The 141893-nt window shown below is 41.5% G+C and overlaps 10 protein-coding genes, 1 long non-coding RNA gene and 2 pseudogenes across 22 annotated transcripts in view; 4 read left to right on the top strand and 9 right to left on the bottom strand.

The window, feature by feature from the left end:
• The window catches only part of chic2 (cysteine-rich hydrophobic domain 2), a 7697-nt gene extending 3308 nt beyond the window's left edge, over positions 1 to 4389 (bottom strand). The window contains exons 1-5 of the mRNA XM_026304274.1: positions 4066 to 4389; positions 2956 to 3010; positions 2583 to 2738; positions 2349 to 2405; positions 2203 to 2262 (exon numbers count right to left, since the gene is read on the bottom strand). Of these exons, the coding sequence (XP_026160059.1) occupies positions 2203 to 2262; positions 2349 to 2405; positions 2583 to 2738; positions 2956 to 3010; positions 4066 to 4199 (462 nt within the window). The 5' untranslated portion in view covers positions 4200 to 4389. The remainder of the gene's footprint in view (positions 1 to 2202; positions 2263 to 2348; positions 2406 to 2582; positions 2739 to 2955; positions 3011 to 4065) is intronic.
• A 9469-nt stretch (positions 4390 to 13858) lies between these two features.
• Positions 13859 to 15429, top strand: rhbdd2 (rhomboid domain containing 2). The gene has a single exon (XM_026304293.1). The coding sequence runs from the start codon at positions 14175 to 14177 to the stop codon at positions 15075 to 15077; it is 903 nt and encodes a 300-aa protein (XP_026160078.1). The 5' UTR covers positions 13859 to 14174; the 3' UTR covers positions 15078 to 15429.
• A 756-nt stretch (positions 15430 to 16185) lies between these two features.
• LOC113128754 (OCIA domain-containing protein 1) lies at positions 16186 to 20935 on the bottom strand. Its single transcript, XM_026304295.1, has 8 exons — positions 20759 to 20935; positions 20584 to 20668; positions 20419 to 20472; positions 18694 to 18741; positions 18164 to 18293; positions 17867 to 18048; positions 16525 to 16686; positions 16186 to 16385 (listed from the first exon to the last, which is right to left on the bottom strand). Exons 1-8 carry the CDS (start codon positions 20810 to 20812, stop codon positions 16348 to 16350), a joined length of 753 nt encoding a protein of 250 aa, XP_026160080.1. The 5' UTR covers positions 20813 to 20935; the 3' UTR covers positions 16186 to 16347.
• A 3254-nt stretch (positions 20936 to 24189) lies between these two features.
• slc34a2a (solute carrier family 34 member 2a) lies at positions 24190 to 37342 on the top strand. The gene is given in 13 exon segments (XM_026303396.1): positions 24190 to 24211; positions 25131 to 25196; positions 25322 to 25432; positions 26302 to 26430; positions 27215 to 27358; positions 27479 to 27590; positions 27982 to 28174; positions 35073 to 35168; positions 35243 to 35363; positions 35770 to 35937; positions 36017 to 36133; positions 36434 to 36558; positions 36782 to 37342. Coding segments are annotated over 13 exon segments (1965 nt in total).
• LOC117152664 (uncharacterized) lies at positions 34703 to 39285 on the bottom strand. 3 transcript variants are annotated; one of them, XR_004463092.1, is made up of 3 exons: positions 39262 to 39285; positions 35805 to 37220; positions 34703 to 35339 (listed from the first exon to the last, which is right to left on the bottom strand). It is a non-coding gene; the product is annotated as an uncharacterized LOC117152664 (long non-coding RNA). The 3 variants fall into 3 exon arrangements; XR_004463093.1 differs by having other exon boundaries at positions 39229 to 39279; XR_004463094.1 differs by having other exon boundaries at positions 39252 to 39268.
• A 1522-nt stretch (positions 39286 to 40807) lies between these two features.
• On the bottom strand, positions 40808 to 42914 carry bglapl (bone gamma-carboxyglutamate (gla) protein, like). The gene is made up of 4 exons (XM_026304526.2): positions 42742 to 42914; positions 42263 to 42625; positions 41687 to 41781; positions 40808 to 41428 (listed from the first exon to the last, which is right to left on the bottom strand). Exons 1-4 carry the CDS (start codon positions 42800 to 42802, stop codon positions 41411 to 41413), a joined length of 537 nt encoding a protein of 178 aa, XP_026160311.1. The 5' UTR covers positions 42803 to 42914; the 3' UTR covers positions 40808 to 41410.
• Positions 42915 to 47296: 4382 nt separating this feature from the next.
• erp27 (endoplasmic reticulum protein 27) lies at positions 47297 to 60980 on the bottom strand. Its single transcript, XM_026304527.1, has 7 exons — positions 60811 to 60980; positions 60554 to 60639; positions 55445 to 55582; positions 54737 to 54853; positions 54070 to 54195; positions 48506 to 48703; positions 47297 to 47398 (listed from the first exon to the last, which is right to left on the bottom strand). Exons 1-7 carry the CDS (start codon positions 60866 to 60868, stop codon positions 47357 to 47359), a joined length of 765 nt encoding a protein of 254 aa, XP_026160312.1. The 5' UTR covers positions 60869 to 60980; the 3' UTR covers positions 47297 to 47356.
• On the top strand, positions 54892 to 54986 carry LOC113128906 (uncharacterized; annotated as a pseudogene).
• Positions 60981 to 65283: 4303 nt separating the features above from the next.
• Positions 65284 to 66798, bottom strand: LOC113128496 (retinal cone rhodopsin-sensitive cGMP 3',5'-cyclic phosphodiesterase subunit gamma-like; annotated as a pseudogene).
• A 2610-nt stretch (positions 66799 to 69408) lies between these two features.
• rbfox2 (RNA binding fox-1 homolog 2) lies at positions 69409 to 106826 on the bottom strand. Of its 7 annotated transcripts, none has more exons than XM_026302816.1 (13): positions 105712 to 106826; positions 99907 to 99957; positions 89137 to 89343; positions 87938 to 88105; positions 87383 to 87436; positions 87175 to 87267; positions 83327 to 83414; positions 76860 to 76916; positions 76603 to 76756; positions 76009 to 76054; positions 73426 to 73514; positions 72985 to 73057; positions 69409 to 72378 (listed from the first exon to the last, which is right to left on the bottom strand). In XM_026302816.1, the coding sequence occupies exons 1-13, from the start codon at positions 105958 to 105960 to the stop codon at positions 72334 to 72336; spliced, it is 1374 nt and encodes a 457-aa protein (XP_026158601.1). In that variant the 5' UTR covers positions 105961 to 106826; the 3' UTR covers positions 69409 to 72333. The 7 variants fall into 7 exon arrangements, 5 of the variants coding, with proteins under 5 accessions (XP_026158601.1, XP_026158603.1, XP_026158600.1 ...); XM_026302818.1 differs by lacking the exon at positions 76009 to 76054 and adding an exon at positions 75472 to 75508 and having other exon boundaries at positions 87938 to 88108; positions 105712 to 106823; XM_026302815.1 differs by having other exon boundaries at positions 87938 to 88108; positions 105712 to 106822.
• A 2192-nt stretch (positions 106827 to 109018) lies between these two features.
• On the bottom strand, positions 109019 to 113757 carry LOC113128144 (zona pellucida sperm-binding protein 4). Its single transcript, XM_026303212.1, has 11 exons — positions 113095 to 113757; positions 112792 to 112916; positions 112069 to 112324; positions 111697 to 111824; positions 111500 to 111596; positions 111259 to 111381; positions 110811 to 110983; positions 110403 to 110500; positions 109704 to 109831; positions 109305 to 109485; positions 109019 to 109190 (listed from the first exon to the last, which is right to left on the bottom strand). Exons 1-11 carry the CDS (start codon positions 113198 to 113200, stop codon positions 109019 to 109021), a joined length of 1587 nt encoding a protein of 528 aa, XP_026158997.1. The 5' UTR covers positions 113201 to 113757.
• A 7342-nt stretch (positions 113758 to 121099) lies between these two features.
• Positions 121100 to 126062, top strand: LOC113128182 (epithelial membrane protein 1). 2 transcript variants are annotated; one of them, XM_026303295.1, is made up of 5 exons: positions 121100 to 121212; positions 121888 to 121978; positions 122782 to 122881; positions 123120 to 123266; positions 124841 to 126062. In XM_026303295.1, exons 2-5 carry the CDS (start codon positions 121904 to 121906, stop codon positions 124999 to 125001), a joined length of 483 nt encoding a protein of 160 aa, XP_026159080.1. In that variant the 5' UTR covers positions 121100 to 121212; positions 121888 to 121903; the 3' UTR covers positions 125002 to 126062. The 2 variants fall into 2 exon arrangements, with proteins under 2 accessions (XP_026159080.1, XP_026159081.1); XM_026303296.1 differs by lacking the exon at positions 121100 to 121212 and adding an exon at positions 121243 to 121447.
• On the bottom strand, positions 125735 to 135742 carry LOC113128181 (40-kDa huntingtin-associated protein-like). Of its 3 annotated transcripts, XM_026303293.2 has the most exons (16): positions 135357 to 135742; positions 134872 to 135144; positions 134109 to 134230; positions 132949 to 133071; positions 132684 to 132794; positions 131577 to 132587; positions 131159 to 131205; positions 130169 to 130241; positions 129040 to 129199; positions 128842 to 128910; positions 128635 to 128755; positions 128422 to 128514; positions 128131 to 128195; positions 127539 to 127620; positions 127107 to 127153; positions 126699 to 126758 (listed from the first exon to the last, which is right to left on the bottom strand). In XM_026303293.2, the coding sequence occupies exons 6-16, from the start codon at positions 131633 to 131635 to the stop codon at positions 126699 to 126701; spliced, it is 876 nt and encodes a 291-aa protein (XP_026159078.1). In that variant the 5' UTR covers positions 131636 to 132587; positions 132684 to 132794; positions 132949 to 133071; positions 134109 to 134230; positions 134872 to 135144; positions 135357 to 135742. The 3 variants fall into 3 exon arrangements, with proteins under 3 accessions (XP_026159077.1, XP_026159078.1, XP_026159079.1); XM_026303292.1 differs by lacking the exons at positions 132684 to 132794; positions 132949 to 133071; positions 134109 to 134230; positions 134872 to 135144; positions 135357 to 135742 and adding an exon at positions 125735 to 126579 and having other exon boundaries at positions 126703 to 126758; positions 131577 to 131943; XM_026303294.2 differs by lacking the exons at positions 126699 to 126758; positions 127107 to 127153; positions 127539 to 127620; ... (5 more) ...; positions 130169 to 130241; positions 131159 to 131205 and having other exon boundaries at positions 132097 to 132587; positions 134109 to 134317; positions 135357 to 135709.
• Positions 135743 to 141893: the final 6151 nt, after the last annotated feature.

The raw sequence follows: 141893 nt of genomic DNA, 5'->3' as shown, positions 1-141893 counted from the left end.
TTTGCATGTTTGTCACACTTTAATATTTCAGATCATCAAACAAATTTAAATATTAGTCAAAGATAACACAAGTAAACACATCATGCAGTGTTTAAATGAAGGTTTTTATTATTAAGGGAAAACAAAATCCAAAACTACATGGCCCTGTGTGAAAAAGTGTTGCTAAGGGTGGCCCAACCAGTTATTAGGTTCAGCCCCCTGAACCTAATAACAGGTTGGGTCACCCTTAGCAACAACAACTGCAATCAGGCGTTTGTGATAACTTGCAATGAGTCTGTTACAGCGCTGTGGAGGAATTTTGGCCCACTCATCTTTGCAGAATTGTTGTAATTCAGCCACATTGGAGGGTTTTCGAGCATGAACTGCCTTTTTAAGGTCATGCCACAGCATCTCAATCTGATTCAGGTCAGGACTTTGACTAGGCCACTCCAAAGTCTTCATTTTATTTTTCTTCAGCCATTCAGAGGTGGACTTGCTAGTGTGTTTTGGATCATTGTCCTGCTGCAGAACCCAAGTTCGCTTTGGCTTGAAGTCATAAACAGATGGCTGGACATTCACCTTCTGGATTTTTTGGTAGACAGCAGAATTCTTAGTTCCATTTATCACAGCAAGTCTTCCAGGTCCTGAAGCAGCAAAACAGCCGCAGACCATCACACTACCACCACCATAATTTACTGTTTGTATGATGTTCTTTTTCTGAAATGTGGCATTACTTTTACGCCAGACGCAATGGGACACACACCTTCCAAAAAGTTCAACTTTTGTCTCGTCTGTCCCTTTCCCAAATGTCTTGGTGATCATCAAGATGTTTTCTGGCAAAACTGAGACAAGCCTCTATGTTCTTTTTGCTCAGCAGCGCTTTTCGTCTTGGAACTCTGAGGCAAGTGAGGCCTGCAGTTCTTTGGATGTTGTTGTGGGGTCTTTTGTGACCTCTTGGATGAGTCGTTGCTGCACTCTTGGGGTAATTTTTGTCAGCCGGCCACTCCTAGGAAGGTTCTCCACTGTTCCATGTTGTCGCCATTTGTAGATAATGGCTCTCACTGTGGTTCATTGCAGTCCCAAAGCTTTAGAAATGGCTCTATAACCTTTTCCAGACTGATAGATCTCAATTACTTTCTTTCTCATTTGTTTTTGAATTTCTTTGGATCTCGGCATGACGTCTAGCTTTTTAGGATCTTTTGGTCTACTTCTTTGTCAGGCAGGTCCTATTTAAGTGATTTCTTGATTGCGAACAGGTGTGGCAGTAATCAGGCCTGGGTGTGGCTAGAGGAATTGAACTCAGGGGTGATAAACCACAGTTATGTTTTAACAACAGGGGGGGCAAACACTTTTTCACACAGGGCCATGTAGTTTTGGATTTTGTTTTCCCTTAAAAACAAAAACCTTCATTTAAAAACTGCATGTGTTTACTTGTGTTATCTTTGACTAATATTTAAATTTGTTTGATGATCTGAAACAAAGTGTGACAAACACACAAAAAATAAGAAATCAGGAAGGGGGCCAACACTTTTTCACACCACTGTAGCTGTAGCCTGGCCATGTTGGTGTGGACCCCCTGCTTTAAGGAGTCGCTTCTGCTGGCTTCAAATGAGCCAGGCTTATCACAACCATTTATCTGCAATATGATGGGTTTTATGCAAGGACTCATACGCACTAACTTGACACTGGCACTAAGAACTTAATGTTGCTTAATGCGAGTCTTTCTACAACTGGGTTTTGCTGTTTACTCCTTTCAAAATATAGGCACAGAACTGGTGATAACTCCGTGTATTCTCATGTTTTTCCAACAAAAATGACAACAGTCATTCACTAGTGTCTCTACTCTACCGCACACCATTTTGGATTAATGCCAGGTTTGTTTGTTTGTTGATACTGATCTCACTGTCGGTTTGCTTGCGTTTTATCCTTGTTTCTCTAATAGGTTTATTCTGTGTCTATAGCCACGTCCCCAGGAATTCAACCTCAACCCATGAGATTTCAGATTGTATAGAATAGAAAAAGAGTTAGCGTGGCTGGCCAGACTAATAGAGCAAGTCCAGTGTTCCATGCCTAGGGCAAAAACCACACTGTTCCTACTGAATCCGAGGTTCAAATATCAGCCTATGCAACCCCTTGACGTTTTATTTTAGCATGGTGCCGTATTTGGTCTCACTCAAAAATCAAATATAGAACTCAAAACATTTAACCACAGCAGATACTTACATATTCCATCATATTGTTGGTTTCACACTTCCTTTTGCTTAGTCTCCAATGCAAACACAACTGCAAACAGAGTGCCATAGTGAGTTTATATAACATGTCTTATTCTACCTAATATACAGATACCTTTTTATGGCTTTTCTACTGACCTTGTGGTAAAGTCTGCTGTTCTCCCACTCCAGGAGCTTCTCTAGAGATCTTCTTGTCTGGAAAGCAAGAGTGACATAGGACAATATTGTTTTATCAAAAATGTAACATGAAACTTTTCCTGAATCCCTATTTGATTGGGATTTAGTGTGATGTTGCACATGCAACAAAAGTTGGTGGCATGTATAAATATTATGAGGCATGTGAGTGAGGGATAGTCTGAGTAGATATCTCACTCTCTTGCTGAGGCAGATGACAGGCCACAAACTAAAGCCCAGTGTGCAACAGCAGCAGAGGCAGCCGCACAACAACCATCGCACGTTCACTGGCAGCGTCTTCCTCAGGCAGCTGTTTACACGGTTAATACTAGCTTTGAATTCCTCTGGTGCCACCTAAGGGAAGCACACATTCATGAAATAGTCAATACAGTAATGTTTAATGTTCTTAGATAGTAGATGTATATAGTGTTGTACTACACAGGACAATGCACACTCTATGATTAAGTTAATAAATGTTATAAATGTCTATTGGCTAGAAAATCATATGAGCAGTACTGATAGTACTAGCACTGAAGCAAATGTGAGAATGTGCTTATCACAGGGCACTCACCTTTCCTGTAAGTGCTGAAGGAAATTCAGACTCAAATTTGTTACTAAGTCCAAAACTGCATGGGAAAGGAAAAAATGGACTGTTATTCATAGGCATACACACGCTAAACTGGATCATTTGCATGAATAAATAAACTATAACAATTATTGTAAAAACTTTCTCTTAGGCTAACCACACAATGCAAGGCTTTATGCCAAACTCGCCCCTTCCACAGTTCAAAATATCAAAATATTTAGGACTCCTGGTCTGGGAGGCTCCAAGAGATTATCAGAGCGAGCCACCCTGAAAACATTACCACCCAGATGTTGTGTATCTTCACGCCTTACAAACATGGAAGCAAATCAGACCAAAACCAGCACCAAAGGAGCATTGATAAGACACGCTTGCTGAATGATGCCAACAACACTAGTGTATTTTTAACGTATTGTCCAACATAATGTTACTAATGAAAAGGTGTGCGAAGTCACGTTTGATCTCGCGATCTTCTCTAAAATCTCGTGTCTGGAGTCGCCAACGTGAAATCGGATTTTAACATTACAAATCGGCTGAAACTGTCCTCATATTGGTGGTCTCCCACGTTTTTATGAATCGTCTAGTGTGTAGCCAGCCATAAAAAGGTGATTCAATAATTATTGGATTAATAAAGTTTATCTCATCATAAAAGGGAGAAACGAACTGGGGCGAAGTGATTTAATTATCCACCCAGTCATCTCTATACGAGGCCCCCAAACCTTGTTATAAAATCAATTATCTCCTTTCAAATCAGCAGTGTCTTTAAAACCAGTAATCCATGTTTCAAAAAAGTGATTAATTCGCAGACGCGAACACACATTAAGCGTTAACGGAAACAGCCAATAGTTTCAGTCGTGAACGACCAGATAACAGAGACAAACTGTCCTGACAACACATGACAATAAGATATATCAACCTGTTGAGTGGAAACCAACATTTATTTAGTCGTGTACTTCAGCTAAAAGCCACCGTTAAATCTAATCGGTCGCCGGTTAGCTACGTTAGCTCGCTGCTAACTTAGCTAGCGCGCTAACGCGAACATTTCCCGGTAACCCTAAACGGTTTTCTCGGTGTCCGCGCACCTCTCCGGTTGCTTACACAGTGACGTGGCCGGACCCCCGCACCACCACCGGGTCCGGAGCGTACTTGAGGAGCTGCTCCTCCGCGGCCCTGTCCTCGTCCTCCTCTTCCTCCTCCTCCTCTTCGTAGATCTCATCAAAGTCCTCCATCATCGCACGACTCGGGCTCGCGCTTCCCGGGAGACACACCGGGAGAGACACGATGCCGACGAACAGCGAAACTTTGCCGAGAAAAAAAGGAGCGTTCAAAAAGCACCGTGAGGACAGCGACTCAAAATATCAGCCCGTCCGTGAAGACATACACCTCACATCGTTCAGCAGGCTCCGAAACAAAACATCAACATCCGCCGCACTAACCGGAAGAAGGACAAACGTCTGACGCTGACGTCTGAACACATCCTCATCCTCCTCCTCTGTTTATTTTTATTTTATTTCATTTGATTTTATTTGCAAGCATTTGTATGTATTTATCTATATGCTGTATGTTTTGTGGTTGTGGTCCTTAATAAGGTTTAGGTCTCATGATAAAAGAGGGATCAAGGGCATTTAAAAGACAATCAGCAAATAATGATAATAATAATAAATATAGCCGCGAGCGGCGATAAGCGGCCCTCGCCTCGTGCGAACCGCCTCCCCCAGCGAACCGCCACCACGAACGAACCGCCTCCCCAAGCGTCTCCCCCTGAACAGACAACCACCCCGAGGAGACCGCACCCCCCAAGTAGACCACATCCTTGAGTGGACCCCCGCGGAGGTCTGTGCCAAATTTGGTACAATTCTGACAAAGTAAGTGCAAGTACATAGGGGGCGCTATTGCATCTAAAGTGATTTTCTAAAGTCACATGGGTTCAGGCCAGTGGGCTCTACAATTCATCAATTGGTCCGCTTGAAATCCGACCATGCGTTTGTGAGTTATCACAATTTGAAGAAGGCAAAACATAGGTCAAGCAAAAAAATTTGGATAACTTTACCTGCCCCACATATCTAGATGATGCTGACCAAGAATCAGCTCATTCAGTCAAAAGCCCTCGGACGAGTTCGCTCAAGTACGAGGTGTACAAAAACTGGACATTTTGCAAAATTCCCATTGGAAATGAATGGCGAGATTTGGTCATCGCCAAGGCAACAGCATTGAAAATAGGGCATGGGTCCGATTGGCTTTTATGATCAGGATGCCCTAAAGGATGTCTGTGCCAAATTTGGTACAATTCTGACAAAGTAAATGTTTTGGTTTGAATGGCAATTTTCAAATCGTTATACAGGGGGCGCTATTGGGCCTATAGCGGCAGGGACTACAATTCATCAATTGGTCTGATTCAAATCCGATAATGCGTGTGAGAGTTATTACAAGTTGAAGAAATGGTGGCGAGCCAAAAACCTGCATCAACTTGCTGCGCCCGCCAAAGGAAAACCATAATACTTATTCAAGAAATTTTTGCTTTTGCAGCCCCATGGGTCTAGGTGATGCTGGCCAAAAATGAGCTCAATCGGTCAAAAGCCCAAGGAGGAGTTCGTTCAAGTTCGAGGTGAGCAAAATCAACGAACACAATGACCTCAAGATAAACTCCCAGCTGGTGGACTTCCTGTTGGTCACATGACCTCAACACGATAAGCTTTTTTGCTTGGCCTGACATGAAGAAGAGATGTGCCAGGTTGGGCACATGAAGGGATTTGTATGTGAGAAGAAGTTGTGAGAAGAATTTGTATGTGAGAAGAATTTAAAATCCTTCTTCTCACATACAAATCCCTTCATAATCAAGCTCCTTCATACCTTAAAGACCTCATGGTACCATATTATCCCAATAGACCACTTCGCTCTCAGAGTGCAGGTCTACTTGTGGTTCCCAGAGTTTCCAAAAGTAGAATGGGAGGCAGAACCTTTAGCTATCAAGTTCCTCTCCTGTGGAACCAGCTCCCAGCCTGGGTTCAGGAGGACACTCTCTGCACTTTTAAGGCTAGACTTAAAACCTTCCTCTTTGACAAAGCATATAGTTAGGGCTGGCTTCAGGCAACCTGCTATAGGCCTAGACTGCCCAAGGACCATCGGTGCACTGAGCTCCCCTACCCTAACCCCCCTTCCCTTCCCGTCCCCTCTCTTCCTCTCCTCCCACCTCATATGTATATTCCACCATTGAATGTCACTAACCTTGTGCTCTCTCTCTCCCCTAGTTTGTGCTCTCTCCCTCTCTCTCTGTTCTCTGTGTACCTTCGGCAGGTGTCCCTGGTCCTGGAGCTGTATATCACTGATGTGCAGTTACTGGTCCCACCAATCTGCAGCGTCTATTTGTTGTTCATTGTTTCTGTTCTTTTCTCTCTGCTCTATCCACTCACCCCAACCGGTCGAGGCAGATGGCCGCCCAAACTGAGCCCGGTTCTGCTGGAGGTTTTTTCTTCCGTTAAAGGGAGTTTTTCCTCTCCACTGTCGCCAAGTGCTTGCTCATAAGGGAATTGTTGGGTTTTTAGTTTTAGTTTTTGTAAAGTGCCTTGAGATGATTTGTATTGTGATTTGGCGCTATACAAATAAAACTGAATTGAATTTAATTTAATTGAACCATTTTAACCCTGTTCCTCTGATACCAGTCACATGCTCCAGTCTCTGGAATAAGATGTTGTGGTCAATGGTGTCGAATGCTGCACTAAGGTCTAGGAGGACAAGTATAGAAACAAGTCCATTATCTGAGGCTAAGAGAAGATCTTTGGTAACTTTTAACAGTGCTGTTTCTGTACTATGATGTGCCCTAAATCCTGATTGAAAATCTTCAAATAGTTCATTCCTGTGTAAGTGGTCTGATAGCTGCTTAGCAACAGCTTTTTCTAGGATTTTAGAAATAAATGGCAGGTTGGATATTGGTCTATAATTAGCCAAGACTAATAAAGATGAGTTAATTAATGGCAGGGTGCCTTTAAGCAGTCTAGTCAGGATGGGGTCTAAGAGACACGTTGATGATTTCGATGAAGCAACTACTGATGTAAATTCAGAGAGATCTATGGGAGAGAAGCAGTCTAAACATAACTGAGGTCTTACAGATGATTCAAGAGCTACTGTAGTAGAAGATTCATTTATTGCAGGTATAGGAAGCATCTGTTGAATTTTATCTCTAATAGTTGTGAATAGTTGTGAAAACGTGCCAAAAAATTAATTGGATAACTTTTGCAGCCCCTCTCGTATAGAGGAAGCTGACCAAAATTAGCTCATTCAGTCAAAAGCCCAAGGAGGAGTTCGTTCAAATTCGAGGTGAGCAAAATCAACGAACCCAGTGGCCTCAAGATAAACTCCCAGCTGGTGGACTTCCTGTTGGTCGCACGACCTCGACATGAGAAGCTTTTTTGCTTGTCCCGACATGAACAATAAACATGCCGAGTTTGGTGGCTGTGCAATGAAAAAAAATGGCAGGGCTCCCATTAGCGCAATGTATTTTCACTTTTGTCGGGGGCGCTGAAGAGCCATTTTGAGTTCGTTAATGAAACCTATACAATGTATATTTTTTTCACGATCCTGAATTGTATGCAAATTTTGGTGAGTTTTCACACACGTTCGGGGGGTCAAATTTGACTTCCTATCGCACGCGAAGAAGAAGAAGAACAACAACAAAAATAAAGAATAATCCTAACGATTTTCCATGCCCACGCCCGCCCGCCCGGTAGCCGCATCATATACATTTTCCTTAAGGTCTCGCGCATTCCCACGACAATGGTGTGGGGTGTGGGTCAACGCTTAGACGCTGCCGGCAGTCGACCCCCACGCTTATTCGTCCCTTGCACATTGAGCAATTATAATAGCCAGAGTCCTGAGAGGAACTAGCAAGAGAGATCATATTTCTCCTATATTGGCTTCTCTTCATTGGCTCCCTGTAAAATATAGAATAGAATTTAAAATCCTTCTTCTCACATACAAATCCCTTCATAATCAAGCTCCTTCATACCTTAAAGACCTCATAGTACCATATTATCCCAATAGACCACTTCGCTCCCAGAGTGCAGGCCTACTTGTGGTTCCCAGAGTTCTCAAAAGCAGAATGGGAGGCAGAGCCTTTAGCTATCAAGCTCCTTTCCTGTGGAACCAGCTCCCAGCCTGGGTTCAGGAGGCAGACACTCTCTGTACTTTTAAGGCTAGACTTAAAACCTTCCTCTTTGACAAAGCATATGACAAGGTGAGTAGCTGAACATCCGGGTAAGCGAATCACTTTTGTCTTGCAGGCGTGTCGTGTTGTGTGGTTCGTCTGCAGACTGGCGGCAGACTAGCTGTGGTTTGGCACACCTGGGAACCGGCTAGACTTTGAACGGTTCACTGGCTGCTGCATTCCGGTGCTGGTCGGGTACCTTTCTGTTTTGACCGGTGTTTGTTGCTATTTCCTGACTTAGCGCTCGTTGGCCTACCGGTTAGCTTAGCTAGCTAGTTAGCTTGCTAACATGGCCTCTCCCTCTCTCTCTCTCTCCTGCTCGGTGTGCCACATGTTTAGTTATTCCTCTGCCTCCTTTAGCGATAATGATACCTGTATTAAGTGTAAGGTTCTGTTAGCCTTGGAGACGAGGATCACTGATTTGGAAGCGCGGCTCCGCACCTTCGAACAAAAGCCAGCTAGCCTAGCCCCGTTAGCTGGTGTGGAGCCACCGAGCTCAGGGTCTGTTAGCGGTCCAAGGGCAGCTCCGGAGCAGCCCGGAGAATTAGCCTGGGCGACGGTCCGACGGAAACATACTCCTAAACAGAAGCCCACGGCTCATCACCTGCCTGTTCATGTTTCTAATAGATTTTCCCCGCTCAGCGACACACCCGCTGAGAAACCGACTCTGATAATTGGCGATTCCATAGTCAGGAACGTGAAGCTAGAGACACCAGCGACCATAGTCAAATGTATTCCTGGGGCCAGAGCGGGCGACATCGAGTCAAATCTGAAGCTGCTGGCTAAGGCTAATCGTAAATATGGGAAAATTGTTATTCACGTCGGCAGCAATGACACCCGATTACGCCAATCGGAGGTCACTAAAATTAATGTTGAGTCGGTGTGTAACTTTGCTAAATTAATGTCGGACTCCGTAGTTTTCTCTGGACCCCTCCCCAATCTGACCAGCGATGACATGTTTAGCCGCATGTCATCGTTCCGTCGCTGGCTGTCTAGGTGGTGTCCAGCAAACGATGTGGGCTTCATAGACAATTGGGCCACTTTCTGGGGAAAACCCGGTCTGATAGCGAGAGATGGCATCCATCCCACTTTGAATGGTGCAGCTCTCATCTCTAGGAATTTGGCCGAGTTTATTAGCCGACCTAAAGCCTGACAATCCAGGGTGGGGACCGGGATGCAGAAACTCAGTCTAAAACGCTTCTCTGCAGTTTCCTTAGAGCCGCCGCCCCCTTCAAACCACATAGAAACTGTGTCTGCCCCTCGAACATATAAATCAAACAAATCAAAAGTTAACAGAAGAGGAGTTATTCATAAAAACTTAATAAAAATTAAGACCACTCCTCTTATTGAACAGAAAAACAGAACTGTCAAATGTGGATTATTAAATATTAGGTCCATTTCTTCTAAATCTCTGTTAGTAAATGATTTGATAACTGATCACCAAATTGACCTACTTTATCTTACTGAAACCTGGTTACAGCAGGATGAATATGTCAGTCTGAATGAATCAACCCCCCTCAGTCATAAAAATTATCATGTTCCTCGAAGCACAGGTCGAGGTGGAGGAGTAGCTGCAATCTTCCAGTCAAACTTATTATTAAACTTTCATCCTCAGAACAATTATAACTCATTTGAGAGCCTCACTCTTAGTCTCTCACATCCAAACTGGAAAACACAAAAACCAGTTCTACTTGTCATTGTGTACCGTCCACCTGTTCCTTACTCAGAGTTTTTAACTGAATTCCCTGACTTCCTGTCTGATTTAGTGCTTAGATCAGATAAAGTCATTATAGTGGGAGATTTTAACATTCATGTAGATGTTGAAAATAACAGCCTCAGCATTGCATTTAATTCTATATTAGATTCAATTGGTTTCATTCAAAACGTTAATAAACCCACCCACTGTTTTAATCACACCCTTGATTTTGTTCTGACCTATGGCATCGAAATTGAACATCTAATAATTTTTCCCCCAAATCCTGTTTTGTCAGATCATTCTTTAATAACTTTCGAATTTAAAATGATGGATCATGCAGCGTCTGGAAGAAAATTCCACTACAGCAGATGTTTATCCGACAACGCTGTTAATAAATTTAAGAAAATGATTCCATCTTTATTTGCATCTATGCCAAGTATAAACATAGTGGAGGGCAGCTGCCTTAATCCTACTCCCTACCAAATTGATCATGTTGTTGACAGCGCTGTAACCTCACTGCGTGAAACGCTTGATTCTGTAGCCCCTCTGAAAAAGAAGTTAGTGATTCAGAGAAGACTAGCCCCATGGTATAATTTACATATTCGTACCTTAAAGCAGGCATCACGAAGGCTGGAAAGGAAGTGGCGTTCCACAAACTTAGAGGAAATTTTTCTAGCCTGGAAAAACAGTCTACTAACATATAAAAAAGCTCTCCGTAAAGCCAGAACTGCATACTATTCATCACTAATAGAGGAAAATAAGAACAATCCCAGGTTTCTTTTCAGCACTGTAGCCAGGCTGACAAAAGTCACAGCTCTGTTGAGCCCAGTGTTCCCTTAGCTCTCAGCAGTGATGAATTTATGAGTTTCTTTACAAATAAAATCACAACTATTAGAGATAAAATTCAGCAGATGCTTCCTATACCTGCAATAAATGAATCTTTTACTACAGTAGCTCTTGAATCATCTGTAGGACCTCAGTTATGTTTAGAGTGCTTCTCTCCTATAGATCTCTCTGAATTTACATCAGTAGTTGCTTCATCGAAATCATCAACGTGTCTCTTGGACCCCATCCCGACTAGACTGCTTAAAGACACCCTGCCATTAATGAACTCATCTTTATTGGACTTGGTAAATTTATCTCTAGTATCAGGCTACGTACCACAGGCCTTTAAGACTGCAGTAATCAAACCTTTCACTCAAAAAGCCTAGTCTTGATCCAGGTGTCTTGGCTAATTATAGACCAATATCCAACCTGCCATTTATTTCTAAAATCCTAGAAAAAGCTGTTGCTAAGCAGCTATCAGACCACTTACACAGGAATGAACTATTTGAAGATTTTCAATCAGGATTTAGAGCACATCATAGTACAGAAACAGCACTGTTGAAAGTTACCAACGATCTTCTCTTAGCCTCAGATAATGGACTTGTTTCGATACTTGTCCTCCTAGACCTTAGTGCAGCATTCGACACCATTGACCACAACATCTTATTACAGAGACTGGAGCATGTGATTGGTATCAGAGGAACAGCGTTAAAGTGGTTCCAATCCTATTTATCGGACAGATTCCAGTTTGTTCATGTCCATGATGAACCTTCCACACGAACAAAAGTTAGTTATGGAGTTCCACAAGGTTCTGTGCTAGGACCGATTCTGTTCACCCTGTACATGCTTCCTTTAGGATATATCATTAGGAAGCACTCTATTAATTACCACTGCTATGCGGATGACACTCAGTTATATCTATCTATTAAACCTGTTAACACAAACCAGTTAACCAGACTTCAAGCCTGTCTAACTGACATAAAGGCTTGGATGACCAGTAACTTTTTACTTTTAAACTCGGAGAAAACAGAAGTCATTATATTTGGGCCTAAAAATCTCAGAAATAACTTTTCTAAAATTATAGCTACTCTAGATGGCATAGCCTCCAGCACTACTGTAAAAAACCTTGGAGTTATTTTTGACCAGGACATGTCCTTTAACTCATACATAAAACAAATTTCTAGAACTGCATTCTTTCACCTGCGCAACATTTCCAAAATTAGGAACATCCTGTCTCAAAATGATGCAGAAAAACTAGTCCATGCATTTGTTTCCTCAAGGCTAGATTACTGTAACTCATTACTATCTGGATGTCCTAATATCTTAATAAAAAGCCTCCAATTAATCCAGAATGCCGCAGCCAGAGTCCTGACAGGAACTAGCAAGAGAGATCATATTTCTCCTATATTGGCTTCTCTTCATTGGCTCCCTGTAAAATATAGAATAGAATTTAAAATCCTTCTTCTCACATACAAATCCCTTCATAATCAAGCTCCTTCATACCTTAAAGACCTCATAGTACCATATTATCCCAATAGACCACTTCGCTCTCAGAGTGCAGGCCTACTTGTGGTTCCCAGAGTTCTCAAAAGCAGAATGGGAGGCAGAGCCTTTAGCTATCAAGCTCCTCTCCTGTGGAACCAGCTCTCAGACTGGGTTCAGGAGGCAGACACTCTCTGTACTTTTAAGGCTAGACTTAAAACCTTCCTCTTTGACAAAGCATATAGTTAGGGCTGGCTTCAGGCAACCCTGAACCATCCCTTAGTTAGTTATGCTGCTATAGGCCTAGACTGCCCGAGGACCATCGGTGCACTGAGCTCCCCTACCCTAACCCCCCCCCCCCTTCTCTCCCACCTCATGTATATTCCACCATTGAATGTTACTAACCTTGTGCTGTCTCTCTCCCCTAGTTTGTGCTCTCTCCCTCCCTCTCTCTCTCTCTCTCTCTCTCTCTCTGTACCTTCTGCAGGTGTCCCTGGTCCTGGAGCTGTTTATCGCTGATGTGCAGTTACTGGCCCCACCAACTTGCAGTGTCTATTTGTTGTTTATTGTTGCTGTTCTTTTCTCTCTGCTCTATCCACTCACCCCAACCGGTCGAGGCAGATGGCCGCCCAAACTGAGCCCGGTTCTGCTGGAGGTTTTTTTCTTCCGTTAAAGGGAGTTTTTTCCTCTCCACTGTCGCCAAGTGCTTGCTCATAAGGGAATTGTTGGGTTTTTTAGTTTTAGTTTTTGTAAAGTGCCTTGAGATGATTTGTATTGTGATTTGGCGCTATACAAATAAAATTGAATTGAATTGAATTGAATATAGTTAGGGCTGGCTTCAGGCAACCCTGAACCATCCCTTAGTTAGTTATGCTGCTATAGGCCTAGACTGCCCGAGGACCATCGGTGCACTGAGCTCCCCTACCCTAACCCCCCCCCCCTCCCCCCTCTTCTCTCCCACCTCATGTATATTCCACCATTGAATGTTACTAACCTTGTGCTCTCTCTCTCCCCTAGTTTGTGCTCTCTCCCTCCCTCTCTCTCTCTCTCTCTCTCTCTGTACCTTCTGCAGGTGTCCCTGGTCCTGGAGCTGTTTATCGCTGATGTGCAGTTACTGGCCCCACCAACTTGCAGTGTCTATTTGTTGTTTATTGTTGCTGTTCTTTTCTCTCTGCTCTATCCACTCACCCCAACCGGTCGAGGCAGATGGCCGCCCAAACTGAGCCCGGTTCTGCTGGAGGTTTTTTCTTCCGTTAAAGGGAGTTTTTTCCTCTCCACTGTCGCCAAGTGCTTGTTCATAAGGGAATTGTTGGGTTTTTAGTTTTAGTTTTTGTAAAGTGCCTTGAGATGATTTGTATTGTGATTTGGCGCTATACAAATAAAATTGAATTGAATTGAATAATAGTCCCTGCGCCGAGACCTAAAAAAAACCCCCCTCACACTGCACTGAATTATGGGTTTAAGATAATTTATACAACAGGAGCAGGAAGTTGAACAATTTTTCCTTCAAAATATGACAGCAAAGTCATATTTAGTCTTCTCTTTACCCAATAGACTATAAAAGTCTGATTTTTACAGTTTTGTGATTATATGGCATTTATTATGTGTAGATGGTTTAATTAATCTACGCAGTTAAAGATATCGTCATATAAAAACGCCCTTCCATGCATCAATGCGCTTTATTTTGAAAGGTTTGACCAGAAGTTGTCTTTTAACACTCGGGTTAGCCTGACTCTACATATACTACTGAAAGATTGGCCGACCGTCGTGTAAACATCGCCGTCTACAAAATACTGAAGACTGATTGATTGATTTATCCACCAACAACAACAACTACATCAGCCTGACAGGTGTGGAGGAATCGACGGCTCAAAACAGTCTAGATAAGATTGTACTTCCTGTTTAGGAATTGTGGAGACAGTCGAGCCACAGTTGGTTTGGTGATTTCTTTCTAACAAACTTCAGTTTAGTATTAACTGTGGATGGTCGAAGTTTTTTGCCAAGATGACCCTGACGGATTACTTCAAAACGGTCGTGCAGGTTTTCAAGGAAATCGCTCCTGCTGTCACCAGCGGGGCTATTATAGTAGCGCTGCTGTCATGCGTTTTGTTTGGTGTCCAGATGTACTTCAGCCTCACCCAGGGTCTCTTCAGTGTCGGTGCCGCTGTTTTCCAAAGTGTACACCTCCACAGGCTCTTCATGTTCCCGTTTTACCACAGAAGTTCTGCGCAACTTCTCCTGAACATCACAGCCCTGTTGTTTCTCAGCAGCAGCTTGGAGAAAGGTGTCGGCACGGTCCGGTTCCTGTTCTTGTTTCTGCTGATGTCGACCACCACCGGTTTGTGTTTCAGCTTCTTGGACCTTCTGCAGGATGATAGCAGCCGGAGTCACGCCGAGGGGCTGCTTCCTGTGGTCCTGGCCAGTGTCGCCCTGACTGCTATGCACACAAAGATGACTAAAGGGTTTCTCTGTGGAGTCAGCTTCCCCACCATGGCTCTCCCTTGGGTGCTCCTCATAATCACCACTGCTGTCATTCCTCACAGTGTGCTGCTCTGCAATGTCACTTCTATTCTGATCGGGTGGATGTACGGGAAGGGATGGTTCTCGCATGTGGACATGTCTGAGGCCAGGGCCGGCATTGTAGAGAAGATGATGCCCTTCAGGTGGTTGAGGAGAATCAGCGGCGTTATGTTTGTTCCTGCGTCCACAGAAGAGAGGAGGAAGACCCTCCTTCCACAAATCAACCCAACACCTGGGTCCTACCCAGTCCAGGCGTATGCCCCCTTGTCCAACATTAATACTGCACCCATGACATATGAAGGTTGGGCAAACTCAGCTAGTGCTCTGGCTGGTCCTCCTCCACCTCTCATCTTCATGGACTCAGCGCAGCACACATCTTTGGGCTAAGTCCTGGCCACAGATGCAGCCACAACCACCATGCTCATAGTCATGGTTAGATATAGTTCTGTTTTTTTTTTTTTTTGATTGCTTTGCATTTACAACATGCAGATAGGGATGGTACCCCTCTAGCTCCTCTTGTCACTGAACTGTGGGGACTACAGTTGGGAGAGAAACTAACTGGCAGATGACAAACTTGATTTTTAAGCTTTTGTTTGTGGATTCTTTGCCACATTTCTCCATGTTCAAATGTTACAGGTAACCTTTGTACATTTTTTGTTTAAATTTCAGTGTCTTATGTATTATATGTTGCCCATTTCTACAAATTAAATTTGTATAAAAGTCTTTTCATGCAAAAACTTGTTTACTGATGTAAAGCCCTAACTGTTGCCAAAGGTAATTATGTGCACATTCCTATATATTTACATCTGGTTCATGATTCAGAAGCTGAGTCTGTTTTTAGTGTAACTGCTCAGTTGCCACCAACTAGAAACTTTAATGGACAAGGAAAAAGCAACATTTCAATCCCACCAAATCATCGGATACAACAGGTGAAGTAATCAAAAAGTTAACCAAAAACCTGCTTCTGACTATGATACATTATTGGTTTTTAAATATATTTCTAAATACTTCTTATGTACCAACCTTTGTGATTGAGTGCCTTTTTGATTTTCGATCATGTATCTTCAGGGTTATATTGTATGTATTTTGCATTTTTTTTGTTTGATCATCTGACCATGACACCAGTAGGATATAATCAGTTTTGTGTAGCATTTTGCCTAGTGAAGACCAGGATAATGTCAAAACAATGATTTTTGAGAGCTTTGATCCATTTTTGCTTCAGAATCTTAACATTCTTTTCAGTTTTTTAAACTATAAATGTAGTTGTTCCTAAAGCCAATGCTTTTAATACACACCAAATACATAAATAAATAAATGACCACCCATCTTCAGTTAATGCAATTTTTTCTTAAATAGCAGTAAAATAGCACAAAGTAGCACAAATAGTTTTTTTTTTCGGTCAGATTATTTACATTTCTGTACTAGTGAATTTGTAAAAAAGAAAAAAAAAAAACCCACTAAATTTAAATTAGCATCAAAGCACAGAAACAGACTATTTAGTTCTCAAACAGTTTTGTTTAATTGATTCACTTGTAAAGATATACTGATCACAAATTCATACAACCTTATGACACCTTAGGGTAAGTCAGTCACTCAAAACTGTGCTGCTGCCACCTATCAGTGATGCCAGAGTACATCACATCTTAAACTCAAGGATTCATTCTTCCCATGAATCTCCATATTTGTTCTTCTTTACTGAAACATAAGGAACAGATGATGTAAAGGTTTAATCATTGCTTCATGTTATTTTAAAGAAATTATATGTATTTAGAAAACAGTCCCTAAACTACTTCTAATCTGTGTGTATTTACATAGATTTACTTTAGCAATTTACCCTCTTTCATGGGCCTTTCTGGTTCCTTCTCTGGTGGTGTTTTGAGCAATGTCTCAGCCTTCTGAGTGAGTGTGACCTCATAGTTCTCTCTGTTTTTGAGTCTCAAGTCCTCATAGAGGATAGGTTTTCTCCTGGGCTGCTCCTCTTCCACATATGACTGGACTGAAGGTGAGGGACAAACAATAGAAACAAACATAAACAATGTGTACACTACAACATACTTTGTGGACTTACTGAGAGACAAAGTTATTAGCAGAGAGAAAATGTTCATTATAACTGAGTCAGTAAAATGATTCGGTTTCAATAATTAGCTTAGCATTATTTAGCTCAGCCATCGCTAAGTATTAATCATCTTTTTATAGCACATCCAAATCTATATTAATGCTCACTTAATCTAATTTTTTGAGTTTTTATGGTCACCACAGCAAAATTGTCAAGTATTTTAAATGACTGATGCCTGAAGCAAATTTTGCAAGAGAAACACAAAATACATTTGATGGTTCTAAAAAAATAAAAATAAAAAAAAGTAATGATTTAATACATTTCCATGTTTGAATGTTATAGCACAACTGAATTTTAGACTGTAATGGAAAAATGAGTTTCAATGATTGATTATTGTTACTGATTATGATTTTTATTGTTTCTTACTGTATTCTTGGTTTTTCAGATGTCACAGGTTTTCATTTACAGGTTGATTCACAGCGTTCACAACGGAGCTCATGTGTTTTTCATAATCATATCTGATATTTATGTTCTTCCTGACCTTGTATAGTTTGACACTAAGGGACACGGTGTTCTCAAGGATGTTGGTGAGGAGTATCTGGGAGAAAGGTTCCTTAGGACACCAAGTGTGAGGAAGGGACAAGTATAACAGAGCATACCCAGGATGGAGGGTTAACTATCAAATGAGAATATAGAGTTTTAGAATATAGCCTTATTAGGGAATCACTTTGTAGAACAATAGATAAGTCTGTACTCCCCTGATTATGTGAATGATTATTTGCATTTACTTTACATGTCTGTATAAGTAGTGGCCTCAGCCTAATAGGAGTTGAGCAACTTGAGAACAACCGGTGAAGACTCTGATCAATTATGTTCTATTCTGGTTTGCTCCTTTCTTGCAAGAAATATATTCAGAAAAAGACAATTTGTCTGCACTCCCTTTATTGCTCCTCCAACGGGTTATGCCACAAGACAAAACAAGACATTTAATGGGATCTGAGAAACTATGATACACATTCATTTACTCTGATGACAGAAAATAATATGCAGCTATAAAAATAATTGTTCATTTTCCAGATGGTCATTATTGTGTGGTTTTTGTAAAGCTCATAGCTCATACCTGTGGCACCTGGACTGCTGAAGTCATCTGCTCTGCCCATTTGCATGGGTGGCTCTGGACTGTAGTCATATTCATAATCTCTGGTGTGGGTGGGAGTCTGACTGTGTGTTTCTGCTGGCTGGAACATGGTGCCAAATGATGTGGTGTCTGGGTCACTCAGCTCTGACTGAGGACCCTTGGGCCTGAAGAAAGAAAAACACAATCAGAGGAGAGTATTCAGCTGTAAAAACATTAGGTAAGTCAATCTCACGTGGCCAACATTTAATGAGGATAAACTCTGCTGCGCGTATTACTCACTGATGTGGAGGCAGCCGTGTCCTCTGTCTGAGGGCTTCTCCTAAAGGGGAGTTCTCCAACCTCTTGAACTTCTCCTGGCAAGTCTTCATATATGACATTTTCCCAGCCAGGTAGCCACAGAAACCAACAACTGAGGAGACAAACATGCTCAAACAAATAATTAATCATGCATACAACACACTTAAAGTATCAGCAATCTGACAGCATTTCTGCCATAAATACTTGCGCTTTCATTTCTAGGACATGAGACATATTCCTAAAAAAAGTACAGTCATTAATATGAAAATGATGCACTGAAGCTTCTCAATGACTGTTGATTTCACACAGGTAAAATAAGTAATTACATTAGGTACGACTATTCTATTAGCATTAGTCTTGCATCACTCCTCTTGTTGAAACTGTTTTAGAGGTGTTGATTTAACTTCATGGAGATTTCAGACTGTAGTTTGTGATGTATTCAAAATGCTTAATATTACTCAAGAGGTCTTTCTGACATTTACTGTAATTGTCCAGCTTTAACATGAACTTACAGGCCACTTTGGGTAGAGATCCAAATCTTGGCGACGCAGACAGGGTTCCTACAAATGAAAAACAATGGATTAAAGTTCAATTTGTTTTTATATTTATCTTACATGTATTTTGTTGATTCCACCAGGGGCGACTGTAGAATCAGACTTTTAGGGGATGCCCTGCACCCTTAAGAAGGTGCCATTTAAACAAGGCCTTGGTCCTCTCTCCCATTGTCTCCATCACTGTCCTCCTCTCTCCTTTGTGCTGTCAACCAAACATCAAACTTAATCACAGAATCTATAATCAATAAGCAGTATGAATTGATCCATATTGGTTTATAACATTATTCTAATGGAATATTGGGTTGATATAAGCAACACAAGTCCATCTATGGAAGAACAGATTTCCAGTTATTGAGGGTTTGCCTGTGCCTGGATTCAATGTCCATAAATGTCCATTATTTTATTTGGTATTATTGCATATTTTATATTGTATTTTCATTAACTTTACTTTTGTTCTGTCCTTTCATAACTTACTTGGTGTGGTACAGAGCATAGGAACAAAACAATTCCCTTGCAAGGGATTAATGAAGTATTTCTGTTTCTGAATAAATTTTCTGTGTAACTTCACAGACCTTATTTTTCAATTCCATCATAAAAACTGTATGCAGCTCACCAGTAGTTTGTTACTTTGCCATGTGGAGCAAAGTAATATAACATGACATACAACTGACTTTTCTTTATCCGTTAATGAAGAAGAATAACAATCCAGTGTCTTCATGTGCCGGTCTCAAGTCCAGGTAAATGCAGAGGGTTGTGTCAGGACATCCGATGTAAAATTTAAGCCAAATCAAACATGCGAATCATAGATACAACTTCCATACCAGATCGGTCGCGGCCCGGGTTAACAACGACCGCCACTGGTGCTCTTGACTTACAAGGTGCCAGTGGAAATTGGACTACTGTTCGTCGAAGAAGGAAAGAAGGAAGGCATGTTCATGGGCAAAGAGAGAAGAGGAAGGGCAGGAGTGTAGGACTTAGAGTAGGAACTTTGAATGTAGGGACTTTGTCAGGGAAACTAGAGAGGTGGCTGATATGATGGAGAGAAGGAAGGTGGATATCTTGTGTGTTCAGGAGACCAGGTAGAAAGGTAGCAAGGCTTAATCATGTTAGATGTTTTGGAGAAAAAGCCAGGGAAGCCAGATTGAGATGGTTTGGACATGTTCAGAGGAGGGACAGTGAATACATTGGTAAAAGGAGGCTGAGGTTAGAGCTGCCAGGAAGGAGGCCTAGAGGAAGACCAAAGAGGAGGTTCTTGGATGTAGTGCAGGAGGACATGAGGAGAGTTGGTGTGGGTGTGGAGGATACAGAGGATAGGGTTAAATGGAGGCAGTGGCGACCCCTGAAGGGAGCAGCCGAAAGGAAAAGAAGAATAACAAGCTATAGCTAAAACAATACAGTTTTATCAGTTACAGCAGCTAACGAGTTTGACAATATTCTGTATTTGCTTTTCAACTTGTGGATTTAACCTGCACCATGACATCCATCCCTACCTCCTTCTCCTTCACTGCTTTCACATGCAGGACATGTGAAAACAAGAGTAGTTAATAAAAGGCCTAATGATTCATTACATTATTATTATTATTATTATTATTATTATAATGTTTAGGGGTGGTGAGGTTGTTGAGCCCCCCTAAAAGGGTCTACATTCGCCCCTGGATTCCATCCCATAATAGATAGTATTACCTCTGGCAACCAGGGCCTGGGTGACAGCCATGCTGACCACAGAGAAGGGCATCGCTGTGAATGAAGCGTGTTAATCTCAGACTGAATGCAGGACTGTAAGACAAACATCTTTCCTCCTCACAGCCTCACAAACAAGTCTGACCTCAACGTGCAAGACTGACTTACACCTGAACCAGAAGCTCTCCTGGTTGCACTCTCTGAACACCCTCCTCTCCTCTTCCGTGGGGATGTAGTCCATGCCCACTGGCGCCTGCAGATTAAAGCACATTCAAACTGTCAGCATGTGAAGCTTTTATCAGAGCTAATGAGCTAATGATGAGCTAACACCTTAGCAACTCACTTGCGCTCCTCTGTGCTGCCGCTCCTCCAGAAACCCCGTCGTGGTGGACGACATGTTCAGGAAAATGTCCGAGATAATGTAAAGTTTTCAGAGCATGTGGGATAAATAGGTTTAAACCACTCTGCAGACTGACTCCTCTAATGTTTGGTACAATGTCGTGGCGCCAGCTAACGTTGCCCTCACCCGGAAGTAAATAAAGTGGCAGTTGTAAATCAGATGAAGTGATAAAAGTGTTATTTATAGTATTGCTATTATTAATGCTTGGTAGTGAACAGTCAGGGAGATTAATAGGGTTAAATTATTATTTAACAATTAAACATTCCCATTTAAAAGTACAAAATATTTAAAAGCTGTAAACCGGATCTTTTATTTTGAAAGGTCAAGGTTTATTGTAGAGGTATTGAACTACGTCCTCTAGTGGTTGGATTGATTGACACCACAATTCAGTCTCCATTCACATCTTCAATGATTAAAAAATAAAAACAAATCATCCCATATAACAATGAAATAACTGGCTTTTTGGAATAGTTCATGGTAAGAATAAAAACATATCCACTACAATATTTATCTTTATCTTCACCTGCTCTGTTCCTGTCCCAGTCAGCCTTCGACCTGCCTGGAGATGGCTGATGCTCAACAGGGGACCCTTCTTGCTGTCAGCCCCGCAGACAACCATCACCTCACAGGCATCCTGCTCAGCTGAGCCCCAGCCCCCCCAAGAAATACTGTACTTTATACTCCACTACATTTTCCTGACAGTTGTAGTTAGGAGTAACCTGTTTAGGGCCCAATAAGGTAAAACTTACACGTTTCACAGTAAATTAAAGATTAGAAAAAATCTAATAGAAGATTGATTTGTGTATTTACTTTTTCTTCATTTTCCTCCTCATTTATCACCTCACATGGTATTGATGATAATCATCAATACAATATGTTAGGTTATCTGTCCTGTACCTGTATCTGTCTATGAAGTATAAGAAGCTGTGAATGAGAATAGAATTGCACGGTTCTGTAATAGCATTGTACCGTGCCTAGGAGATGCTGTTGAACTTATTTGAGAATGAAGCTGTTACCTCTTACAGGAATAAGTGGTGGCATAAAGTTAAAGAATTCTGTGGTGTTAGCACTAAAATTTTAAGAGCTTAGAATATGAGATGGAGTAAATCAGTGATTCCACAGCAGCTCCAGGGAGCAAAAAAGACAGAGAGACTGGATCACAAACAATGGTTGTTGATATTTATTGATAAACCTAAAAATAGATGTATGTTTTTTCCCTTTGTTGACCCAGTTATCATCCATTCAGCTTTACTGGCAACATGGCATGACAGCAGATGTTAAAGGTAGTGAAAACTACAAGATAAGGTCACATCAGTACAGGATGGTCACTGCACCATTTTGGGGTCTTTTGGGTCAATCAGGTGGGCTCCTGGTCTACAGAGGGGCACCTTGGATGAGCACTTGTAGCACTCGGATGCCATTAGGTGTTTTTAAGCATACACTTACTTTATTAGTACATTAACATAAGTGCTGCACTTAAGATAAAGTTTGAGATGCTTTACTTTAGTCAGTTTAGTTCAGCATATCCTAATTTATAATTTGATTTAGAACTACTGTAGGCTGCTTTTTTACTGCACCACAATTATCTGACAGCTGTATTTACCAGTTACTATTCAAATTAAGATTTTACTTTTGAAATATTTATATTTTCAGTGTCTGCTCAGCAAGTCTCACTATATCTCAAATGTCTATGGGTTCTCAGCAGTTCCACCAAAGAGACACTTCCCTTCTAAACTTGGATTTAAATATCCAAAGAAAGGCCACAGAGGTAAAGTTTATAATATTTCATAAAAATCAGTGATTAAAGAAACTCAACTCCAAAATCTAGCTAGGACAAGCAGAGTCTAATCTAACAGTCCTACAACATTATACCCTTCATGAGGGTTATAATGTTCAGTTTGTGTTGCACAAACTATCCTCGTTCATAAAAAGACGATCAATACATTATAACCATCGTGAGGACAGAATTTGTTGCAGGATTGGTGTATTCACAGATGCAGGTAGAACATTTACATTTAACAGTCAACATTTAAGAACCTAAAAGTGCAATTGTTTTATGTGTATGTCAATGAGACGGGGACAGGGAGATACACTCGTACCCTCAACTAACACTGTCAGATCACAGCTTTCATGGAAATTCATCAGTGTGGCCCAGGCTGACTTCTCAGTCATCATCAACAGTTTTACAGACCTAAACTTAGGTCATTGATTTTATGAAGTATTGACTAATGGGTCATGGGTCACTTATGGTCATGAGCTTTGGGTCATGACCGAAAGGACAAGATCTGGGATAGCAGCTGAAATGAGCTTCCTTCGCAGGAGAGATAGGGTGATGAGCTCGGTCACCCGGGAGGAGCTCGGAGTAGAGCTGCTGCTCCTCCACATCGAGAGGAGTCAGCTGAGGTGGCACAGGTATCTGTTCCGGATGCCTCCTGGGCACCTCCCTGGGGAGGTGTTCCAGGCATGTCCCACTGGGAGGAGGCCCCAGGGAAGACCCAGGACACGCTGGAGGGCTTTCCGAGGCCAACCGTGAAAGCCAGGCCAGCTGGGACGGCAGGTATTCCAGGAAGAGCTGGAGGAAGTGTCAGGGGAAACGGAAGTCCGGGTAGCCCTGTTTAGGCTACTGCCCCCCCGAGACAGCCCCGGATAGGCAGAAGAAGATGGATGGATGGACGGATGGATGGATGGATGGATGGATGGATGGATGACTAATGGGTAGTGTAATAGGAGAATCAATCGACTTCTAGCACTGTCCTCCAAAAATAGAACAAACTCACATACATGAAATCAAATGGTGCCCTAATGACAAACTTCCTGCAGTCACCAACCTACATGTGGTCTGTCTGTTAGTGGCTATAAACCTTTGCCAGGCAGCCGTCCTCTTTGGTACTGCTCTCACATTGTTAATCCCAGGGTCCACCTGCTGGAGCTATCACTCTGATGGCTGTGCATGAGAAATTTAAGTGCAGGAGTTTCTCTTTTAAATGAGTGGATACATCTGTAAATTGGACAAACAATAGAATTGTTATGAATCTTAGGTGCAAAACGAGAAACGTATTTCGCTGAGATATACAGGTTAATAGCAGGTGTAGAGGTGTGAGTGAAGGTAGATACCACCATCTTAGGCCTTATCAGGTACAATGTGAGCTGGATTGCAACACAGCTTGCAGAGAGATTACAGCAGTGTCTGGTCAGACTAGTAAAGGTGTGTTCTGCTTATCTATGAGACGGAAATGTTCCTGAGGGTGTAAAGGCTGCTCATCACTTGCCCTGCTGCCCTCCACAAACCCCCCGAATCCCTACACTACCACTCTAACTGTGTGAGGGCACAGTTTCTAAACGAGAAGCCCAGGTGAGCTCATCACACAGAGAGCATGGACTCACTACATCAACCACAGGTGAGGATCAGCATGGCTTCTATCCATCTGCACATGTTTTTACTACTGTCGGCTGAAAACCTCAGAATATCAATTTAATGTTTTTTTTACTTAATTATCAAAAACCCATGTGTGTCAAATTAAAAAAATTAAATATATCTTTACAATAAAATAAATATATGAGTTTGTAGTTGCACATTTTACAAGATACAAGTATAACATTGTAAACTGAAGTGAAAAATGCATCAAGGTAAATGAAAGAATGGTAGACAAAGAATTATACAGTATACTGTATACAGTATACTCTAGTATAGTATGGATTAAAACATTTATTAAATTATACATAACAGACAACAATAGTATGTAATATTAATACATCAATATGTAAGCTACTTTCATCACTTTAGACAGTAACTTATATTTTTAATATTGATTTAGCTGGTAGTGTTTGTTCCAGGTCATATCGTTGTGTGAATGGAATTTTACTGCAGCTCAAACATGTGACAATAAGATCAATACCCTGACATGTGAGGGAAAGTGTGTGTGTGTGTGTGTGTGTGTCTGTATGTGTGATATTTGTGAACTCCTGACATTCAAACTGACTCTTAAGGTATTTTTGAGAATTGTTCATACACACAATTGGCCGACAGCTAATTAGAGATGAAAAAATTTAAAGCATTTTGGTGGGTTCCTACTTTCTGGGTTGGCATATTTGATTTGATTGCAGTACTTTATGAGACATTTAGCAACATAAATAATCTACTATTTAAAACACTCACCTCATCATAAGACTTTACTTTACTTACAGTTCCTACAATAATCTGCTGTGTCCTTTAAATTTTGACAAATACAATTTTAGAAACAAATCTGTTCCGCAGTAATTACATGGAAGTTTGAAATTAAATTCTAACATAATGTTTAATTTCTTTTCTTTTATGAACCAATGGCTTCTTAAAACAAACACAAGGAGGTCCTTGACAAGAAAGATGGAAATAAAAGCGAAGGTATTTTTCATCCTGTGTAAAATGCAACAAAGGCCATTGATGTATTTAAATAGCAGTTACATGTAAAATCTATATGGCTATACAAAAAAGACAGTAAATATAATCATGCTTTATGTCTGTTCCAGAGGTCAAAGCAAGTCCCAGACATTCCACTGTGGCTTTGATTGAGGATGAACCAAACGACATAGACCCATGGGACCTGCCAGAACTGCAGGACACTGGGGTCCCATGGTCAGGTGAAGACTGTGTAACATGATTATTAGTATTAATGTTTTCTTATCCTTGTATTTTTAAAGACACTTGTCTGTTCTGATTAGATATATATGATGAGTAATAAATACCTGCTGGAGATAAGATAAGGTGTCTCATTCCAGGGGTAATCATCAAAAGTTACCAACACATAACTATACATATATTAATGTCTCATCTGTAAATGCAGTAAAACATGTCCGGAGTAACTTTGCGAGTATGAACTCCTTTAAAAGTTGTCTCTGTTTGAATGTCTGAAAGCATTCAGTCATTTACATGTAAACTACAACTAAATGAAAGCCTTGATTATACACAGTCAGTCTACATGTGCTTCAGTGTTGTAAAACAATAAAAACAGGGTAACATCTAAAGATGGCAATTCCTCTGTGCTGTGGTTGGATGAGTAAATGCTGCCGAATTCAAAGAACAGTAAATCAAATCAGCATCGCCGATCAGATCATTTAGAAAGGATAGATATCATAAATAACAATTGACACCATCCAGATAGTAACTACAGACTGTAGGTGAGATAAGACACACTCTGTGTTCAGTCTAGTCAACAGTTTTAAAGTTACCTGTCATTGCAGTTTACTACAAGAGTGATTGAGCCACTATGCAATATAAATTTGTGATTTTAGAAATGGCAGCATTTTCTATTATAATGACGTTATCAACAAGTTTATATTATGGTAAGTTTTTGGTAGTAATTACACCTGGGGTCTTGCTGATATGTCACAATGTTTGGTCTTAAAAATGCCTATAAAGGAGATAATACTTTAAAAATGTTAATGTAAAAGAAATATGTGTTTTCTTTTTCACTTTGTTTAAACTCACTCATTTATCATGTCTGTCCCAGCTCTGGATACCAGAGGGAAGGTGCTGAAAGTGCTGGTGTCAGTAGGGAAGCTGGTCCTGCTGCTGTGTTTCCTCTACATATTCATGTGCTCCCTCGACATTCTCAGCTCAGCTTTCCAGCTGGTTGGAGGTAAATACATTAAGATCCTGTGGGTGTTTTGTTACAGGTTTTGATTAGAATAATAATTTCCTCTTTTCATACAGATCAGTGTTAGACTTTTCAATTCAATTCAATTCAATTCAATTTTATTTTATTTGTATAGCGCCAAATCACAATACAAATCATCTCAAGGCACTTTACAAAAACTAAAACTAAAAACCCAACAATTCCCTTATGAGCAAGCACTTGGTGACAGTGGAGAGGAAAACTCCCTTTAACGGAAGAAAAAACCTCCAGCAGAACCGGGCTCAGTTTGGATGGCCATCTGCCTCGACCGGTTGGGGTGAGTGGATAGAGCAGAGAGAAAAGAACAGCAACAATAAACAACAAATAGACACTGCAGGTTGGTGGGACCAGTAACTGCACATCAGCGATATACAGCTCCAGGACCAGGGACACCTGCAGAAGGTACAGAGTCCTTGGGCAGTCTAGGCCTATAGCAGCATAACTAAGGGATGGTTCAGGGTTGCCTGAAGCCAACCCTACCTATATGCTTTGTCAAAGAGGAAGGTTTTAAGTCTAGCCTTAAAAGTACAGAGAGTGTCTGCCTCCTGAACCCAGGCTGGGAGCTGGTTCCTCAGGAGAGGAGCTTGATAACTAAAGGCTCTGCCTCCCAGTCTGCTTTTGGAAACTCTGGGAACCACTTTTATTTACTCTCTGTCCAGTCACTCTCCATAGCACACTATTCTATGAAGATAAAAAACACAGAGCTATGTTTTGAAAATGTACATGCTCCTGTGTTCACCTCATCCAGGTAAAACAGCAGGTGACATCTTTCAGGACAACTCAGTTTTGTCCAACCCTCTGGCCGGTCTCGTCATTGGTGTTCTGGTCACTTTGCTGGTCCAGAGCTCGTCCACGTCCTCCTCCATTATTGTCAGTATGGTGTCATCTGGATGTGAGTACAAGGCGTCTCACAGATACACATGCACAAACAAACATGCAGTATACATGAATGATGATCATGGAGGAGAAGGACTGATGATGAGGAATACCTATGTCCTATGTGCTCTGGCAGTGCTTACAGTCCGACTTGCAGTTCCTATTATCATGGGCACAAACATCGGGACTTCTGTCACCAACACACTGGTTGCAATGACACAGGCAGGTGACCGCAGGACCTTTCGCAGGTAATCATTTAGTTTTTTATGGATAGCTTCTTGTTATTACCCTTGACAGTTCAGAAAGCCCAGAAAAAAACCTTAAGAACATTAAGTTCTTGCTGATAAACTGGGCAAATGCTGCTTATTAATATTCTGCAACAGAATCTACTGTGTGAACCTGATTAATTAAATTTTATTGCTGTAGCATTCAGGTAAATACATTGCCCTGATGTGAAACAGAACCATAAATTCTTTACTCAAAAATCTAGACATTTATACACTGGTAAAAAAAAAATCTTTGTGGAAATGGCTTTTAAGGAGGTTTATTAGTCCTAAGAAGAGGGAAAAACAGTATGTCCCATTAAACTGTCAATATTTAATCTACAACAAAACCTTCCATTTTTCTATTTGCATCCAGGGCTTTTGCAGGGGCCACAGTGCACGACTTCTTCAACTGGTTGTCTGTGTTGGTGCTGCTGCCTCTGGAGATCGCCACTGGTTATTTGTACCTGACCACAAAGCTCATCATCCACTCCTTTAAAATCCAGAGTGGAAAGGCACCAGACCTGTTAAACGTGATTACTGATGTCATCACTGAGTCAATAATACAGGTAAACTGTGATGCTGATGATGTTATTTTCACTTGAGAAAACAATTTTATCATTTCAGTCTGAACGAATGATAAGAACATTAAAGACCAAGAACCAAGAACACACTGGTGAAACACTGGGGAAAAGCAGACAATGTAAACATAACAGAGGGAATTGCACAAATATCTAAAAGATTTTATCTGTAGGGCAGCACAGTGGGTTAGTGGTTAGTGCCATTGCCTCACAGCAAGAAGGTTCCTGGTCTGAAACCCAGCAGGGACCTTTCGGTGTGGAGTTGCATGTTCTCCCTGTGCTTGTGTGGGTTTTCTCAAGGTACTCTGGTTTCCTCCCACAGTCCAAAAACATGTATGTCTGGTTGATTGGTGACTCTAAATTGCCCATAGGAGTGAGTGTGAGTGTGTGAGGTTGTTGGTCTCTATGTGGCCCTGTGATGGACTGGTGACCTGTTCAGGCTGTACCCCTGCCTTTCACCCACAGAGAACTGGGATAGGCTCCAGCTTATCCCTGTGACCCTGGTTAGGAATAAGAGGGTACAGATGGATAACACACAGATAGACACAGACAGTGTTAGGTAAATTCTTTAACAAATAGACTCAGAGGACGAACTTCGGTAAGATTATATAGAAGTTTTACTTACAAGGAGTAACAGTCACACAGCACCTTGGTACAGCATGAGGATCACTGGCTCTTAGCTGGGCAGCACATCATTTTAATACTATGATACAAACAGTCATGTGATAAAAGAAGAAAGAGGAGGCAGTTTCCCATGAAACTGCAAAACATCTGGGTTTCGATACTAAGTGTCTTATCAGAAAGTGAAGGTCAGAACAGACTGACCTTAGGAAGAGACAAGAGGTAACAGGCCCTACTCAACAGTGCTTTTGACTTACATTAAAGTAAAGTGGATTAACAAACCTGAAGGTAACATTTTAATTTCTCTAACAGACAGACAGACTTGGTTGTAGTCTGTGATGTACTGGACTACGTTGGTACTGATGAAATTTACAAGACTGCCAGTTGGATTTTATCTGTAACATCAGATGCCAACACCATTATGTAGAGAGCTTCACAGTTGTTAGGCTATCGTGGTGTCGGTGGTGGTGAAGTAAAGAACAGGTGAGGACCCAAATGTGGGACAAACAGGCAGGTTTATTCCCCTGGATTGTCCAGGGCTCAGGCAAACACAAAGTAATCTCCGCCGTTCGGCAGGCACTCAGACAGGGAAACAGAAAGGCTCTTTTCACTACCAATTCTCATTAGTGAACGTAACTAATATTCCGGCAGGGAACAAAGGAAAACCAGGGACATATATAGGCAGAACTAAGGACACAGGTGAACGTAATCTAAACTAATCAACAACGGAAACACAAAGCTACCTGGGAGTAACACAAACAGAGGCAGAACACAGGAAACTGACCAAAATAAGGGACAGACAGGAAACAAGACTCGGGGCCTAACAACAGTCACATGAACTCAATCTCCCATAAGCCCTACTTCCTACCTGAACTCCAAACACAGAATTAGGCCTTTGCTAACAGCCTCCCATCCAACATTCAGTAAATCAGGATATGACAAAACCTACACATATCACCAGCACACAAGCTAAACTCAGGTCTCAATAACCAAAAACATCCATATTATCTATATCTTATCTATTATCTATACTGTTCGCCCTGCAGAAGGTCATGGAGACAGATCTTTCACATGGCTGACACACAGAGAGAGACACTCACACCTATGGCCAATTTAGAGTCAGCAGTTAATTATCCTCAACCTGTATGTCTCTGGACTGTGGGAGGAAGCTGGAGAACCCAGAGAAAACCCACACAGCTCTGGGGAGAACAAGTAGAACCTTATTGGTGGGAAGCGACTTGCTAACTACTGCACCACCGTACTGCCCCAATTCAGTTCAATTCAATTCAGTTGTATAATGTCAAATCACAATAACAATCATATCAAGGCACTTTCCATAAAAACCCATCAAATCCCTTATGAGCAAGCACAGCAACAGTCAAACAGAAACACTCTTGTTAACACTAAAAACCTCCAGCAGAACCAGGTTTTGATGTCAGTCTCTGTCATTCAAAGAACTTTACTTTTCAAATATATGGTATTATGAGATTGATATGTAATGAGACTGTTCTTATTACAGTGATATTTATGTTTTATAGTAGTGATCTGTGTGAGGCTTTGTAAAGGTACTTACATGGTGCACTACTATCTATCAATTCAATTCAATTCAATTCAATTTTATTTGTATAGTGCCAAATCACAATACAAATCATCTCAAGACACTTTACAAAAACTAAAAACCCAACAAATCCCTTTTGAGCAAGCACTTGGCGACAGTGGAAAGGAAAAACTCCCTTTAACGGAAGAAAAAACCTCCAGCAGAACCGGGCTCAGTTTGGGCGGCCATCTGCCTCGACCGGTTGGGGTGAGTGGATAGAGGAGAGAGGAAAGAACAGCAACAATAAACAACAAATAGACACTGCGGGTTGGTGGGGCCAGTAACTGCACATCAGTGATAAACAGCTCCAGGACCAGGGACACCTGCAGAAGATAGAGAGAGAGAACAGAGAGAGAGGGAGAGAGCACAAACTAGGGGAGAGAGAGAGCACAAGGTTAGTGACATTCAGTGGTGGAATATACAGTGGGTACGGAAAGTATTCAGACCCCTTTAAATTTTTCACTCTTTGTGTCATTGCAGCCATTTGCCAAAATCAAAAAAGTTCATTTTATTTCTCATTAATGTACACTCAGCACCCCATCTTGACAGAAAAAAACAGAAATGTAGAAATTTTTGCAAATTTATTAAAAAAGAAAAACTGAAATATCACATGGTCATAAGTATTCAGACCCTGTGCTCAGTATTGAGTAGAAGCACCCTTTTGAGCTAGTACAGCCATGAGTCTTCTTGGGAATGATGCAACAAGTTTTTCACACCTGGATTTGGGGATCCTCTGCCATTCTTCCTTGCAGATCCTCTCCAGTTCTGTCAGGTTGGATGGTGAACGTTGGTGGACAGCCATTTTCAGGTCTCTCCAGAGATGCTCAATTGGGTTTAGGTCAGGGCTCTGGCGGTGCCAGTCAAGAACGGTCACAGAGTTGTTCCGAAGCCACTCCTTTGTTATTTTAGCTGTGTGCTTAGGGTCATTGTCCTGTTGAAAGGTGAACCTTCGGCCCAGTCTGAGGTCCTGAGCACTCTGGAAGAGGTTTTCTTCCAGGATATGTCTGTACTTGGCTACATTCATCTTTCCTTCAATTGCAACCAGTCGTCCTGTCCCTGCAGCTGAAAAACACCCCCACAACATGATGCTCCCACCACCATGTTTCACTGTAGGGATTGTATTGGGCAGGTGATGAGCAGTGCCTGGTTTTCTCCACACATACCGCTTAGAATTAACGCCAAAAAGTTCAATCTTGGTCTCATCAGACCAGAGAATCTTATATCTCATAGTCTGGGAGTCCTTCATGGGTTTTTTGGCAAACTCTATGCAGGCTTTCATGGGTCTTGCACTGAGGAGAGGGTTCCGTCGGGCCCTTCTGCCATAAAGCCCCGACTGGTGGAGGGCTGCAGTGATAGTTGACTTTGTGGAACTTTCTCCCATCTCCCTACTGCATTTCTGGAGCTCAGCCACAGTGATCTTTGGGTTCTTCTTTACCTCTCTCACCAAGGCTCTTCGCCCACGATTGCTCAGTTTGGCTGGACAGCCAGGTCTAGGAAGAGTTCTGGTCGTCCCAAACTTTTTCCATTTGAGGATTATGGAGGCCACTGTGCTCTTAGGAACCTTGAGTGCTGCAGAAATTCTTTTGTAACCTTGGCCAGATCTGTGCCTTGCCACAATTCTGTCTCTGAGCTCCTTGGGCAGTTCCTTCGACCTCATGGTTCTCATTTGCTCTGACATGCACTGTGAGCTGTAAGGTCTTATATAGACAGGTGTGTGCCTTTCCTAATCAAGTCCAATCAGTTTAATTAAACACAGCTGGACTCCAATGAAGGAGAAGAACCATCTCAAGGAGGATCAGAAGAAATGGACAGCATGTGAGTTAAATATGAGTGTCACTGCAAGGGTCTGAATACTTATGACCATGTGATATTTCAGTTTTTCTTTTTTAATAAATTTGCAAAAATTTCTACATTTCTGTTTTTTTCTGTCAAGTTGGGGTGCTGAGTGTACATTAATGAGAAATAAAATGAACTTTTTTGATTTTGGCAAATGGCTGCAATGACACAAAGAGTGAAAAATTTAAAGGGGTCTGAATACTTTCCGTACCCACTGTACATGTGGGGTGGGAGGAGAGGAAGAGAGGGGAGGGGAGGGAAGGGAAGGGGGGGGTTAGGGTAGGGGAGCTCAGTGCACCGATGGTCCTCGGGCATTCTAGGCCTATAGTAGCATAACTAAGGGATGGTTCAGGGTTGCCTGAAGCCAGACCTAACTATACGCTTTGTCAAAGAGGAAGGTTTTAAGTCTAGCCTTAAAAGTACAGAGAGTGTCTGCCTCCTGAACCCAGGCTGGGAGCTGGTTCCACAGGAGAGGAGCTTGATAACTAAAGGCTCTGCCTTCCAGTCTGCTTTTGGAAACTCTGGGAACCACAAGTACACCTGCACTCTGAGAGCGAAGTGCTCTATTGGGATAATATGGTACTATGAGGTCTTTAAGGTGTGAAGGAGCTTGATCATGAAGGGATTTGTATATGAGGAGAAGGATTTTAAATTCTATTCTGTATTTTACAGGGAGCCAATGAAGAGAAGCTAATATAGGAGAAATATGATCTCTCTTGCTAGTTGCTGTCAGGACTCTAGCTGCGGCATTCTGGATTGACTGGAGGATTTTTATGGAGATACTGGGACATCCAGATAGTAATGAGTTACAGTAATCCAGCCTTGAGGTAACCAATGCATGGACTAGTTTTTCTGCATCATTTTGAGACAGGATGTTCCTAATTTTGGCAATGTTGCGCAGGTGAAAGAAGGCAGTTCTAGAGATTTGTTTTATGTGGGAGTTAAAGGACATGTCCTGGTCAAAAATATCTCCAAGGTTTTTCACAGTAGTGCTGGAGGCCAGGGCTATGCCATCTAAAGTAGATATAATTTTAGAAAAGTTATTTCTGAGGTTTTTAGGCCCAAATACAGTAATAAAATTTCTCTGAATTTAAAAGTAGAAAGTTACTGGTCATCCAGGCCTTTATGTCAGTTAGACACACTTGAAGTCTGGTTAACTGGTTTGTGTTAACAGGTTTAATAGATACAACTGAGTGTCATCTGCATAGCAGTGGTAATTAATAGAGTGCTTCCTAATGACATAGTCTAAAGGAAACATGTACAGCGTGAACAGAATCGGTCCTAGCACAGAGCCTTTGTGGAATTCCATAACTAACTTTTGTTTGTGTGGAAGGTTCATCATGGACATGAACAAACTGGAATCTGTCCGCTAAATAGGATTGGAACCATTTTAACTCTGTTCCTCTGATACCAGTCACATGCTCCAGTCTCTGTAATAAGATGTTGTGGTCAATAGTGTTGAATGCAGCACTAAGGTCTAGGAGGACAAGTATAGAAACAAGTCCATTATCTGAGGCTAAGAGAAGATCGTTGGTGACTTTTAACAGTGCTGTTTCTGTACTATGATGTGCTCTAAATCCTGGTTGAAAATCTTCAAATAGTTCATTCCTGTGTAAGTGGTCTGATAGCTGCTTAGCAACAGCTTTTTCTAGGATTTTAGAAATAAATGGTAGGTTGGATATTGGTCTATAATTAGCCAAGACTCCTGGATCAAGACTAGGCTTTTTGAGTAAGGGTTTGATTACTGCAGTCTTAAAGGCCTGTGGTACGTAGCCTGACACTAGAGATAAATTTACTAAGTCTAATAAAGATGAGTTCATTAATGGCAGGGTGTCTTTAAGCAGTCTAGTCGGGATGGGGTCCAAGAGACACGTTGATGATTTCGATGAAGCAACTACTGATGTAAATTCAGAGAGATCTATAGGAGAGAAGCAGTCTAAACATAACTGAGGTCCTACAGATGATTCAAGAGCTACTGTAGTAGAAGATTAATTTATTGCAGGTATAGGAAGCATCTGCTGAATTTTATCTCTAATAGTTGTGATTTTATTTGTAAAGAAACTCATAAATTCATCACTGCTGAGAGCTAAGGGAACACTGGGCTCAACAGAGCTGTGACTTTTTGTCAGCCTGGCTACAGTGCTGAAAAGAAACCTGGGATTGTTCTTATTTTCCTCTATTAGTGATGAATAGTATGCAGTTCTGGCTTTACGGAGAGCTTTTTTATATGTTAGTAGACTGCTGGCTAGAAAAATTTCCTCTAAATTTGTGGAACGCCACTTCCTTTCCAGCCTTCGTGATGCCTGCTTTAAGGTACGAATATGTAAATTATACCATCGAGCTAATCTCCTCTGATTCACTAACTTCTTTTTCAGAGGGGCCACAGTATCAAGTAATGTTACTGTAAAGAGCATTGGTTAACAAGTCATTGGCTAGACAGTAGATATCATCTGTTCCCTGAATCAAACCTATTTATTTATTTATATATTTTATACTACAGTATATAAATATAAATATAAATATAAAAATAAAAGTTTTGGCTTTGCCCCCTTTGGTTGTTTAGTTTCACGGTTGAGTCTTTTTAAGCTGGTGATTGAAATGACTGACTGAAGTGCCCGCATTAACGCAATGGACTTTACAACTGTCATGCTATTTAGTTTGTCCCTGAGGCAGGACCATTGAAAATACTGTAGCAGAACCGCATACAGAAGTGAACCATGTGTATGGATGAGTGATGGGTTTCACAGCAGCACCTTGTAGCTTAAAACATTCTTACCTTCTTTTTTATTGTTATGTCTGTACATTTCTGCATGTTCTTTGTACTTGACCTAGTTGGACAAGTCTGTCATTGGTGAGATTGCCATCGGAGATCCTCAGGCCAGAAATAAGAGTCTTATCAAGAAATGGTGCCAAACCTTCACCAATGCAGTAAGACCAGAACATGTCAACTACATACCAAATACTGACAAACATCAAGACTAAAAACTGCTGCTATGTTTCAGACTTTAATGAATGTTACAGCACTTGGTCCAGAGAACTGCACCTCCCCGTCTCACTGCTGGGTCGATGGCAACTCCACCTTCACAATGAAGAACATTTCTGAAACATACAATGTCCAGAAATGTAAGCACACAATTTCAGAATTTACTCTTTATTTTATGCCACACTGAACTAAAAAAGGTTGATCTGTACATTAGTCCAGAGTATATCTATCAGGATATGAACTAAATGGCTTTTTTCATATGATAAAGCAAAAGTGTTTAACTAAGCAGCTTAATTATGTAGTTGTGGTAGCACCATCCTTTTCTTGACAGAGCTTTGTTTTGTTGTTTTGGTTTTACAGGCCCCAGATTTGATGCACTAATCCAGACAGTTAACTAAATGCTGGTGAACATAACTGATGATATAAAGTGATTGTTACAGAATTTTTCTTTTCCCTGGTGGACTGGAAAAAGTTATCACCCTCTTATCCATATTCGGTCCCTTTTGTCATGGGGAAATGCTGTGTGTATTTTCTCTATGTTGTCAGGCAAACACCTCTTTGTAGATGTAAATCTGCCTGACCTGGCGGTGGGTCTGATCCTACTGGCCGTCTCTCTGCTGGTGCTCTGCTCCTGCCTGGTGCTCATTGTCAAACTACTTAACTCCATGCTGAAGGGGCAAGTGGCTGCAGTCATCAAGAAGATCCTCAACACTGGTGAGCAGTGGCGCACGCTGTGAAACAGATATAAAGGCAGTTATTGTTGATATATGAAAGTTTGTTTGTGTGTGTGCAGATTTCTCATTTCCATTTGGTTGGGTCACTGGTTACATTGCCATTTTAGTCGGAGCTGGAATGACTTTCATAGTGCAGAGCAGTTCGGTTTTCACCTCTGCTATTACTCCACTTGTTGGTAAGGTCAATCAATGTTTTCTTTAAAAAAAAGATAAATAGCTGATCTGATCCAAATTGGTAGGTCTAGTTGCAGTAACAGATTAATGCTGCCAGTGAACACACAGTGGGTTATAATACTCAACACACAATCTTCTTTAACTTTCTTGTTGCTTTTTTAAAAATCACAATTAGCAAGACTTGAAATACACAAATACACACCTGTCCTGGTAACACAGGGCATAGGAGAGACAAAAAGTGGTTGTAAAATATGTAAGTGTGAGAATTTATAGTTGAACAAGTCTTGCTTTTATTTGAATAGGTATTGGGGTCATCAGCATAGAGAGAGCATACCCATTGTGTCTGGGTTCAAATATTGGCACGACCACCACAGCCATCCTGGCAGCCATTGCTGGTCCTGGAGACACACTGGCTAATGCTCTACAGGTCAGTAACTCATATAAAACCTGCAGTGGTGCTTTTTCATAGGTTTTATATGAGTTTGCCTGTTATTCCTAGTTTCTATTTGTGTAGATATTTTTCTTCAGTTCTTCTGTTGAACTCTAGGAGACATTTAGCTTTTATAATTTTACATATTAGAGTTTATGATTTAAAAAAAGAAATATAATGACCGATAATGACCAATAAAATTTGTTCATGTTTGCTCCAGATTGCCCTTGTGCATTTCCTGTTCAACATCTCTGGCATCATTCTGTGGTATCCAGTCCCATTCACCCGTGTCCCTATCCGGCTGGCTAAAAGTCTGGGCAACATCACTGCCACCTACCGCTGGTTTGCTGTTTTCTACATCATATGCTGCTTTTTCCTTTTACCAATCTTTGTCTTCGGCCTGTCGCTGGCTGGTTGGCAGGTCCTGGCAGGTGTAGGCACACCTCTAGTTGTCATGTTGATCATCATTGTCGTGATCAATGTGCTGCAGAGACAAAAGCCGGGGTGGCTGCCTGCTGTAGTGAGATCCTGGGATTTTCTCCCTCTCTGGGCCCACTCCCTGGCTCCCTGGGATAAAATGATCGGTGTGCTTACTGCCAAATGCAGCTACTGTTGCAAATGCTACCAAGGCACTGCTGATGATCACGAAGATGAAGAACCTGTGGAAAAGAGCAGGAAGGCACAGACACAATTGTATGATAACCCTGCAATGAGTGCTGAAAAAGAGGTAGAAAATGAAATAAAGATAGAACTAAAAATTCTGAAAATGACCCAACTATAAGAGTTGTGTGTGTGTGTGTAGTCTCATTTGTTTATTTTCTGAAAATGTGATTAACACTGACACTACATTTGGTGGAAACCCACTTCATGGTAATTGGCCTCCTGCAGCAGGGAGAAATATGGGGACTAGCTGCGGATTAATACACATTCGAAAAGTAACCAAAATATGTCAATAATTATTTGATAGATTCTGCTGAAATTTTGTGCAGGCATTTGTGGTTCTGCTAATGATACTGACGCTCCCTGTGGTTGATACTGACATCACCCATCAGGTCAAAAGTTTGAACTTGAAAAGCTAATGATATTTCCAATAACCTCAGCTCAACTGCATGTTTAGTGCTATTTAGTGCTAAAATTTAGCATGAACAGTAAACAGTAAACATTACACCTGTTTAACATTAGCATACTAGCACCGTCATTATGAGCATGTAGACATTTAGTAGACATTTAAAAAATCAAACAGGATTATTGAATTTTATATTATGCAGAACAATGTTGTAATTGTGTATATATAAATCAAATTTTGTATTGATGCTCATAATTAACAGTTTTTAAAAGAGCAAAGCAATGCCAAGAAGAGTAACTGTATACAACATACAACATGTGCTGGACAATTACAGTGTTGTTAAAATGTGAAAAGTCCTGAAGATGCAGTTTTAGAGTTGTGATCAGATCTGTTCAAAACTGTCAGAGCACGGGTTTGATGTGACAGCTACATACTTGTTTTCACATTTACATGTTTTTATACAACGTCATCTTTTGTATTTTTACGACGAATGTTTTCTACTGACATTGAGATACTTTACACATTGTTTTAAGGTGTAAAAGTTATTTTATAATTGAGAAGGATGGTTGTATTCACGGACTATGTAGTCAAACTAAATGAATCTACATCAAACATCGTATGTCAGGATAACTTATATGTAATGATGACTTTTATATTGTTTTGCCTCAATGCTAGCATTAAAATTCAATAAAAATAAACAATTAAAAATTATAACCTTCAGTGTTTTAGTCTTGAGATTATTTTGATAAAGCACAGTGGGAGTGAACAACTGAAACAAAACAGAAGCAGAGTTCAGTGCTGTTCAGAGGAACAAACATGCCCTAAACATAATTAACTTTATCAATGACACTAAACCATGTCTTTCAGGCATCAGGTATTTTGGCTGTTTGTAGTTTATCACCATATTTATGTGGAGTTTTGATTGTTGTGTCTTCTTTTCCTCTGCTTTGCCGACCACTGTACTGTCACATGCCAGTGAGACGTGCAACGAATGAGCTGGATTATCAATTTATCAATATTGAGGGCACACAACTGTGCCAAAGTTCAGCGCACAACAGACACAAGACAGTTTTCACATCATCAATACTCTCACACATATTTGTGCCATCATTGACACAACCTTCACAACTAAATGCCTAACCCTAACCTAAACCAAAACCTAAGTCTAACCAAAACCCTAAAAACACGTTTTAATCCTCAGATAGTCCTTTGAAGGTAGATAGACACACACTCAGACACATCCTTGTACTGTACTTGAGAGGACCCTGGTGGATATTGGCACTGGGCTAATGTTATTTTGGTATTTGTGTAGCAGTATTAAAATTAAAATTTAATGAATACCAAAGCTGTGGTCAATAGCAACTGTAAACAGATTTTTTAGTTTTTAACTGTAAAAACCTCAATTCATCAGTGATGCAAAGGACATTTGGTGGTAGGGCATTCCATAACAGTTCAATAGCAGAAATGACAAGTTCTGGTTCTGGTCACCCCATCGCTTACTTCTGGACTTAGAGATCTCTAACAGCCACTGACCAATTAACCTAATGACCCTTTTAGAAAATTAGCAGCAAAAAATTAGTAACAAAGTTCCAGTGTTTCACCTTTGTAAAATAAAGCATCTCACCACTTCTTACCCTCTCTCTGTGTGTGTGTGTCGGGAAACAAAGTGTGACAACATTATGTTTTTAGCACATACCTACAAACTCAGGGGTGAATTTTGTTTAGTAATGACTAATCTTTTAACCACTCATTTGATTTTTGCAACCTTTTTAATTTAGCAACATGTGTCAATCTCATAATGACACATGTCGTAACTACACTAAGTTTAAACTATAAAAGAGCTGTTGCAACTAGATCTTGGACTATGTCAGTGTGTACTGAAAAAGACAGGATGGTCTCTTCCACTCTGTTAATGATAAACAGCAGCACTGTGCAACTATCCACAGGTACACAGCAGCTCAGCATGTGATAAGCTGGGTCAGCTGATGTGACTTTACAAGTCACAGTGATTAACCACAGGCTTGTTGTTCGGGTTTACAGACTGGTAATCTTATCTGTTCCAATACTCTCACTCTCACTTATAATTTGGCATCATAACATGCCAGATATTCTAAAACTCTCAAAACACATCTGTCCAGTGCAGCCACCAGTGTTTTTCAAAAACTGAAGTAAATTATCTCAGACATTCACTCATAAACACAAACAGAAGCAGGAATGTATAAAAGCAGTTGCATATATTCAGCTGGAACATATTCCCCTTTTTGTTTTTAACCTTTAGGACCTTTTATGTTGTTAAAATAATCTTTTTCCACAGTCTCACAGTGTATTAGCTTGTTCCTCCTGGTTGAAGCTACTGTGTTTTTTAGGTGAAGCTGTCAAACCCAACACTTCATGGTTTTTCAGCTTTCCATCAAATGACAATACATTTAAGCGCCACTTTACACACATTCCCCCAAATTCAGTGTTAGTTATTTGGTATCTTTGGAAACTTGTAGTAGAATTTAAAGTTAAGTTCTGTGGGTTTGATCAATGTTTATTTGTACAGCATGAGTTTGCAATAGTTGGTCCATCACTGTACTGAAGGTATTTTGAGCTATTAATAGATATCAATTGATATCACATTGTGTCAGCTGGTCAGAGGGTAAACTCATACATGCCTCAAGTCTTGGCACTGAATTTCCAGGTTAGGTCAGTCTGCCAGGAATGGTTATGTATTAACGTGCAATGGACTCCTGTTCTCATTCATTCCAATGAAAAACAGATTAAGTCTTGACTTTTCCTCAACTGACCTACACTGTCATCTAGTGGCCACTGCTTTCATAGCCTCATTTCCAGTGGCAGCTGTTTTCAATAATAAAACATTCAAACTAATTGTACTCCACTTGCTCACCACCAAACAGCAAAGACACTGGACGAACTTTGCTTTTTAGACTTTTTTAATGCTAATCAGTAATCTTCCATAAGAGATTAGGTGCTGAACATAAAGGAGCATTTCACTAAACAGATATTTCTCTCAGGAGTTGGCAGAGACCAAAAATAGAAGGAAAGAATGGTGTTGAGTCAACTTACAAATGACCTGTGATCAGAACGTTCACACGTTTTTCAAATCAAATCAATTTCAACCTGGTACTTTGTCATTAATATAAATGCCATCAGAACATATTACAGACAATACAGGAATTCGACAAAACAAATAATTTATTAGTTTCAAGACCCAGAGGCAATTTGTGGTTACAGGTATTGTAGATATCTGATGTGCACTTTTACACACAGTATTACTACCACGATCCATACATTACTACTAACACTACAGAATTCATTACTACGTCCACTGCTTACTAGAACTTCTAGTTAAAGTACCACTAAAGCACACTGTAAAAACATAAATCAACATACAATACATTTGCATTTGTAGCACCATTCTCTGAACTATACTATAGATGCAAAGAATAATTTAAACTTTGGTGGGCTACTGCATACTTCACAGGCTTGTATTTCCATGTGCCCTATTTTCATACAGGACCACTGAAGCTGGTCAATTGTGCAAAGATTTGTGCCTGAAAATCTCCAACTAACATTGTATCATGGGCCAAACCCATTTGTTGTGATGAGCTATACTTTTATGGATTAATGGGGATTGTTGCAGTGTTTCATTATAAAAAGAGAAGAAGATTTCACATGTATATGAAAGAAGAGACTAACTTAAAATGGAAAGGGTCCACAGTAGGCGGTGTAAGCAGCGGCAACGCCTGCAGAGCCATCTCGTCACAGGTGATGTTCAGCTCACACAGCTCTCTCAGGCTGGGTGGTAGAGAACAGGAATAAGACTTAACTTATATATCTTAAAATAATTGTTTTCTATTTTATGCTTTAACACCAGAATCAAACATAAAATGAACTTTGCAGCAAGCGGTTTATATTGGCACTAATATGTAGAATTATTCACCAGTTGAATTGCACCAGAAGTCAAGTGAAATATTAGGTAAGCGTGTGCAATGTATAGTATTGAGGCAGTTTTATGGAATTAGAATAATAATAATAATAATAAAATAACTGTACCTTTCCAGCGGCATGAAGGTTGAGGTCTCCTGCTGGGGCAGCTCTCCTTCTCCTCATGAGGACAGCAGCCAGATCTCTCTTCACCACTTGAGAAGCTGAGGACACAAACATTGAAAACTCACTTGAACCTTCTTGTTTCACATTCATATGTAAAATTTAACACTTTAAAAGAGAATCTTAAGAAGTGAGTTTGAAATATGCTGAACTTTAAAAGAAACAAAATGTAATTGCATTTTGAATTCTGCATCAATAAACTTTACATTATTGCCAGAGAGCTAAAAAACTTCTAGAACAAAAGAGTGAACAAAACTTAAAATACAGACAGTAAATTCTGCCTTAGACTTTAAAGTAAAGTCAGAGACTAATTTGTTCATTTTCTGAGTTCAGGTTGTTTGGACTTGTATTATTTGAAGTTTCTGTCAAACTGCCATATTGCATAGTAAAGATAATCCAGTGACACTAAATGAAAACTGAACTTATACTAAAAAATATGTTGCACCTGCTGACAGCACTGTACATCATTATTTTACACAAACAAGCTACAGTTTTTAACAACATCTAAAAAATACTGCATACCCTCTTCTGATGAAGATGAAGATGATGAAGAAGAAGATGAAGAGGGAGAAGAGTCGGAAGCAGAGGAGCTGGACTCGGATGAGGAGGACTCAGAGGAAGAAGAGTCAGAAGAGTCAGAAGACTCGGAGGATTCGGAGGAGGAGGAGGAGGAGGAGGACGAGGATGAGGAAGAGCTGGAGTCAGATGCAGAGGATGAGGAAGAATCAGACTCAGAAGAGGAGGAAGACGAGGAAGAGGAGGAAGAGGAGGAAGACGAGGAAGAGGAGGAAGAGTCTGAAGCGGAGGATGAATCAGAGGAATCAGCTGCAGGGGCAGCAGCTGCTCTGTCGGCAGCAGGGTCCACGACAACCTCTGGTTCAACAGCTGATGAAGATCACAGAGAGTAACAATCTGTTAACACACTCTAGGTGCTGACATTGATCCAATAACAGAGAGCAATACTGAGAAGTACAGTACTGATGAGAAGTGTTTGTCCTTACCTCCCATAGACCAGCACACAGACAGAAGAGCACAGATGAAGAGGAGAGTCAGAGTCTTCATGATGCCTTGTAGTTTGTTTCTCACTGTAGAGAAATGACTTCTTGCACTTCTTAGCTTTCCCCTGGAGGTTTGCTCTGTTTCTTTCCCCAAATTCAAGGTCAATATATACTGTAGTCCACCTCCTTTGTCAGACCAAAGCCGAGCAGCAAAAACTCTCTGATTGGCTGGAGAATCAAATGTCAATGTTTCTGCTTCCATTTCTCGTGAAAGCTCCCATAAACACCCACGCAGCTGCTGGAACAGAGTCCAAGAAGTCATTCAACTGCACACAAACTTACATGACCACAAACATTCCTGGCATTCGACTGTACATTCAGTGCAGATACTGTATATAAACATGTATTTATGTATGTAAACCTTCACTTGATATTCAAGCCAGTTCAAGGCAGTGTCTCATTGCACTATTCACAGAATTTATACCTGACGTGTAGGTAAATGTCAATTTAATTTGAACAGACATCTGAAAATAATTTGTCTCTTTCTGGCTTTTGGATGAAGTGAAAAATATTTGTCATAAACGTCATTTTTTACCCGTCACTAATTTCCTGAGGTCGTCTAATCATTTTTATACTTGTCTTGTTTTGCCCATTCTGTACACCCCCTTCAGGTTCCTTGCCTTCTTCACCCCAAAGTATAAATAATACAACAAAGTCCTGTTCAAGCCATTGGTGTTACTGGTTTCTATAAAATACCCCAAAAATGCCATTGGATTTCAAGCAGGGAGACCCATTGCAGAGTTGCCTCTTAAACCTAAGGTTGCCAGTTCTGTCATTGCTGTTATGTTACTATACTCCTTGCCCCAGATGTGATCTCCCACCCACACAAGCCCCAAACTATAGCCTGAGGTGACCACAAGCTACTAATTGGGTTACACGAAGCAGCACTGAGCCTCACTGTGTGACAAAGCTTAATTAGAGTGTTGCACAGTTCTACCAGAACCGCAGTCAGTCACTATTTACAGACCCATCGTGGTCCAGTTCCTGGCCAGACCCAGACATGGCCATGGCTTACCAATGGCAACCAGTGGCCCAGTGCACAGTCTCGCTTGGTGTATTTCTACGTATATATGCAGCTAAATATAAATAACCCCCATGTGCTGAATGCACAGCGTTATGCATCCGGTTTGGATCCAGCTGCCTGTTTGTGCGATACAGTTTAAATATGGAATCTGCTGTGGTTTTTTGATAAAAACTGTAGAGTAAAAACTAGAGTTTGCAACCTGGACCTAAACCATATTGTAAGTGAACTACTGTATAAATAACCAAACATTTATATACACATAGCACATCACATATGTCTCATTTGTCATGTAGAGAGAAATGCAATGCTGCTGCACACTGACCTGTGTGTCCTTTGTGTTTTTAATAGTCGAGGGTTATTCCTGCCGTCAAGGATTTGTCTTGGACAGTGTGCTGTGTAATTTCAGTGCATGGTCCAGTGTTCATTTTTGTGGATGTATTGTAGCGCGTGGGGGAAATAGCTGAAGAAAACAATGGCCACAATGGCCCCGAGTAGGCCGGACATACAACATCTAGTCTGTGTTTTGCATGTTGCTTTTCTGTTTTCGCATGTTGGCCCTGAAATCATTGTACTGATGTTTAAGTGGACAGTCAGTGGAAAATATAAAGTGCTTAGGAAAACGTGGTAAGTTATTATAATCAGTGATTAGTGTTTATGTGATTTGATAACTTATTAAACAGTTGTGTGGTTGTTGTGTTATGGTTCACTTTCTTCACCACTGTGTGTATTTGGGTTATTTCTGTATTGTGAGAGCACATTTAGTCTTTTCATGAATTAAGCCTCTGCATCGTTTACATTTTCCAAATGCTATGAGTCAACACAGGAATTTCCGTCTTTGCTTTTCATTTTTTTTCACTTCTTGCCTTCTTGCCTTCCTTGCCTTCTTTCACATCATTTTGGGAACATTTATTTAAAATGATTTTACAAGAAACACATTTTATAAGAAACACAGACAAGTTTAAGAAACAACCTTGAGCTGAGTTGACACGTTAAAGACGATGAACTAATACAAAAGGCCTCAACTCTCAACAAACCGAAAACACTGTCAAGCACAAAATTCAAACACAACCAACAGATCGTATATATATTAAGTTTTGATAAATGTGGTAAACAATCCAGTAGACTGTTAACGACAAATACAACACAAAGCAAATATCATGGATTACTGGATTTTCATTGTAATGTCACAGTAAATTTCCTTTTGTCCCTGCCAGCCTTTCTCATCTGGTGTGCACCATGTCATTGCAACAAACAACCTTCAAATGATCAGTTACAGGGAAGGCGTACATCCAGTGTTTTTCAAACCATTACCTCAATATGCGTGTGACAACTTTCAACAATTCCAGGTTTCAGTGTTTTGCTTACACAACGCTTGCACTATAATGTGCTGTAACTACATTTGAATATAACAAATTGTAATGTGTAACATAATTATGGTGTCTGAAAAAGTCTGTAATAAAACAATTTTGCCTGGGAGCAAAGTCTTAACTTCCTCTGGTTCAGTTTTAGCATTTTTGCATTTAAATTCATTTGTTTGTCTTTCTCTGTTGTTACAGCCTGAATACATGCATATAAAGTATAATTGAAAATATATTCATTAAAAAATGGAAAAGTTAAAAAAAAACATGACATTTCATGTTTGGAAAAACAAGATGCTGAGGCTTGGACTTAAAAGTGTCCAATAGATATTTTGCTTTAGATGTGAAAATACATTTCTGTTGAGCTAAGAGTGTAAAACTACAAGAACACAGATTTACTGTATTTACTATTTATTGGCTGCAGATCTGCCTCTGATACTTTAGTTATTATTTGCTGAATACATAAAACAATTAATTTAATCTAATGAAATATAGACTCTACTACATAGTATTTTTTGTTAACTGTTTCAGGACGTGTCTCAGGGAGAAAACCTGGGAATAACAGACAGTATATACTGTCATATGAATAACAGTAATAACTAAAGTTTAATCCCTTATGAGTATTACTACTGCTGCTACAACCAGAGACCTCAGTCATTTCAGAGGCAAATCAGAAAGCTTTATGTAAAAGTATAGTTCTTGTCATTCTACTGCATACACGTCCTGTGCACCAGCACCAAGAAAAAAGAGATTAGAAAGTAAATTTAAACAAGCTTTTACTTTGACAGCCTTGTGTAAATAAAGGAAGAAGAGCAAATCACAGCATGTAACGAAGGTCATTCAGATTAAACATACGTTGTTGTGAAGCATCTACATCTACAGATGTTCATCACCTGCATCTAGACTGAAACTACTTAGTGTTTGTAATCTGCAAAATTGGATTGTCATTTCAGTCATGTACAGTGAATACAGTGCATAGTAAAACAACATTTCTCTTCCATGGTGCTACATAAACACAGTACAAAAACCAAACAGATTTAATAAAGACTACACATATCTCATAATTTAGAGAGCCCTAAGCTACAAAACAGCAGCATCAAATCTTGTGAAATCCATTGGTGGCAGTGCTAATTTTTATTCTAGAGCAGGTGTGAATTTCTCATTAATTACTGGGATGGGGGATAATTATTTGCTGAAGCATCAGTAGCATATGAATAATAATTTGCCCTTTGGTATAAAACTAAAACACAAGGTCATGTCTGTCACCCTCAAACCCCCATCGTCTCATCTGTGGACTGTCTCAGTAGTGGCCGATGGCAGGTGATCTATACTGTATATTTCCATCTGGCATGTGAGAAACATCCACCTGCCAGGCTTTCCCAATTCTGCCGGATGTATCTGCTTGGCAGCACAACACCACTAATTATGCTGATCCCATTCTGGGCTTTGAAATTCCCTTTTTCCTTCAGAGAACCTTTCTGGGACAAGCCCAAACTTTTTCACTTTTTGATGTCTGCAGCCCAGTCTGTGGGTCTTTTTCAAGCTGTTATAGCCTTTATTGTTAAAAAACAATCCTTTTATTCCATATTTAGCTCAATGTGTCCTCAAAACAAAGTTAATTTTTAATTAGATGACCTACTTACAAATGTGTATGGTTGCTGTCCCTGTGAGTCTCCAACATTCCTCTTTGAGGGTTTTCATGTTAGTTTTTCCTTTGCAGATGGTATTTTTTATTTCATTTACACACTTTTCTATCCATAATGAATCATTTGAGAATCTACCACTAAGGACTGTGTCTCAACTGCCTCCGTCAGTCTCTCCCAGTCTGCTCTCTGTCACTCTTTCTGAGGTTGCTGTGTTGTGGTCTTGACAATAACATTAGTGGACAGACTAACAAACTCTGCCAAAGTTCTGCGACTTCTGGCCACTGACTCTGGTTGGCTAACCAGACCGCAGACGGACTCACACTCGTGTAAACAGACAAAACATAACATACATGGGGTAAATTAGTGAGGACACATGACATGCACACGCACTCATGCACTTTACATAGTATCGTTTGCAGGGAAAGACAGTCTAACCCACACTCATTTCACGCAGAAAGAATGCACATCACTTTATCATATATAGTTTTTATTTGACCTATATTGCTTCATTCACAGTTGTTCTACCAATCTTAAAGTTCTATTTTAGCGTCTGCTCCGGTCTGCTTCACCTCCTGAGAAATGTGAAAAGATGAGTGTGCGGATATTAAACAATGTACAGTGGAAACAGTAACAGTCTGCGATATATTTACATGCTATTGCAGAGAAATTATTTCAGCCGAAAGCACAAACTGAGAAAATCTTGAATTTATGTGTTTGCATAAGTCCAGATGTTATTTAGTTTATTTAGTCTCTGCTTCATCCATAGTCTTACCTTATCTTTTAGAAATTATTCACTCTCTTATAATTATATTTCTTTAATATATTTGATTCTTTCACTGATTTGCACAGGATTGTCTTATGCATCACAAACAGTTGTTTTTCTTACAGCTCTTAAGTACAAGTAATGTAAAGTAGTCTTTAAATGTAAGACTATATTTCTACTTCACAACATTTCAGTAATGAATACTGTACTTTTTATGTACGTATAACTTGAACTCCTCAAAATGTTAGTTCTACTTTAACTAGGTGCAATGTTCAAATGCTCCTTACATGTTAATACATCAGTAGAATAGAAACACTTTGGAGCACCATAGTACTTTTACCATAGTACACCTTCTAATACACGTTTTTATTTGTTAAAAAAGAAGTATAACTGCAGTTTTACTTTACAGTCTCTTCTTAAAAATGATCTAAATGCTTTTTCTCCCATTGGAGATCAGGTGCCAATTATTCCCATAGAATATTTTAATGTCATCTGATTTCTCTGTTTTTAGCTCTGCAGGTTAGTGATGTTCTGGCACTAACTCATGTTTCTTCCTGACTGTCAAGGCTTCAGACTGTGACTGTGTCGCAAGTTAGTTTCCTGTCTTGTGTGTGACACAACTACTTTATAGTGATAATGCAAAATGTTTTTATTCTGTTTCTGTCTATTCCACTGGTGTGGTCCAGCCATGCTGCCATTTTCATTTCTTTCTCATGTCTGACAATTGGTCCAGACTGTTATTACAGTATCTTTAATTTATTTAAAGCTGTTCTATAGGTTTTAAATGAAAACTCAAGCCACAATAAAAAAAAAAAAAAATAACAAGGAGAAATATCTAAACTTTACCCAGTTGTTCTTTCTACCAGGTTACACACACATTCAAGTATCAGCAGTGACACATTTGTGGCCTGCTCACCTTCAGCTCTCCTCGTAGGAAGGACTGGCAAAACTCTCGCACTCGTTCAGTAGAAATCTCTCCCTCAGGTAGCAGCCACTTCCTGTCAAAGTCACCATCGTAGATACCAACTCGTGGGAGGTCTTTGGACTTTAGGCCGAAGTAGCCCAGCGATTGAGAATTGGACTTCAGTGCCCCGTTAATCAGCACAAACAACAGCTGGAACAGAGACTCAGCATGAGAGACTTACTTAGTAGAAATACAATAAAAAAATCAAGTGATTTAATTTGATTGGTGGTAGAATGTGAATAAACAGGGTTCCTGCAGTATTTATCCAAAGAACAAGTGATTCATTCTTTAGTACATACATCTTTCTGTAAGCACTTTCCAGCTGTACATAACAACAAATCCCTGCTAATATAACTAATTAATCAATGCAGCCTGAAGAGGAATTGCAGAGCAGGTCTATGGGGCACAGGTAAAGGGGCCCGAGGGGTCAAGGGAACCATAGACCTGAGCCTTAGTGTCTTTCTTTCTTTTCCTTTCGGCTGCTCCCTTCAGGGGTCGCCACAGAGAATCATCTAACTCCCTTTAACCCTATCTGTGTCCTCCACACCCACACCAACTATCCTCATGTCCTCCTTCACTACATCCAAGAACCTCCTCTTTAGTCTTCCTCTAGGCCTCCTTCCTGGCAGCCCTAACCTCAGCATCCTTTTACCAATTAATTCAATGTCCCTCCTCTGAACATGTCCAAACCATCTCAATCTGGCTTCCCTGGCTTTTTCTCCAAAACATCTAACATGAGATGTCCCTCTGATGTCCTCATTCCTGATCCTATCCATTCTCGTCACTCCCAAAGAGAACCTCAACATCTTCAGCTCTGCTACCTCCAGCTCTGCCTCCTGTCTTTTTCTCAGTGCCACTGTCTCTAAACCAGACAACATTGCTGGTCTCACCACTGTCTTGTCCACCTTTCCTTTCATTGTCATCAACATCTTATTACAGAGACTGGAGCATGTGATTGGTATCAGAGGAACAGCATTAAAGTGGTTCCAATCCTATTTATCGGACAGATTCCAGTTTGTTCATGTCCATGATGAACCTTCCACACGAACAAAAGTTAGTTATGGAGTTCCACAAGGTTCTGTGCTAGGACCGATTCTGTTCACCCTGTACATGCTTCCTTTAGGATATATCATTAGGAAGCACTCTATTAATTACCACTGCTATGCGGATGACACTCAGTTATATCTATCTATTAAACCTGTTAGCACAAACCAGTTAACCAGACTTCAAGCCTGTCTAGCTGACATAAAGGCTTGGATGACCAGTAACTTTTTACTTTTAAACTCGGAGAAAACAGAAGTCATTATATTTGGGCCTAAAAATCTCAGAAATAACTTTTCTAAAATTATAGCTACTCTAGATGGCATAGCCCTGGCCTCCAGCACTACTGTAAAAAACCTAGAGTTATTTTTGACCAGGACATGTCCTTTAACTCACACATAAAACAAATTTCTAGAACTGCATTCTTTCACCTGCGCAACATTTCCAAAATTAGGAACATCCTGTCTCAAAATGATGCAGAAAAACTAGTCCATGCATTTGTTTCCTCAAGGCTAGATTACTGTAACTCATTACTATCTGGATGTCCTAATATCTTAATAAAAAGCCTCCAATTAATCCAGAATGCCATATTTCTCCTATATTGGCTTCTCTTCATTGGCTCCCTGTAAAATATAGAATAGAATTTAAAATCCTTCTTCTCACATACAAATCCCTTCATAATCAAGCTCCTTCATACCTTAAAGACCTCATAGTACCATATTATCCCAATAGACCACTTCGCTCTCAGAGTGCAGGCCTACTTGTGGTTCCCAGAGTTCTCAAAAGCAGAATGGGAGGCAGAGCCTTTAGCTATCAAGCTCCTCTCCTGTGGAACCAGCTCTCAGCCTGGGTTCAGGAGGCAGACACTCTCTGTACTTTTAAGGCTAGACTTAAAACCTTCCTCTTTGACAAAGCATATAGTTAGGGCTGGCTTCAGGCAACCCTGAACCATCCCTTAGTTAGTTATGCTGCTATAGGCCTAGACTGCCCGAGGACCATCGGTGCACTGAGCTCCCCTACCCTAACCCCCCCCCCCCCTTCTCTCCCACCTCACGTATATTCCACCATTGAATGTTACTAACCTTGTGCTCTCTCTCTCCCCTAGTTTGTGCTCTCTCCCTCCCTCTCTCTCTCTCTCTCTCTCTCTGTACCTTCTGCAGGTGTCCCTGGTCCTGGAGCTGTTTATCGCTGATGTGCAGTTACTGGCCCCACCAACTTGCAGTGTCTATTTGTTGTTTATTGTTGCTGTTCTTTTCTCTCTGCTCTATCCACTCACCCCAACCGGTCGAGGCAGATGGCCGCCCAAACTGAGCCCGGTTCTGCTGGAGGTTTTTTTCTTCCGTTAAAGGGAGTTTTTTCCTCTCCACTGTCGCCAAGTGCTTGCTCATAAGGGAATTGTTGGGTTTTTAGTTTTAGTTTTTGTAAAGTGCCTTGAGATGATTTGTATTGTGATTTGGCGCTATACAAATAAAATTGAATTGAATTGAATTGAATTGTTGCTGACACTCTTTTGTCACACATCACACCTGACACTTTCCTCCACCCGTTCCAACCTGCTTGCACACGTCTCTTCACTTCTTTTCCACACTCTCCGTTGCTCTGGTCTGTTGACACTAGATACTTAAAATCCTCCGCCTTCTTCACCTCTACTCCCTGCAACCTCACCGTTCTACTTGAGTCCCTCTCATTTACACACATGTACTCTGTTTTACTGCGGCTAACCTTCATTCCTCTCCTTTCCAGAGCAAACCTCCACCTCTCTAGATTTTCCTCCACCTGCTCCCTGCTCTCACTACAGATGATAATGTCATCTGCAAACATCATGGTCCACGGAGATTCTGGTCTAACCTCATCTGTCAGCCTGTCCATCACCACAGCAAACAAGAAGGGGCTCAAAGCTGATCCTTGGTGTAGTCGCACCTCCACCTTGAACTCCTCTGTCACACCTGCAGCACACCTCGCCACTGTCTTACAGCTCTCATACATGTCCTGCACCACTCGAACATACTTCTCTGCCACTCCAGACTTCCTCATACAAAACCACAACAGCTCCTCTCTCGGCACCGTCATACGCTTTTTCCAAATCTACAAAGACAATGCAGCTCCTTCTGGCCTTCTCTGTACTTCTCCATCAGCATTTTCAAAGCAAATATTGCATCTGGTACTTTTTCTTGGCATGAAACCATACTGCTGCTCACAAATGCTCACTTCTGACCTCAGCCTAGCCTCCATTACTCTTTCCCATAACTTCATTGTGTGACTCAGCTTTATTTCTCTGTAGTTTCCACAACTCTGCACGTCTCCCTTGTTCTTAAAAATGGGCACCAGTACACTTCTCCTCCATTCCTCAGACATCCTCTCACTCTCCAAGAACTTGTTAAGTAGCCCAGTCAAAAACTCCACTGCCACCTCTCCTAAACACCTCCATACCTCCACAGGTATGTCATCAGGACCAACTGCCTTTCCACTCTTCATCCTCTTCAACACCTTCCTCACTTCATCCTTACTGATCTTTGCTACTTCCTGCTCCACAACGGTCACCTCTTCTACTCTGTGCTCTCTAACATTTTCCTCATTCATCAACTCTTCAAAGTATTCCTTCCATCTTCCCTTCACACTTGTGGCACCTGTCAACACATTTCCATCCCTGTCCATAATCACCCTAATCTGCTGCACATCCTTCCCGTCTCTGTCTCTCTGCCTCGCCAACTTGTACAAATCCACCTATCCCTCCTTAGTGTCCAACCTATCATACAAATCCTCATACACCTTTGTTTGGTCTTTGCCACCTCTACCTGTGTAAATCTAATGCATCTCCCTGTATTCCCACCTGTTCTCTTCTGTCCTCTCAGTGTCCCACTTCTTCTTAGCTAACCTTTTCCTCGTAACACACTCCTGAACTTCCTCATTTCACCACCAAGTCTCCTTATCTGCGTTCCTCTTTCCAGATGACACACCAAGTACCCTCCTACCTGTCTCCCTGGTCACTTTAGCTGTAGCTGTCCAGTCATCTGGAAGAACCTCCTGACCTCCCAGAGCCTGTTTCAGCTCCTCCCTGAAAGCCACACGACACTCTTCCTTTTTCAACTTCCACCACTTGGTCCTCTGCTCTGCCCTTGTCCTCTTCATCTTCCTCACTACCAGAGTCAATCCGATGTAATCAACTTGTTTGCTCCTGCCTCCACTCTTATATGTCACCCTATGCTCCTCCCTTTTCTGGAAAAATGTGTTCACTACAGCCATTTCCATCCTTTTTGCGAAGTCTACCACCATCTGTCCTTCTGCATTCCTGTCCTGCATACCAAACTTACCCATCACTTCCTCGTCACCTCTGTTTCCCTCACCAACATGTCCGTTGAAGTCTGCCCCAATCACCACTCTCTCACCACTAGGGATACCCTGAATCACCTCATCCATCTCCCTCCAGAATTTCTCCTTCTCTTCTAACTCACATCCTACCTGTGGGGCATAACCACTGACAACATTCAACATCACACCTTCAGACTCATCACCCTATCTGACACTCTCTTCACCTCCAGAACACTCCTAAAAAAATCCTCCTTCAGGATAATTCCTGCTCCATCCCTCTTTCCATCCACACCATGACAAAACAGCTTGAACCCTGCTCCTAATCAATAAGCCTTGTTACCTTTCTACCTGGTCTCCTGAACACACAAGATATCCACCTTTCTTCTCTCCATCATATCAGCCAACTCTCTAGTTTTCCCTGACAAAGTCCCTACATTCAAAGTCCCTACTCTAAGTCCTACACTCCTGCCCTTCCTCTTCTCTCTTTGCCTACGAACACGCCTTCCTCCTCTCCTTCTTCGACCAACAGTGGTCCAATTTCCACTGGCACCCTATAAGCCAACAGCATCAGCCTTGACCGATCCTATATGGAAGTCATATTTGTGATTCACATGTTTGATTTGGCTTAAATTTTACGTTGGATGCCCTTCCTGACACAACCCTCTGCATTTACCCAAACTTGGGACGGGCACATGAAGATACTGGATTGTGCCCCCCTGTGGTTACATTAGACCTGAGCCTTAGTGTGAAGTTCACTTAAATGTCTACACAGACAAGCAGAAATATGCTAAAGAGACAGATATGAAATTCAATACAACAGCATCTGTAGATATTTTCCCTCTTTTAGTTTAGGGACCTGGTCCAGGGGTCCATAGTTTCCTAATCTGTCCCTTTATGGATCCATTTAAGGGTCCCCCAATATCTAAAAACTATAACTACTGTAATGTTAATGTAGGCAGGCTTTTAAGACTTTTTAAAAACATATCAGGTCTTTTGAGGATCTATAATCAAAGCCTTTAAAGATTTTTTCCAGACAGGAACATCATAACCCTGATTTTCCTCTAGTTTGTTAGACACAGAACATTTACGTGAATTTGCTCAGCCTGTAAAACACGAGCAGATTTAAAACTGTTGCTCTGCAAGTGAACCAAGTTCATGGATCTCACCTTGCCTGTGAATTCAGGTGCCAGAGCTCGCAGTCGCTCCTTGAGCTTAGGATATTCTTTACTCCCCCTGTTGGCTAAGAGCAGGAGGTGTGACTTAACCTCTGAATTGAAGAGGCCCACTGCCGTCTGAGAAGAGAGGAAATAACAAAAAGAATGAGGGCTCAGATGGGACATGTACCATCCACACTGAGAGAGAGACCTTCACCAGATGAAATCAAACAGTGAAAAGCAGATTATTCCTTAAATACCTGCTATAGTCAGACAGATAGGGGGCAGCACGGTGGTTTAGTGGTTAGCACCGTTGCCTCACAGCAAGAAGGTTCCTGGTTTGAAACCCATCAGGGGTCTTTCTGTGTGGAATCTGCATGTTCTCCCTGTGCTTTGCGTGGGTATTCTCCAGGTACTCTGGTTTCCTCCCACAGTTCAAAAACATGTATGTCAGGTTGATTGGTGACTCTAAATTGCCCATAGGAGTGAGTGTGAGTGTGTGAGGTTGTTTGTCTCTATGTGGCCCTGTGATGGACTGGTGACCGGTCCATGGTGTACTCCTGCCTTTCACCCAAAGAGAGCTGAGATAGGCTCTAGCAGATCCCTGTGACCCTGGTTAGGAATAAGTGGGTATAGATGGATAACACACAGACAGACACGGACAGACAGACAGACTTACCACTTGGTTGTAGTCTGTGATGTACCGGACCTCATTGGTACTGATGAAATTTACAAGACCATCAGTTTCTAACTTCTTGACCTCAGCAACAAGAAGATTCTCCTGATGGTTATCTGCCTGGATCACGTAACAACACATATGTCATCATCATGTGCTTGCTTAGGCAGCAGATGTGATAAATTGGAATCGATACAGAGAAGATTAGCATGGCCCCTGCTTCACGCAAATTCGTGAAGCTTTTCCAGATTTTTAGTGGGCAGTCCTAATGGATAGGGAGTCAGACGTGTAACCTGAAAATTGCAGGTTCGAATCTCAGGTCCAGCATGAATTGTCAGTGGCACGGAGTTAATAGCCAGTGCCCTGTCCACCTTCAATATCACGACTGAGGTGAGACCCTTGAGCAAGACACCGGACCCCCAACTGTTCCCCGGCACCACTGGTTGCCCACTGCTCCAGGTGTGTGTTCACGGTGTGTGTGTGTGTGTGTTCACTGCTGTGCGTGTGCACTTTGGATGGGTTAAATGCAGAGCACAAATTCTGAGTATGGGTCACCATACTTGGCCACATAAGTCACTTTCACTATCATCATCATCATCATCATCATCATCATCATCATCATCATCACCCTTAAAACTGTGAGTACCATCACATTTATTATTTAAGAGATACCTCTTAGCAATCATGCAGAGTCAAGGCAGCGTCTAATACCTTTCTGAAGACGGTGATGGTGTCAGACGAGAGGTTGTAGTCAGCCCACACCTCCTTCACAGTGCAAATGGCCACAGGGACTGAGTCGACTCGCTTTGCAGCTGCAACCAGCACCTTATAGCCATGACTGTCCTCTCCCTGAGACACGAAGGTGAAAGACAGAGATTTTTAAACTATATCTCATCTTATCATCAAGGTTTTTTTCATTATCGAACAACTTCCTGAATATCATTTCTTCTCTTTTTCATTACATTGTGTGAATTATTATAATAATAATAATAATGATAAAATTCATTTATAGAGCACTTTTCTAAACATATGTTACAAAGTGCTTCACAATAAAAGACATAAAACAACAACAAAATCTGTCAGAGAAATTAAAATATTTACCCTCCTGTGACCTAATCCACCTTACTTTAGTATAACTGAAACACTTCTGAATAGGGTCTATTGTGTATTGTAGAAATATAACTTTCGCTCTCAGTGAGAAGTTTGCTCTAACCTTGACTATTTGATAAGGGCCCAGATGTCTTTCTGTGGGAAATCACCTCCCTTTTGTGTTACCATGAAAACTGATGTGTTGGGCTGCAAGCAGCCAGTGACCCTCATGCTGTACTAAGGTGCTGTGTGACTGTTACTCCTTGCAAGTAAAACTTCTTTATAATTTTACCGAAGTTTGCCCTCTGAGTCTATTTGTTAAAAGAATTTACCTTACAAAATCCTAAACACTAAGGAGGATATGAGGTCGTCTTTGGGAGCTCTCACTGCAAAGGCTTTATCACCTCTGGTTTTCATTCTAGCATCGGGGATACATAGAAGATCTCTATCAGAGGATCTCAGGCTGCAGGCTCATACGGCTTTCACAGCTGGGATATATAACTTGGAGAAAGGCCATGCAGTGCTTTAAAAGTTAATAAAATCTTAAACTCAACCCTAAAACTTACCAGGAGCCAGTACAAGGAAGCTAAAACTGGAGTGATATGGTAAATTCTACGTTTTCTACTTAAAGAGTCTTGCAGCTGAGTTCTGGACAACCTGGAGCCGGTTAATCGATTTATGGCACAGGCAGGTGAACAGACTGTTGCAATAGTCAAGGTGTGAGGAAATAAAAGCATGTAAAATCACCTCCGTATCCTTAAATGATAAAATTGAGCGTATTTTGGAGATATTTCTGAGGTGATAAAAACATGTCTGAACAAGCTTTGTGACATGGTGCTCAAAATTTAGTTTATTATCAAACCAAACACCAAGACTTTTTGCAGCAGATGTAGAGTTATGTGAAAGAGGATCTGTACAAGGCAGAATATGTTTGGTTATATGTTGTGAGCCAATAACAACAAAATCAGTTTTATTAGAATTCAGCTGCAAGTAGTTTTGAGCCATCCAACTTGACCAGTACGATGGTCCCCGGGCAGTCTAGGCCTATAGAAGCTAAGGGTGTTCAGGGTTACCTGATGCCAGCCTTATCTATACGCTTTGTCAAAAAGGAAGGTTTTAAGTCTATCCTTAAAAGTACAGAGAGTGTCTGCCTCCTGAACCCAGACTGAGAACTGGTTCCACAGGAGAGGAGCTTAATAGCTAAAGGCTCTGCCTCCCATTTCCCCATTTTACTTTTAGAAACTCTGGGAACCACAAGTAGACCTGCACTCTGGGAGCGAAGTGGTCTATTGGGATAATATGGTGCTATGAGGTCTTTAAGGTATGAAGGAGCTTGATCATGAAGGGATTTGAATGTGAGAAGAAGGATTTTAAATTCCATTCTGTATTTTACAGGGAGCCACTGAAGAGAAGCTAATATAGGAGAAATATGATCTTTCTTGCTAGTTCCTGTCAGGACTCTGGCTACAGTATTCTGGATTAACTGGAGGCTTTTTATGGAGATACTGGGACATCCAGATAGTAATAAGTTACAGTAATCTAGCCTTGAGGTAACAACAAATGCATGGTCTATTTTTTTGCGTCATTTTGAGACAGGATGTTCCTAATTTTGGCAATGTTGCGCAAGTGAAAGAAGGCAGTTCTTGAGATGAGTTTTATGTGTGAATTAAAGGACATGTCCTGGTCAAAAATAACTCTAGGTTTTTCACAGTAGTGCTGGAGGCCAGGGCTATGCCATCTAAAGTAGATATACTTTTAGAAAAAGTTATTTCTAAGGTTTTAGCTTTTTATCTCAGTGAGACACTCATGTAAGGAATTCAACCTTCCATGGTCTAAGACCTTAAAGAGTGTCATATTTGAGTCATAAAGAGTGTCATCAGCATAACAATGGAAGGAAACACCATATTTACGAATAATATGTCCGAGAGGGAGCATATACAAGGAAAATACGATTGGTCCCAGCACTGAACCTTGTGGGACTCCGTATTCTACTGGAGAGAAAAAAGACTTGTAATTGTTAATGAAGACACAAAACGATCTATTGGACAGGTAAGAAGAGAACCATTCCAGTGCAGAACCTGTTATTCCCTCCCAGTGCTTCAGTCGCTCAAACCAAATATGGTGATCAACTGTATCAAAAGCAGCACTGAGATCTAGAAGAACAAGAACGGAGCACATACTAGCATCGGACGCCAGCAGAATGTCACTTTTGAAAGAGCGGTCTCAGTGCTGTGATGTTTGCGAAAGCCAGATTGTGTTAGGCCCAGAGGTTTCTGTTTCCTGTTTGTCTTTTATTTTGGTCAGTTTCCTGTGTTCCGGTTCTGTTTGTATTAATCCCAGGTAGCTTTGTGTTTCGTTTGCTCATTAGTCATATTTCGTTCACCTGTGTTAATTAGTCTTTAGTTCTGTGTATATATATCTCCTGTGTCCCTTTGTTCCCTGCCGGAGCATTATGGCATGTATAGCGTGTAAATGTGATGCCTACCACAGTCCTTGTTTCTCGTTTCCGTCTTGTCTACCTGTCCGCCGAATGGCGGAGAGTATTTGTGTTTGCCTAAACCCTGGACGATCCAGTGGAAATAAAAGCCTGTTGTGTTCCGCACGTGGGTCCTACCGCTCTTCCTTCACCACCAACACCACCAGACCTTAACAGATTGAAATTCATCAAAGATGTTACAGCTAGCTAGCTGTAGCATGGAGTAGGAGAATAGGCACATATTTTTCTAAAATCTTAGATATGAAGGGCAATTTGGAAATTGGTCTGTAATTTTTAAGGCGAGAGGGATCAAGTCCCGTTTTTTTCAAGAGCGGTTGCACGCATGCCATTTTAAAATAATCCGGGACATATCCAGTGGACAGAGAAGTATTAAAAATTCTTAAGAAGAGAGGGAGCAAGCAAATCAATAATAGAAATTAAGAACCTGATTGGGATAATGTCCACTGGGCTTGAAGGTTTCATACCTGAAACGATTCCGATAAGGACATGGGAGAAAACCGGTTTAAAGTGCTATCTCTGGGGGAATGGGAAACTTTGATTGGTGAGGAGTTATGGGTAATAGGAGTTAACCAATCGATCAACAGTCTGAAATAGAAACCTCGGGTTGTGGCGATGAGTAGTGATCAGATCTGAGAAATATTTAGTTCTAGCATTCTTTACCATAATATTATAGTGGAGTAATGAGTCTTTCATAATGCACCTGAAGCCCAGTTTTCTTCCATCTACGCTCTGCTTTCCTACACTCAGCTGTAATTCTACGAATACTAACATCTAACCAAGGCTGCCCGCTGGTGGCCTTACGAAACACTTTGGCAGTCTTTAGAGGAGCAGCTGCATCTAGAGCTGAGGCACAAATATTGAAACAGCTGACGATATGTGATGCGCAAGACTCATCTTGCATTAACAGTGTAGGTTCTCTTGAATTTAGATGCTGACTGGTCGTTGAGATGACGTTTGACGGTGGATTTTTGGCGTACGGTGATTGGATGAAGACAAATAAATAAAACACATTTATGGTCAGAGATGGAATCCTTCAACTCAATGGAGTTTAGAATCAATCCTAAAGTGAATATTAAGGCAAGTGTGTGACCCAGGTTATGAATGGGGCCTTTTACGTTTTGAACCAGACTGAAGGATTCAATTAGACTGATAAACTCATTTGCTAACGTATTTGTAACGTTATCTATATGAAAGCTAAAGTCTCCAGCAATAATTACCTTATATCTAGCAACAATGTCAGCAACATAGTCAGAGAACTCCAATAAAAAAATTGTTTACTTTCGGTGGGTGGTAGATAACAGTACAGCATACAGGGACAGAGCAGTGAATGAGAAACGAAAGAGCTTCAAAGCTATTTACCTGCTTTAGTGTGAGAAGGGAGCATTTCAAGTGGTTTTTAAAGACCACAGCACCACCACCCTGACCACTTAATCTTGGGGAATTAAAATAAATGAAGTCAGGGGGGACAGGGCTCTTGCAACTGAACTCATTATTATAGAATGAACACTTACATAAATAAGAAAATAATTATTTTAAAAGAGAAAATGTTGGAAAAAAGGGAATACTGTGAACCGGGAAGAGAGATGAAGCTGACTCAAAGGAATCATGAATCATGAATCAGGTCTATTTCTGAAACAGTATTGCATGAGCTCTGGCTAGCCATTTTATTATTTTGCAGCCTGTAATATGTGTTCATTCACAGTGAGTCACAGCACCAATAGTTTGATCTCTTTTTCCCTTCAGCATCACGCTTCAACTATGTGCTGTCTCTCTCCCTTCTCTTCCCATGAACCTTCTCCCTGCTATTGCACTTGTTTACGAGCAGGTCAATGGAGCCAATCCCACAAGGTTTCAGATATGTGTGTGTTTCCTGTCAAGTGGCCGTCCATCTTCCCCCGCACACAATGTCTGGCCAACAGGCTCGCCGCTTTGGGACAACCAGCCATCCTCTGTCCTGCCAAAGGTGTGGCCACAGGAAAAATATCCTTCTTCGAAATCTATTTGTGAGAACAGCATCACCAAGACCAGCGTGCAAACAGATGCTGTGTTTTTGGAGTTCTCACAATCTCAGTCCCAGCTAATTGGTCTGATCATGTCTGGTTTGCCACATGCATGTTATCATATTAAACTAAGCCATAAAACAGCTCCTGTGGGCTTGTTTAGAAGATGACTGAAAACCTATTTGAGCCTAAGGTTGAGACTTTCTGCCTCTCTATGCAATTTTCTTGTCTGACCTCCAGGAACCCGATGACCACCACTTCAGCAGAGTTGATGAAGGCCTGAGCAGCGCTGGTGTCATTCAGCCTGGGCAGAGCACCATCTGACAAAGACACAAGCCACACCAGACACACAATCCAATGCAGTTCACATCTTACAGTTCCAGTCATTGTCTCAACACAGTTAACCATCTACAGCCGTGCTTGCAGGTCTGTGAGACTGTAAGTCAGATCGGATCAGAGCTTAGAGCCAAATGTGATCAGACTCAACTTACCTTTCTCTGCAGCAATGGCAGAAGACACCAGGACAGCATGAAACAGAGCGATCAGCATGCTTCAACTGATTCGACTGACAGAGATGCAGGTAAACAAAAGGAAAAACCAAGAGAAAGCCAGAAAATGTTCTAACTTATTTCTACAGCGTGGTATCAGGTGTGCTCTGTCTCTGACAGTCGCCAAGGACAGCTGACTGTGGCTGCCGCAGCTTTCATGGGATGTGATTGGAGGTTTCATGGGAACCAGCCAGATGTTCTTGATAAACTGAGATGTGGGGACATTGGATTACGTGTCACTGTAGGACAGGGGACAGGCAGGCTCCAATAGTCACTGAGGAGGCCTGTATGACCAGTGAATAACTGGGCTCTATTTCCACATGAGGGATACAACTCCGGCAGCATGGTGGATGAGTGGTTAGCACTGTTACCTCACAGCAAGGAGGTCCTGGGTTCGCAACCTGGCCTTTCTGTGTGGAGTTTGCATGTTCTCCCTGTGCTTGTGTGGGTTTTCTCCAGGTACTCTGGTTTCCTCCCACAGTCCAAAAACATGCATGTTTGGTTGATTGGTGACTCTAAATTGCCCATAGGAGTTTGTGTGTCTATATGTGTGGCCCTGTGATGGACTGGTGACCTGTCCAGGGTGTACCCCTGCCTTCCACCCAAAGAGAACTGGGATAGGCTCCAGCAGAGCCCTGTGACCCTGGTTAAGGAATAAGCGAGTATAGAAAATGGATGGATACAACTCCCACCAATTTATCATCATGCAGACTCTTAGTGACATTAAATGTTTAGACTTTAGTATTTGGAGATACATAGAAAAGTAACTAATTATTTCTGAGGTTTTACTGACCTTTGAACTATTTTTACACACATTTTAGATTTTGATTGATTGCATCTGTCACACAAAGAGCTGCACTGCCCTGGCCAGCCAACACTGATAATCTTATTTTACGGTGACCTGGCAGGCTGTAACACAATTAACACAAGAAATACTTAACTGTATTACATGGCAGTCTTAAAGCAGCTTTAGCACCTTTTATTTGCAATGGTATGTTGGTTTTTACCTATAAGCATAAAACAACCTGGCCAGAAGAAGGACCAAACTTCATTTTTCACTCACCTTAGACATTAGCATTGCCTAGCCCAACCACTCATCATGCCTTCCCGACGCCGCAGACTAGCCTCAGCCACGCCCTATCTACGGATGGGGCCCCTCGCTGCCAGTCTTTTTTTTGGCCCGCCATGCTCCTCGTGTCATGCCCCGGCTTCCCCACAGTCTCCTGTGCCAGCTCCTGTGCCGCAATCCCCGGCATTACCATCTCCAGCTCTTAGGCAGGCCGATTCACCACCTGCGGTCCCTAAGAAGAAGCGGAACCGACGCCGGGCTAATGCAGAGTCTGAACCAGTCCTGCCCTTAGCCCCTCTGCAAACGGCCCCCTCTCCTCCAGACAGCCAGCCAGTGGCCTTGCCTGGCACCCCTGAGGTCCAGGTAACCAACGCCGCCGACCGCCTGGCCGACTACTGGCGGTCACAACTGTCCCGGATCCTTGCCTGGGCCATACAAATCCCGGACAACTACACCCAAGTCCTCTCTGCCTGCGAGCTCCTCTCACGAGGAGCACAGTTAGCTCCCCCCGGTGATTACAGGAACAGTTTTCTTTCGACCATGTCCACTATTACGAACTTAATCCGGAAGTGCCAAGAATTGTCCCTGCCTTTAAATCATGTTTTTCCTCAATTTTTAGTTCAGTTGTCACTGTCCATGTCTCCAGAGTCTCGACCACAGTCTGCACAGCAACCCGACCCACTGCTTCAACTGGAACCTCAGTGCGCCGACGACGACGTCCCCGCTGAGGCTCCAGTCCATGTCCTCGTGCCTCAGTGTGCCGACGTTGACGTCCCCGCTGAGGTTCCTGGATTACAGCCACCGGAGTCCCCGGAATCCCCGGAGCCGTTCGGACCTTTGCCACCGAAGTCCCCAGGGCTGGAACCCCAGGGACCGCCCGGACCTTTGCTTCATGAGCCCCCGGAACCCCCGGGGCCATCCAGACCTATGCCACCGGAGTCCCCGGAATCCCCGGAGCCGTCCGGACCTTTGCCACCGAAGTCCCCAGGGCTGGAACCCCAGGGACCGCCCGGACCTTTGCTTCATGAGCCCCCGGAACCCCCGGGGCCATCCAGACCTATGCCACCGGAGTCCCCGGAACCCCCGGGGCCATCTAGACTACAGCCACCAGCCACCGGAGTCCCTGGGGCAGGAGCCCCTGGAACCGCCCGGACCTATGCCACCGGAGTCCCCGGAGTCCCCGGGGCCGTCCGGACCTTTGCCACCAAAGTCCCCAGGGTTGGAGCCCCCGGGACCGCCCGGACCCATGTTTTATGAGTCCCCGGAGTCCCCGGGGCCATCAAGACCAGAGTCTCCGGAGTCCCCGGAATCCCCGGGGCTATCCGGACGACAGCCCCCAGAGTCACCTGAGCCTTTTCAGCAGCCGGAGCCAGAGCCTCCTCAGCAGCCCGAGCCGGAGCCGGAGCCAGAGCCTCCTCAGCAGCCCTAGCCGGAGCCAGAGCCTCCTCAGCAGCCCGAGCCGGAGCCGGAGCCAGAGCCTCCTCAGCAGCCCGAGCCAGAGCCGGAGCCAGGAGCCGGCCTTTTAAGGGGGGGGTACTGTCATGATCCACATTTTGCACTTCTTGTCGTTTTATTTTGAAGGATCATGGCAGGATTTTGTTTTGGTTGTTTTCTGTTCCCTTGACCTTTTGACCCAATTAGTTCATTGTTTTCACCTGTGCCTTGTTTTCTCCCTCACTTTAAGTACCTTGTTTCAGTTACTGCCCTTTGCCAGGTTGTCTGTTGTACCATGTCTGTTGTCTCACGTCGACTGTTGTACCATGTCTGTTGTCTCACGTCGACTGTTGTACCATGTCTGTTGTCTCACGTCGACTGTTGTACCATGTCTGTTGTCTCACGTCGACTGTTGTACCATGTCTGTTGTCTTACCTCGTCTGCTACCTACGTCCCACGCCTTGACTTCTGCCTGACTTCTGTTGCCACGTTCTACCCTGCTTGTTTCCTTGGTTTTTGGACCCTTTTGATCACGGTTTGTCCTTTTGTTTTCCCAAGGTTAAGTTGTTTTGGTTTTCTTGTGTGTGTGTGTGTCCTCACCATATCTTGCATGTTTATCTAGTTCCTCTTGTGTTCAGGTTTTTGTCTTGTTTCCATGTGCATGTTAGTTTCCTTTGTTCATGCCTTTTCTTCCCTGATTTTCCCTGAAAATCCATATTTCCATATTTTCATGTCCATGTTTCCCCCTAGGTCTGTGAGTCCTCCTTGTGTGTGACCCAGACCCTCATGCCTTGTTTTCCCTGACTTTCATGTTCATGTTTTCTTGTTTGGTCTGGTGCGTCTCCCTGAGTGTGTGACCCAGACCCTCATGCCTTGTTGCCCTTGAGTCCCTGTCTTGTCTTCATGTTCAGGTTTCATGTCCTAGTGTACTCCTGCCTTGTGTGTTAGTTCTTGTTTAACCTTGTTTTTTGTTCAATAAAGCCCCTTTCCCTTCACTCCTGTGTTTTTGGTTGAAGTTTGCTCCTGACCACGACCAAGTTCATGACAATTTTAGACCTCTACTTCCATACTCAGGGGCAAATATTGTACTTTTAAATCTTAAATCTTTTAAATACTAATGCTGTAAGCTTTAACATACAAAGGCTATAATAAGCTTATAATTTTATTTCTTTAAAACAAAACAAAAAAAAAAAAACAAGGTTTCTGTAATGACTAGCAGTGTAATATTAACTTGCGTTCAGCGTGAAGTAGTGTTTATGTTGACATTAAACCCAATCATCTTCTCTGTCAAACCTGCCTGCACAGAGCAGGCTGCAGGTTTGGTTGCCATGACAGCGAAAGCCTCATCTATTTTCAGTGCCTGCTATTTTCCCTCGTCCTTAAAGACATTTATTTTTACGATCTGACTGAATAATAATTCACAAACTGAAAACGTGTTGGCCCCACCAGAATTAGTAAATGGGGAAATTAAATTATGTGCATTGGCTGGAAAAGGCACATAAGAACAGTGAAAGATAGAATACATGGATGTGGCTGTTTTTTAGTTTCTAGTTTTTACTGAAACATATGTTGTTAAAGACACAAACACATATATTCTATGGAAATACTAACATTTATTGTGGTTATGGAATTACTCCTCACTACTGACAAAATAGTTACATACTTTCTACTAGTTATATACTTTCTCATAAAAATAAAATTTGATTTATTTGCAAAATACACATCTGTGTGTGGCAAATCAGCAGCTTTGAGGAAAAGAGGTGAAAATATATGTAGAACAGAACAGTCCTGGAGAATCACGACTTCATCGAATGCTGTGTTCTTATAGAGCACATGGGGACATGCAGTAGATTCTCAGCTGCTTAACTTAAAGGGACTACAGTGGCAATACGAGAAACAAAAGGTAAAGAGGGCTAAAGAATTCCATATTTTGCCAGGTCACTAAGCTCCATGTCCCCAAAGGCTTCCCACGGCCAAATCACTGAGAAATCAGTGCCAAGTCCCTCCATGCCAGGATGTCGTCTCCAAATCTACAGACCGAGAAATAGGTTTTAGAGAACAATTTTTGTGCTAAAATCACAGAGACGGTTGATAATTGAATAGTGAAATAGCCAACGCAGGTAGAGAAAAAGACTCAGGTACGTGTGTTTGTGTGTAAATTTGTCTCACCCCTTCTGTCCTAGTATAGGGGCCTTGCTCTTGAAAGTGCGAATGGCCCTCTGCTTAAATTTGGGTGGTCCTTTCTTCTCAACAGCAGCTGCAATAGGGACGTCTACCATTTTGATGTACTTACTAAAAAAAGAAAAACGACAGAAGAACAACATATAAACGTTCCTTTAGATCTATTCATGTTTTTACTTATTCATTTCTTATTACATTTCTATGTAAATACAATTTAGAAGTATTTATCCTGAACAGAGACAATATATTGTGCTTTTAAACCACAATATATGTTTTGATAACTTTAGTTACTACTTTTTAGAATCAGTTGATTAAAACAAAACACAGAATAATTAGAAATATAATAGAAATCTGTAGAAATTCATAAGATACTCAGCAGCCTGTGATTCAGATAAGGCAACATGTTAGTTAACATTAGCTCAAACTTTACCAGCTGCCACATGAAAATGATGAACAAAACAAGGAATCAATAATTACAACCCAATAATGTAATATACATTAGAATGAAATGTGCTTTTACTTTTGGTACTTCAAGTATATTTGGCTGCTAATACTACCTAGTTTTACTTATGTTAAATACTACTACTAACTTGTTTTGTTTCTTTTCTTTTGTTTCCTAACGTCCTAAATAGAGAAATTGAATTTTCTTGTTTTAAAAATCTTTTATTTACAATGAACCTGCTGTGAACCTGTTTCTCTCTAAATTTATCTGCTTGTAAACAATCTGACCAGTCACTGAGGTACAAATGCAATAAGCCCTGAAAAAAAAAAACATATAGCTAGTGTTCATAGTTCCTCTAGTTCCTCTGGATGCATCAAACGACATTATGCTGAGAATATTACAAAAAAAATAGACCCTAGCCATTGAGCAGCATCAAAATAAAGGCCAGCACAAATGAAGAGCTCTCTGTAATAATCCCAATTCTCATTTCAGCCACATAATACTCCAGAAAACCCGTTAAAATCATTATTCTCTCTCTACTGTGACAAAAACAGTAAAGAATAAGTTTAAACTTACCTTTTGTTGAGGTCTCACACTGTTTTCCAGAAGATGCCTGATGAGTTCATCTCAGTTCAGGGATTCCTCTCTCTGCCCAGCGTCCCCCTTTTTAAAGCCCTTCATGGTACTAATCCCCTCAGAGCTTCAGTCTGTTTTTTCATGTGCCAACTCTGTTCCATCTCCTTATGTACCAACTCAGACACAAATAGATCAGTTAAAGGATAATGAGATATGAATACAAGGTGTATTTGAAGTTAGACATGTCTGTCTGTCAGCTTCTGAACTGCAGTGAGTTAAAGTATATTTGCAGCAGTGAGTCACAGTAATTAGCATTAAAGCCTAGAATAATCTTCACCTACCTTATTGTACTACAAATAACTCTTTATTCTGGTTTTGTCACAGAAAGATTTTGATTTACTGGATAAAGGTGTCACAGCAAGAAGGTCGTGGGTTCACAACCTGGCCTTTCTGTGTGGAGTTTGCATGTTCTCTCCGTGCTTGCGTGAGGATACCGGATACTCCGGTTTCCTCCCACAGTCCAAAACCATGCATGTTAGGTTGATTGGTGAATCTAAAATTGCCCGTAGAAGTGAGTGTGAGTGTGTGAGGTTGTTTGTCTTTGTGTGTCTCTATGTGACCCTGTGACGGACTGGTTCACCTGTCCAGGGTGTACCCCTGCCTTTCACCCGAGAGAGAGCTGGGATAGGCTCCAGCAGATCCCTGTGACCCTGGCTTTCAGGAAAAAGCGGGTATAGAAAATGGATGGATGGATGGATGGATGGATAAAGGTGCAATGAGGTAGCCAGCTTATGGAAAGGAGACCTGCTGCCTATGTGGATTTAAAAGTCTTATTCTAATTAAATGCAATGGTTGGTATTTCCTGGTGATTCCACATTAATGACAATATATTTATGAATAGTGTATTCACTTTCTGCTAATGGATCACTCTGAATATCATCGTGGAAATTTCTTTAAGTATGAGAGTTGCTAATTCTCAGAAACAACCACAAGTGTGATGAATCATTTCAGGTTTAATCACGGAGAGAGAGAAGTCTTTGCAGAATTCTCTGATTTTGTGTTACAGCATCAGGCTTATATATCTTTGTCAAAAGGGGTGCACTCATATTGGAAAAGACCCTACATGTTTGTTCAGGTGTCCTCTATCTTCAGGCCTCTACCAGCACTAAACAAATTTTTGGCAGTTATTTACAAGCCTCTGTCAAAACAGTTAATCTCTCACAACTTACTTAGGGTAACAGACCCTAAGAGAAAAAATGTGTGAAAGGAAAAAAAGTGAGTAAGTTGAAAATTTGTAGAAATACATCAACTTGGTGGCATGAAAATCAGCAAAAATTACTTGAATTGCATCCAAGTGTCTATTTTTTACTATGCAGCTTCACCACACATTTAATGGTATGGAATATTTTTGACATTTCACACAGTGTTTACTGCTGCGAGAGCAGCTTCCAGAAATTACATGAACTCACACAGCAGTTTAAAGTAACCCTGACTCTGCCCTTATTGTCACAAACATCCCTGTTAAATTATTGGCTTCGATGATCAGCAATCTTATGACAGTCAGATGATTCACACGATCTGAGTTGCCTTTAAAAAAGCAGCAGGAATTATAATAGCCTTAATACTGAGACATACTGTTATCTTATTTGTAAACAAACGTATACTGACGTGGCCTACTTGACAATCTGGAGCATGTGACGCAACAGCAGAGGTATCCTGAGCTCCACTCAGGAGATCAGTCACAAAAACAGAAAGCTTATTCACCATTCAGCTATTAATCCCTCACCTGAAGTTAGACAGGGACAAGACTGAGACAGCATCTCTAATTTAACTCAGCAATTATTACATTAGTAAAAAACCAATGGTGATGAGGGTAGCATGGTGGGTGAGTGGTTAGCACTGTTGCCTCACAGCAAGGAGGTTGTGGGTTTGCAACGCAGCCTTTCTGTGTGGAGTTTATGTTCTCCCCATGCTTGTGTGGATTTACTCCAAGTACTCTGGTTTCCTCACACAGTCCAAAAACATGTATGCCAGGTTGATTGGTAACTCTAAATTACCCATGGGAGTGTGTGTCTATATGTGGCCCTGTGATGGACTGGTGACCTGTCCAGGGTGTACACCTGCCTTCCTATGGATGATAGGTTAGATACACTCCGTGATTTTGTTGCAGCAACCAGGGTTGACACCAAATTTAAGACATTTGGGGACAACTGTTCAGCTTGGAACCAAACTTACTGTCACTGTTTTACAGCACAGCAAACAGTACGTATTATATTTATGTACAATTATTGTGCTGTTCTTTTAAATATTTACCCCTGCTGACAAGAACAGTCATACTCAACAAAGAATCAGGCCCTAAAACCTGTTCAGCAAATCTAACATGGTTCATTGTCATTATATAATGCTGCAAAAGTCTTGACACGCCATGACACATTAGTGTGGATGTCTGAGCTCCCTCCTTATGCAACAGACCAGAGATGCCAGTTGGAGGATAAGGTGTCAAAAGAGGACAGAAACCTATGGATGAGTTTGGGGATTGGGGCAGCAGGAGAAGAAACAAACCAGAGACATTGACCTGTGTGCTGCTCTGCTGCAAGCTCTTTATAACCAGTAAAATTAAGGTTAAAGTCTAAATGAGACTGATGAGAAAGAACCAGATATTTCGATCAGGAGGTGGAGGAGACCAAAGCGAAGCTAAAAAGGGAGTGAATACCGAACTTAACATTAGGTGACCAGAAACAATGATATCATTGCTCCAATAATAACACAATAAGCTGCAGGTTTAAAGCAACATCTACCATCATCACTCATGATGTGTAAAATAATGGGAGAAACAAAGTCATGCTCACTCATTTTACTGAATATATAAAATACAAGTAAAGAAAACAACATGAAAGCTTGATCACAACAAAACATTTTATATAAAACATTTTATATGGACATTCAATGACAAAAAAACATAATGGCAAAGGGGGATATAGCCACAACAGAAGGAGGGAACTGGTCATTGAGAAACCAGAGCCACGGCCACGGATCTACTATAATACAGTGGCATTCAAATGAAAACATGACAGGAAGATCAAGCTGTCTCATGATCTGTTGTGCAGCAGCAGCCACTTTGTTTGTCAGTGGGCCTTTCGGACCAACAGCACTGTGCTCTTTGTGTTAACTCGCAGCTAGCTGCCTGTCATTCTCCATGAAGTCTAGTGGTAAAGAACAATGCAACTGGGCTCTGCTGCTCAGGAGTCAAATATGAAAGACACAAGATTCATGCAAAACTTTTTTTTTTTTTTTTTTTTTTTTTTTTAACTTCACAAGACTCGCTCATGCTGGTTTGTCCATGCCTTCAGGGGCTCCAAAAGTCCATCTCCATATATTTTGTGTAAAACTTCTCAAGTTGGGAACCGGAACATGCTAGAGACTGTTAGCATCTTTGGCTAGGTTTTCTTTTTTCCATATTTTATCCAGAGCACAGTCTATATTAATATTAAGATATTAAAAATGATAAATGTCGAGAAAATCCAACAGCAGCACATGAAATACAAAAAAATATATCTTATTGACTTGCATGTTCTTCTAGGTGTGAGAAGGGGAACCAATCCTAGATTTGAAATGGGTCAAAAAATGCTCCATTTTACACATGACTCCAATTGTTTCCCACATTTACATTCTGTTTCTCATCATGTTGGAATATTTACCTGGGCAGGTAACACTTTCAGACATTTTACTGGATATCCTCAAAAACCTGGTCAAGCTGAGAGATTTCAGCACTGAAATGTAAGGAGTCTGCATAAAACAAATCTATTAAAATAAATGAAAAAGAAGGGAACACAGACGGTTTTATCCAAAGTGCTACAGGCATTCATTCATTTTAAATGTCTCAGTCACTGCTAAATACGGACACATAAAGACAAAATCCTGCTGTTCCTGTATATTTTCAAATATAATAAATGTCATGCTTGTGAATCCTATTAAACCCCAGCCAGGACTTAATGAATATTGAACTCAAAGGACAAAAGGCTGGTAGTGCATACTAGTACATACCTTTTGTTTGTCACTACTCTGGTATGCTCTTGGCTCAAAGAACTTTATTCTAAAAACACTAACAAAAAAACAAAAACTAAAAAAAATAAAAATAAAAATACTTAAAATTTAACTTGCACCTTACTGGAGACAGGCCAACACTTACAGATATAAAAAAACTGAAGATGAAAGAAAGTAAATGAAGACAGCAATAGGATTATCGATGGTTATGATATATATATATATATATATATATATATATATATAGACACATATAGACACAGACACACACATGCACACACACGCACACGGCAGAAAAATGTGCTTTCTACAAATCTTTGGAACAAAAACAAAAGCCAAAATAAGCCACGTTTTGGAAATATAGAATACAACAATATAGAAATATGCACAATAGTTGCATTTAAATATCTTTTATTAACTCACTGACAGAATCTCCCCCTTGATCAGGAATTGCTACTGGCAGCATCTTGACTACACTTACCAACTAAAGTATATTTCAGGAAGACTCATTCAGTGTTGGACTTTGCTCTATAAACAATGGAGCATGAAGGGGAAATCCAAATAATAAATATCTACATTAAGGTATCAAACACTTGAACCTCAGGATTGTGGATCTAAAGCTAAAATCAGCTAAAGGAGAAAATGCTTTCAGAGTAGTGTTGCACGTTCTGTAGTGTTTAGTGATGGTGGCACAGGGAGCATAGTGAAATCCTGTGCATGAGCAGGACAATGTGCAACTATCGTTGTGTCATATCGTCAAATGTAGAAAATTTCTAATACAGATGCTGAGTTTATGATTTTAACGAGATGTTTCACTGTTGAATCTACATGTCCCATAGCAGCAGGGGCTGCTGGGTAGTGGAATAAAGCAAAATAATGGTTTAATAAGAATAATGCGAATAATTACAATAATAATAATTTGGTTTTTTTTTTTTCCTAAACTAACTTCTTTGCATATCATAAGAATTTTAAGTTTAAAGGTTTACCATTTCCACATACTAAGAAAACTTGAGGTAAGGAACAGGAAGTCTAATAACCCTCCCTCCTTCAGCTTTCAGACGTTATTTCTGTAATGTTATAAATCGTCACATCATCTCTCCAAGCTGCAGTGTTCAGTCTCCCTCTACCCAAGCAAAAGAAGGATGCAAATCCTCTCTTGCTGCTATCCACCAAGTTTAAGGAGGAATTATTGAATCCATCACTGGGTGTTTTATCGTTTTAGTGACTCGTCGTTCTGATTCAGAAGGTCTGTAGGTGCTCTTTCGATGCACCTTCCTGCTTCCTACTGCTCTGACAACACACAGCACTCAGCTCTTTCTCATAAATGGTTGACAGCTGTTCAAATGTCAGTTATCCACATACAGCCTTTGGAAGAACATCTGGGCTCTGTCCCGAGTCTTGTGCTGCAGAATGCCGAGGGAATAAGAAGGGGTGGACTATAATACAGCCGTGCAATAGGGAAAGTGGCCATTTTAAGTCTTTATTTTTTCTTTTTTTTTTTAATGCAAAGGCCATCTGTCAGTCTGTAATACAGCATTCCTCTATTTCTGTAGTAGCGTATATAAGAAAACGTAGGACTGCTCTGGGGTGGGATCTGAAATATCTTGTGGTGGTGGACTCCACTCTTTATATCTGGGTGCAGATCACCTCCACAACAACAGAGGGAGCTCTTTCAGAGTAATTTAATGGAAGAGAGGAGCTCCTGGGTAATGCAGTGTCCTTAATAAGGGGCAAATCTACTGTATCCTCCCCTGTACAGCGTTGCCTGTGAAATAACGAAAGAAAAACGTTTTGTGAATCTTTCACTGTATGTAAATATGGTATTATTCATTCAAGTCTGGCAATATTCCCATAAAAAAAACAAAACTACAACATATTACTAGTACTTCTAAAACTATTACTACTTATTATTTGTGCTATTCTATTCTATCCTATTTGAAATACAGAGGTCACACTGTTTGACTGGGTGACATAATCCTTCGTTAGTACCTGGCCCCAGATACACAGTGTAAGTTCATTTAACATACATAAATGTAAGGCTCCTATATAATGTCAAATGATATTACCTTATTGTGGTACATGCTGTATGGTGTATGCTGTACAAAATTTCAACTATGACAGCACAAATTAATTTACTCAAAACGACAATACCCAGTTGTATTAGGAAATTAAAACCATATCTCCTGAACATATATGTAATTTTCTATAGGATGTAATGGGCTTGTGGCTGGGTGCCACTGACAGGGAAGTTGTAAAGTATTGAAAGATGGACAAATGATCTGACTGCTCTGAAATATTTACCAAATTTGTTGAAAAAAAGAAAAATATAGAATAGCCTAAACCTTTAGGTATTAGAAAGTATTAAACTCACCATAGCTCCAACACCATACGCAGCTGGGGCGAGAGCAGCGTGGTAGGGGTCTGCTGTGTAAACTCGTCCGTAGCTGTTAGAAAACAGCACATGGGTCAGACATGAGGTAGCAGATAATGGGAAAACAACACAACGCAGAGTAACTCAGGAGAAAATAAGGTTGATTTATTTGAGTGTCACCCATCACCCAACAAGTTTTACTTCCTCCTTAATTACACCCCACAACCTCTTGTCCTGTAGACGAATGTAATTTACTTTAAGTCACTGAATTTCCCTTTGGGGATTAAAAAAAATGTATCTTATTTTATCTTTTCCTTCTGTGAATTTTTAATGATGAAGCAGGTTGCGAGCAAACAGCCAACGTATCTTAACATTTCATTTAGCTTTCTGGATGCTGGCCTGGGGGAGGAGGGTGTAATTTCTGCTGAACAGCGCACTCACCTGTCACTGTAAGCTGCCGCTGCAGCTGCCGCTGCTGCAGGAGTCGCTACTGCAGCCGGCTGGGCATAACGATACGCTGCGTAGCCACCCTGCGAGAAGGTGATGAGGAGGAAAGGGAAGAGGGCAGAGTGTGTGATGCACGAGAAGGGTACAACGGAGGGAGAGGTGGAGAAGGAGAGAAAGGAGAGTAAATTCTTGTTTAAAGTTGCCTGTATGTCGTCTGCAGACTAACAGACTAGTTAGGGTTACACTGTGAGAAAAACTGATGAGAAGAGAGCGAAAGATTAACAAGCAGACAGTCAGCAAAACTGGCTAATCTGGTGCAGTACAGCATTCACAACAATGTAGCTCAGGCTCTATATGTCTCTCCCTCCATGTCTAACCTGGAAAAAATGATCTTTAAATGTTGTTTCACTGTTATTTTTCTCCCTTTGTGTTGGACATGAAGGGAGAGAGAGTTCATACCCATAACTGTGACCCACCTCAGTTCCCCAACCAAAAACACCCAGTTAAAGAAAGGGGAAAGGGTGGCAGGATGATTGTGTCATTATGTTTGGATGGAAAGCTGATGAACAGACACAAAAAAACTACAGGTGTAAGAAGACAGTAAGCCAGTTAAATTTAAAAAAAAAAAGGGTGCACACGCTCACACATACTCTCACATAGCCAGCGATCAATCACTGACAGACACAGCATGCTTTCCCAAACTCAGAACATACAGTGTATTAGGCCAAACATCCCTATTAAAAAATAAACAAACACACTCCGCTGCATTCTACCCTAAAGAATCAGTCATGACCAAGTCCCCGCATTCAGGACCACACAGTTGCTGCTACGGGAGAAGGCTGGACTGGGGAGGTGGGCGAGGGGAAGGATGGTAGGGGAGCGGAAGGAAAGGAGAGGCAAGAAGGTGATGGAGAAGTGAACGAAAGGAACGTGAAGAGAGATAGAGAAAGGGAAGGTGATGTAGAAAGCAGGTGAGGAAAAATGTCAGAATGGATGAAAGAGATGGAGAGAATGATATAAGGAATATAGGAGGATAAAGGTAAATGGCCAAAACTAGGTGATAAACTACATAACAGTGAACAGACTGACATGAAGATGGATGCTTTTAGAAAAAGAAGAAGTGGGAGGAAGTAGGGGGGACTGGGGGAAGACTCAGCCTTGTAAGTATGTCTGCATGCTGACATTGATTCAGTTAGCATGCCACAGGTGAAACAGATAGGGAGATTCTGGGAAGGGGTCTGAATTTGATGTTTTCAGGTAAATATTTGTGTCTTACATCCCTCTTACTACTGGATACGTCTCTGGTTATAGGATCATTATATGTCTTATTTACTTCATTGGGCTATTAGTATTTTAGGCATGACAATACAGCTTTGTTACACAATAAAGTCTTGTTACTATGCATGATATGTAAAGTTTATGGTTAGCACCTTAAGGGAAATTCATGAAAAAAAATTAGAAAATATGATGATATGCCCTGGTTAGCATGATGATATCGTGTGTTTTTCCCTCAATTATATTTTTTAATCTTTCTGGGGAAAACCTTTTTTTTTTTTTAAATATAGTAACATATATATATAAGAACAAAATGAAATCTGTTAAAACTCATACATTTTGCTGTGGGGTGTTAATATCTTGTCACCTGCAGATGATGCTAAAACAAGACAAAATGTTTGTCTTTTGTGCATAAAATGTTTATAGTCAGCTGGATGTTGGAACAATGTCAGCTGGATTATGGTTAATGGATGACACCCACTGCTACATCAACGCTGTACCTAATTTTCCTTAAACTGTACTTCCTTTTCTCCTGTCGATTTTATGAAAAAGCATATTATGTTGTATATTCTTTATGAATTCAAATTTAATCTTCAATCTTTTCTCCCCCTTCCGCAACTCCACCCATGTCAGAATCCAGTGAGTTAGTAGAAGAAGACAGAAAGGGCATTTCACTCTCAGATGGTCAATAATGTCTAGCAGCACGCAGTCATTGGAGACGAGGAGGATGCACACTGGCTCTCACACAAAGTGTGTAAACCCTACCTGGGGCAATCTGCCACTAATGTCCTGAAACACTAGTCTACAGAGAGAACAGAAACAGCTATTGTCAACCTGGTCATGCACGCGCGCACACACACACACACACACACACACACACACACACACACACACACACACACACACACACACACACACACACACACACACACACACACACACACAAAATCACATTGGTACAAACTATCTCACAAATGCGCAGAGACAAACCCTAGAGGAGTCTACTCATGAATGAAAGCATGGGCCTAGTTAAAGTGTGTGTGTTATTAGGCTGTTTGTATGTATTAGATGGCTGAGGCATACTGCATGAAATTGTACATTATGCACATTGTAATTTATAAAAATCTGATAAATTACAGTGTGGTATGACGAAACTGAAATGTTTCTCTGTGATAAAACACCCAAAAGTAGACAGCTCTATGGGTTTGGTCCATGGCGTTTCACACTTGAAAACCCACAGGCAAGAGGGGGAAAATGTAGTTGAGCAGTGAGGCAGTAGAGGAGAGAGAGAGGTATACTTACATAGAGATCAGCTGCACCGTAAAAACCATCTTGATAGGCCATCACGCTGAGAGTGAGATGAGAAAGGAAAGAAAAAAAAGGAGAGAGTACAGAGGAGCGGTGGTGGAAGGTCAAAAAAAAAATGGTGTGATGCGCCACCATGTGGGCATTGCAGAAAACAACAAACGAGTGGCAAGTGAGGGAGAAAGGTGAGAAAACGGTGCCAAACAGATTGTGAAAGAGAGAAGAGAAAGAAGGGTGAGATTATTACACACCGTGCAACATGCAAATCAAAAATACCACCTCTTTGTATACTAAATAGACTTTAGAGTGACACTACTTTAATTTGAGCTGCAGAAAACTGTTTCAGTTTAATTTCAGTGTATTTAAGGATCATATCATTGACTTTTTAGGTACAAGGAAATGGTATTTCAGCTGAACACATTATCAATGAGTTTACCTTCATAAAAATTATAATTCACTCAGCATGCACGATTATTATATTTTTAAGTAAAAACATGCAATTAAGAGGAGTATATATAACATTACAGTATGTCTACATTTCATCATCCACAGTGGTATAGTTAGCTTTTGCTTATATTTATGTGCGTATACCCAGGGTATGTAGGGATGGCAGGTTGTGGCACAGCTGCTCTGACTGTGCTGTAGACCGGCCGGGCACGACCCCGGAGATGAGCACCTCGAAAGGTTGCAGCGGTGGAGGCAGCGGCTGCTGCTGCTGCTGCGGCTGGGTATGGAAACCCCGGCACTGAGAGAAAAAGAAAGGATAGAAGTAGAGCAACACCTTCTGAGTCAAATATTTTCTTTACACATCTCACCTACATCGGTCCTATTAAGGATAAAGATAATACCTGTATAGAGTTCAGGACTGTACATTGCTCCGACCATTGGACTCAACTTCCATCCAGCTGTAGTCACAAAAAAACAAAAACAAAAACTTTGAAGCACCTGGACATTTGTTCAAAGTGACCTCTGCCACTTATTTCATTGTTTATTGTAAAGGGAGGATATATAGTTTCATGACTACATCTCACATCAGTGAGTCCATTCTCTATGTGTATATCTACATGTGTTATTATATTTAGCTAAATTAAATCCTCATGACCATTGTCATATCAAAAAAAGATTGCCTCACTTTTAGTCTCTCACATCAAACTGGAAAACACAAAAACCAGTTCTACTTGTCATTGTGTACCGTCCACCTGTCCCTTACTCAGAGTTTTTAACTGAATTTCCAGACTTCCTGCCTGGAAATTTAGTGCTTAGTTCAGATAAAGTCATTATAGTGGAAGATTTTAACATTCATGTAGATGTTGAAAATAACAGCCTCAGCATTGCATTTAATTCTATATTAGATTCAATTGGTTTCATTCAAAATGTTAATAAACCCACCCACTGTTTCAATCACACCCTTGATCTGGTTCTGACCTATGGCATCGAAATTGAACATTTAATAGTTTTCCCCCAAAATCCTATTTTGTCAGATCATTCTTTAATAACTTTTGAATTTAAGACGATGGATCATGCAGCGTTTGGAAGAAAATTCCACTATAGCAGATGTTTATTTGACAACGCTGTTAATAAATTTAAGAAAATGATTCCATCTTTATTTACATCTATGCCATGTGCCAACACAGTGTAGGGCAGCTGCTTCAATCCCACTCCCTACCAAATTGATCATGTTGTTGACAGTGCTGTAGCCTCACGGCTTGAAACGCTTGATACTGTGGCCCCTCTGAAAAAGAAGTTAGCGAATCAGAGAAGACTAGCCCCATGGTATAATTTACATATTCGTACCTTAAAGCAGGCATCACGAAGGCTGGAAATGAAGTGGCGTTCCACAAATTAAGAGGAAAATTTTCTAGCCTGGAAAAACAGTCAACTAACATATAAAAAAGCTCTCTGTAAAGCCAGTACTGCATACTATTCATCTCTAATATAGGAAAATAAGAACAATCCCAGGTTTCTTTTCAGCACTGTAGCCAGGCTGACAAAAAGTCACAGCTCTGTTGAGCCCAGTGTTCCCTTAGCTCTCAGCAGTGATGAATTTATGAGTTTCTTTACAAATAAAATCACAACTATTAGAGATAAAATTCACCAGATGCTTCCTATATCTGCAATAAATGAATCTTCTACTACAGTAACTCTTGAATCATTTGGAAGACCTCATTTATGTTTAGACTGCTTCTCTCCCATAGATCTCTCTGAATTTACATCAGTAGTTGCTTCATCTAAATCATCAACGTGTCTCTTAGACCCCATCCCGACTAGACTGCTTAAAGACAGATGATTAACTCATATTTATTAGACTTAGCCTTTAAGACTGCAGTAATCAAAGCCTTACTCAAAAAGCCTAGTCTTGATCCAGGAGTCTTGGCTAATTATAGACTAATATCCAACCTACCATTTATTTCTAAAATCCTTGAAAAAGCTGTTGCTAAGCAGCTATCAGACTCTTAGCCTCAGATAATGGACTTGTTTCTATACTTGTCCTCCTAGACCTTAGTGATGCATTCGACACTATTGACCACAACATCTTATTACAGAGACTGGAGCATGTGACTGGTATCAGAGGAACAGAGTTAAAATGGTTCCAATCCTACTTAGCGGACAGATTCCAGTTTGTTCATGTCCATGATGAACCTTCCACATGAACAAAAGTTAGTTATGGAGTTCCACAAGGCTCTGTGCTAGGACCGATTCTGTTCACCCTGTACATGTTTCCTTTAGACTATGTCATTAGGAAGCACTCTCTTAATTACCACTGCTATGCAGATGACACTCAGTTGTATCTATCTATTAAACCTGTTAACACAAACCAATTAAGCAGACTTCAAGCATGTCTAACTGACATAAAGACCTGGATGACCAGTAACTTTCTACTTTTAAATTCAGAGAAATTTTATTATTGTATTTGGGCCTAAAAACCTCAGAAATAGCTTTTCTAAAATTATAGCTACTTTAGATGGCATAGCCCTGGCCTCCAGCACTACTGTGAAAAACCTAGAGTTATTTTTGACCAGGACATGTCCTTTAACTCCCACATAAAACAAATCTCTAGAACTGCCTTCTTTCACCTGCACAACATTGCCAAAATTAGGAACATCCTGTCTCAAAATGACGCAAAAAAACTAGTCCATGCATTTGTTACCTCAAGGCTAGATTACTGTAACTCATTACTATCTGGATGTCCCAGTATCTCCATAAAAATCCTCCAGTTAATCCAGAATGCTGCAGCCAGAGTCCTGACAGGAACTAGCAATAGAGATCATATTTCTCCTATATTAGCTTCTCTACATTGGCTCCCTATAAAATACAGAATAGAATTTAAAATCCTTCTTCTCACATACAAATCCCTTCATGATCAAGCGCTTTCATACCTTAAAGACCTCATAGTACCATATTATCCCAATAGAGCACTTCGCTCTCAGAGTGCAGGTCTACTTGTGGTTCCCAGAGTTTCCAAATGCAGAATGGGAGGCAGAGCCTTCAGCTCCTAGCCTGGGTTCAGGAGGCAGACACTCTCTGTACTTTTAAGGCTGGACTTAAAACCTTCCTCTTTAACAAAGCGTATAGTTAGGGCTGGCTTCAGGTAACCCTGAACCATCCCTTAGTTATGCTGCTATAGGCCTCGACTGCCTGAGGACCATCGGTGCACTGAGGTCCCCTACCCTAACCCTAACACTCCCCTCTTCTTCTCCCCTCTCCCCGCTTTCCTTTTTAAGATGGTGCCTTTCCTTTTTAAGATGGCGCCGCGGACAGCTGCCTTGGTCTGGAGCTCTCCAGTTTTGTTATTTTTGTTAGTTTGTCCTGCACTTTGTTTCTGTAACTTATTAAGTTTCACTCGGGCTGAACTGCTAAGCATTCGGCAGCACTCCCAGGATATTTTTCCTCCGATTTTTGCACACTCTGACGTTTTGTGGAGCGTTTTAGTTGGCGGAGCGGCTGCGCTTCTCAGAGACTTGGCTTAATGGAGCCATACCGGACAGCGCGCTCCATCTGCCCGGATTCCAGCTGATCAGCAACTCAGATGCAATGGGGAAATCACGCGGTGGTGGGACATGCTTTTACATCAATGAGAGGTGGTGTACAAATGTAACAGTGTTGAAGAAGATCTGCTGTCCTGACCTGGAAGCACTTTTCATTAACTGTAAACCCTTCTACTCGCCACGGGAGTTTTCCTCGTGCGTTCTGGTCAGTGTTTACATTCCCCCTCAAGCGCGCGTGCGCGACGCGCTGCATCTGCTGGCTGAGGAGATCGCAAACACGGAGCAGCAGCACCCGGACTCTGTTTTTATCATCCTCTGAGACTTTAATAAAGCACACTTGAGCCACGAACTGCCCAAATTCAAGCAGCACATCAAGTGCCCCACCAGAGAGGGGAATACTCTGGACCATTACTACACAACAATAAAGGATGCATATCACGCTGTCCCCAGAGCAGCTTTAGGACTCTCTGACCACTGTCTGGTCCACCTCATACCAACATACAGGCAAAAGCTCAAATCTGCTAAGCCTGTAGTGAGAACTATCAAGAGATGGACCAGGGAAACAGAGCAGGAGCTACAAGCCTGCTTTGAATGCACTGACTGGAGTGTTTTTGAAGCTGCTGCCACAAACCTGGATGAACTCATTGACTCTGTTACATCTTACATCAGTTTCTGTGAGGACATGTGCATTCCCACCCGGACCTTCTTAACATACAACCACAAGCCGTGGTTCTCTGGAAAACTCAGACAGCTTCGTAAAGCCAAAGGAGATGCCTACAGAAGTGGTGATCGGGTCTTGTATAATCAGGCCAGGAACACACTGAATAAGGAGATCAGAGCAGCTAAGAGGAGCTACTCCAAAAAGCTGGAAAACCAGTTTACAGCTAACGACTCTGCTTCAGTGTGGAGAGGCCTGAGGACAATAACCAACTATAGGACTCCATCCCCCTCCTCAATAGGCAATCAAACGCTGGTGAACGATCTGAATGAGTTCTATTGCAGATTTGAATCACCCCCCACCCGCTCTGATTGTCCTCCAGAGCAACCATTAAACACCTCCAATCATCAACCCCCTCTCCCCCGCTCCGATACTTCAGACCAGTGTGGACGATGTGTGTCGGCTCTTCAGGAAGCAGAAGCAAAGGAAAGCACCAGGACCAGATGGGGTTTCACCGACATGCCTCAGAACTTGTGCTGACCAGCTGGCTCCCATCTTCTCTCTGATCTTCAACAGATCACTGGAGCTGTGTGAAATCCCTGCATACTTCAAACGCTCCACCATCATTCCCATCCCCAAGAAGCCAAAAATCACGGGACTCAATGACTACAGACCAGTGGCTCTGACATCTGTGGTCATGAAGTCCTTTGAAAGACTGGTGTTGGCCCACCTGAAGAACGTCACTGGACCCTTCCTGGACCCCCTGCAGTTTGCCTACCGATCCAATCGGTCCGTGGATGATGCAGTCAATATGGGGCTGCACTACATCCTGCAACATCTGGACAAACCAGGGACTTATGCAAGGATTCTGTTTGTGGACTTCAGCTCAGCATTCAACACCATCATCCCATCACTCCTCCAGAATAAACTCTCCCAGCTCTCCGTTCCTGACTCTACCTGTCAGTGGATTACAAGCTTCCTGACGGATAGGCAACAGCTAGTGAGGATGGGGAAATTTACTTCTGGCTCCCGCATCACCAGCACCGGCGCCCCCCAGGGGTGTGTTCTCTCCCCACTGCTCTTCTCCTTCTACACAAACGACTGCACCTCCTGTGACTCCTCTGTAAAACTCCTGAAGTTTGCAAATGACACCACTGTCATTGGTCTCATCCAGGACGGTGAAGAGTCTGCATACAGACAGGAGGTGGAGCAGCTGGCTTGCTGGTGCAGTCACAACAACTTGGAGCTAAACACACTCAAAACAGTGGAGATGGTTGTGGACTTCAGGAGAAATGCCCCCACCCACCCCCCTCACCATTATGAACAGCACTGTGGCACTAGTGGAGTCATTCACATCGACTCCATCACGAAGAAGGCCCAGCAGAGGTTGTACTTCCTGCGCCAGCTGAAGAAGTTCAACCTTCCACAGACGCTGCTGACCCAGTTCTACTCAGTGGTCATCGAGTCTATCCTGTGCTCCTCCATCACTGTCTAGTTTAGTTCCGCCTCTAAATCAGACATCCGAAGACTTCAGAGGACAGTTCGGACTGCTGAGAAGATCATCGGTGTTACCCTACCCACCCTCCAAGTCCTGTTCACCTCCAGAGTGAGAAAAAGAGCTCAGAAAATCACTATGGACGCCACGCACCCGAGCCACCACCTCTTCCAGCTCTTACCCTCTGGCCGGCGCTTCAGAGCTCCAAACATCAAGACAGCCCGGCACAAAGGAAGCTTCTTCCCTCAGGCCATCCAACTCTTAAACTCGTATTTCTCCACCATTCCCTTCCACCGCCTGCACTATGACACTGGCACCTTTTTGCTCTTTGCACATCAATTAGTTCCCCTTTCATCTTGTTTTTTCAGGTTATCTGTGCATTTTTCTTTTAATTTTTTGTAGCATTTCTGTAGCATTTATGTTTACTGTTTGACCCGTTGTAGCATTTGTATTTATGTCTGTTTGCACTGGAGTACCCCCCCGTACCTAAACAAATTCCTTGTGTGTGTGTGTGTGTGCACACTCACTTGGCAATAAAGCTCATTCTGATTCTGATTCTCTCACAGTATATTCCACCATTGAATGTCACTAACCTTGTGCTCTCTCTCCCCTAGTTTGTGCTCTCTCCCTCTCTCTCTGTTCTCTCTGTACTTTCTGCAGGTGTCACTGGTCCTGGAGCTGTATATCACTGATGTGCAGTTACTGGTCCCACCAACCTGAAGTGTCTATTTGTTGTTTATTGATGCTGTTCTTTTCTCTCTGCTCTATCCATTCACCCCAACCGGTCGAGGCAGATGGCCACCCAAACTGAGCCGGGTTCTGCTGGAGTTTTTTTCTTTCGTTAAAGTACTTGCTCATAAGAGATTTGTCTGGTTTTTTGTTTTTGTAAAGTGCCATAAGATGATTTGTATTGTGATTTGGCGCAATACAAATAAAATTGAATTGAATTGAATATCAATGATTTAAAAATCCATTGTGCAAATTATAATTTGTATGATAATAAAACAGCGGAATTAAATTTATTGCATTAATAACAGTATTTCTGCTTAAACTGGATGTATTTTGATATTACTATCAATCCAGTTAAAATGGTGATATTGATTTGAAACATTATTCATGTATTCTGACAGTATGAAAACTATTTGAATAAAGCCAGAGTTGTAGAAAATGCAATACCATATGGTAGAGCTGCGAGGCCCTCTCCATTAGAGTATGGTGTGGTCATCTTCTTGTTCGTCATCACTCTGGCTGTGGCATTATTGACCTGGACACCAGAAACAGTGGTCAGACGATAATTCACTTCAGTTTAACAGACACACAAGTTGTATGGAACGATTAAACGATACAGAGTCCAATGATAATAAAATCTGTAATTTATACTTTTTAAAACTGAATGTAGTCCCTGACACATAATGGCTATATGAGCTTTTATATTAATCTTGTACTGTAAGTGTGAGGTGTCATTCAACTTTAAACAGAGTTTACTTATGACAGAGGTTAATTCTGTTGATGAGTAGTGATGATATTTGATGCATGCGCTTCTTTTGAAGTAGGTAGACATTGAAAACAAGGATCCTGGTGAGTCGTCAGGCAGATTTGCACACAAACAATACAACCATTGGCACACATAACAAATAAAACAACAAAATATTTCAGAACAAAGGCATTCAAAAAGAAATCCGAGACCATTATATTGCTACCTTTTAAAAAAAAAGAAGGGAAAAAGAAGGTGAATTAAGCAGCAGATTCATCAGTTGAACACAATGCAAAAACATCAATCGAAGAGTTCATACACAAATTACACGTAGCCAATCAAGAGCGCATTACATCACCAGAGGTGAGCAAAACTAGCCAATCAGCAAGCATCAGATGCAGCAAGAGACCAATCAAAAAAGGTTGGCAGCCCTCCCAGTCAAATACACTTCATACAGAAAAAGGAGGAAGGGGAAGGAGAGAGAACGATAGAGAAAAGACAGATATGTGGAAGGATGCAGGAAGAGGAGCCAGTCCACATGAAAAGACAAAAAACATAGACATGATGTGGAGAAGAAAGAGACAGAGAGAGTGAACAATCCATCCAAATGTGCAATTCTTTTGATGAATAAACAGAAACAACAGGATGCGGTTTATACACATACAGAATACATCTGACATTGGGCTATACTGGAACTGTGCATGAGCAACAATGGAGAAATGATGAGTGGAGCAAGAACAAAAACAGAGAGAGTACAGTCTAGATAAATGACAGAGAGAATGGGGGATGCAAATATCATTCCTCCACAAAATAAACAAAATAAATCAAATCAAACCATGGTTGTGAAACACTGCCAGGCATTCCAGATCAGTGTCGCACACCAGAAAGACCTCAAAGCACACAATCATCAACACACACCACCCTGAACCAAAATTATTGAAAAGTAAAACAAAGACACTTCTCACACAAACATCACAATAACAAGCTGCCCTTACTTAATCGGTGGCTCAGTTTGCTTTGCTGGGGACTAAAATGATTTGATGGCAGCTTTTTTTTTCTTTCTTAAAAGCCCAAAGTGTAGATATTACAAGGTGTTTTTACTTTGAAGTAGAATATGCCTGCAGTGTCTGTGGGGCACACACTACTCAGCTGCATATCTTTAATTTGGATGTTAACACTAAACAACCATACCTCTACAACTGTCTGCAGTCTATAAAGTGACACAGAAAGTGATAATCAGGTACTACAGCACACCATGATATACAGACAACTTTGATCCTCTCTCCAGTAAAGCTAACATAGCGATCATGCTTCAGCATGCTGTCCCACTAAGGTGCAAAAATGCAGCTATTGGCTGACACATGACACAGAGAGATGACATAGTACTACATGACGTCATACAGATGACGAAAAAGAGTAAACCATGCAGGATACAGCTTTGGAATTAAATGCTGAATGCAGTTAGAGAGGTGATTTGAATGAATGCATAAGAAGTGGTAGTCATAGTCGTTGCACTTGCAGATAGATGCAGTACATTCAGTTATACAAGTGGCCCTCATAATGCCATGCGGTCAATGGCTAATCTCGTAATTGTAATTCATTCACCACCTCCCCAATCACAGGATTAGCCAATCGCGTTCTGTCAATCAAAAAAATCAATCAAGCTCCCTCAGTAAAGGAGTCCTTCATTTGAGTGTTGGGTGCATTTTATTTCATTTGGACGGATGGGGTGGGGGGAGGGGTCATTCAAAGATGATGCCATGTGTACACAACTTACCATTGCCAGGGAAACGGCGTGAGGACACGCGAGCAGTTACCGTGGAGACTGACAACAACAACAACATACAAAAATCATCAGGGAAATAGAGAAAATATATGTAAGAAAGAAATGATGAACCAAAAAACAAAAACAAAACCAAAAAAACAAAAAAAAAACAAAAAAACAAGGTAATGAAAAGCAACCCCCAGCCTGTGGTAGAGAGGAAGTGATGTCACAGGTCACGTGTCAACAGTCACCTGGAAGTATCAGCCATTTCACAACAATCTAGCCTCTGCTAGTTGACACTCACTACAAACACAGATCATAAAGGTTTAGAAAGGAGCAAAAAAAATGGAAACAGAAAATGTCAGAAATTTAAATGTATTTTTGGAGGGAAACTACCCATTATTATTGCCCATTGTACTGAAGTAACTGGCAAAATAATCACTCAAAGCTCAAACTTAAACCCATTCTCCAGAGTTTATAATACCAGACTACATCACAGGACAGGGACATGGACAGAGATATGGAGGGAGGGATGGACAGTAGAAATGCAGATGCATATGGGGACACACAAACTGGGAGAGACAGACAGACTGGCCTGGTGAAAAGGAGTGGAGAGGGATGGAGAAGAACCAATATCTATAAAAACAGCAGCTGTATTTTGCAATCTCTTCACTTGTTCATTCTCTCTCCACCCTCCATTTTTTTAATTCTGCACACCCACACACACAAAGACGAGAGAAGAGTGCAGGACATTCAAAAAACCATGCAGAAGAGCTTTAGAAGCACGTAAAAACAAGAATTCAAGCGTGTTTCAAAATCAAGAGCCAGAGCAAATGGCAAAAGCATGGTTTATTTGATCTTCAAGGCCATTTGCAATGGAAATCGTAGCTCATGCTGACACACAAAAAAAAAAAAAAAAAAGATGTCATAACAAAGTGCACTTCCATGAAATCTGGTGTTTCTTTCAGGAGGGGTGGATGTAAGTGTGCATGTAAACATTTGTTTTTAAACCGTCCATCTTGCACATCTGAAATTAAACAGTTTTTGAAGTGACACCACACGTTTCACAGCAGTCTCATTCTCTGAAACCGTCTCCAATAAATGCCCCCATCATGCATCTGTCTCTTAACACGTCAAGCATAAAAACCTGCCACCAAAAGACACCCTCGGAGAATAAAATGAAAGAGTGAATGTCTCCAAGACAGTTTCTAACCTCATGTTCCATCCATGCAACATACAAGTAGCCTTTGCAGACACCAGCAAGCACTTTTTAGAGGGAAATAACTGAGATGCTATTAACTGCCCTTCCAGTCATAAACACAACCATAAACTAAAAACAGCCACTCATCATGATCATGGAAGAAGTTATGACAGTGATGGAAAAGGTGCATGAAAACAAAAAATCCTACATGCCGTGACGGAAGCAGATTTTGTCAGCAACTGTGTCATAGTGACATTTCGCCAGTCATGCCTGTTGAGGAGCCACTCCACCCAGCATGCGTTGCAAATCACACAGCTTTAAGATCAAGGTGCAATGGACAGCCCACAACAAGAACACATAACAGCAACATCAACAGGAAGTGCCGTCAAAACAGATGTCTGTGCGCGCAACACCACTGCACCATGCTATAGTGAAGCCAGAGGGGTTAGAGGTGAAAACATACAGCCATCTGGAAACCTTCTCTGGGGCAGAAACCACTGGAAAAAACGAATTGTCATTGTTGCACATGAAAGGAAAACAGAGGAGAAAATGGTTACTGTTTCAAGAAGAGGGTGGTGAGTTACCTCGATTTTACGTCCTTCCACCAGCGTACCATGAAGCTTCTCTCGGGCCCTCTCGGCATCTGCACTTGACTCAAACGTTACAAAACCAAAGCCCTGCAAGCAGAACAGAAGGAAACGGAAAGAGAAAATGAGTGAGAGAAGGTTGAAGCTTTTTTCTTCTCATTGATTATCTAATTTTAAAAATTACATATTGGTGCACGTGTCATACCTTGGAGCCCCTCTCATTGAAAATAATCTCGACATCAAGGATTTTGCCAAATTGCTGAAACACAAAAGGAGAAAATGAACAGACTGTAAAAATGTAAGTCATGTCCTAAATCTTGCCACAGGGTGTCAGCACTGTTCAGTCATTATGAAGCGGCACTGAGCCAGCTCTGGCAGCCCTTTTTCTTCAATATCTTCTTTGCCTCTGCTCTTTTCTATGTGTCACATCTCAGAGACTTTCCTCCTACAAAAGAGCCAGATTTTTGTTTTTTTTACACCTAACTTTAAACAAGCTGCCCACAAACTGATAATTCTGGATGCTCTGTAAGTATGACAGATGATTTCTTTTAGCACAGACAGACACGATGGAAATGTATTTTTGTTTTAAACATTTCTCGAGAAGAAGGGGATACGAACAGTAAAAAATAATCTAAGGTCAGTGTGTTGACATCACTGAGTCATTATTTTTACTAACTGCATTTTAATCCAAAGCTACATTTCTGGGTTGTTTTTGATGTTGATGCATTGTGAAAAGGGGAAATTATTCTAGTCTGCATACCCCAAACATCTGCCGTAGGTCAGGGTCTCGGAAGCGGAAGGGGATGTTGGACACGTGGAGGCGTTTGGGGGTCCCCTTGGCATCTGAATCATCCCCAGCGCTCCCCCCACCACCTCCTCCTCCTGAGCCAACCCCTGACTGTCCATCGATCTGGGAGGACCCATCTGACTGCTGGGAGTGATGTGAAAGAATATGATGTGTGCAAATGTCAGAAAATCATTTAAAAGCTCAATTCCATAGAAGATGACATAATCAAATTACTTGTTTCTACAATATCACGAAACAAAGTTTTAGTAGATGGAACCAAAACAAGTTTTTTTCTCTTTAAGAGTGACCCAAACAATAAAATTCTGCCCACAGGAGGACTGGTCAACTTTGTTTGTATCATTTTTTATTTTATTGGTGCCACAGTCCTTATTTGCTGATCAAAAGAAAATTGTATCATCAACTTTGAATTTAGTACTAGATACTCTGATAGTTATCAAAAATACACCAAGCAATCACTGGCTTCAGCACATCAGGTGTGAGAATTTGTTTTTCTTAAATGACATGTAAAGTCACTTTATAACACCAATAGCAAAACCTCATCCAGGTCTGTAGTTTTGATTACAACCAAAGTTATTTTCCTTTTTCCAGAAGAAAATCCACTAATTCTGTCTTTTACTTCGTTCTTTACACTCAAAACTCTATCAAACTCACTAAAGTCAGCCACTCGCAGTGTGGACAGTGTAGACTGGCTCATAGAAAGATTGTGAGCACACAATTGAAAGTACCATTATTGGCAGGAGAAATAATAATATTTGTTCTACTTGTAAGACCGCAGTTTTTCAGTGTCATTTTGTCTGTCCGCCTCATTCATATCCATTATTCTGTCACACTCACACTCTGCCTGCACCTTGAGAAGGGAGAGACACTGAAGCTGTAACATGTTAAGTTGCTCTGATACACATCAATGTGTAGTTACAGTTTCATGTTACTGAGAGATCTGTTTTTGTTCTGCACAGAGACATTTATAAATTTTAAATTTGGGATTCTTGGCATCAGCACTAGTATTATGTGAAAACATCAGCTTGGTCCACCCTTACTATTATTCTAAGCGCTATTAATTGCTATCAACAGAACCAATGTCATATTCATCCACACTCTTCCATCCTAAAACCTGCAGTGGGCTGCATACACAGGAAGAGGCTGGCACTCACTTGGGCACTGAGGCTATTGATGGCATTGGCAGCGCTGTTCGGCGCTCCACCAGTTTCCACGGGGCCCTGGACGGCCCCCGCTGCGTACAGGCTGCCTCCGTAATCCAGGGCCAGGCCGTTCTGGGGGGGTGGCGGTGGAGGTGGAGGAAATGCGGAGAAAGGTGGGGGCACGAGTCCCTCCTGACCACCAGCACTATCCTGAGAGCCCTGTTGGATGCAAGAGAGAAGGGATTGAAAAGTAAAGTAGACAGCCGGCGAAATTCCACAGTCTCTTTTACTGAGAGCATCACCCAACCACACAGAGACCTCTCTCGTAAAAGCTTCAGTCTAAAAGTCACACAGGCATGGATATTATATTTCCATTTTCCAATGTGTGTGTGCGCTTGTGTGTATTAATGTGTGCACGTGTCTGTGCCCTCCACCCATTAAATATTCACTGCAGCCACATCTATTATTGAGGGTCAGATGCCTCCATGCTCAGAGTGTTGTGTAATGGTGAGTGTCTGACGCCTGCACATACACTCACGAACGCCTCTGCACACAAACCACCTCTGACACGCAAACACCCACACACCTACACACTCACACAAAGACCAACTGTTGGTGAGCAAACCCGCCCAAGTATTTCACGCACATTATCACCTCCAGAAAACACACACACACACACACACACACACACACCTTGCTGTTGGCAGTGGGGTATGATACCCTAAATGGTAAGAGAGAGCAGAGGGAGACAACAGGGATGGATGATAAAAGGTGATGAATGATAGAGGAGGAATGGCCTGCCTCTGCTCTGTAACTGTAAAAGCTAAACCAACCATCACTATCAGATCTTTAGGATTTATTCACTGTAGCTGAAGAAGCTATTTGAGAACAACCAAAAGTACTGAACAAATGAGACCTGGTGACGACACTATGCTAAAACTGAAGGACCACTACATTTCTCATAGTTCATCCTGAGGTGGTTTTCTTATCTTATGAGCGTTTGGACCAAGTGTAGCAGCAATCCATGCAGATATATAGCATTTCACACAAAACCACAACTGTGAGCCTAAAATAAATGAACAGCAAAGTAAATGAAGAATAAAGTCTGTTACATGAAAACAAATTTTATATGATCAAAGACAATCTGCTGTAAAAACAGATATAGATGATGAAAATACAAAGCTCACCACAATGAAATACTTTTGTTTCCATCCATCAGTTTAACCTCAGTTCACTTGGTTTTTTTATTGTTAAGGCTCGTTCTCCTCCTATTGGAAAACATTACCCTTTTCACTATTGATGATTTATTTATCATTTTATATTTGGTAGTGACAGTAATAAGGTTAATTACAGTATATAAATAAAGATTTTCTTTGTTTTTATTAGTAGTAAAAACAATAACCAGAGAACAAGGCAGTAACAGTTATAAATGCATCAGTAATGTTCTGCAGCATTTTTGCAAACCACAACCACAATTGATATCACCCCTAAAAAGACTCCATGTGTAATAGACATCTGCCTGGCTACAGAGTGTGTGTGTGTGTGTGTGTGTGTGTGTGTGTGTGTGTGTGTGTGTGTGTGCGTGACAGGCTGCACTGAGGCCCATCTGAGATGCACAATAGATCTCTGTCCCTTTGGGAGTGCTAAATGTGTGTGGGAGGGTGTGCGTGCGTGCATGCATGCGTGTGTATGCCATCTGTCTCCAAGCTTTTGACCTTTGTCAGCGTCACACCTGTGACACGGGAGCCAAGCCCCTCGACAAACCAGAGGACGCAAGCATTCGACATGGAGCACATCAATATTGTGAAATGAGAGCAGATAGAGCGGAGTTGCGAGTACACAGTGAAAGGAACCTCTGTCCTTTTATTAACACAAAAATAAATACAGCTCTACTTTCTATAATATGTGTTAGAGAATTGTGCTCTTTAAAAGGGAGAACAGGTGGATTTGCACAAATGCATTTTTTGCCCTGGGGGATGAGAACAATAAACATCCACTGAATTATTTGTTTACTTTTAGCATTAAATCTATGTCTTCAGGTGGAAACATTTTGTAAGTTGATTTTAAAACTGGAAACACGTAATAATAAAATTAAATACTTTATGTTTTATTTTTCACAGCTGCCAAACTATTTTTGTGAAATGTAATGCAAATGTCACCCCTTGCCAGTCAAAATTATTGAGCCTGCATAAGACTAGAGGCATCAACAAACCAAATAAAATGAGTCATGTGTATTTAATAATTTTATTAAAACCTGAATTTATGCAGCGATCCTTCCTTCCCCAATATAAATAAGGCATAATAAATGTATTAGGCAGATAATATAATACAAATTAATTAATTTTTTAATTTCATGTCCAAACACTATGAAAACCGATTTCACCTTCATTGTACTAAAAAATACACAGTATCTAAGAGTAGTAGTAATAAAAGATATTTTTATACGTGATAGATAATTAATGATTTATTTTTTAATAAATGCCACAATTTGTGAAAAACACTACATTAACAACTGTCTTTAAGCATTGTTCTTAATTTGTATACACCTATATCATATTGTATATTAAAGGAAAACTTCCTCTGCGATTAGAAACTATTGCACCTTGCAGCTATTCCTCTTTCTGTGCTAACATGAGAATCACGAACTTTAAGACAAACACGCTCAACTCAATCTTTTGTTACGGCTGTTATCTGCCTCCCTCCTCTCCCTGAAAACACACAATAAAAGCATGTTTGTCATTAATTTTAACACTGATCTCAAACTGTGCTGCTATATTCTTCACTGCACATGTCCTCATTTCATACCTACATCCCTGAACAGCTCCTGCCAGGTGAAGAGACTCCACCTCTGCCAGAATAAGAGCACGTTCTGCATCGTCAGAGCCTGGCACTCGAGCAATACAGCCACCAGATTACTGACCACAGTGTCCAAGTTTAACTGCATTCACATTTTCCGATTGCAGCTGTGTCCGCTTATCTAAGCCCTGCAGCTGTATGAACCTCTTCCAATCTTGTCCACAAGCATCCAAATTAAGACTTTGCTAAATGATAACATCTTTCACATCCTTGCATTTCCTGTGCTGCCTCAGTTTCATGCAGGAACACAATCTTCTTGTACCTTAGTGATCAGGAACTGTTTGCTCATTATTTGCACAGACTGGTCGTCGTCATTACCACTTGTGAGGGTTTTGATTATATAATACCAATATGTACAAAAATATACATCTAGTTCAACTGAGAACCTCAGTTGTCAGTTTAAAGTAGTTCCATTTCACAGCATACAGAGTAAACTGTGTTGGATAAATATTCATTTGATGTGTTTCTTAGCTGCACATGTATTAGTCCAACTTTCCTTTAACCTGTAACAGCAGTTACAAAATTTAATTTAACAAAACCTCAAAACTAGATCAGAAACTTGTGTATACCTTTGTGGTTAAAAGGAAAAGATCCACTCTGTTACATCACTGATGGAAATAATGTGAACATGAGCTGCAATCATCTGATGAGACATTCTGAAGTCATTAGATTTGCTCCATCCAGGAGAGTAGAGCAGAAACTGAGAAATTAGTCAGTTTGGGCTTTTAGATGCAGGAGACAAAATACGTAATGTACTAAATGGTACAGTGGATGACTTCCCGTTGCATCAGCCGATCCTAGATTAACTGTAGTGTGGAGTGGAGCAACTTATACTGGGACACAAAGTCAGAGGTTACCTGGATGATTGACAAACAGGAATAGAGATATTGGAGTTGATCACTCAGCAGGGGTCAAGTGACAAAACGATGAAAAATGAAAGGGGACTATAGATTTTGCAGCGACAGTGGGTGTTAGTCTGTGTACTTGTAGGCACAGTTTCAAACAGCTCCAAGACATTAATGAAAATAAAACGTTGTAGTCATGGCAAAAGTCCCTATTTCTGGATGGCAATGGTGATCTGTGTGCAGATAACTTTAGTTTAGTTATGTTTTTTCCTTAACTTTTTTCTTTTTAAGCTTTCTCCGACCTGGTTGGAAATCAAAAGTGATTTATAGCTGTACAGGGAGGAGGAGTGAGAAGCGGACACCACAAAAGCGGACTCCATTAAATAAATCCTAATAACTGGACACCACAGAGAGAGGGGAGACGTGGCATTGTTTCAATATGGGGATAACAAGGCTAATATCTAAACAGTCTGTCCTGGAAGACATCTTCACGGCAAAAAGCCTAATATATTAGGTATGACCATGAAACGAGTTAGTCTTGTTTAGGTAGGGCTCTGGATAATACATAACGTGAAGGCTCTTCACGTGAAAAGTGACCAAAAGACATCAGAAAGGCATGGGGTAGGTACGTTTTCAAAGCTGTTTGACTGTCCAACAAGCTGCCCTGAGGGAATATACTGGCAGCTTCAGTCCTGTCTAAAACCTCAAGCTATTATGTATATTATGTGACCTACTGGCCGTGAACTGAAACAATATATAACAATGAAGGAAGGAAATAAATTCCAGGAAACTTTATTCAGGGATGCCCTTGCCACGGTGGATGGTGCAGAGAATATTGCTGACTACCAGCCATTTAATGAAATTCTACCTTTTATCAAATATGTTGGGAAAACTACCCTCCTACTCTGCGTAAAAATGTTCAACACGACTCCACTGTTGTCATCCTTGAGTCCCAACATTGATGACTCATGACAACTCACTTGACTACAAATGAGTCAGTCTTGGACTTAGATGCAACTCCGATAGAACAACTCTGATTTTAATGAAGCACACTTGAGACTTGATATCTTGGTTACAACACTAGATATCATTTCCTCAGTCTATAGCACTGGTTATCTGTCAATCATAACATCCTCCTCATTGTTGCTGCCCATGAACAGAAACAGACTACAGCCCAGCAGGAGAATGGACAACCCCGGCTGCTGCTGCTCCTTCTGCCAGCCCGAAATAGAAGTGGGAACACAAGCCAAAAACAACCTTGTATTTGTGTTTGACGAATGGCATTTTCAGGGAAGATCCATTTTAGCTACATCTCAGCAGCCCTCTCTCTACCTGATTCACTGCAGCGACAGCCCAGTATCTGCAAAAGTAGTGTGTCTGCATGTAGTGTTTTTTTCTGCTTACAAGTTAGGGGCCTTTTGCTGACTCCACATGCCCTTTGTGATTCACATCAGAATAAATGCACGCAGATAGCAGGATAAAAAGAGGATAAAGGGACAGGGGGTTCTTGAGCAATTTGAAGAGAAGTGCTGCCCTGTAGACAAGCAAACTGTATACTGTGCATTTGTGTCAGCACTCAGGTTTGTGTACGTCTGTTAGTGCACATGTGCATGTTTTCGTGTGCATGCTCTCCTGGCGTTAGGGCGTCAGGCGTTAAGGGTTTTGTAATTGTATGCGTTGGCTAAGCAAAGCCAGTGACTCAGAGCGTTAGCTGTAGCTGGCTTATTTTTGGGTCAGTTAGCAGCAGCAAGTGTGTCTGAGGAGGCATGTTATAAAATGTGCCCGTCTGCAGCAGTCTCACTACACTACAGGAAGAGACGAGGAGGGAGGAAGGAGAGGAGAGGCTAAGAGCTATCTAGAGCAGCATTGGGTCATTTCACAGGAATAATGACATTTCAGGATTTTTCTTCCTTGGGCCTCGAGCCATTAGTCTACAGCCTAATTCAACAAACTTGATGGAAAATGTGAGTCATGCTGTTAGCAGCAGCTCACATTTTGGCTTAATAATTGTATTAACTGGGGAAGTTGTGTTCAGCTCAGATCTTGGCTTTTGACTCAGGGCTGTTGTTATCCAAGCTGCAAACAGCTGGAGAAACGTTTACAAAGTGTCTGTGGCATACCGATGAGCCAGGAGACACCCTGTTGTTAAATTATTCCATCCCATGTCAACCCCTCCTCCTCCTCCATCACTCTTCCTCCTCCCCCTCTTGCTCTTCTTCTTCTCTGCTCCTCTTGCTGCTGTTCTCCCTTTCCTCCCACTCTTTCTTTCTACTGTGTGCTGCGCTCCTTTACGCTTCATAAAATCCAGACGGGACTCTTGAATTCGTCCCGCCCCCACACGTGTCAATCAAGCCCATTTGCTTCATAGCAACAGGATATCGGTGGTGCTCAGGCTCCTCCTCCCACACTCTGAAGCATCACCTTATAGGGTAAGATGTCTGCTTGTCAAACAAACCCCTCCCAATACACCCCCATCCTTTTCCTTGTAGGGTTTCATGTATGATTTCCCTTGGCTGCATGCCATTTCTGGGAGATTCCCTTTCACATACATATATTCAGGAACACACACACACACAGACACACACAGACACACACAGACACACACAGAGACACACAGAGACACACAGAGACACACAGAGACACACAGAGACACACAGAGACACACACAGAGACACACAGAGACACACAGAGACACACAGAGACACACAGAGACACACAGAGACACACAGAGACACACACAGAGACACACACAGAGACACACGCTGACTCTCCCCGTCATCTCCTCACTGCCTGTGTCTATGGTCCGGTCGCTTCGCTGCAGCTGTTTATGAAAGATAAACCCTCCAAAACAAAGGGATGATGACATTGTTTGCCCAAATCGATTTCTCTTTAAAACCTGTTTGTTACTGCTGACAAACACATATGCAGGTGAACACACAAACCTGCAGAACTTACATATTTACCCCACATCGACACACCTCTTCCAATATATTAGGTATGACCATGAAACGAGTTAGTCTTGTTTAGCGCTCAGGTAGGGCTCTGGATAATACATAATAATACATCACTCATCTGCTTGTCCAGCGTGTTTAAAAGGTGTACACAAGCCAGCTGCAGGATGGTGTTGTCACTGTCAACCGCAACATCCAAAGAGTCAGCGAGGGTAACCCCTATCTATTTCAAAGGCAGGTTCTTAAAACCATGCAGATGCCTCACAGCGAGTGCTTTTAAAGTCATTAAAGATGCAAAGAGCGCCTGAAGCCATTATGACAGTTTTAGGTTTGAGCAGTTTCATAACTATCTTTTAGAAGCACAGTGCAAAAGATATTTACCTCACATGGGTTTCCCATCAATGTCGTCCTCGCTCCTCGAACCATCTAGCAATCTGAACAAAATGAATAACGCATGCAAGTTGCCACGGCAACACTACTCATTGGGATCATTTAACGACCATCACTGTTAACCCTGCAAAGAATCAATAACAAGATTTGGGCAGTGGAGGAGGTTCGTGGGGGCAAAGCCCTGCTTACAGTTTATGCAAGCGTGGCAGTGTGCGTAGCTTTGCAGCAGGTAGGCGTTTCTCCCGTGCCTCAGGGCACACACACTTAGGTGGGGCTTGAGAAAATATTTCTGTCTTCAGAGTCTAATGTGCAATTGCAGTTCACTCCTTCAGCACAGAACAAAAAAATCTGCAGAACCTAACACTATAAAAGAGCTAATAAATTACACCTGTCAGGAGACAACTCCAAGCACTTGAACACGTACATGTAACTGCAAAGTCAGCTCTACAGTATGAAACTGTCTTAAATTAGCTCTCTCCTGTTGATAGCACTGTGACTTCTCAGTGTTGACTTCATTTCCACTTAAATTCAGTTTCCTCATCCACAGGCTTCCCTGGTAACTGAGTGGGGATGTCCCATAACTTTAAAAATCAATTTTCTGTTCTCCTGCTCCCATTTTTTTCTCTCTCTCTCCCTCTCTCTCTCCCTCCCTCCCATCCCCCTCTCTTCCAAAGGCTCTTAAAGGAAAACATTGAGATAACAGCTGCCAGGGCTCCAGGGAGAGCAAGAGGAGGGAGAAAAGAGGTCAAACAGTAAAGAGAGCAGGAATTCAAGGTACGGCTGAAAGAGAAGCACGCACGAGCACACACATACAAACGTGAAGAAACGCTCATCCTGATTCACACCAAATGAAATATAATGATATGAACGTGACACTTCATGCACCAACTTTGCAGCCTGCTGTGTGCTGGAGCTTCTGTGCATTTGAGAAATCTGTGACACAGAAATTACAGTGAGGAGGTGTTAGCTGAATAGAAGACCTACAGAAGGGGGGAAGAGAAAGAAAGAGCAAGAGCAAGAAAAAAGAAAGATAGAGACAACTGTTCTGTGGACACCTGTCCCTTTCACTCACAGGCCTGTGAGATGTACAGAGACAGCTGCAGGGACCATAAAGAGGAATGACTTTTTTACTTACCTCTCCACTCTGTTTCTGCGCTGTCTTCACTCTTTAGCCTCTAAAACCTCTCTCCTGTCATTATTGCAGAAGCTGCATACTAAGCCTGTTCATGCAGTCGTATAGACTAACATGTTATATTGTGTGTTAATGTCGATTTCTTTGAGCATAAATAATACATGGCAGTGCAGTTTGTGGCAGTAACAACTCCTAATGTTCATACTCCTAATGTGTGCGCTTCTAGCTCTGGGCAGGAGAACAGATGCCACAACAGCAGCGTACAATAATACACCACCACTCATGCATTTTACCATAGCAAATCATAATCCCAGCCTGTATCTTGCTGTCATCTACGCCTACTACACTACACTGTTTTTCTCCCTCACAAAAGCTGTCCACCAGGTCCTAATGAAGGTCTGAAATGCCCTGACTGGACCACTGTAGTAAAGGGGTCAAGTAGAGTCCTCATCTGTTAGTAGTTAATTAACATTTCATGCTCAATGACAGCGCTGTCTGCACTGACGCCGCTTCACGCATGGTGCAGCCTGAGCTCGGTGTACAGCAGGCGTGTACACCGAGGAGAGTATGAAAAGATATCAAGATAAACACTCACCGACAATACGGAAGGATAGTACAGTCCCATCATCGTATTCTGTGCAACAACTCAAACTGTCGTTCTCTCTCTCTCTCTTTCTCTCTCTCTCTCGTCTGTCTCACAGATTCAAAATCTCCCTCTCTCTGCCCCCGCTCGCTCTGTCTGTCCTGCCAATCCCCCCCATTCCTCCTCCCTGGCTCGTCCTCCTCCTCCGCTGGCCTCTGTCCCTGTCACTCTCGCTCGCTCACTTTCTTTTCTTTCCCCCTCTCTCTCTCTCTCGTCTCCCACTCACTCTTTTCTTTCCCTCTCCCACTCGCTCCTTGCTTTTCCTCTACCCCCAGCCTTGTGTTTTGCTGCTGTGCCCTTGCCTGCTCATCTCCTCTGTTTCTTCTGGAGTCCTCCTCCTCTCTCACACAGAAAGCCTGGCGCCTCCCCCCTCCCTGCCTCTGTCACACCTGCAAACTTTCCCCTCCCCTCTGCTTCCCTCTCATGTCGCAGTCCCTGCCTCCTCTCTCTCTTTTTCTGTTCTCTTTCTCCATGTAGGTGAGTTAACTGGGGCTGCTGGCACCACTGGGAGAGGAAGTGAAGACTTTCTTTTTATCTCTCTCTAGCCCCTTTCAGACACGCACCTTGTTACATAAATGTGCTAACAATTTTAAATCCTCGCCTCATATCTGAATAAGCACCCAAGTCACGACTGTGATCCAACAGGGTTGGACCTAGTAGCAATTTTATAACACTTCAAACAGGGCTCAAGTCTGAATACTGTCATATTAAGGTTATAAATAATCCCCAAAGGTGCACTTTTTTGTTTTCGAATGAGTACGTGCAACGTGTTACTATTAACTCTACACTTTTCCTCACAATTGTGAGCATGGAGGACCATGCTTACAATTTTTAACTAGGCTTCCAGGGTAGAACAAGTCTTAACATCGATCACCGTTAAGCCTGCAAAAATGACTTCAGCAGATAGAAAAGGCCAGAAAAGTTTCATATTCCATATCTGTCTTGTCACACACATCAGGCTTCTGCAGCTCTCCAGGCTCTTTCTTCAGGAGCTTTTGATCACATCCTTCTCACTCTGCTGTTGACAGTTTAGCACCTCAGTGTTGTGGGAGCCCCTGCTGCCCGCTATTGTTTTCTTCCTCTGTCTTTTTATCCTTGTCGGAGGCCCTGACGTACATTAGTCCTTCCCTAAATCCTTTCAACCCCAACACCAGAGTTGTTCACACAAGGTAACGTTTTATAACTACTCTTCGCAAATTATCGTGAGACAAGAAAATGGTTCATGGTTGTACCATCTCACAGCAAAACGAAAACTGGCTAATTGGCTTCCAGGCTTCCGCAATATCCTCCAAACAACACAAAAGCCAGCCAGGAAAGAAATCTCTCACACTGAAGGGGGAAAAAAAGCACACAAGTTGCGGCTTAAAGCAGATAAACGTGCAGATAAACAGCCAGAGGTTGCTGGGCATTACGCAGTGCCGGGACTACGGGATTATGGGCAGAGCAGGGGAGAATGAGTGGATGAACGAAGGATGATCTAAGGATTAACTACATAAACCGAACAGTTTAATAACACAATCAGCAGGCTAATACAACAGCAAACAGATGGCACCCTCGCGCGCGCACGCACACACACACACACACACACACACACGCACACTCAAATAACATACATTATAATACAGCTGGTATCTGAACGTGTATTTGTTGTTTTGTATTTGTTGTTTGTGGGAATAAAAGCGAAGAATATTTCCCTGCTTAACAAAGCTGATTACCAACACTGCCTAGAAAGAAAAGTAGTGGGAGGGTTTGACTGAAAGAGTAAAGGGTGTGGAGGCATGTCTTCTTCTGCACACTGAAAAATTACAATCTACACCCCCACCTTGTGGTTTAGAGAGCGTCACTGAGCCATAAAAACGTTATGTGAACAACATATCCAGATTGGACAGAAACAAGAGAATGAGATCATAGTGTATTCTTAAATATGAATTTTTACATGTGTATGGGATGAAATTCGCTTCTTACCTGACTGTGAGATGGGTAGCCATGGTAACTGAGGGTCAAAGGGTCGTTGTTCTGAAAGAGAAGAGAGCAGATTTTTTACATGCTACATGGTCAGTTACCTAAAATGATCCTAAAGATTATTCTTATTACTCAGGATTGTGGCTCCCTTTATTCACCCAATCTTTACTCCTTTACTGTGGTGTGATCGACTCCCAATCAAATAAACTCCACTGGTGACACACTCCTGCTACCTCCAGAGTTTTCCACCCAGTGGATCTTTTGTCTGCTTGTAAAGATGTGATAACGGAGGGCGAGTGAGATCATGCGAGCATGAGATGAAAGACGGCAGAGAGGATGAGTGTCACCACGAAGCCCATCGGTGTGAAATGGTATCATGAGCCCTGATGCAATCTCCAACATGTTCATGTCAGTTTTCAGACTGTGTAAAGCAGAGATGATACATCAAACATCTAGTGAGTAATTACAGTTAAACAAGACACAAGGAAATAAAAAGATTATGTTTGGATTTGAATATTAAACAGAAATCATGTCCCTGCTCCTATAATAATATGTAATTCACTTTATTCGTATTCATAACACTTTGTTTTGGCTTTTATGCTAATGTAATCCATTAAAAAGGAACATTTTCACAGCAATTACAACATGCGCTGAAGGGGGAAAACAGATTTGCCTGTCTCTGGCTTCATGTCACCAGATTAGAAAACAACTCAGCTCCGCCCTCCCTCTCCCTGTCCTTCCTCTGATTTCCCTTTCATCTGGAACCAATGTCCCTCTTCTGCTCCTTCCCCAGGAGGAACACTTTGCTCTGTGCGCTTCACAGCTTGAGTTCGCCTGATTAATACTGTAGCCATCTAACTCTAGACCCCATGGGTCCATTTCAATAAAACTACACAATGTTTCCAAATGCAAGAGATTGGTCATGGATGGGGCAGAAGTAAGTGTCTTCGTGATTGAAACATACAGCTTGTGTTAGTCTATCTCAGAGCCAAAAATGTACTTAGTGAACCAGCTTTGGGAGGTGGCTCTAAATAATGAATTGCCTCTCAGAGGCTTGAATAACATGAATAAAGTATAAACCCAATTTTACAGCAAGGCTAAACTCTAAACACAGCATGCTGGAGGTATCAAGCAGAAGAAGATCAAAAAAACTAAAAAACTGCAGACAAAAATAGAGTCGTCAAAATGGGGGGGGGGGACACACCTGGGAACATCTGGAATTCATATGCACAAGAAACTGAAGGAGGAACCAGAGCTGGGAATTGGACAGCGAAAAAATAAAATGGAGGGAGCAAAGACAATGACTCATACGAGTGGAGTCATGTGCTTAATTTCCTTCAGAAACCAGGAGGAATGAGAGAGGGAGGGCTGCTCAGGATGAGTGTGCCTCTCTCTCGATACCACAGGCACTCGCACTGAGAAACACAAAGATTTCTCATACTTAATGCTGTGATAGTACATCAGGGTGAGGAGGCGTTTCGGGGGGATGGGGTGGATAAAAGAGAAGAAGACACGGCAGGGGAAGACCAGGTGAGAGACCAGGAGGAAGCAGCAAAATATGTTGAAGTCAACAGATGGCTAGGTAGGAAGGAAGGGGGAGGGCGGGACGAGCATGTTAGGAACAAGAAAGTCCCCGTAATGATGAAACCTGAAAAGTGAGATGCTCAGTTACCTCCAATTTTCTCCTTAACACCATCTTTTCACGCTGCGACAGTGATCCCTTGTACTCATGAATCCCAAAACTAGAGATAGTGGTAGGTGTCTGGTGGTGCGTGTGTGATTGTTTTGTATGTGTGCTGTCTAATTTGGTCACAAGCTTTGCATCTATTCCTATTACACCTTGGGACTGCTGCTCTTCTGAGGAAGAGGAGAAGAGGAAGTACATTTCACCGCTCTGAGAGTCATCCTACCTAACTGCAAAGCAGGGCGCTACAGGCACTCAAGAGGATGTGAATCCATTTCATCCACAGAGCACTTATGTGCTAAGCCTCCAAACAGTCAGCCAGGCAATCTGAAGTTTATTTTCCCTCAATAAACCTCACATCCCCCCAACTTTCCACACTAAACCCATACATGCTATTTCAGGCCTGACAGTGGCTTAACAATAATCATCATGCAACATATGGTCATCAAACTGGCCACTACACTGATTAAACTGTAATTGTTATTCACCAATTAATCTGATCACAGCACATTTTCTTGTAATTATTTACTGCTCAGTGTAATTGCCCAGCCACATAATTATTGCACTGCAACATCGTTCCACTGAAGCGAGAGGCTGATGCTGGACTTCTGGGACGAACACATTTGGTAGAAAATCCTGGCTGGTATTCATTTATGACATTGTAGCAGGGACTCATTAAACAGCTGAACAATAAAGTAATGACGATTTTCAGTATTGATAATTATGCAACTTATGTATGTGATTATTTTCTTGAAATGTCACAAAATGGGTAAAAACATTCACAGCAACTTCCCAGAGCCCAGGGTGACGCCTTCAAAATGCATTTTTCCAAATGTTTCTCCACTAACAATTTCAAAGCAAAACAATCAATCTGCTCAGTGTTTCATCGGATCCTGTGACACAAAGAAAAGGAAGCACATCTTCACATTTGAGAAACGATAACCATGTAGTCCATAACACCTAATTTTTATTTTATTAATTTCTTCTATTTTATTAATTTTAAGCATCTGCTGAATAACTTCCCTGTGATTAGTTATCATTTCGGCATTAACTTTAATGAAAATTACTATTCTTATCAGGCTGCATTATACAGTATAGGCTGAATACTGATTATGCGTATTGATAAAGGAATTATATAGTAAATTGATTGACATTCAAACAGAATATTAGTTTGCGCAACTAAAAAAAAATAGTTTTTTCCCATATACAAATAAATGCTGAGAATAAAACCACGGGGCTAAATAAATATAAATATAAACCATCAACACCAGAAACAGTCAGTCAGAGCAGCCAAACACTTAACTGGAGTTGAAAATATCTGAAAGGACCTTAAATCTGCCAGTCATTGTCTTCTTCCTACCAGCCTCCCTCAAATATGACTCAGTCAACAGGCCATTAATCATAGTAAAAAAAAAGTCCCTAGAACTAAATAAATATTCTCGACTCACAATAAGAGTAAATTATTCTTGCTGACGTTTTCATTCTATTTCAGTGGCAGGTCAGAGATGAAAGTGCAGAGCGGTAATCCACCTACATTAATGTCCTAGTCAAATCATTTGTCCTCAGCACTGTCACCGCAGGCAAGACCTTATTAGCTTAGAGAGCCCCGGTTCCTATGCAGAGTGACAACAAAACACGGGCCACTCAGCAGCACACTGGATGGATATTGGAGCAGACAACCTCCTCTCAACATTTCCAAAACTCTGACTGGGGCTGGAAATGGGGTGTTTTTATCACTCTCCTGAAAAATGCGGGACTTCCCCGGTGCTACAGTGGAATGCCAAATAGACCCATAATGTGTTGTTGTTTGCATTGGGAGCTCTCTGGCTGTGTCAGCAGAGAGTTCAATACATATTTAAAATCTATACTATTGAATAAACATAGTGTCAGGTCAGCAGCTGATTTCCACAAGCAGCAGTGAACATTTATTCTGTTGAGTGATCTCAGCTTGTGCTTCCACCGGCTTTATTAGCATTAGCATTCAGTCATGTACTGCATGCAGGCCTGATTCACGCAATGACTGCTGCTCCGCTCAAACTTTCCAGATTTGACTTGACAGAATATTTCCACCCCTGCACTGTGATGACATCATACCTTACAGCTAATGAGAAAAACAGCAGCATCAAAATGGCCAAATGGGAAAGATCCTGTTATTAGGCTGCTGTGGTGCAAATGGATTGTTCTTTACCACAACCACACCCCAATGCGTTGAGCTCAGCTACAGGTCGGAGTTTGACTCTTACTGTGATCTGGGCAGTAAATGGTTTGTTGGAAAAAAAAACAAAAAAAAACAAAAAGGGAAAGGATGGCGGAAAGGACACATTGTGTTTAATGAGAGCCAAGGTTTGATGTAAGATTTTCCATCTTTTACTTTCGTCTAAAGATTAGCTTTTCATAAATGTGTAATTTTATAGTAATTTCTTGGAAAACCAAGTGGCCAGATTAAAAAAAAATAGGAAAATCAACATCATTCAACCCAGTTCGCTTCTAGAATATTAATAGTGGCACCAGGTTAGGAAAATATATATATATATATATATATATATATGTCGCCATATTTTATACCCACACACATGGAGGGAGATTGTTATGGTGTCTGAGACATAAACCACAGTGGAAAACAGTGTGAAATCCTGTAAAAGGTCAACCTTAAACTGCAACTAGTATAGTATAGTATTTTGTATTATTTTTTCCCAAAACATTTAAGAAAATAATGAAAAAGGTTAACGGCCATTTTTTATTGTGCAAGATGTCTAGAATAATATAAAACAAAGAAAACCATGAACTGTATTTTACAGTAAATAGTCCAGACTGTAAGGAAATAAATGATTATTATTCATACCAATGTGTGTGTGTGTGTGCGAGTGTGTGTTCTGTCTTAGATAAAGATCTCAGAGATCAATGTGGGTATAATGCCCCCTCCAGTAAGAGCTGTGATCCCATTAGCTGGAAACAAAGCCTCTTTACTGCCAGTGATAGGGCAAATCCGCTCCTGCACCAACCGAGGGAGGGAGTAGATCTCTCCTACTCATTTCCGGACTGTCCAGCCAGCTCATGTTCAATACATTTCAGGGGCTGAAGCTATTGATCTGCAGTTCTCCTCGCACACAAACACGCATCTGTTTTAAGTGCATTACACTCCAAAGCCTGTCTGTCAGCACTCATGGACAGTGAAGTGATGTGAAACCAGCCATTTAGTTTTCCAAACAGCAGCAAACAGATCACTTCAGCTTCATTACTGGAGCTATCATTGTGCAGAAACAGCTTTCTATCTGAGAAATGAGTGCTGTAGTCTGCACAATATGCCATAACATCCTCCTGTGGTGCTCTACTGAGAACTACTTTACTGTTTTTGATGAGCGAGGGGCAGATAGCAAACTGATCTATTTAGTTTGAGTTTAGAGAAAGGCTGAATGCAGATTATTATTATTATTATTATTCCAAACACCACAGTACTAATGGTGGTCAGGATGGTCTGAGAATCAAGGTAATTAGATTGATTAGGTTAGCACTGATTGCCCTCCAATAAAACTGGAGGTCTTTCATTACTTCAAATAGCACCTTCTGCCCTCCCTCCCCCTACACCAGTTTCCATTCTGAACCAGATCTGGTTCTCAGGCTGACATAGGCCTCTTTGCATAAGAAAAGGTCGAGTTTGTTTACATTCCCTACCCTCTGCTGGGACTCTTGGCTTTACAGGTATTTATAAAACAGATGATGCTCTTTGAGTTTTCAGGCAACAGGATGTCTGAGCACTAATGTGAGCTGTAATGGATGGAGGTAACACCACACTGCAGTTCCCTATTTAGACCTGGGGCTAATGTTTGAGCTGCGCCATGGCAGGACGACACACTTTCACACTGGACTTCTCGAACCCCATGTACAACGTTAATTAAAAGCATGCAGTATTTTCAGCTGTGACATGTGCTGGTATTTCCCACAGTGCAGGACTAGGCCTGTTGGTGCAAATGCAGGATGGATAAAACTGAAATATAATTGTGTGCTTGAATATTAAAAACAAAATCAGATGGTGGCATCTCACATCCATCGATCCTTACACCGGTCCGGTGACAAGCCCGTTAAGTCGTGCCTACATTGTGGGATTTGGACAGTACCATCCTCACCTGACCAACCTCGCCGAGTCCTCCGGAGCCGTCGATCCGGGGCCGCTTGCACTCCGCCCCGGCCGAGTCCACCAGAGCCGCCGCCGCCTGCGCGTCGGGCTCCGGGTCTCCGCGCTTCATGCCCCGCACAGCTGCGGGAGCACCGACCGGGTTGGTGTGCACCCCGGCCATGTCCAGCTCTCTATCCCGGTCCATGAGACCCCGGGACACAGGCAGCATGATGGATGCAACGTCGGTCGACATTAACATTTAGAAAGCTTCTTTTGTCTCCGCTCCGGAGCAAAAACAGGCGGTCTGAGCGTAAAGCCAGGCGGCGGTGGCTCTCCCTGCGCGGCTGCCTTCCTGCACCGAGCACGGGCCTTTGTATGGGCCCCTGAGGAGCTGATGATGAGCTGCTTTGCCTCCTGCGTCAACACTTTAAACACAAACGGGCCCAGAAACAGCACTTGTTCCGTTGAACAGCGGTCCGGTCACAAATGTCCCCCAGAATAGAAACGGGTCTCTCGGGTTAATTCCGCTTATATGGCCCCTGTTTACTGACCGTGTATTTACTGACGGCGGGGCTGCTGAGAGGCCTGCGGTGTTTTATACCATAACAATCCTGCTGAGTAAACAACAGCCCCTGCAGCTTTCGGCCAAATGTCCTTTTTATTTCTGCGCCTGTTTCATCCAGCTCAAGACCAAACCCCTCAACATGTCCTCCCGTTGCCTTTTCTTCGCTGCCTTATTAGCCACAGACCCGAACCACAGCCAGTCCTCGTCAGGAGCTCTCTCTGCCCCCCATGTTACTCCGCAGGAAAAGAAAACACAGAAACAAAAACACGAGCGAACGAACGAAGCGCTACGCTGCTTCTTTTCCTGCCTGTTATTGTCTTTTCCCGGTGTGTCCTGGTAGCATGTTACAGAAGGGAAACCGTACTCCCTCCTCCTCCTCCTCTCTTGGTGTAGTCCTTCCCCTTTGAACGCCGAGCAGCCATGCAGCCTTCAAATACACGCAGTGTGCCGCAGTGCCTCCATACAGGGGAGGTGTTTGTGTGTGGGTGTGTTGACCTGCTCATACTATAAACACACAAACCTTTGAATTAACTGTTTCTTCTGATATTTATACTGATCTCGTTGCAGTTTCTGTTTATTCTGTTTGACCTCTGTGTTGTTCACATGTCAAGGCATAATATTACAGGGTGAGTCCAGCTCCAGAAGATTTCATTCCTAACGCATTACACAACCCCACACACAGGCCAAGGTCTCCACACCAGCCCAGCTGTGAGTCATGCAGCATGGAGGGCCTTATGTTCCTCTGGCATTTTTATTGCTTGGATGACACCCAGTGGTCAAAGGCTACCATAAGAGGAAATACCTCAAAGGTAATTTGCTGTAGCGTGTTACCATATAAGCAAAATATAGTTTTTCCCCTGTACTCCTGATGTGAAAGGCTGCAACTGACTGGCTCCCCATCTACAACCTAAACACTGCAGTGCTAATATGTGGTCTGGTCATTTCTCTGCTACTGCATTTAAAACATCTTACTGCTATGAATAAATGATCCAAGTAGAAATAATTTACTTTAAAACAAATTCATTTTCTAGACTACGCTGCCTTGCCAAGAGACAATCAAAAACACTCATTTTTTCCAATATGAAGCAGGATATGATGCTTAGAGAAAACAGCTTGAAGCGGCCAGCTCTTTCCAAAAACAATGACATGCCCACCTACCAGCATATTTAAAGCTGAAATTCATGTTTGGAATCTTTGTTTAATTTGGCACAGGAAAGTGTGAAAACAATTCACTGTATACACGGTCCTCATATCTCCGCTCTATTACACAAAGATATGCCTCCTGGCAAACAGCTTCTTGTCGGAGAAAGTGATCTTCTCTACAGCCTCCTGTGAACAGCTTTTTATAGGATTGTTTGTATTTGCCTACACACCACTTCTCATAGATGTGTTTTGCCAACACTCCAGCTGATAAAAATACACCAAGGTTAAAGATGCAACCAGGCAAAGTAGGTCAAAGTCCAAAAAGTCACCACCCTGTGTAGGAAGTGGTTTCTGGGGGAAAAAGCTAATACGCACTACTGTGTTACACCCTGGTGCCATCCCCATCGTCCAATGTCGAGCTATATGGAAAACCTCTTGTCATCTACCTCAAACACAGACTTTCACTGATGTTAATCCACTCTGGTCTGCCTGAGGGGGGACAAGGAAAGTCGGACCGATTCTCAGTCCACCAGGGACAAGTGTTGATGTAAACAATTGCTGCCTCCTGCTTTTTGATGGAGCACCACTTCCTGCTGTAAAACTAGAGGCTGAAAGTCTGGGAACAAAAGAAACTGATCCTCAGTGTGCTTTGAGAGCTTTTATTGGTGGTTAAACAAGTCGTTGCCTGAAAATGAGGAGAACAGACAAGAAATGTCAGAGCGGAAATGTATCAAGTGCATTTTAACAGTTACAGTGCTGCAATACTGCTTACCTCATATCTACCAACTCCAAATATCTCCCATGTCATAACTGGAAAACAGAAAATGGATCAGTCCTAATAAATAATTCAAAACTCTCATTACTAAATCATCGTCCTGCTGTCCTATCAAACTGCACACAATCTTGGCTCTCAAGCTGTTTTCAGTGAGGACTGTTGTAAAGAAGCTCATTCTTCACACACTCGTGTTTTCATGTGATCGCCCAGAGTTCATGAGGGTGAGTTAATTTTCCCTCACCATCATCGGCCGAAGCATCCCTCGACACAAAGTCCATCATGTGGTGAGCAGATTTCAGTCGAACACATGAAGTAGATCTGAAATGGAGGTGAAATTAAAATTTGATGTGGTGTCCAGTCTCCAGTGTGTGCACTGTACCATTACTGTTTACTCTCCACGTCTTTGTAATGAATAGTGACACGGCTCTAAATGGGTTCACTTTCCACTATCTGCCTTTGCTGAATAAAAACAATGACTTTACCCTGCAAATGTGCACTGGGTGAACAGTCATACTTTCACAAAACACAGGGGCCAAATTCACAGGCCCTCAGCTGCATGTTTACAGCAACAGTTAGACATGGGAAACACTTGATTTCTTTAGATGAGAAGATTGATAATACTCATGTCTGTCCATAAAATGTGAAGCCTAATACGTTATCATAAAGACTGGAAACAGAAACAACTAGCCTGGCTTTGTGTAAGAGGAACAGACAGTCACTTTACTGTTTCTAGTGTTTACACTAAAGTATTGCTGTTTATCATATCAAAAAGGCATACAGCAATATGTGAAGTTAGAATATTCTCCTAATCCAATTTATTTATATAGTACACTATTATTTAAAGAACTCAAGGGTCACTGTTCCTACCTCTTCTTCCACATCCCTGACCTCACCATCGGTAAGGAACTGGAAGGTACTGATGGTAAAGCGGCGGGTCTGACGCTGAGGAGAGGGTGGATCAGACAGTACAGCCTGATGCATGGCTGGATCCAGAGGGTTGGGACATCTAGGAAGCAGCAGCACTAGATTAGCAACAAAATAGTTATTTAACATGTACTTCACTTTGGTTAAGCCTTTTTCTGGTTGATGTTCTGTTGATACAGGAGATGATTCAGCATACCCGTTATAAAGCAGCACCCACACAGCCTGTCCAGAGCGAGGGTAGGCCACACAAAAGTGCACCAGCAGCACCAAACTGGGATCTGGGGCGTTAACCAGCCGCACTTCCAAGTAGAGGGGTTTCCCCAGCAGCATCTGCAGGGGCTGGTGATACTGAGGGTAGTAGCTGCTGTACTCTTCGTCTGATATCATATTTGAATAACCAGAGATTATAACAACAAAACGTCAGCCACTTCAAAGTAGGCAGAAATCCTCCTACAGCTGATCAGGACAGATCCTCAGCACTTAGGTAAGTAAATAACAGCTCAGCACTGTTTCCATTTATCTTGACTAGAATACATGTTCTCAGGCACACTGTCAGTGTGAAGAAGCTATTAGGATCCAAAGAAACACCATTCACCTTTAGCAATCCTGAGCTGGACTCCAAACACCCCCTGGGTCTCAATGCCAGGTCCAAGGGTGGGAGTTTTCACCAGGTAGCCCACAGTCATGACAGGTCCTGGTAAAAACTGGCACTCCACCAACAACCTGAGAACCAGACAGGAAACATGGTCCTAATCTGTGCATGTATGGTAGTTAAAGAAAGAACTGACAGCAAAGCAATAGGTACAGGTCTTAGACAGCTGCTGTATCAATTCTATATTTTTTTAATATAAAAAAGTCCAACGCCCCAAAAAGCAGACGGTCATAGTCAGCGACTTGCTGATGGTCATAGTAATGACCATAGCAATGAGCAGGGACTTCCCTCAGGAGTGGGTAGAGGCTAAAAACAGAGCTAAAATACTGTGAATATTGGACTTACATTTGTCAGGTGGCTCCAAACTATGGAAAATGTTTGCTTCATAACTCCAGGGTGTGCAAATAAGCAAATGTTTACTGGAAAGTTTGCCATATAACTGTAAAAAGTAATGATACATTCATATTGTTTTCATAACTTATTACCAATGTGTCCAAAAGATATTTTTTGTAGGTTTATCTCCCTAATTTTACTTGAAAACACACAAAAAGTGTGAATGATGTCACTGGTTTTGTGTCTTGTCAAAATCTAATATTCTCTAAAGTACATGGTTACTCTGATCATCAACAGCAACCTGCTGACCTGATGGGAAAATCTCTAGTGATGGTGCCATAGTTGAGGCTGATTGGCTGAACTCTGTTGATGACCTCCACCATGTATATCACCGCTTCCTCCACTGTCTGTCAAGACAGAACCAGGCACACAGTTTAGTATATGAACACTAGCAAATACTAAATGATCCATCAAATGTGCTAAGGCTATTAATTATCAGGGTATACACTGAAAAGGTTAAAGCCAACAGTGACTTTTTATATAGTATTATTTTCATTTTCCTACCAGGATCTTTCACTCAAATCTCACCTATTGTCTACTGTACAAATCTTAAATGGGACATTTAAAAAATAAAAAGCTGAATATTATCAGACTTGTCCTTCAAATCAACACTTTGTTGAAATATTCTAGAAAATGTGTTGATTCATTAAAGCTCACCACTCTGCGCGTCCCGCAGCCATCCAAGGGGATCTTGAACAAGGCGTAGTCAGGAGTCACTTTCTCAGGTTTGCAGGTGGAGTTGCCATTAGCCACAAGCAGGGCAGGGATGAGGGGGGGCTCCGTGAGGGAGGCAGGCACAGAGAAGACAAAGTGGTGGTCAATAGTGCACTCTGGAGGAGGACACAAACGGATACAGATACACAGTCATGTAAAGGTCAGATGAACAAAAGGTCACAAATCTCATGAGGCAATTGATAATTAGACCCAAGGTATCTTATACCCTTTTCACATTCAGTGTCCGTCACAGCTTGAGTCCTGCTGTGCTGTCCTAAATATGCCTCTTCACACATCTAGCAACTATAGTGCATTTCTGTACCAAAAACAGCTCATCTCTACTCAGCTAAGTGGCGTGAAGAAGCCAGTGGGAACACCAGCTGCAGCTCACCATCCATGGGGTAGTAGCAGGCAGGGGGGTGCTCGCTGAAGCAGCAGCCCACGGAGACACACTGTGGCTTGGACAGAGAGCTGGGTCCACAGGGGAGATGCTGTTCACTGGGAAGGTTGCACTCTGAGGGACAGCATGACAAATGTCAGCTGCACAGTTAAAATAAGTCAAAGTCCAGAGAGAAAAAGCCCTTTGACAAATTGAATAGCTTTTCAGAGGTATAAACATAAAATCTATCTACCTCTTTCAGACTGTGGGATGACAACTGGACAGGAAAGCTGAGCCTGCCTTCTTCCATTTACTGTCTCATAGACGACACTGATGATGTACATCTGACCCTTTTAGTGAAAAATATTTATACAATAATTAATAGGTACAGCAAATGGTCAATTATACAAAAGGTCATGTTCTCAGTGTGAAATCTGAGTCAATACTCGCCTTCACACTCATGTGGCAGCGTGAGTGTAACTCCAGACTCAGACGGATTTTACCATCTTTGCCTTCACTTGCTGAATACCCACAGTGCTTTGGGGCATCCTGGAGGCTCATCTGGTTCCCTCTGATGTCTGAAGAATACAATGCATACAGGAACATATAGCAAGTTTATTTTGTAGAGACTAAATGGCACAATTACAGCTCTCAGCCTGGTGAGGCACAAAACCTCAGTGATGCTCAGTCAAAAAAACAGTTTCCCTGACCCCATTCAACTGCAAACTAGAGCAGCAGCCACCCTTGAATTCAGTTTCAACTCATGGGGAGCTGATGGCAACCAGATGTACCTGTGCCATACATTAGCATGAACACACACACCTTGAACAACAATTCGAGAGATGGGACCTGAGGGGAGCCCCACACTCATCTGATGGGAGGAGCAGGAGACCTCAAGCTTCGGGACAACAAGTAGGCTGATCTCCTTTGTGGTGCTGGGTGGACTAGGGGAAATCAATGGATTATGTGGTGCAGGAATTTCAGAGGTACTTTCATATGGGCATTGCAGGTCCACAGTCCTGTACTGTCCCATAGACAGGTCCCAGAACCGCAGAGTTAAGGAAATGGCCGTGGGAGTCTAAGGAGTGAGATCAATAAAGTCCATATGAATAACCACACATTTCCAGCCCATGTATTTAAAAACAGACAGTTGTGCCTTAAACTGTGTGTTCTTCCCTTCTGGGTTGACCAGATCATAAAAAAGCTCCACCCAGTACAGAGCATACACAGCAAATGCTATATAGCCCATATGGGATCAATTATAAATATGACTTGCTGACTTTATTTCATATATAAGCAGGACTGGTGTGTAAAAGTGGTACAAAGAACTAGTGTTAGCAATCCAAAATAATTTTGTATTAAATCGGACTGCATTAAATATTTTACTGTATTTTTATGACACTTCAATTAAGAAAAAAATGAATTTGAACATGTGCAACAAATAACCTTATGCCTTAAAAACGTTATAGACATGGGTGAAAGTCAAACTACAATGTAGAGATGAAACATTTGCAGGGAATGACAAATCATTATGAAGGATCTCACCCGTGAGAGGCTGTGGCAGGCAGGCAGAGGAGAATGAAGGATCAGCCCAGCGCTCTGAGCAAATTGTAGCATGTACCCACACAGCGGAGACACACTGGAGAGGAACAGCCATGTGTTTGTTTGGTCTGCAAGAGACGAGGTTAGATCTTTGATATGTGCAATTCTGATCAGACAAATTAATACGAGTATGAATGGACACAATCAACAATATATTGTATAGGAATAAGATAAAACTGCACTCAATAATATAATTAGTCCTGTATGTTTTACACAAATATTAAAATAAAGTGCACAAACACTGACCTTGGACCTGGATGGAGTCAGGGTGAGCAAAAGGCAGGAAGACAACCAGCCTCTCTATTAGACACTGAAGACTGTGCATCTGGGGAGTAGGTGCTGTGGTCGACATGGTGGTTAAAGGCTTTACAGTGGTCACTGGTAACTGTGTGTCTGGATAATGGGGCAAAGGGATGGAAGGCAGGTGGTAGTATGATGGGTGGAGCGGCTGACCCACTGCATAAAATGGCTCCCTAAAATAGGGGAAATACAAACTAGAGGGATATTGAGAAGGCCCGGGAGATAAGTTTGAAACATGATGGGAATCAATAACCCATGCTGGGCTAAGAGCTGGGGAAGGTGAAGCTTGTATTGGCACAGGAAGCTGCTGCTGTGGGGGCTGGACACCAGGAGGACTGCCAGAAATGGGCTGGGGAGGGTGGGGGGGTTGTGGACCAGGAGGGTAGACCTGGGGAAGCTGGGAGTTGTGGAATCCAGGGTATAGGTAATCTGGAAACTGAGGAGGTCTGGTGTGTGCAGGACTAACAGCATTTGGGATGGTGGGAGACTGAGGCTCCCCAGGAGGTGATGTAGGAGGAGAGGGGACAAAGGGAAACTGAGGAGGGACTGAGCAGGAGAGGAGGTATTCCTCATCATCTATTACAAAATGGAGATACACACGGTCCTAAAAAAAAGAAAGAATCATAGACATAACTGGCACAGGTCAGCAGGCTGCTGTCATCACACATTAAAATGAAACGACTCACTCCAATAATGGTACAAGCAGCACTGTAGGGGATGAAGAAGGTGAGCTCGTCAGGCTGGGAGGCGATGTGATATGCACACTCTTCAGAAACAAATGGCCTCCATCTTCCTTTCACTGTAAAGCCGAATCGTCACAAGACTTTGTGGTCAGTCTCAATGTAAGATCAGATTCAGAGCTAACTGAGGTTCTGTCTTCTGACTGGGCCTAAAAGGATCCATACATGTCCACCAGAACTGTTCCAAGCAACATGAAGATGCTATGCTTTAAACAGCATTTAGACCCTCATATGGAAATAAAACTTTATTCTACAAGTCAGTAGCTTCTTGTACTTGTACTAACTACAGGGAAAGTGTTTAGAGTGCATTAAATGTCAGGTCTCTGACTGAACAGCACCATTTAAATAAAACAAACAATACAACTGAACTATTAGTTAAATAAATGTCATTATATATACAAATATACACACACCTAATAATATCTCTGCTTGTTTGGTTTTGTTGCCTATACTAATGAGATTTATATTAAAAAAAAAAAAATAAAAAAAAAAATAAAAAGATGTATTAGAAAATTGTGGATCTGGAAAAAAAAGATAATTTTATTAGACAAGTCATACTACCAGGAATAACTCTGGTGGAAAGACACTGTGCTTTTCAATTTCTTTGTTTTTACCATAAAGCAGTCACATTTAAAAGCAGTCACATTTAAATACACTGATTTTAACAATAACAGCTCCAAGTAAGCGGCAATAAGCAAATACTGCAGGATGTAAACTCCCCTTACACAAGAAAATGTCCCTATATATACAGTAGCTACAATTTAAATAAACATGGATTTCAATGTAAAATGTCAAATTAAAAGATTCATATAATTCTACTAAGCTGTATAGTACTATAGAACAACTTTTTATTAAACCTCCATAAAAGTCCTTCCTTACCTACGACCCCCATCAGCAGCACATCCTCTTCCCGTGCACGAGTCTGCACGGCCATGCCGTAGGGAGAGCAGAGGACAGTCGGGATAAAGGGGGACAGAGGGGCAGCAGTGGAGATCTGCACTGGGCAGATAAGCTTCACTGGTCTGCCCCACCACAGCAGGGGCAGCACATAGCTGTCATTCTGATGGGGGGGAAAGGGGCGATAAGGAACACAAGAACAACTGTGGGTGGAAAAGCAGATGCTGCTCTTACCTCCTGCATAACGTAACATGCATTATATGGCACCAGCAGCTCAAACTCGCTCCATGACATCCTGGCAGAGAACCCACAGTATGGCGGTAACTGGTACAGGGAGATGGGAGAGTCCTCCCCTGTAGAGTGAAAATGGTTTTAGTGCCAAAACACTCAGGTGGTTAAATTATTATTCAATCCACAGAAAGTTAACTATTAAAATGAACAATTGAAGCATTTGGGCAGTTTTATTTCACACTCCAGCAAATTGTGATTTCCCATGATTCTTTCCCTTTTCATACCATAAATGATCAATTAGTTCAGATAAAAAAAAACAAAAAAAAAAACATATGTTCATTAAATGGGGGCAGCACTGTGGAGTACTGGTTAGCACCGTTGCCTCACAGCAAGAAGGTTCCTGGTTTGAAACCCATCAGGGGCCTTCCTGTGTGGAGTTTGCATGTTCTCCCTGTGCTTGTGTGGGTTTTCTCCAGGTACTCTGGTTTCCTCCCACAGTCCAAAAACATGTATGTCAGGTTGATTGGTGACTCTAAATTGCCCATAGGAGTGAGTGTGAGTGTGTGAGGTTGTTTGTCTCTATGTGGCCCTGTGATGGACTGGTGACCTGTCCAGGGTGTTTCCCTGCCTTTCACACAAAGAGAGCTGGGATAGGCTCCAGCAGATCCTGTGACTCTGGTTAGGAATAAGGGGGTATAGAAGATTGATGGATGGTCATGAAATGTTTCCACAATAACACCTATAGTTGCATTTAAACTTTAAAATGATCTGGTGTAATCACATCCTTCAGCACAAACTGTGACAAAACAAGCTCATACACGTCAAATCTCTGAAAATGTGCATTGTGTAAAGACAAGGCCTTTCATTTCTATGAAGCAGCACCACCTTCATAAATGATAGTAAAGCACCTCTGTCCACCAGCAGGCGTCCAAGTCCTTGCCCAGAAGCAGAGAAGGTCATGGCATGAGCGTAACATTGCACCACAGGCCTCATTCCCTGCCACTCAGAGGGTCGAGGCCTGAACTCAGACATCGGGTCTGAAACTGTCCCCTGGACTCCGTGAAAACCTGAAACACAAAGCTGCAGTTGAACAACGGAAAAAGGAAAATTATATTATTTTAGACTCGTATGCACCTTTGACAACATAGTTTTTTTTTTTTCACTTCAATTTTTGCACTTCCCAACACCTGTAAACAGACTATGATGTTAGAACAGGTGAAATTTCCCTTTAAGCAGTTTTCACCTGCCAAATCTGCTTGGTATCCATAACCGGAGCCTGAAGCCTTCGGGGCCCTGCTCACATTACCAACAGACCAAGACAAGCTGTTCAGGCCAAAGTTGTGGGTCGGCACGCCGAAGTATGGCTGTGGCTCCCCGGAAACGGCAGCGGATCCAGGCCTAGGTTTCTGGTTGGACGTGGGCAGATTTGCCTGGAGACCCTGTTCGGTCCAGTGCCTTTTCCCCTGCTGGACGCTGTTGTCTTGTTCAATCTCATCCCTATTGGACGCTGTTGACTCGTGAACTTGGTAAGAAGTAAAACCATGTTTCCACTGCCCTAAACTCACCGATTTACAGCCCCGAAACGTGAATAAAAAATATAAAACCAAAACTACGTTGATTTTCTGATCGCAAAACATCGTTGATACCTACACAGGTGTCACCTGGACATAAGGGCGACCAATTAAGTGCATGGACCAATTAAACAGCTCCAAGTACACACGTGGTAAAGCTGAACGAGACGTGATGAACTCCCTCCAAACACTCTGGTAACTGGTTGATCTCGAACAGAACAAAGCAGAGGTGGAATAATTAGTGCAGGTCTATAGTTACTGGCACCACAGTCTGTTAGTGCCAGTGTTGGCCCAGTTGTCTGAAGCCACCATCCGTACTTCACTGGACCACATGTGTCCGTGTTCATTCTCATTTGGTATTTTCCCAGTTCATGAAGCGAGGAGGTTTCTGCTTTGATGGATCCTGATTCTGATCCTGATTTGCTGTGAGAAGATGTGGGCTGTGTTGATTTTGTTGGGTAATCCTTAAAGAGAAAAGACAAAAGCAGTTAGGAATCAAAATATAGCCGCAAGCGGCGATGATCGGCCCTCGCCTCGAGCGGACCGCCTCCCCCGGCGCACCGCCCCCGCGAGCGAACCGCGTTCACGAACGAACCGCCTCCCCCAGCGAACGGCCTCCCCGAATGAAACGCCTCCCCAAGCGCCCCCGCCATCTCAATCGACCGTCCCCCAAAAAACGGCGCCCCCCCCCCAAATCCCCTCCCTCGAGGAGACCGCACTCTGACAAAGTAAGTGCAAGTACGTAGGGGGCGCCACCCCCCCCCCCCCCCCCCCCCCCCCAGTAGACCATGTCCTCTCCTGGAGCCCCACGGAGGTCTGTGCCAAATTTGATACAGTTCTGACAAAGTAAGTGCAAGTACATAGGGGGCGCTATACGGCCTATTTCGATTTAGTTTAATCAGATGGGTCCAGGGCGGCAGGGACTACAATTCATCAGTTGGTCCGATTCCAATCCGACAATGCGTGTGAGAGTTATTACAAGTTGAAGAAACGGCGGCGAGCCAAAAACCTAGGCCAAATTGCCGCGCCCGCCAAAGGAAAACCGTAACACTTATTCAAAGAATTTGGATAACTTCTGCAGCCAATCAAAATATATACATTTTCTGAAAGGTCTAACGCCCAGTAACGTCATGGTGGGGTGCGGGTAGACACTAGACGATGCCTGAAACCGCCCTCCCCGCTTATTCGTCCTTTGCCCGTGGAGCGATTATAATAGTCCCTGCGCTGGGACCTCGGTCCTTGCTCGGGCCTAAATATAGCCGCAAGCGGCGACAAGCGGCGATAAGCGGCCCTCGCCTCGAGCGCACCGCCTCCCCCGGCGACCCGCGGCCGTAGCCCACCTCTAAGTTTGCACCTTTAAGTTTAAAACTCCCTTTGAAAAACAATGCTGGATATCAGTCATTGCCACAGAAACAGCGTGGAAAATAGAGCTTTACTGCCACCTGATGGCAGAACTGAGAATGTGCTCCCAAACAACACTCAAGTCAAGTCTGTTTGATCAGCAGAGTAAAAGCCAGCTCATGCTTTCTTCCTTCATTATTATAGATGGTTTTGGCACTCCTAAAACAGGACCCCAGCTTGGCTTGATACAGTTTTCCACAAACACTCACTGACAGTGCACCAGTTGTAAACACACATTTACTGAGACACAAAAACACACTGACACACATATTAAGACATTAACAAACATATTCAGCCACACAAATCATTGAACACACCCGTAGACACATGCAGAACAAGATTCCTACACATTTATTGTCCTAAATTTGCATTTGACAGGACTACCAAAGCTGAGGTGGGGGATTTTGTAAATCACTCCAGAGGCCACAGTACAGATCATAAGCTCACATTTTTCACAACATCACAGTGAAAAAAGTAATGTCTCTCAGAAAACACAAGATTTATTCAATGCCAAGGTCAAGCTGTGGATCCAGTCACCTCAGTGGGAGCCTTTTAAGTGAGAGGAGAGTTTGCACCCGGAAAGGTGAGGTGTGGGATTTTGTTAACTGCTGCAGAGGGCACATCTCTGCGGCCACAGTGATACAGGCACATACAGACACAGAAATGCAGGACGGCAGCAGCAGCAGGCATTTATTCAGCTATTGCACCTTTAAGTTTAAAACTTTCATTGAAAAACAATGGAGGCTGTCTGCTATAACCACGGCAACAGCGTGTAAAATAGAGCATGGCTCTCATTGGCTTTTTTTGATTGGGATGCTGTAAAGGATTTGTCTGCAAATGTACAGTCTTGGTACAGTTTTGACAAACTAAAATGTGGCTCTCCATTCAAACTTGAAAGCCCTTACAAAGGGGGCGCCACTGCGCCTATTGGGACTTTGATCGCTCACGTGGGTTCAGGCCTGCGGGTCTTGTAAGTGATTAAAATTTGACAACACAGCAGCTGCAGATATTGCTACAGCATTTGCATCTTTAAGTATAAAACTCCCATAGGAAATGAATGGTGGGTGTCTGTCATCTCCAAGGCAACAGCATGGAAAATAGAGCATGGCTCTCATTGGCTTTTTTGCTCAGAATGCCCTAAAGGATTTGTGTGCAAAATTTGGTCCATTTCTGACAAACTAAAAATTCAAAATTTTGCAAATTTTCAAATTGTTATACAGGGGGCGCTATAGCGCCTACAGTGATTTTGTTCCGGATTCAAATCCGACAATGCGCAATCTGCGAAACCTCGAAGGTGCCAAAACCCTGCGTCAACTTGCGTTGCCCGCCAAAGGAAAAGCGTAAAACTTATTTACAAAATTTGGACAACTTTTGCATGGGTCTAGGTTATGCTGACCAAAAATGAACTCATTTGATGAAAAGCCCAAGGAGGAGTTCGCTCAAGTTCGAGGTGAGCAAAAACAGCCAACTCAATGACCTCAAGATAAACTCCCAGCTGGTGGACTTCCTGTTGGTCATATGACCTCGACATGATAAGCTTTTTTGCTTGGCCTGACATGAAGAAGACACTTGTCAAAGCTGGTGACTGTGCGATGACAAAAATGTCAGCGGGACTCCCATTGGCGCAATGTATTTTGACTTTTGTCGAGGCGCTGAAGAGCCATTCTTTTCAGGTCGTTTATGAAACCTTTAAAATATCAAATTTTCACGCGATTCTGAGTAGCATGCAAATTTTGGTGAGTTTTCACACTTGTTCAGGGGGTCAAATTTGAAGGAGTTTCGGAACGTGAATAATAATAAAAAAAATAATAATAATAATCCTAACAATTTCCGGGCCCACGCCCACCCGACACCCACATATTATACATTTTCGGAAAGGTCTAACGCCCAGTAACGTCATGGTGGGGTGCGGGTAGACACTAGACGATGCCTGAAGGCGCCCCCCTGCGAAGTCATCCCTTGCACGTTGAGCGATAACAATAGTCCCTGCGCTGGGACCTTTGGCCCTTGCTCGGGCCTAATAATTTGAACCATTTATCTAAAGAGAGTTCATATTTTTAATGAGGTCCTGTCAGCAGCAGCTACCTCTGTGGAACAGCTTTTCCCAGGGACACGAACTGCACACTGGATGTTGTGACAGGAATAGAAAACTGCACTGACTGAAGTGGCAAACAAGGGAACCAGCACTGGTCAGTGCCCACTCTCACTGACTGAGGGATCAGATATAATGGTTGTAGTCCTGACTTTCATCTGACAAACTCATTCACTCTAAAGGAGTAATTAGTAACTAGTTAGTGTGACTATGATGTCAATCCTGAGCCGAGCGTCTGGGTGTCCAGAAAATTAAATACAGATGCTCAGACTTGTTTTTAACAGTCGAATGAAAAAATATTTCATCTTTTGCAGGATACAAGACTTTTTAATGTTTTCCAAACGTTACCACAGTCGCCTATTGATGGAAAGTATATAAATGCATTTAATCTGTACTCACAGTACAATTTTTTTAAAGTCAAGTGACTTGTGTAGCCATCGATACTCGGAATTTGTGCTCTGCATTTAACCCATCCCAAAGTGCACACACACCGCAGTCACAACCGAAGTGGAGCAGTGGGCAGCCATCGCTGCGGCGCCCGGGGAGAGCTATTTACTAGTTTCTTTTTTCGATTCTAAACACATTAAAGGTTTATAAGCTGTAGTGGACACCCAACACTTAAACACAAGAGATGAGGCCTGAGCACACGGCCTGTCATGGAGAAACCATTTAATGCGCGTAATGAAGCAGGAGGTCAGGGACAGGGATCTGAAAACACAACTACAGCTTCACCACTTTACATATTTATTCATGTCCAAAATGCAACCCAGCGTCTTAATCATATCAACCACGTGAAAACACATACAGCTCCAGATGATGGGACCAGTTTGCTGTGAAGCAGAAGCGCCTGAGTGAGATGCTGAACTAAAAGAAACCAGTTCGGAGCCTGTGGAGGAAAAACATGAGCAGCTTATTGTGCTAAAACTCCCCTTTACGCGCGAATCTGCAGCCTTTTGGTTCATCTGGACACTTCATTGAGGGAAAACATTTTAAACTGTATGGGTGTGGCTTGGCGAGGGACTGGGGAAAGAAAACAGGATGGTGTGTGTGCGATTTGACTTCGAAGCTGGGTGGGTCTTCAGCGTTTCACATTCCCAAATAACTCCCGGACCGTGCGTCGAAGCGCTTTCAGGTAACATTTATCCATGTTGTTTACATTTAGTACAGTTCAGTGTCATGGACCATACTCAGTCAAACACTAGTATTCTTGAGTCATTGGGTTTTTGGTTCTTTGGGGTCCAGTTAAGCGAACTTAAGCTTACTTAGCTATTACAAGCCGCTCTGAAGAATTTACGGTTGTGACTGTCGGCGCAAAATACGGATTCCAAACTTTGCAGAGTTGAACAGTCGCTGCTGATTTTATTTGGGTAAGTTTGAAGTGTGTTTTTTTATGTGGTCGTATTCTCGCGCTCTTTTCAAAGTTCTTGACTAGTCCCAGACCCGTGTGTGTGTGTGTGTGTGTAACGGAGCGGCACCCATTGCGGAAAGCCCTAACACCGTCTAAACAAATGCGCCTCTCTTGTTGACGGAAAGTGTCTACGGCCATGGAAAATTGTTTGCTGCTGTTTAACTCGGGCACAGTTTGGCTGAAACCTTCTATTAAAGAGCAGGAACCTAAATAATGTGATTGACAGCAGCTGCGCGTTATTCAGAAATGTCTCCTGCGTTGATTTCAGACTTGCTTGTTTTCCTTTTGCTGGGGACAGTTTATCTGGGACAGATGTGCGTGTGTGAACTGATGCTTCCTCGTGCACGAGTCTTGGAAAATAAATAATGTGCATCTTTCTGCCTTTTCCTCTGTTATCAGTTTCCAGAAGGCCGCAATGTTGATGCTGGCAGGAATCGTTGTTCTGCACATTACCACCATCATCGTGCTGTTGGTGGCCACCATCGATAATGTAAGTGGATGTTATTCTTTTTCTCATTGAGGCTCCAAAGGCCTGAGCTCAGAGAGAACTGAGTCGGTTTTCTGTGTGTTTATGAATGACACTGCCTGGGCCTGTTACTGTTGCATATGTACAATATGTAAAAGGACAACAGTCTTTTCCTAGTGATGATTTTCTTGAAGATCACAAGCTCTTTTTTTTAGTGTAAACACGCCGAGATGTATTTCTCTATGGAAGCTGAGCCCAGTGTGTGTGTGTCACTAAAACCCAGGAGTCAAAATGCTGAAATGTATAGACACAACATCCACCCATCCATTATTAGAATAACAGGGATCAGCTGGAGCCTATCCCAGCTCTCTTTGGGTGAAAGGCAGGGGTCCACCCTGGACAGGTCCCCAGTCCATCACAGGGCCACATAGAGACAAACAACCTCACACACTCACACTCACTCCTATGGACAATTTAGAGTCACCAATCAACCTGACATACATGTTTTTGGACTGTGGGAGGAAACCAGAGTACCTGGAGAAAACCCACGCAAGCACAGGGAGAACATGCAAACTCCACACAGAAAGGCCCCTGATAGGAACCTTCTTGCTGTGAGGCAACAGTGCTAACCAGTACTCCACAGTATAGACAGTCACAAAATATCTTCTAAAACTATATAAAGGGACACTGAATAGGTCGATCACTACTGTGTGTGTATATATGTGGGAGACAAAGATGAGAAGATGTTTGTGCATCTGCAAAAACTTCACAAAATATTGACAGTTGATTTTCATGACCTCTATCTATATTTGTTTTCATGTCTTTAGGCCTGGTGGGTCACTAAATCACTGTCTGCTGACTTGTGGGGGAGTTGGAAGTTGAGCTCTAATGTTTGGCAATACACCAACCTGAAAGTCTCTCAAGATGGTAAACTCCATGGACATGTTGATCAATAGAACTGGTGATCAATTACTGTTGTCACGATAAAGTTCTCATCAGAAATGGTCCTCAATGACCAGAAAACAGCTTATGCTAATAAAGTTAAGGTATCAATAATAAGTGCCTTTATATTGCAGATATAAAATGTAACTGTGCCTCAAAGTGAACATTGCAGTTCATCTTTGTTATTATTGATCGACTGTGTTTCTGTTTTGTTTTCATGCAGGTGATGAATATCTCCAAACGATACAGGCCACCTCAGTGCTGGCCTGTATCTTTGCCATCTTGGCCATGTTTGTGTTTGTGGCACAGCTCTTCACCCTGCCCAAAGGCCAGAGGTTCACCTTCACTGGCATTTTACAGATAATCTCTTGTAAGTAACCTGGAGTCAATATACAGCTGAGGGAATGATTGATTTATTAACACTGTGAAATGGCAGTGTTTTTAAACATTTCTAATTTCATTTTGAAGGACACCACCTCTCAAATTCCCACTTATTAGAAGTGAATTCCCCCTGCAGAGGTGAGGAGGAATCCTCACTACTGCAGATACTTGAGTTGAGTGTGGTTCATGATCCATGAACAAAAAAACTGGTTAGACTTGTCTGGTGTCAGCTGGTAAAGTTGCATGAATCTCAGGTTTCTATGAGAAATTCAATCACTGCACGACAATAAACTAAGTGTCTTTGGATCTTTACTCATGTTACAATCACATCAATGTGATGGCTGCTCAAACTCAAGCTTTAGCTTGTCAGTTATCATTTGAAACTCCCAGACATCAAAGGCTAATGAAACATTTAGAGACTGGGTCAAGGCCAAAAAAATGTCACTTTTGCTTCATGAATGAATTTAACAATCAATACTCAAAATTGTAGGTTTTTTCCAGTCAATAAACAGATTGTTTCTGCTCTAGTGCGAATCATTGGTGGGTGACATGGGCAGGATCCTGTGATAATTATCAGCACCTTCTGTCTTTGCTCAAGTTACACTATTCACTTTCAGTCACTGAAGTGTCAATAGCATGTAATATTATTGTTGTTGCACTTTTCTAAACAGTTACAAAGTGCCTGACAGTAAAAACAAGTGTGAAATGAATTCTCACTTCATGTAGATTACATTACAAATTTAATATAAAAAACAAACATTTAAAAGCATTAAATTAAGACCAAAACAGGCATACAGAGCTGTATATAAAGTTATCTGAGAAAAGTGATTAAAGAAAACAGATTCGGCTCTGACTGCAAGGAGAACCCCACCTGAGGATCCCAGGCTGTGGCTCATAATGGGTTAACATATCTACAGGATAACCAGGGACCTGATTTATTAGCAAAAGTTGAATAAGTGACACTTAGAGAAGTCTGCGCTAAGATGCAGGAATGGGAAGGATGTGGTCAGATTTTCTAGTTTTTTTTTTTCCCCCTGAGCGTAGCGACCTCATATTGGACAGGCTGAGTTCAAGCAGTTGACTTGTCTGATGGCTGAGTGAAAAAGAATTACAGGCATTCCATTAAGATTACTTTCTCTACATCTGCAGCAGCTATATTGTTTTACTATTAAACACCGTCCTTAACTGAAGGAAACCTGTTTGTATTTAGTTAAATAAATTGATAGAACCCAGAGTTTGCAAAAAAACTCAGTATGAGATGATAAAAGGCAACATTTGGATTGTCGAGCTGTTTTAAACTGAGATCCATGAACTGCAGTATCATCTTTGTCATAACACAATTAAATACAATGGATTAATTATGGTTTATCATTGGCTCTACTACTAGTGTGTAAGAAGCTGACAATGGGCTTTTGACATGTAAGGAGTTTAAATCACTAGAAAATTAGCGAGGTGAAAGTGATACTCATTGTAGTGGAACCATTGGTTTCTTCTATTAGGAAAAATAATTACTTCTTAATTGGTTTGTCCTGGTGTACGTGACAGTGTTCTTTTCTTCTGCAGGCCTGTGCATAATGATCGCAGCCTCCATCTACACGGCTAAGATTCACACCAATGAGAAAAACGGAGGGTACGGACACTCCTATGTTCTGGCATGGATCTCTTTTGCCTTCACCTTTATCTTAGCGATCACCTATCTTGTTCTGCGGAAGAAGAGTGAGTGAGAGGATGAGGAATAGGGGTAGGGCTGGATCATATTCCTTTGAAACATGGGGGCTTAAAGAATAGGATTTGCTTCAACATTTGTTAAAAAGAGCTGATCTACATCTGCAGCTAGAAAAATGGGAGAGTTGTTTAATAATTGGAGTAATTTGTTTATATTTTGAATATTATAAATTGAAATAGAACTCTTGCTAACTTTACATGAAGGGCTGAACTTTTTGAACAGGTTTTCAAGAGTTCATAGATTTCTGTTTGATTCATGTGAGTCCAGGGCAAGATTTCATCTAGGGGAAGGGCAGTGTGGGGTACAAAATGATAGTCGAAATTAGGAGGGTGTCCCAGCTAGAAGTACTTATTTCATAGCCGTATGGCCTTATGATACTTAACAAATCCTTTTCATTTTCTTTAAAAGGTAGTTCTATATAGGCTTGAAGAACACAGTCCACACCTTTTAGTATTACGAGGTAGTAGTTCAACATTTTCATAAACACACTCGCTCGCTTTTTGGCCAAGACAGACAACACAATAACCAGTCCAATTAAGGTGTAGTAGTTGGTAGAGATTCTGTGAGATTAAAGTGTTTATTTTTTAGACTCGTGTTGTGAGGCTGACAACTACTACTGTGGGTTTCCAGAGTCAGAGAGTGAATAAAATACTGTATCTGAGAAGGTACGGCATGTTGGCAAAACTACAACATTCCTGTTACAGTACTTGAACAATCAGGAAAGACAAGCCTTAATTTACAGTACAAGTAGTTTTAATCATGTATTGTTATTTTACAACTGAAGCATATTATATCTTTTTACTTCTATGTATATTTTAACCATTATATTTTTGTAATATTTTGTAGAGTGTTTTTAGTTGTGTGTGTGACTTAGTGTCTATAGTCGGCTGCTATCAAAAGAAAAGTACATGGAATTCATACGAGTGAACATAAGAACAGGGATGGGAGGACAGTGGTGTTTCATTTCATCATATTACAGAACTATGAAACACAAGCTTTTGTTTGTAATTATATTGGAATTTAAGCCACAACATTTATTAATAAAACAAGTAACACAGAGTTTCCTATTTAATCTATTACACTGCTGGAAGTACAATAAAATCTAAGACAGCTACCGTTACATAATAAATAGCTATGATTTGGTCCAGCTTTGTAGCCTTCACTTGAGTAAGAGCAAAATCATTTTAAATTTCATCTTAAATTAGCATCTAGATAAATCTTCACATCGAGCTAATAGAGGAAAGTCTGCAGCACCAGCAGATGCTTCAGGGTTTTCATGTATTTCTAAATCTTCATGACTTTGCCTAATAAGTGTAAGAGTTTAGTATTTTAGTAGAGTTAAGAGTTTTGTATTGCATGCAATTTTCTGAGTGTAAGATACAACACTGAAGTTGTGAAAACAAGTCTTCAGGCCTTAAAACAGACCAAGCCAGAACAGGAATGTTCCATTATATAAAAGTATGGTTCCCAGAGGAAGTGAGTTAGAAACTCAAACTAAATGCCTTGGCCAGACGGCGTGATACGCTCCTGAACCACCAGGTGGACAAGGTGGTTCTGCTCAGCAGTCAGAAATGGCCTGAGAGGGGAAAAAAACAAATATACAAACTCTTTATCAACATGGACAATTAGGACAGAAAAGAAATAAAAATGCTGCTGATTCGTCATCATATTATGGAAATGAACATTTTTAAATTCTCACCATAGCTCAGTCTGTAGAGACTTTAGGGACTCTGTGTCTTTCTCCTGACACGCCATCTGCAGAACAGATTGGTTGTTACACTGCACAAATAAAGCCTTAGTTGCAGATTCAAATGACCTTGGCAAGTCTTGTTAGAGTATCTCTTACAACTTGGTTAGAGCATCCTCACCAAAAACAAGTTGCTTTACAGAATCTTTTTATTAAGGTATTTAAGCCAAGGATAAACATCAGTCAAGATCTGTGAATATTGATTGGCTCACATTTAAAAGATACAAGTCAAAAAGTAACTCTACTGGCAAAAGAAGACTCAACAACTCATGTGAAGGCCATGAAAACCATCACTTTTTTCTGTATGAGGGAGGAAATCCTGTGGACTGCAGAAGTATGTGGATGCTGAAACTCACCACTACAGACTGCAGGAGTAGGAAAACGTTCTCAGGCAGGAAGGTCACTGAGAGACAAAACAATAACCAGGGTTTACAATACTGAAAGTCACTTACAGGAATTATCATCAGTTTAATTTCAGTGCATTAGCTCTACCTTAGGATTGCTCAGTGACTGGAGCCAATCCCACTGAACATGGGGCTGTGTATATTCTGTACAGGTCACCTGCCTGATGCAGAGACAGGCACCCATTCACTGACTATTAAGAGTCACCGGTTACCTTAATCTGCATCTTTGGGCTGTGGGGAGGAAATCAGAGTACCCAGAGGAAACTTAAGCAGGCACAGGGAGAACTCACAACCCTGTTGTTGTGTGTTGTATTTTTAAGACGTTCTGAGTGATATCGCCCTGCATGTTTTTGCTTTAAAATAGTTATACTGAGCTGCGTTTACCTTGGCTGTGAGGGTCAAAGGACTCCCATGCATATCTCTCCAGGGTCTGTGCATGTTCTGGTAACAACTTTTGAGGTGGAGGCTGCACAGGAAAAGGAAAAGGTTAGACTAATAACTGCTTCTGTACCAGCAACCTTTTTTTTGTTTGCATGGTAAGCAATGAATAAATGTCGCTCTACAACTAAAAATAACTAATCAGTATTATTACACAATATCATATATGCCAGGAGAATTTTTTTTTCTTGTGCATTGATGGGGTTTTTCTTCAGATTTCAATTTCTGCCACTTCACCCTTTGTCCAGTTAATGTCCAAAGTAATGGCAGGTCTTTAGCAGGATACATTATCGTTGCTGCTGTCATTTTGGTCATGTCTCTTGAAAACTAAGTTGATCACCTCAATGGGATTACATGAAGGTAAAAACAAATCTAAATAAAACAATGTTTATCAAAACTCACCAAAACTATCTATACCTACAACTGCAAAGTACAACTTCACTTTCATAAGTGAAGAACAGATTTTGATGTAAATTGTTTTCTTACAATCACTTGTGTTTATATATGAGCTCATATATATAAAAATCTCTGTGCTTACCTCAAGCAGCATCAGCAGGAAGACTCTGGAAATCTCACATTTTGCAACAATGTCCAGAAATGCACCTTAGAGAATTTTAGTTGAATAAAGACATGAGAAATGAGGACATTAGAAAACAGTTTCCCAGGCAGTGTAATCAAATAAATCACAAAGTGAAACACTGACCATGCAATATGTTCATGTCTATAGATGTTGCCTCCAGTTGTAAAAAACATGTCACTGAGATCCATTTAACATGCTATCCACAGATATTCAAACAGGTTTAGCCTGTTGATAAATGCTGCGCCTCACCAACAGGGGTGCTGGTGCCAGGTAGCTGCAGTCCCCTTTCTTGGCACATCAGCTGCATCTCTGTGAACACTGACAAAGCACCATCATAATCCCCTGCAAAACATGACAGACATCCAAGCTCAAATTACCAAAAAGTAAGTAAAATCATAGAGTATATGCACAAAAAAATGTGCCTGCTACATAATCAGATGTGAACAGACAAACTGAACTCACGAGTCAAGATTTTACATGTGGCCATTTCTCCCAGTGACAGCAGCGCTTCAATCGGCATCTGCATCTGCAGCTCTGCAGCCCTTTGAAAATGAACAATAGCCTCTCCTGGTCTGTTCATCTCCTGTTGAAGCCACAGGATTAAAAAGCCATGTGAAATATATGAACTTCAAACCAAACATAATCTTATGGAACAGCATGAAGTGTCACCTTGAGTGCATTGCCAAGTTCTAGACACAGACTGGCTGCCATCAAAGGCTGGTTCATTTCAATGTACACCTGTAATTGTGTACAGAGTACAAAAAACTTCAGAACTGGCATTAAATATACAACTGCTTTCATTTTCCATTTATTATAGAGCCCAAGTGTTGCTTTAAACACTAAAAAGGTCATACAACCATGATGTACCTTGACGGCAAAACTGTAGCAGTTGAGTGCGGCCTGAAGGTGCTCATCAAAGCCCGGGGCCTGCAGGGCCCTGTTCTCCTTCTCAGAGGAGAGAAAGAGGCGGGCGGCATCGGTTAATGCCAGGGCCTCTCCAGGAGCGTTAAAGAGAGTCTGCTCACACCTGCGGTCAAGACATTCAGGATGTGTAACAGCAACAGATGCACCACTTAACAAATCACCAGCAAACATGTGATTAGTATGACTACTACAGGCTCTCTGAGCCAGTTAGTAACACCTTTGTCACCGTATGGTGGTTTAAGGAGAGGGACAGTCATCACTCAATGAACTGTATTATTATGAAATAATCCGATTATTAAATCTTTAACATGACATTGCTGAGACCCACCAATGCTCTTTGAGTCAAAAACCTTGCAGTAAGATTTCCCAACTTGATATGGTGGAGGTGGGTGGTGAATAAATACATAATGGGGTTAATTTTTTATAAAACTGAGTCAAATTGTTCAAATCTAAGTGTAACAGTAACAAACATATTACTTGTCAACTTGATGAGGTAATCAGAAATAACTTAGATGGGGTTGTGGTCAAGTTCTTGGAAAATCTTTAGCGCCTTTTGAATATTTTGAAATGGATAAAAGGGCCATTCCCAAACTGTTGCCACAAATTTATGGTATTGCACAAAATATCACAGTATGTTATTAGTTGAATATTTCCTTTAGTTTAGATTAGGGTTCCAAGCCCAAACCATGAAGCTTAAAAAATGTTAATTACTGTCTGTATAAAAGTTGGTGCACCCAACAAAGTTGGTATTTGGTGCCCTCCCCTTCCTTGGGCAGGTATCACAGTTTGCACATACATTTTGTAGCTAGCTGAGACTGAGAGCTGTTCTTGATGTAGGAAATTTCACCCACATGTCCTGCTAAAGCTGTCAGCTGTCAGTATAATGACATCTCTAGCAGGACAGTTCACCACCCCCTTAATTTAGCAGGTGCCTAACCTTTGCAAATGCCACAATTACTAATTTCTAAAACTTATTTTCACTTCAAAACTCAACAAAACACATAATTTGCTCAACAGCGGCCAAACAGTGTGTGAGCATGCAGTTTGTGTTGAGTGGATAGTGTCCTCTCACCGAGCCATGGCCAGGTTACAGAAGGCAGCATACTGCAGGCAGTCCTGCTGCTTCAGCTCCCTGGCTAACTGACCTGAAAGGACAGGGGGCACACATTCTCTATTAACATGGGGAAAAACTGAGGCTGAATGTGCATTTTAAACCATTTTTAGGGGCACTTAAACACATCTAAATTTTGTCTCTGCAACCCTAAGAAATAATAATTAGTCATTTGTTATTAACTAAAGTGCATTTCTAGCCACACAAGTAAAAGCAAAGTAGAATAAGAAGTAGGTAACATTGAATTTGATAGTGGTGATTACAATCAGATTACAAAGCATTGCATTTAATCTTCATTAAATGAAAGTTCTCAATTCAATTCAATTCAATTTTATTTGTATAGTGCCAAATCACAATACAAATCATCTCAAGGCACTTTACAAAAACTAAAACTAAAAACCCAACAATTCCCTTATGAGCAAGCACTTGGCGACAGTGGAGAGGAAAAACTCCCTTTAACGGAAGAAAAAAACCTCCAGCAGAACCGGGCTCAGTTTGGGCGGCCATCTGCCTCGACCGAAGTTCTGTTTACATAAAACATAAGTCCCATATCTTCTATGATCAAATTACATATTATATTGACTATACAACAACACAAGAAAGTATATTTACATTGGAAATCTGTTCTTCCATAGATGGACATATGTTTTATTTCTCAAAGCAAACAAACAGGTTCAGCTGATAAAGTGAGGTCAAAATGACTTTATCTGACTGCACTGTCCATATCAACCCAATACCCAATTAGAATAACATCATGAAACCAATATGGATCAATCGATACCTTATTAGATCATAGAGTGATCCAAGTGGATGTTAAGATTGTTATGTGGTTGACAGGACAAAGAGCACTGGACATCAGGTCCTGTACAAATGTCACAGTCCCCTAAAAGTCCCTTGTGTGATTAACTCACTGTGATGTTAACGCTTTAAAGTAAAGTTAGACAAACTTACCAAACTGCTCACTTGCCTCTGCTACATTTGGCTTCCGAAGAAAACGCCTGTGACAAACACAAGCCTGTCAAGTGTGTAAACCTCAGTGACAGAGGTTAGTTAGTGTAGCATCGCTAGCTTCATAGCTAAATTACACCTGTCACGTCATATCGTCCCCTCGCCTGATTCATAAACGTCACCCAGTTAAATAATTAAAACAAATGGTAAAGGTGTTTGCATCAATAACTGCACTAACACACTAAAACAAAGACAAAACTGGCGTTAAGTTTAATAACGTGAACATTAGGTTAACGGTTAGCTTAATGTTAGCGTATTAGCACCAGCTGTACAATTCATACAGCATTAACGCAAGGTACCGTTATGCTAATCCTCATTTTCAGTCTCTTTCTATTTGGAATAATGTAAACCGTGGCCTTACTTTTTCAGTTTGTTCGAAACTGCACGGTATCTCGCCAGAAAATCACCTTCCGCAGCCATCGTTAGTATAAAACTACAGGAAGCAACCAGGAAGTTCAGCTAACAAGCGCGTTGTCATTGGCTAGTAGAGTCTCAATCTCACAATTTCATCGGCTGTCGTTTGGCAAAGGGTGGAGCTGCGAGAGAAGGAAATGCCCATATGCAGAAATCCTGTTTTGAAGTCAAAAATGAAACGATCAGATTATCAGGGACAAATGCGCTTATTTCTCCTGTTTTGGTGATACAGAACTGAGAGGTTGAGGGGATTCTTGGTCCCCACAGCCATTAGACTTTTTAACATTAACTGTTAAATTATATATAGCGAAGAGCTGCTGGACAATCAGAATTTCCCCCATGGGGGATGAATAAAGTATCTATCTCTATCTATCTATCTATCTATCTATCTATCTATCTATCTATCTATCTTTTTGCAACAGACAGTAAAAAATAACTAAATACATACTTCACACACCATACCTCAGTGTGATAGGAAGTACTGATCTTTTTTTATTATTTTAGTATATACAGTACAGCTTAGCCTACTCTAGTACATGTATTTGACTCGAGGTACTCTAGGTACAAATGCAGAGGTTAAAACCTGTAATACAGTGAATTGAATCTACCAGGACTAAACAAAACAGGTATAATTAGCTCCACTGCAACAAGCTACAAAAAATAAAATTCTGCTTACATGGTAATGCACCCCATAATAAGACTACAAACTATAACACATAGTAATGCAACACTAAAAGAAGAAATTTTGCCTGCATGGTAGTACGTTTATGATTTGAGTACTTTTACTTATTACCATTTTAGCATTTTGTTACTTTTAAAGAATCTAAATACTTTTTTAATGCTCTCAGACACTGATAGAAAAAGGACACAATCTGCTGAAATAATTATTGAAGATTCAGAAATTCTCATAGACAGACTCAAATATGCCTTTATCCTGGTGTTGAGAGGTTTGTATGTTCTGTGGAGGAAGCAGAACATTGGTCACAAACTGAATGTTTCATTGTTTTCCACTGACAACAGAAAATGTGAAAAGGTACCCAAAGTTCACACAGACCGTTTTTGAGGGTTCCTTTTTCTTAGGTTTAGCTTTCTGTTGGTCTGGCTCTGTGTTGGCAGCTGAGTGGTCCAGTACATCATAAATGGACCTGGGCCGAGGCTCTAGACTCTGAGAAAATGTCTCATATCAGTTTCCAAGAAACACAAATCTGAACTTATATACACAGGGATGAGGGAGGGGAAGAAAAAAATAACATGGTACTATTTAATGAAATTAAGTTAAATGCACATGTGTATATACTCATAATTAGAGCAGTGCTTACAGCATAGAAAGACGTAGATGGAGCTGGTGTTACATCTGCGTTGTCTTCTTTCTCAATCTCTCTCTCCTTCCTTTCTTTGTTCTGCTTTTGTTGTCTGTCACTTTTGTCACATTTGGTGATTTGCTGTTATTAGAAATGACAATTTAATACATTAAAAGAAAAAACAGTAACATAAAGAGTAGTAAGATTAACTGAATAAAACAAGACAAATAAAGATTTTTTTCTGTTATGCCCATCTAAACAGCCACCTCTTTAGTTATTATTAAATTCTTGAATTTAATTCTTTGCACCAATAGTTTGTCTGGATGATAGCATAGGCTGTTTCAGCTATGACAACAGGAATCACTAACAGGCTGATAAAGGTAACAGTGAGTGTGTGTTGCCTGATAAGGGAGGTCATTGTTTTGGAGTGAGAGAAGTCTGTTTAAGAGTCCAATCCAGTTTCCTGTCGCGTATTTAAGGCAGCACTGAGATCCAAAGAGAGTCTGAAATTCATCCTGAACCAGTGTGTGGACACATACGATTCAGGGCCTCAGTGAGAGCAGGCTCAGTGCTGTCATGAGGCTTAAATGAGACAGAAAAGTCTTCAGTTGTTTAGTTGCTAGTTTCTTACTTACAAGTGAAGATTTAATTTGGGTTTGTGTTTGCTGCTTGAGCAAGGTAAACGTAGAAATCTGTCTCTAGCTGAGTTCACTTTAAAAGAAGCTGGTTGGGAGAGAATCAGCTGGCAACACTGGAAAACAGACTTCAAATACCTTGGACTAAATGCTGTTTTTATTTGGCTTAGAATGGAGTATTTAGAGTTATGACAGATTATTGATTATTCAAACAATAATAATTCCTCAGTGATTATTTTTGTTTTACTATAAAATGTCAGACAACAGTGAAAAATGTTTCTAAATCCTGTGGTAGCATCATCCAAATGCTTATTTTGTCCAATCAGTGGTTGAATGTTAAATTACAAACAGCGATTACTCAATTATTGATAATAATTTACTTCTGAACTCTAATTTAAACAATAGAGATGGAACTCAACTCCATTTAAAGCTTCAGAAAATCACCTACATCAACTGTCAGCATCACATCTCTTGTAACACCACATTTCATTGCAACATGCTGTTTCTTAACTTTTGCCAAACCATGAGCAGGATACATCTTACCCAGTGCCCTCTGAAGACGTACACTGATCCAACCACACTGAAAACCAGCAGCACACCAGTGAAAACAGCCACTATGATGACTTCTGTGTAATCCCACATTTTGGGTTCGTGATAGCCATCATCTGGAACACACACACAGTGTTCACTTTCAGTCCATGCCAGGAATGCATCATAACCAGACAGCAGAGCTGGACTGATAAATTCCTCATCTGCGAAGCAAATTATTCATTCGATAAAAAAAAACTTAGTCGACTGTTTATGTTTGTTTCCAAATGTAAAATTAACCTCAGGATTAGTCCACCAATGTGTTCTGGCATTGTTTCCTAGTCTCAGGGTCAGTGGGCTCCCCCATGGGAATCCAAGATAAAACCAGGGGTCACACAACAATTAGGGGTAAGAAAGAAAAAAAGTGTCACTATGCTTTGACCAAAATGCTTCTTCCTTGTCCTTCTTCACCCACATCTATTGGACACTGGAACTGGAGGGGCCTCGTCTAACCATCTGTGTAACTTCCTTTAACCCACATTCTAATTGTGTGTGTCAGTGAGACAGCAAACACCTTTTAAACTTACCTTTCAGGCTCTACTTTGATTTTCTAACACCATTAGTTCTGTTTATAGAGTTAATGAATGCTTTGAGAAAAGATGGTCCTTTTTTCCCTGCAGCTTCTCACAACATGCAAACTGCTTAGTTTCAACTCTAGCGACACCTTAATCCTCCTGTCCCACCACTACATTAAGTCTAGTGAGGTTTTTCTCCTTACCTCTCACTCGAAGAAACCAGTATGCCTTGGCTGTTTGATATTCACAATAATATTGTCCTGAACTGGTCAGGTTTTTCAGCCCCAGTATCAGTTTATAATTGCTGTCTGCAATGCCAATCGTGGAGGGAATATTATATCTGTATATCTGTTTATGGGAAGGACTGGAGCATATCATCACGTCTGCACTTTGGTTTGCTGGTTTTCTGAGGTCACATTTAATACTGAGATCTTCACCTCTGATGGCCACAAACACTGTGTTTTCCAGGGATATTTCTATGAACACACACAACGTAGAGGTTAATATCTGAGCAATACAATAAATGATTAATCAGTTAATCGCAAGACTAAACCACTTGGACGTGTTTGGCTGCAAACAATCCAAGAATTACATCAGTGTTTCTATTTTTGTGATTGTTAAGCACACATACAAGTTCACAGGTCTGTCAGCTAAATCTGTCTGTAAGAAAATGGTTTAAATGACTTACGTGGCCTGACCGTACCAGAGCATACAGAAGGGAAGAAAACTACAAATATCCAAGTCAACTTGAAAAAAAGAGGCAAAAACAGCTGATGTTCCATGGTGTAATGTGGTTGTTCATAGAGTCTTTGTTAGTGGATTTGTTCAAAGTATCTTGTCTGTGTTTCTCAATTTGTCATCGTAGATAAACTGAACTGTTTCCTGTTTCTGGTAAAGTCACTTCCCCAAAATGTAAGATATCTGTTTTTCTGTAGACTGAGTTGGTGGGAAAACTAATGGGCCAGAGCACAAATGAAAAGTGCACTTACTTTTTGTGATAAGAGCTATTTAAGATTAGAACCTGGAAACACTGCACAGCAGAGGGATAAACCCACAAGCAGCAAAACAAATGTACACACACAGGCCCAAAATATGGTGTGTTTTTTTTTTTGTGTGTGTGTGTGTGTGTGTCTTAAGTTGGACTATTTCTGGTTGCGTTACACATTACGTCAGCTTGTTTGTGAAGTGAAGTGCAATGTTGGTTTTCCTCCACAGTGAGACAGTGTTGGAGAAAAGAGGCAGAGGAGCGAGACGTTGGTTCTAAAGAGATAGAGGAAGGGGTGTGTGTGCCTGACATTACTCACACTGTGGGGACCAGGCCCTCATCAAATTACGTTTTAGCTTGATGACTTAGTTTCAGGATGGAATGAGGTCAGGGTTAGGCAGGTAGTGTGTACGGCTAAGGTGAGTCTCTAGGAAATAAGTCCCCACGAGAGATGAAAACAAATGTGTGTGTGTGTGTGTGTGTGTGTGTGTGTGTATGTTACACACATACACACACACACACACATCAGAGGAATTCAGCTGAAGGTGACAAATTGCCTGTTGTTAACGTGAAGCAGCTGTGGAAGGTAGTGTGACTTCTTCACCGCAGTAACTCTCTGTTGAATTGCTCTGCGAGGCTGCCAGCAGAGGCGTGCAGATTTTGAAGTGCAGCGCTCATTATTACTTAACTGAGTTTGTCTTTACGCCTCCTTCCTTCTTTGTGCCTCGCATTCACCATTTTTTCTCTGGTTGTGTTGGAGGCCAACTCTGATCTCACCTCAGCTGCAGCATGAAAACAGACAGAGTGAGCTGGAATAACATCTGGATGCCAGTCAATAAAATAATAATTCATTCCATTTTAGATATCGCCTACGCTTCTTCTCCACCCTCATTCATGGGGACTGAAAGATACAAGTCAACAGTGATGTGCACTTTGCTTTAAAATTAATCACTGTCCTTTTTAACTAGATTAACTGGGATCACAGTGTTTTTTGTCTCTAAATAAAGACAAAATATGTTTTCTTTAACACATAGTAAATTAAATGTCTAATTTTCCTTCAAACCTCAAAGTAACCAACTTCTAATAAAGTAGTTTGCAACTTTTGAGGAACTAAAAAGTTCCCTTTCATGAAACATTTATACAAAGTATATTTGTTTTACAGCTATAAAACACAACCCATGTTAGAGATATTTGCTGTACATTATTATTACTGGTCTAAGCAGCATTTTAGTGCTGTAGTTAATGGAGCTGGAGCTTCTTTACATACTGAAGTGTAGCTGAATCATGTTTTATACACTGATGCTTGTTTCTAGTCAACACACTCTCCTTGTGGATTTCAGTATGTGCATCTTGTTTCTGACTTTTTAAAGAAAACTCACCCTGCTTTTACCTAGAGGATCATTATACCATGGAAGTGAGGACATTTTGGGAAAGTGAGGGCAGTTTGGCCAGTCCTGTCCTTCCTTTCAAAGCACTGCTGAGGATTGGAGCTGGTGTGTGGGTGAAGGTTAGAGTTAGGCTTAGGTTAGGGTCAGGGGTTGGGCATTTAGCTGTGATGGATAAGGTTTTGGTAAGGGGCTAGGGAATACATCATGTCAGTGAGTGTCCTCACAAAGATAGAAGTACAAACTGTGTGTGCGATGGAGGTTGAGAGAGAGTGGAGGTTGGGTGTGTGCCGGGGTGAAACTACTACAATTTTCCCCAGATGAAGAGTTTCTGAAAAGAGGCTCAGTGCCGGACCAGCTCTACTTGCCTTCTAATTATATTACAGCTGCAGGTCGAGGGTGGAGAGAGCATCAAAAACAGAAGAGAGAGGGAGGAAGAAATTAAAGCAGAAGTCCAGAGCAGTGACAGTGGAGACAGAGGAGAAGCAGAAGCATCTGGTGTTCGAACTACGTCGGAGAACAACTCCCTGCTGAGATTTGAAGCTGCATTTTCATCATCGTCACTTCAGCTTGTGAGTATGGGCTCATTTGCTAACTTTTTCCAAAAGCATTTCCAGACTGTGACATTTCTACCAGCGTACTGTTAGTTTGCAAAGTTATGAGATTATTCGATTACGCAACACAAGCACAAATGGTAATCATCATAGTGAAGGGACACTGCTGTGTGGCTGGATGGTTCACTGCTGTTGATATGTTTTGCCAGATGTGAAACAAGCTATATCAGGTTATTGTTTGGCAAATGTTCGCTGCACTTTTGATCAACCTTCAAATTCATATCTCCTGAAAACACTTATAATACCTCAACAATGAGTCATTGGCTTATCACTGTGCAGTGTGATACACACAGTTTTTAATAAATAAAATCCAACTGTCTTTTCTTATCTTGTTTTCTTTGTCGCCTGCCTTTAGCTCCTCTCTTGTTTTTCTCTTCTCAGAGCAGAGGTCAAGGGATTAGAGTAAAACAACAGATTTTAAAACTTCCTTTATTTTGTCAGATTGGACTGAAGACATTCTCTTCTCATAACAAACATACACGGGTCCAAAACACAAAACAGGACATAAATAAAAAAGTAAGGTAAAGTAATTAGATATTTCAAGTTAGTCTGGTGGTAATGTGTTTTCATAGTGCAGTCAGATTAATTAAAAACATACAAATAATTCAGATCCTAAAAGTAGTAAAAAGACACCAGATACACACCAAATACTTTGATTTAGATCTTGCATTCAAATTTTTATTGTAATCTTCATCCTCCCTAATGTTCCCATAGTGTGAAGACAATTTATCTGGATCCAATATTATCATATTACTCATTATCAAAACGATAATGCCCTACGACCGATAGTGGTACAGGTAGCACAATACAGGTAGTACAATACTGTATTGTACAAGACAATACCTGTACTGTACTACCTGAAAAGTAGTGGAGTACCAGAAAATCAAACTACTCAAGTAAAGTACCTCCAAATGTACTTTATTACAGCACTTGAATAAACGTACTTGCTGTATGTTACTTTCCACCACTGGACACAGATGTGTGTGCACATCTGGAAGCTGCTGAGCACTAAAATGGTTGGAAGCTGTAATTTCTCTGGTCTGAGCACACAAGGTCTGTGTTTCATCACGTCTCTTATTTCCATCTCACGCTGTTTCTGCCCTTTGTTCATCTCCTCTGCATTAAAATAAAAAAATCTGTCAAACAGAATCTGTTTATTTTCAACAGAGGACATGTCAGGATTAGTTTTTCCTCCTCTTCCCTCTTCTTTTTTAGGGGGGTGTCTGTCTGCTCATCATGGCCGCTTCTGCTCCATTAATGGTGCTGGTGGTGGTTGGCATGGTAACTGGGGCCCATGCGGCCAGCGAGGAGAATGAACTGGATCATGGATTCTGGAACTATAGAGAGGGAGGTAAATCATGAACCTCCATTTGATCCCAAAAGCTTTAGAGATACGGGTCCTGTAAATCACTGAGAAAATGTCTGAAGCTGTGACTTATTACTGGTGAGCTGCATGAAATGCTCCTGTTTAAGGAACTCTGCAGACGTACTGATTTAAAATGATCAGAACAAACATGCTTCTTTTGATGTTCCTTTTCAGCCGACAGTGTGAATGTGGCCTCAGTGCGCAGTGTGACCAGGGTTTTAGACACCTGGGGAAAACGTATCTTTAATGAGATCAAGACTTTGCTGCACTCACAGCCAAGCACACTGCTGCCTGACTACTCCAGGTAACTTTCACCCCTGATATGTTTTCTGAACATCCTTCTTTTGGTTTATTATGCCACGTAACGGTTCCAGTTAATGCTTTTATCATGACCATTTCTACCTCAGCCATTAGCTCTAAGTGTCACTTTTTGGTCTCTTGTGGCCCAAATTTTATTCATTTCCTTCACGTTTTTACTGTCTTCTTCTCTCATCTTGTACTGTGGCTCTATTAGAACAGATTCCCCCTGATACAGTTTCAGTGTGAGCAACTTAGTAAGTGAATTATTTGTTACCCAAACATTCATTTTTTACATCCAGAGCTGAAGATACTACAGAGTTCTTAGTCCTTGATATGTTTTCTGAGATTTTAATTAAAAATACACTAATTGAGCTTTTTCCTCTCCTAATTTTGATTCCACTCAGACACTCAATCTCAGAGTGTCTGACTCACTGGATAATTTCTGTGTAAGGTAACATGAGGTCAGGGATCCTCATAACTGAACGTGAAAAAGACTGGTGCAGTTTTAATGACACGAGGAGGCATTTACAATCTACTGTCACAAAACAGAGTGCACAGATTTAAGGGTTATTTAAGGCTGAGTCTGGAAAAAAGTAAAGGGATTTGGTATCTTTCAACCACCACCATCATAAAAGCTTCACTATAGAGATTTCAGCTTCTAGACAGCCCTTTATCTGAGGTGGTGAGATTGCACAGAAAAGCAGAAGCTCATACATGAGACAATTTCATCACAAGGTCCATTTAGTTTAGAAGCTTTCGATCATATCACATATCATAATCTTCATCAGCAGAAGAATTTTGTCCAGTGGTCATGCCCAAAATCAATCATTTAAATTAAGAGTTGGTAAAATAAAGAGGAAAGACATGTCAAAGCTCACTTATTATTAGACGCTGCAGTGTGAAAATAACACACAGTTTTTTAAAGTGGATATGTGCTGGACTATTTGTTGGCCCAATGCAGGGACTCCAAGACTGTCTCTTTCACGTTGTTTACAGGTTTTGTGCTAAGCTACGCTAACTATGTTGTTCCATAGCTTCATATTTAACAAACACAGTGATATTGATCTTTTCATATAACTCTAAGCAAGAGAACAAATAATTAAATAATAATTTCCCAAAATGTCCAAACATTTCTTTTATAATTTTCAGTCAACTTAAACATGATGTCCTTATACAGCTCTAAAACAAATCCAAATTTCTGCATCTGTGATATAAAGCTGTGATCATGGTCACAAGTCAAGCTCAGCTCAGAAAATTAAACACTTCCTTACAGGGGTTTACACTGCATCACTAACACACTAATGTAATCTAATGTATCATGCTCCCCAGTTTAAAAAGAAAACTTTCAGTTGCATCAGAAAACACAGTAATGCTTTAACATTACTTCCTATATTAAGACCAGTATGTCAGTTTGAATCTGATATTGTTATTTAATTTCTGTATATATATTTGGATTATACCTGTTCATTTCTAATGCTAGACTAGACTACTTTTCTGCTGTAACAGACAGGACTAGCACTTGTTGGAAACAATAACATGATTCTTATTTGGCTGGATAAGTTGAAGTTCAGACCTTTGTGCTTCATCACTGCTGTTTGTTCAGTGTGATAACGAATGAAAACGATGCTCCCCATTTATTCCCACTAGTGTTTTTACTTGACATGCAGCAGAAAATATGGCCTGATCCCAGAAGCTGAGCGTCCTCTGTTTGTCCTGCAGGGTGTACCCTCTGTCTGAGTCTGTGAACGACCTGTTCAGAGAAGTCTCCCTGCTGCATCGGCGCATCACTGAGCTCTCTCATCGCCTAGCAACGATGGAACCTTTCCTCCGTCACCACGGCTACCGGGAGCAGGGGGAGGGGGAGGAGGGGGGAGGCGCCCTCGCTCTGGCATCACAGAGCCTGAGAGGAGAGGTGCCAAGCCTGGCCCGCTATACCCCGAGGACCATGATGAAGGCCAGCCCGGCCAAAGGGAGCCGGGTGGTGAGGAGGAGACGGGTGAGAGTCCTTAAGAGCGGGGGAGTGAAGTTGATACAGAGTGAAAGATAGAGGGATGGACCGAGGGAGGAAGAGGGAGGTGAAGAGGGAGAAAGTTTGAGATAGGCTACTAAGAAGCTTTGCAAATATTATAGAATGAACAAAATCCATGTATGAACTGTATAGATTTCATTTTTTGTAAAATAATATGACACTGCTTATTCTGTGAGAGCATAAATGATGTAATAGGCAACAGATGATCCTTTATTAAACTATTTTGATTATCCATTGTCCAGGTCTTAATGATTGAGTTTAAAGTCATGACGAAAGACATAGACGAAAACACACCCTCTCCTTCATTTTAACACTGTGTATCTCCAGGAATTCATTAAAAGCATTTCAGAAAATATCTCCCAAAATTATCTAAAGTTAATATGAAGCTTCTGCTAATCGAATGGAGCAAATTTCAAAGCTGAAATGTTTTTAGTATGAGACAAATGTGCTAATGTTGGATCAAAGCACAGGATTTTCAAACTACAGGACTAAATATTAAACAAACACAGAATTTTAACTACACACAACAAGCACATGGCATACAGA

This window comes from Mastacembelus armatus, chromosome 1, assembly GCF_900324485.2.
Source record: "Mastacembelus armatus chromosome 1, fMasArm1.2, whole genome shotgun sequence".
Taxonomy (NCBI): Eukaryota; Metazoa; Chordata; class Actinopteri; order Synbranchiformes; family Mastacembelidae; genus Mastacembelus; species Mastacembelus armatus.
Note: the sequence above shows the minus strand (reverse complement) of the source record. Positions and strands in the feature narration are given on the sequence as shown.

Excerpts from the sequence above, each read along its gene's own strand:
- rhbdd2 (XM_026304293.1), top strand. The coding sequence starts at position 14,175 with ATGACCCTGACGGATTACTTCAAAACGGTCGTGCAGGTTTTCAAGGAA.
- LOC113128754 (XM_026304295.1), bottom strand. The coding sequence starts at position 20,812 with ATGTCGTCCACCACGACGGGGTTTCTGGAGGAGCGGCAGCACAGAGGA. Across the intron at positions 20,669-20,758 it reads GGCAGCACAGAGGAGCGCAA|GCGCCAGTGGGCATGGACTA; the intron begins GTGAGTTGCTAA and ends TTTAATCTGCAG. Across the intron at positions 18,742-20,418 it reads CCAGGCCCTGGTTGCCAGAG|GAACCCTGTCTGCGTCGCCA; the intron begins GTAATACTATCT and ends TTTCATTTGTAG.
- bglapl (XM_026304526.2), bottom strand. The coding sequence starts at position 42,802 with ATGAAGACTCTGACTCTCCTCTTCATCTGTGCTCTTCTGTCTGTGTGC. Across the intron at positions 42,626-42,741 it reads TGTGTGCTGGTCTATGGGAG|CTGTTGAACCAGAGGTTGTC; the intron begins GTAAGGACAAAC and ends GATCTTCATCAG. Across the intron at positions 41,782-42,262 it reads TTCATCTTCATCAGAAGAGG|CTTCTCAAGTGGTGAAGAGA; the intron begins GTATGCAGTATT and ends TTGTGTCCTCAG.
- erp27 (XM_026304527.1), bottom strand. The coding sequence starts at position 60,868 with ATGCTGATCGCTCTGTTTCATGCTGTCCTGGTGTCTTCTGCCATTGCT. Across the intron at positions 54,854-55,444 it reads CCATCACCGTCTTCAGAAAG|GCAGATAACCATCAGGAGAA; the intron begins GTATTAGACGCT and ends TACGTGATCCAG. Across the intron at positions 48,704-54,069 it reads CACCTGAATTCACAGGCAAG|CTGTTGTTTGTGCTGATTAA; the intron begins GTGAGATCCATG and ends TCTCTGTTCCAG.
- rbfox2 (XM_026302815.1), bottom strand. The coding sequence starts at position 105,960 with ATGTTAATGTCGACCGACGTTGCATCCATCATGCTGCCTGTGTCCCGG. Across the intron at positions 89,344-99,906 it reads GCTACCCATCTCACAGTCAG|GGCTCTCAGGATAGTGCTGG; the intron begins GTAAGAAGCGAA and ends TGCATCCAACAG. Across the intron at positions 73,515-76,008 it reads ACGGTGCAGCTGATCTCTAT|GGTGGCTACGCAGCGTATCG; the intron begins GTAAGTATACCT and ends ACCTTCTCGCAG.
- LOC113128144 (XM_026303212.1), bottom strand. The coding sequence starts at position 113,200 with ATGTCGACCACAGCACCTACTCCCCAGATGCACAGTCTTCAGTGTCTA. Across the intron at positions 111,382-111,499 it reads CATCCCACAGTCTGAAAGAG|AGTGCAACCTTCCCAGTGAA; the intron begins GTAGATAGATTT and ends GCTGTCCCTCAG. Across the intron at positions 109,486-109,703 it reads CCAGCTCAGGATTGCTAAAG|ACGAAGAGTACAGCAGCTAC; the intron begins GTGAATGGTGTT and ends ATATGATATCAG.
- LOC113128182 (XM_026303295.1), top strand. The coding sequence starts at position 121,904 with ATGTTGATGCTGGCAGGAATCGTTGTTCTGCACATTACCACCATCATC. Across the intron at positions 121,979-122,781 it reads TGGTGGCCACCATCGATAAT|GCCTGGTGGGTCACTAAATC; the intron begins GTAAGTGGATGT and ends TCATGTCTTTAG. Across the intron at positions 122,882-123,119 it reads CCTGAAAGTCTCTCAAGATG|GTGATGAATATCTCCAAACG; the intron begins GTAAACTCCATG and ends GTTTTCATGCAG.
- LOC113128181 (XM_026303292.1), bottom strand. The coding sequence starts at position 131,635 with ATGGCTGCGGAAGGTGATTTTCTGGCGAGATACCGTGCAGTTTCGAAC. Across the intron at positions 130,242-131,158 it reads AGAGGCAAGTGAGCAGTTTG|GTCAGTTAGCCAGGGAGCTG; the intron begins GTAAGTTTGTCT and ends CTGTCCTTTCAG. Across the intron at positions 126,580-126,702 it reads TCTCTACAGACTGAGCTATG|GCCATTTCTGACTGCTGAGC; the intron begins GTGAGAATTTAA and ends TTCCCCTCTCAG.